At 36.5% G+C, this 144,179-nt stretch overlaps 5 protein-coding genes and 4 pseudogenes across 7 annotated transcripts; 3 read left to right on the top strand and 6 right to left on the bottom strand.

The window, feature by feature from the left end:
- Positions 1-8,483: 8,483 nt before the first annotated feature.
- Positions 8,484-13,395, top strand: LOC143582574 (uncharacterized). Its single transcript, XM_077065102.1, has 5 exons — positions 8,484-8,585; positions 11,251-11,562; positions 11,835-11,917; positions 12,053-12,134; positions 13,110-13,395. The coding sequence occupies exons 1-5, from the start codon at positions 8,544-8,546 to the stop codon at positions 13,161-13,163; spliced, it is 573 nt and encodes a 190-aa protein (XP_076921217.1). The 5' UTR covers positions 8,484-8,543; the 3' UTR covers positions 13,164-13,395.
- Positions 13,396-25,863: 12,468 nt separating this feature from the next.
- On the bottom strand, positions 25,864-32,861 carry LOC143582580 (early nodulin-like protein 15; annotated as a pseudogene).
- A 1,588-nt stretch (positions 32,862-34,449) lies between these two features.
- Positions 34,450-35,854, bottom strand: LOC143582578 (stellacyanin pseudogene; annotated as a pseudogene). The gene is made up of 2 exons (XR_013143994.1): positions 35,657-35,854; positions 34,450-34,856 (listed from the first exon to the last, which is right to left on the bottom strand). The product of XR_013143994.1 is annotated as a stellacyanin pseudogene (transcript).
- Positions 35,855-37,460: 1,606 nt separating this feature from the next.
- LOC143582577 (28 kDa ribonucleoprotein, chloroplastic-like) lies at positions 37,461-40,868 on the bottom strand. The gene is made up of 4 exons (XM_077065105.1): positions 40,470-40,868; positions 39,335-39,433; positions 38,721-39,008; positions 37,461-37,770 (listed from the first exon to the last, which is right to left on the bottom strand). The coding sequence occupies exons 1-4, from the start codon at positions 40,866-40,868 to the stop codon at positions 37,624-37,626; spliced, it is 933 nt and encodes a 310-aa protein (XP_076921220.1). The 3' UTR covers positions 37,461-37,623.
- A 2,325-nt stretch (positions 40,869-43,193) lies between these two features.
- Positions 43,194-58,496, bottom strand: LOC143582573 (uncharacterized). Its single transcript, XM_077065101.1, has 6 exons — positions 58,052-58,496; positions 44,536-44,808; positions 44,303-44,463; positions 44,123-44,228; positions 43,932-44,054; positions 43,194-43,347 (listed from the first exon to the last, which is right to left on the bottom strand). The coding sequence occupies exons 1-6, from the start codon at positions 58,241-58,243 to the stop codon at positions 43,210-43,212; spliced, it is 993 nt and encodes a 330-aa protein (XP_076921216.1). The 5' UTR covers positions 58,244-58,496; the 3' UTR covers positions 43,194-43,209.
- A 6,559-nt stretch (positions 58,497-65,055) lies between these two features.
- LOC143582572 (transcription factor bHLH94-like) lies at positions 65,056-67,999 on the bottom strand. Its single transcript, XM_077065100.1, has 3 exons — positions 67,552-67,999; positions 65,979-66,386; positions 65,056-65,168 (listed from the first exon to the last, which is right to left on the bottom strand). Exons 1-3 carry the CDS (start codon positions 67,912-67,914, stop codon positions 65,070-65,072), a joined length of 870 nt encoding a protein of 289 aa, XP_076921215.1. The 5' UTR covers positions 67,915-67,999; the 3' UTR covers positions 65,056-65,069.
- A 9,576-nt stretch (positions 68,000-77,575) lies between these two features.
- On the top strand, positions 77,576-78,909 carry LOC143582571 (putative clathrin assembly protein At4g40080; annotated as a pseudogene).
- Positions 78,910-79,301: 392 nt separating this feature from the next.
- On the bottom strand, positions 79,302-83,368 carry LOC143582570 (protein DETOXIFICATION 27-like; annotated as a pseudogene). The gene is made up of 8 exons (XR_013143993.1): positions 83,024-83,368; positions 81,820-82,356; positions 81,307-81,393; positions 80,983-81,039; positions 80,280-80,518; positions 80,077-80,196; positions 79,905-79,990; positions 79,302-79,585 (listed from the first exon to the last, which is right to left on the bottom strand). The product of XR_013143993.1 is annotated as a protein DETOXIFICATION 27-like (transcript).
- A 24,905-nt stretch (positions 83,369-108,273) lies between these two features.
- On the top strand, positions 108,274-109,180 carry LOC143582567 (uncharacterized). Its single transcript, XM_077065096.1, has 2 exons — positions 108,274-108,414; positions 108,454-109,180. The coding sequence occupies exons 1-2, from the start codon at positions 108,274-108,276 to the stop codon at positions 109,153-109,155; spliced, it is 843 nt and encodes a 280-aa protein (XP_076921211.1). The 3' UTR covers positions 109,156-109,180.
- The last annotated feature ends 34,999 nt before the right edge of the window (positions 109,181-144,179 follow it).

The raw sequence follows: 144,179 nt of genomic DNA, 5'->3' as shown, positions 1-144,179 counted from the left end.
CGAGTGTGATCTAACCAATACCCAACCTAAACTATATATAGATGTTTGTGGGGGTAAAATGGTAAAAAAAAAAAAAAAACGGTCCAAAAACAAAAAAAACGGGCATATAGCCGTTATACAACGTTCAAAAACCGGTTTTTAACCGGTTAACCGGTTATGGAGAAACCGGTTAACCGGTTTTTCCATAACCGGTTAATAAAAAAAACCGGTTTTTCCATTAACCGGTTCGTTAACCGGTTTTGGATCTAGAACTTGTAACCGAAAGACGAACCGGCGGTTTGTAAACCGGTCAAACCGGTTTTTAAAAAACCGGTTTTCGTAAAAACCGGTTTCCGGTTTAAACCGGTAAACCGGTTGGGGAACCGGTTTTTTTGGCCATCTCTAGATAGGAGGGACACCACATGGACAATGTAGACTTTTGGACACACCAACCTTGTTTTCCGAATGGAACAAATTTGTTGATGTATCACTGTTTTCATTATATGGGTAACTTGGTAACTTTATGTTGAGTTGTCATGTTACATAAAGGTAAGTAATTAATACGTAACTAGTTGCTTGTCTATGTGCTTTGTTACGGAAGACTTTTTTTATGTAGAGTAAAAAAATCTATGCGCATCAGTGATGATGTGGCGTCGCGGCAGGACATAGGCTGGTATGGCCTCAGTACTGTATTATAAATTTGGGTGATCATGATAGAAACTTGTTGGGTTGTTTACGTAACTTAATGGAACTTTAAATTTGCCATATTAGGAAATTGTGCGTTTGATTGTGTATTTGATGAAGCCAGTCTCTTAGGGTTACCATTTGAAAAATTTTGCAATTATTGAAAACTTTAGGGTTACAATTTGTAATTTGTTTAACACGATTTTCACCGCACTACTTGCAATATGTATTATAATTAGTATTAAGTAAAAAGATGTGAGAATTATATAATGTATTTTACGTAGTAGTGTTTAGTAAATATAATTGAAGTCTCAAAAAGAATGATTAGATAAGCGTCTTATATATTACAGTTATAGTATGACACAAAGATATTTTATGTGTTAAACGTCGTTTTCTATGTATATTAAATATGTTAACATGTTTGGATTGGTTGAATAGTGGTGATAAAGAATGATTATAATCTATAAAGTATAGAATATGAATTACTTGACTTTAAGTCCAACCAAAACACTTAACAGTTAACAACGATGATTAGCTCTAAAATATTATACTTTTATGATATAAAACATAAAATAGAATATATGTTCGGTTTAAAAATAGAAAAGAAACTTATTAACGGGAATTGGGTAAAAAATTTAATAAGGGACAAAAATGGGTCAAAAAAGGCAGTTAAAACTTAAAGTAGTATCTGAAAAGAAGCCAAATGAAGAGTCATGACTCATGATTTAGTTGCCTTTTAACTCCTCAGGAGTATAATATTTTTATTAATTTTTCTTTTTCATGTCTTTTGTTAATTCCCATAAATATTGTGTAAATACATAGACAATGAAAGAAAAATGTTATTCTAGTCATTCACAACTTATTAATTTAATACTTGAGAATCGTTGTGTATACATTTAAGGTTAATGCTATTTATAATAGAGGGGCTACCAAGTGTGACGATTTGTATCATGTGATGCTCAGTTAATAAATGATGGATTTAAAAAATACCAATCTCAACCATTAGATCATGGATTCAAAGGTTTAGATTTATTCTTACTACTTCTATGAAACTATTTTTTTTATTATAACCCACTTATATATATATATAACAAAATAAAATATAATAATATAATAAACGTTTGTAATCATTTTATTTTATATTATCTATGCTATATTCTAAAATATTTGACATTTAATTCAAAGTGCTTATAAATATATGAATTAAAGTGATTACTCCTACCGCCCTAATTACTATAAACAACCCCACAAAAAAGACATGCAAAGGAGAGAGAGAGTGTTGGGTTATGCGGTTTTTTCACTTTTTATGAGTGGATACTGACGGTGAGCGTTTAAGTTGTCGATGGTAGATCGGATGCTGATGTTGGGCAACAACCGACGATTACCCCTTTCGCCCTAATAACATAAACAACCCCACAAGATTCATTTACATAAATTGAAACTCTAGTTTTGAAACTCGTGCAAAGATATTTACATATTATACCCTTTAAGATTCATTTAGTTACACAATATGTATAAAAACTAATTTTTAAAATTGTAATTGTAGATATAGATATAAAAAATGATAAAACTAATCTCAAAGAACAATAACATACAATTTTTTTTTATAAAAAACGTTAGTTTTCAATGGTTCCGTCAAGTTCTTAAATAATTTTACAGTTCTGTAATGATACTCATCCTATATATATACATATATATGTATACCAAACACAACACAATATAATAATAATATTCTTCAAATGTTTGTCGGTGACAAAAAACAATCCCCCCTCCCCTCTTATCGCCTAGGGGCAGTGTTCCTTCACAAAATCGCCCTTCATCGCCTTGTTTAGTCGCCAATTATGCATAGTCGTGGTTTAAATGTTGTAGGTTAACAGAATTATGGATTGGTTGGAATTGGGATGATTTATTTCTCTTACCCTAAATCAACAATATTCATTCAAAGTATATATATCAAAATATAGAATGAGTTCTAGCAAATAAGTATAATCACATTACATAACACCATCACCAACCAATCTAGAAATTTAAAAAAAACAAACATTACATCGCTGAGAACAATTCCAAACATTACATAATTGATCTCTTTACTAACTTGGTTCTAGAACGATTTTGTTATTGAAAACTTTGTCTTTTCAGCGTTCGCCAGATATAATAACATGTAGTACGGAAAATAGCATGGATCCGTTTCTTTTAAGCATATTTCATGTTATAAGGTTATGATCTCCCGGCAATCTTGGACGAAAAAAAAATATATAGGATACACTTTTATGTAGTACGGAAAAATAGCATGGAGGTAACATGCACCCTTGTCTTATGATGTCCTAACCGAGTTTGCAAAACTACAAGATACTAACATATATCATGGTGTCTCTATGTATTCACCACATAACACAAAGTCTTGTCTGAATGTTTTTAGATATAGCGTCAAGTGTAGGTATACTCTTCATTTTCGCTTTCTAACTAAACATATTATCTTTCACATGTATACAAGTATTCAACTCTAAGAGAAATGATCGATCAAATCTTGTGCATTATTGATTTATAGTCATAAGTGTTAAACTTTGAGAAAGCGAATCGAGAACACGAACACGAGGATTTGATCAACACACGATCAACTCTTTTATTAAGAAAACGACACACGTGAAAAACTTAATTAATTTACTAACACAGAACCTATGTAATATATATACCCATGATTCCTAATCCTAACCTATTTCAAATACATACTTTGAAACCAAATACAGTTAGGATTAAAGATAACACTAACTTATCTAAATAATAAACTAATTATTATTATATCAAATATTCTCCAAGATTCTAGAAATCTTTAATCTGGTGTTGTACACGTTTAACAATAAGGATGCAATGTGAACATTCTTCTCTATCTTCTACCATCGCCAATTGTCCCGATTATTTGAAATTATCGTTTTGTTCAGGAGCCTCAAACAACTGTCATGTTCTCGTATTCTCTCATGTTCGTTTGGATCTTTTTTTTTTCATCTCCAATCTTACATGTTATTACTTCCATGTTTGTTGTAACATATCTCAATCACGCACAACTTTGTAGTTTCCAAATCAAATCAAAGTGGGAATCGGTCGCATAAATGTACTTTATGCACTCAACGATCTAGCCAAAACCTAATTTATTTACTGCAACCCACCACGACCAACTATTGTCTTCCCCAAATCTATGTTTGCAACTTTTAAGGCGCAATCAAATTTTGTTATGTTATTCCACGTGCTCGGTTAACTAACCTTTGAGGGAATTGAGTGCCACAATCTCGAGCTACGATGTAGAGCCCGAATGATTTTGATAGACGAGCTTTTAGTTTCCATCTTGATATGCCATTGTCACTTAGTAAGTAATCCGAGATTAGTTGCTTTTGATGATCCCACACCTAAACCACCCGAAGCTTTTGAGGCAACTACTTTATCCCAAGCGACCTAGTGTATATTGGTTTATAAGTATGTCCCCGTTATTAATTTATTTCATAACCCTTTTAATGCTTCGAGTAACTTATCAGGGACGTTGTACAAGGAAACACAATAACTAAACTACTCGCAACCGATTTAATCAATGTTATTCGGCCTCCAACGGATAATGATCTTGCTTTCCAAAGAGAGAGTTTGGATTCCAAATTTCACCATCTCCTATTCTTAATAAGTTTCATGTTTCTGTTAATGGTAATACAAGATAGTAAAAAAGAAAGTAGCCATTTTGGCAATGTTGTTTTTTTTCATACCAAGATATTTGTCTTTGCACACACCCGTATAATTTGCTTTTATCGTGATTTACCTTAAGCCCGAAACGCATGTAAAAGCATATCATAAGGCTATTTAATATGGAGGGGGCTTCAAAGCTCCTTCACATTGCCACATCGTTGTCACGTCATAGCCACGTAGTTTTATTGCACCTCTCCATAACGTCCCGCTGTGGTTTGTTGCACCTTTATTGCCGCATTATATATATATGTGTGTGTGTGAGAGAGAGAGAGAGAGAGAGAGAGAAGTTTGTTGACCCCACACCCCCCCCAAAGTCTCCCAGTCTTCACAACACCGGCTGTGTTCCCCCCTGCGCCGCCCTCCTATATAGCCCATAGCAAACAGTCTAATCCTAGCTAGCTTAAGAAAGTTTAACATAGTCCGTTCTTTCTTAAATATGATGTCATCTGCATAAAAATGTTAATAACTTGACCATTGTTAAAGAATGGATCAACCATGAAAAATGGCCAACGAGTTAGCCTAAATGATGACCGAGTTCATAGTTTCCATGGCAAGATATAGTCAGATCCCTTAAAATAATGCCAATTTTTTAATTTTTTTTTTCTAATTTAGTTATGCTGCTACAACTTTGACCACATGATTATATGTTGATAACCGATATTGTACAACCTTGATTACACAATATGAAGGCTATCTCGATGATTAATTTTGTTGCCTTTGATTCATTGTCTAGGAACACAATGTTTTAATTTTGAAAACATTTTATTATTTACATCATGACCACTATTTTAATCGTCCTAACAGCATTACGTTTAATGTAGTGATGGTCAGTGTCCTCATGTCTCGTGTTTAGTCAAAATGCATGAATTATCATGACCATAATAGTATCTTGATAGATACTAAGTACATAAAACAACCTAACTTGGTGGTACAACACGATTGTGTAATACATAAAATAGACTTGATTCAAACAAATACTTTATTGTGTATGCATGCCTATAAACGTGATTATTTTCTACGCTTTTTTTACCAAGATCATCATCTAATTATTTAAAAAAAACGTGGCATTTCATAAAATCAGACCTAACACCACCACGCATGTAGTTGAAGACATTACGAAGTAACACCGAGCAAAGATTGATGCTGTTATTAAAAATCCTTTGAAATTACTTGAAGTGATGATCATGTCTGATTATAGTGATCTTCCTACAACCCTACTAGACATCACCATTTTTTCACTCTTTATGGTTTTTTTGTGTAGCTATTTGAACGAGTCCAATGAACGGCATAGACTGGTGTCTTTGTATAGTAAATAAAGTTCTCATGATACGTAAGTTGTGTTCCATTATCACATAATTATGTATATTTATCGAAGAGTGAAATATTAGTTGGAATGTAAATTGTGATTGTGTATAATATATCACATGTATGTAAGTCATTGCTTGCAAGAAAGTGATGTAGTTGCTTGCAAGAAAGTCCAGCACACACATATACACTCAATAACATGCATATTATGGCTGCATTTTTTTTTTCTATAATAAATTTTTTTTTGAAACGACAACTTTCATTAGAAAGACAAACGTAGCAAGAAGTCAGAGCCAACAAAACATCAACAAGAGAAACTACATCAATCTTTTCAGTTTAATGCCTTAAACGAAGAATTATTTTTATCCAAAGAATTAATGCCCTTTATTGATCACCGTAGCATCCAAAATGGCCTTACCATCAACGTGAGCTTCATTGCATGCCTTCCTAACACGCCAACAAGCTGCTATAATATTCCCTCGCAAAACATTTTTTTAATTAAAAAGAGGGGCAATTGTGTGCAGGAAGAGTAAATCACGGACCAAGAAAACGAAAATCAAAGGCTTTTGCACCACGAACTAATGAAGTGTCATATCCGACTGGCAAATAACCATTGACGAACTAATAAGTGATTAATAACTACCTGCTAATTAGGTAAAAGGTTTCAGTAGGCAAGAACTTTTATTATTGAAGATTAAAAATATAAATTTAAGTACAATGTACTATATATATATCAAAATTAAAATAGAAGAATATTAGACGTTTACAACAAAATAACCATCTATCTCTTTGTATTTATTTAATGTTCATGATGGTGACTAGAGAGAGCAACTTACGGTGGATTTGAATGTACATTCTAAAACTTATGATTTGATTAGATATAATATTCTTATAATATCATTAGCTTTGAATGTTTAAATAAAATATATAATTATGTATGACTAATTGGTTTGATGCTTTGATAATATGGCTACAGGATAATGAGTATAAATATGTAAAAATGTAAAATTACGTATCTATCTTTTTTTTTAATCAAAATAATATCATAGAAACATCTAAACGATTTACAATGAAGTGGCAGGTAAGCGGACAACAAGCTGCGTCGCAATCCCCTTTTGGATAGCAAACCCAATCCTGTGAAAAACAAAGTTTCAATTCTTATGGAGTGATACGTTACTATGCATAACTTTCTGAACCCTATTCAAAAGGTCCATGATATCCGTATATATCTACTCTTACAAAACTTTTATTTTCATTTAGTAAAATACTTTTTTTCCCTTCAAGAATGTTTGTTTGTTTTTTTTTTTATCATTTATTTGTATCTGTTTGGTAGTAGTAACTATGATAGTGATCACTCTTGTAGTCTTGTAAATCAATTTAATATCACCAAAAATCAACACCCACAACTAACACAACCGTTTTAAAAAACATTAAATGGAAACTACTTATAAACCTTGAATTACTTTAGATTGTTGCTTACATCTAACAATTTATAGTTAATTCTGTATGGATATTCATTACAAACTACATATGCACTATTAAAGATGTGTAAAAAAAAAAAGCCTTATTGAGTACCAGATTCCGAATTGAAACCATTGTAACGAGAAGCGTTTAGGAACCTACCCAACCTACCAGACTTTGAATCCGGCAAATCCAAACCAAACCAAACCAAACCAAACCAAACCGATAATTCCCGTTTTAAAAACCAATTTCAGCAAACCCATTTTTGACCAAGTTTGACTTAGCTTGAAATTTGCTACAATCCAAAAAGGTTCATGAAAAATCCTAATTGTGTACCTCAATACCCTAATAACATTGATAGAGGATAGAGGTGCACAAGATTGGTTTGGGTTATAAACCAATCTAGGTTGACAAAAATATATATATATAAAAATGAGTTTGTAAAAAAACATATTTGGGTTATAAACCAATTCAAAATGAAAAAAATGTTCGATGAGATCAAATTGCTTAGGTGTCGGGTCCAAACCAATTTGGGACAAGAAAAAGTAGTTCCAGGTAACGAGACTACGAACTGATACAATAGCTTACAGGTTGGGTTGGTCCAAACATGTATTGCCCAAATCGTTGTTTTTTGTTGTTGAATTAAACTTGCTTATAAAATAGAGGTGAACCAATTTAGTTTTTTTTTTCAAAAAACAGGAACCAGATAGGAGTCACGTTTGGGTATGGTCGGGTTTTTGACCAGTTTAACCGATTTCGCCAGGTTATTATCGCGTTTTGCCAAGTTCTGGTCAAGTTTTTGACCGAGTATAGATGAAACAATACTAGCGGGTTCAGCTCCGTTCCGGGTTGGGTTCAGTACCTGATTTTATGTAGACATGCGCAAACCGGTTATCCGAAAACCCGTTAATTAATAACTAGTTATCAGCCAACAGTCAATTAACTAGTTAGATCATTAATCAGGTCGGTTAGTAGCTGGTAATTAGTCAGGAAAAAAACCGATGAAAAAAATAATTTAAAAGCCTAAAACCAGTTTTGTAACCAGTTTTAGGGCCAAAAAAAAAAAAACGGTTACTAACCAACCACCATTTTTTTCCGGGTAGAAACTGGTCAGAGAGGGATCGATTACTAACCGGTTACAAACCAGTTAATGACCGGTTAACCCGTTTGGATGTGTACATATGGACCACCCACCTCTATTATAAACCAGTTTCTTGGTACAACTCTTAACACTATCATCCAATATACAAAACTAGGCCCAAACATCCCAAAGCCCATGACCCAATACCAAAAATATATAAGAAAAAAAACAAAATAAAATTAATCTTCCTGTTTGTTTGCCGACTTTATCGATTTGTAGAAACCTAATTCCTCAAATCTCGTCTCCAATGGCGGAATCCGATAATAATAAGACCAACTCACTCTCTCAGGTACAATAATAATAATAATAATAATAGTACATATTCAATTTCTGCATGTTTGTAATTGAAGTCACAATACTGTTTAACTTGAATCGGATTCGGATCTGAGTTGATTTGTGCTTATTAGTTGAATTTGAGCTGATATGTTATGAGATTTGTAACGAATTTTATGTGTTAGGTTTTATACATGTAATTTGACTTTAGATATTAATTAATAATTTGTGAGGCATTTGTTATAACTTTAAATAAGTTTTGAAATTATGCATTTTCATTAGCTGATTGTTTGTTTTTTGAAATTATGCATTTTCATTAGCTGATTGTTTGTTTAAAATTTAACGAGCTTCCCGTACATAACTAAACGAGTTTTAGGGGGTGTTTGGCCTAGCTTTTATTATTTGGCTTATATTATTTGATAAGCTCTTTTTAAGTGTTTGGATTAGCTTATATTCTACAAGTTGATTATGCATTTTAATAAGTTGTTAAATCCATCATTCTTTAATTTGTTACAGTAATAATTTGCTTCAATAATTACTAATCCACCACTATTTGAGGGCAAATGAGTAACTTACACTCTTACACAACGAAACTTCTTCAAGTAAGCTAAAAAACCATTTTCAAATAAGCTTCTTCATGTTAGCTTATATAAGCTCATAAGCATGAGCTTGAAAAGCTAAACCAAACACCAAATTAAGCTTATTTTGTAAAAAAAAAAAAAACTAAAAAAGCTATAAGCTTTGTTAAAAATGCTAGGCCAAACACTCCCTTATTTGAGCTTTTTATCAATTCGAAGCTCGAGTAGCTTGGCTTGTATCAGCTATTGAGAATTTTGTTAACGTTTGACGAATTTTATGTGTTACGTTTTTAATTTAATTTGACTTTAGATAGTAACTTTTGAGAAATTTGTTAGCTTTAAATAAATTGTTTGGTTGTTTTGAAAGTATGCATTTTTGTCAGTTGATTGTTTTGTTAAAATTTAATGAGCTTCTCGTACGACGCTTGACCTCGGGCTCGATAACTAAACAAGCTTTATTTGAGGCTCGTAATTGGGTTGAGTTAGAAAAAGTTTGGGTTTTTTTTGAGCTTTTTATCGATCTAAGCTTGACTAGCTTGGTTTGTAATTTGTATGCACCTCTGGATTTAACTTTAGTTATCAAATTTTGAGAAATTTATTATGACTGTTTTGTTACTCTGTTTATTAATAATTGTGTTTTATATCTGAAAATTTTGTTGGGAAATGAGGATTTAATATGCTGTAAGAAATAAGATGATATTTATAATATCTAAGTTTACAAACTGTGGGGGTCTGAATTAGGGTCAACTGTCAGTGTTTGCTTCTTGTTGTCAGCTTTTAATAGTGAAACAACTAGATAGTTTGGTTTATTTATGAGGCAAGAATTAAGTTGATTGTAATCTTGAATTTGGTATAGATGTAGTTGTTTTTGTGTAACTGGCTTCAACATGGTAACTTTAAAGTTTAAGGGATTTGTTTTCGGGTATTGGTGAAGGTTTTGATCTTGATGTTAGGACGGTGTCTATTAGATGTTTAAAGCTAATTGTTTTAGGTTGTTATACATTTCATTTCTCAGTCACTTGTCGACTTTTATTAATCAAACAACTGCTTTATCAGTGACAGTCTTACTTCATGTTCTAGTTTTTTTATGGGGTGAAATAATGACTTTCAAAAGTGTCTTCTTAGCAAAAGAAAAATATCTTTAGCTTATCTGCATGTAGGCTACTAAGAAAGTCGAGTTTTTTAGAATTTTCTTCATTTCGTTGGGTTGCTTATGCATTAGTTCCTTAAGGGCACTAAGAGCGCTTGTGGGTACCCCCTCACGGGTACACCGCCACCACTTATGCGGGTACATGCTGAACGATGAAAATTTGGGCATTGCAACCCTAATCTGTGGAAAGAAGAAATTAGAGAGAGACGCGTGTGTGTGTGGAGAAGAGTGAGAGAGATGTGCATGTGCGAGGGTATTTGGGGGTAGAAGGCGCCGGTGTTTGTGGGTTTTGGCGGGTTTAAAGGGGGTGTGTGAGACGTCGACTGAAAATTGGGGTTTGGCCGGGTTTTTGAGGGGAACATCTTGTCCCTCTTAATTAGTTTATTTTGTTAAATTTGAATAACTAGACATACATAGTGTCTTTATCTTAGATTTTTTTACTCTGTATACTGGAATTGTGGCAACTCTCACAAGGGTTTTGATCTTTTAATATCATTTTCTCAGCTTTATGGCATTCAAAATTAAAAAAAAAATTTAGTTTTTTCGTGACTTCAGCTGGACTTGCTTCTGGTGATTTTAGTATGGTTCGACATTTTTGTATAATCTGTGTTTTAGGTGTCTTTGGATATTCATTTGTTATTTATTGTTTTTTTAATTCTAGAGACAAATTGTAAATACCTTGATTAGCATAACTTTTGAGTGGCTTAGTAGTAAATAGTAATACTTTTAGCTGTTGATTATAGTTTGGTAAATTTGGAGAGCAAGTGACATTTACTTGTTAAAGAGTCATAGTGCTAGAAGTTTATCAAGAGAATTCATGAACTTTATATAGTTTTTTATTTTATTATATTTTTTGTTTGAATCGAATTTAAGAATTTTCAAGATTAGAGTATTAGACTTCCGAATGACTCAACTCAAAGTCGTTGTTTAAACATACATATATTTTCATGTAGGATTATCTGCTTAAGGATGCAGAAGAGAAAGTGAATGTAAGTACAGAACCTGAAGTCAAGAGTGCTGACAAGGAAGCTGTTGAAGCCGCCCCAGCACCACCTGCTGCTACTGATGCAGTTGAGCCACCTGTCACCGCTGTAGTCAAAGAAAGTGACCCTGAACCTGCAGATGCTGCTGCTGAAGAAACCGTTGCAGCAACCGAGAAATCCGATAACGTTGCCACTGAGGCAGTGGACACGCCTGCTGCCTCCGAAGAAAGCAGTGAAAATGCTGAAGAAGAAAACACTGCTGATGAAAAACCTGAGATTAAGGTAAGTTTTATTGGACCAGTGTGTTACTCACTCTTAACTTTAATTTTGAAAATACGTTCTTTAAAATAGAATTTTGATAGCTATGCGATTTGTTTTTTCAAAATCAAAGTGACTGCAATTTTCCTATTATCTAGAAAACAGTTTTATTTTATTTTAATTTCCTTTTTAAGCATCAATTGAAGTAATATAAAGAATTTCTGTTGTTGCATTATCAACTTAATCTTATACATGAGATTTTAACCTTTTGCTAATTATGACGGTTTTTTTAACAGCTAGAGACTGCCCCTGGAGATTATCGATTTCCAACTACAAATCAGAGCCGACATTGCTTTACTAGATATGTTGAGTACCATAGGTGAGACTTTTAACTTTTTGTTTATATATTATGCGTGTGTATGATATTATGAAATTTAGAAGGATGTATATGAATTTGCCTCTTCAAAATTTCATATTTGCTTGTTTTTATTTATTTTTTGTTATGCTTTATCAGGTGTGTGGCTGCAAAGGGAGAAGATGCTTCTGAATGTGATAAATTTGCAAAATATTATCGCTCACTTTGCCCAGGCGAATGGGTATGTTCACTTTCTACCACTAAAATTATCATATCCATGAATCCATCTGTTTCATAGTAAATAAAACAAACTTACTTTCAACAACATGAGTAAACATATATTTACATAACTTTAAATGTATATGTTTATATGTATAACTGTAAAAGTTCTATCTCTAGTACTTGCATAACATTATTTAGGCGAAAAGTAGATACAAACTTGCAATTTATACTGATTTTAGCAACCAACTTTGTTTTAACTGATTCTTATGTTGATGTCACATGTTCCAAGTATGCTTTTCTGAAAAAAGAAGATAGATTTAGGGCATGCTTGGGATTCCTTATTTTCCTCTCCTTATAACTTATGAAGATGGATAAGTCCTTTTTCTCTATTTTAGTGTTTGGGAACTAATAAGTTCTTATAAGTTTCTCCTTATTGATAAGACTAAAAAATGAGTTTTGAATAAGTTGGGATATCATAACTTATCTCCTTATAGGTTTAAAATACCCTTTCCACCCTTTTTAAAAAATAACTTATTGACTTATGTTAATCAAAACACTTTTTTTAAAACTCCTTATCAAATAGTCACAAGACCTTTTCAACTTATAACAAAAAGTTCTTTTCACCTTAAATAAGGAATCCCAAACACACCCTTACATGTTTGAAAAATTATACTTTTATTAAAAGTTTCCATGTCTAAATAATAGTTATTAAATGTGTCACTCTGTGACACATCACATGTAACATATAAGATGTTACATGAACACATTCTTGTCACACAAAAAATGTCTATTATCAGTTGCTGCAACTTTGCTAAAATCAGTAATGTGCAAATTTTATTGTCTAATTTAAATTCTTTGTTAAAGTAAGGAAAAAGTTTAAGGATTGCTTTTATTTTCCGTGTATTTCGTCTTTTCAGTTATTACAGAATATTAGCTTTAGCCTTTAAGCATATGATAATTATCAAATTATAATTCATTTTTTGTGATGATGCAGATTGATAGATGGAACGAGCAAAGGGAGAACGGGACATTCCCAGGACCGCTTTAAGATCCCATATTGCGTGCAAATTTGTTACAATGAGAAATGGAACTCAAAACAACCAACTATTTAATAAAAACTATTGGTGTTCCGTAAGGCTAGAAACATGTCGGGTTGGCTTTCGTTGCCATAACTCCCATCTTTTTTTGTTGTGTGATATCCCAACTGTTTTTTGACATTCACAGGTTTTGTTAAGAAGATTAAACTGTCATGATTATGATGATAATAATGTTTCTAATCGTCGTTGTTTGGCCGAGTGTGTTACATGCTATCATACGATAGATTGCACTGATTGCTGATCAAGTCGAAACTTGTGTAGCGAACCAATACTAGCAAGAATCGCACAAACATTCGTATTAAACACTGGACTAAGAAATATGAAATGTATAAAAGAGAACCATGCCAAGACTCACTCAAGACACAAACACATGATCATACAATAGATTACACTGATTACCAATCAAGTTCAAACATGTGTAGCGAACCGATACTAGCATAAACTGCACAAACATTCGTGCCAAAAAGATTCCTACGTCCGCCACTAAGTCACTAACTGACGTAAACATTTACATTAGTGATCAATATCCCAATTCTACACAAACATTCGTGTCAAAAAGATTCCTAGGTCCGTCACTGTCACTACTGACTGACGTAAACATTAACATTAGTGATCTACATCCCAATTCTACACATGAAACCAAAAGATACCACTAATAACTTACCAAAAGACCTTAACAACTTAACATGATTCATTTGAACCCTTCTGCAGGCCACCATCTCGGCCGCGGAAATGTCATACCGCGCGCCATCGCAATCTCCAAAAAATCATCACCATCCCCACCACGCCCACGACCGCGTTTCACCTCACCCGCCATCCTCATCGCCCGACTCAACGCATCTTTAAATGTCATATCCTTAGAACAGTTACTTGTCTGCCCAGACTGCCCTTGTGTCTTAATCGAAACCGGCAACTTCCGCTTCTCAATGCTAACACCTTCTCGTTCTCTCTCAGGCATTTTATCAAACACTTGGTGTGCACTCACATTACCCGAGTCAATTTCCATCTGATCACCATCATTTCTGTCAGTTGTATTCGAATGGTCTTCTGGGGGTGTGCGGTACTCGTCGGAGCTGTCCGGCAGCGTGACGATTGGTACTCCGGTAACATTTTCCGGCTGAATGTCGTTCAAGAAGACTTTTAAACCGGTTGAGAAGCCGCAAGATTGTAACTTGACCTCATCGGAAGCGGTACGGAGGCAGTTGGGTATGATCAATGAACTGAATTTGTCGCCGGAATTCGCCATTGTTGATTATATGTGTTTTAGGGTTTGTTTTGTGTTCACCAAATTCGAACTACAATAATATAGGCTGATATAAATATAAGAAGTATCATTTTGTACGATTTATTATTTTTTTATACTATGTAATATACACAATGTTGTAAAAATTGATAGTCGTTAGTTGGACGATTAACTAGTGATTAATCAAAATTAACTAGGATTAATTGATAATTTGATTAATCTGCGTCTGCATGTGTAATTGATGAAGATATAGTATTTAACAAATAATTGAAATAGAATAAACAATAATCTTTATAATAGTATAATACATTATTAAGGGGTTGTTTGGGATTCCTTATTTTCATCAACTTATAATTTATAAACTTTTTGAAAAATTAATAAGGTGTATAAGGTGTTTGTCAAACCATAAGGCCTTATGAGTTTTAACTTATGGTGAAGACAAAATAAATGGGTTTTGAAAAGTTAGGAATATGTAACCTATTAACTTAATGAGTTTGATTTATCTATTACACCATTGTCACCCTTAAACGCCATTCTACTCCTTTTAAAAAAAAGGCCCCTTTTGGTCATTTTGGTTTTTTCCAACACATAAGCTAATCCAAACATATTTTTAAAAACTTCTTTTCAAAATTTCGTAAGTTTATAAGTCATTTTAATCAAAAATCCTTTTTCACTTAAATAAGCAATACCAAACACACCCTAATATGGCATAGAGTGAGAAGATGGTGCAACATAAAACCGTTTCATGCTAATGGGCTTAAAGACATTTTTGAGGCTGTAGAACAGATAACATAATTGGGGCATAAGAGAAAAATGTTGTCCTCTATTGTTATGGTAGCTATTTGGCATTTATGGAAAGTTAGAAACGAGTGCGTATTCGAAAACAAGTCAGTGAAGATTGATAAGTTGCTTGGAGATATTAAGGTGTTGAGTTTTTTATGGTTAATACAAATTGTTTAGATTTGGATTGGAACAAATGGAAATCATTGGTTGTGTAAGTTTTTGTGGTCTTGTTTGTTGTCGGCCATTGCTATATTCTCGGTAGGAAGGGTTTCGGCTTTGTTTTAATGAAATTTGTTGTTAAAAAAGATAAGAAACATTGATATTATTCAAAGTAGGATCGAAGAAGAACAGATTGAAGACGAAGCGGTGAGGATGTGAAATGTCAATGATTTTAGCAGTTGGAGAGGATGAATCGATGATTAGATAATGTGGATTGCCACAAAGAAAGTGGCTGAGTGGATGATTAGGGTTGGAAAAATGTAGATTGATATTGGTTTACAAATGAATTGTTTATGTTCAAATGTATAGGCGACCCACGGAAATGAAAAAAAGGGTTTGGTGAGACCTATGCCAGACTCGGATGGAATAGTAAATGGGTTAAATTTGTGAATGTCGTTGTGAAAACGACACACCAGCAAAAAGTTGTATTATATTAAGAGTAGAGATTGAGGCTGTTTTTTTTTTGTCAGGGCGTGTTAGGGAGCAACGATGCAGAGCTCATTTTTCCCCTTATTTTAAGCACAGAGCTACTAAAATGGCAATGGTAAATATGTGAAGGCTTTATCCATGTAATATATAGCCATACGTGCCACAAGTTTGAGACCTAGCAATAAGTTTCCCATTCTTTTGTTGGAATCGCTAATCTCCTGATCAAAGATTAAATCACACTTTGGAGCTGCTCAAGAAAAATGTCTACGTTTATTATGTTATTGGGTCAAAAATTACTATTTTAGTTTATGGGCTGAACTTATAAGGCCTTTGTTTATATTTGATGTGTAATGGGCCTGTAACCCGATCAGTAGTTATATTAGGTTTATGTTACGTATTGTTAAACGTTGTAAAACAGTTGAGAAGAATGGTTAGGGAAACAGTTAAATAAACCGTTCTTATCAACATGTATATATATGGGTCGATGTAAAGATTTGTAAAAACGTACTCTTTGATTAATAATATTGTCTTTCATCAGTTTGTTTCTCTTGTTCCATTCACTATTATTATTATTATTATTATTATTATTATTATTATTATTGCTGTAAACGATTCATACGAAGATCGTCATGAATCCCTCATCGAAGAAGCAACATACCAACAGTGGTATCAGAGCCAACGCGCTCGAATCAATCCGTACGAGTGGGAGTTTTGGCAACGGCAGGAAGACGTCACCGGTGAGACGTTTATCGACTGCGTTGTCGCGGTTATTGTTGCAGGCAGATTTGCCTAGGGTTTCGTCACAGAATCGTTTCAAACATCAGGCAGCGAATAGAATTATAAACCGGGCGAAATTCCACCGACATCGTCTTGCAAATGCACCCAGAAGAAGGAACGAAGGCCATGGTGCACGGATTTGCGGTAAAGACGATATGGAACCGAGTAGTCTGAAAAATCTCTCAGAAGTTCGTTGTTATCGTTGTCAGAATTTTGGTCACTATGCTTATGCATGTCCAAGTAAGTTATCCAAGTTTATTTTCCTTAGTGAACCCAAACCAGAAGATATGGATTATCTTGTTAAGGGGACAGATTATGGCAATTGGAATAACATTTGGTATGTAAACCCTAGTATAAAGAAACATCAAACAGGTAATCTGACTTTGTTTTGTGATTTTAAATTCACAAATAAAGTTGAAAAAGATCACCAAAATAAACCGATGTTTGTTTACGGGCTAGGGTTGACCGAAATTCTTGTGGATGATAAGATAGAAAGGATTCCTCATATTCAATATGTTCCCAAATCTACAAAAACTATTTTTAGTAAGGAACAATTGATATTGTAAGAATTTGATATAGTTTTTGATGGGCCTACATGTGTTGTTTAAAAGACTTTTAAAGAAATTTCAAATGTTGATAAAAGTGGGAATTCGGGGATTTTAGAGGCCGGAAAAGATAAAGAAATTGTAAAGGCTAGTTCCCTAAGTTTGTTAAAATTCCATCAACATGAGGCCGATATAATGTTTGATTATTTGGAAGAAGTAAAAGAGGGAAACAAGATTGGTGTAAATTGGGACATATGTATCATGTTTATGATTATGATACAAGTTCACAATATGTTCCTTAAGCATAGAAACTTTCTTAAAACGAATTCAAAGATCTTGGTAAATGGTTCATAGAAAACCTTCAAAATGAAAAGGGAAAAGAGTCCCCCTAAGTTAAAAGATGGTGTTATTGTCGATCTACTTGATTTGTATATGGAAGTTCATATGCTTGGAGGTTTTAGGAAGGTTACGCGGGGTCAAAAATGGACTGATTTGGCAGTCAAGTTGGGTTTTCGAATTGATCAAGGTAGCGATATTCAAATGGTCTACTACAAGTACTTAAACACACTCGAATGGTATTATCAAATAATCACCAAAAGAGGGTACTTTGAAGACGAAGATTTGAAAGAACTTGTTGATAACATAGGCGAAACAAGTAGCAATGAAGAGAAGATCAAGGCCCTGCCTATTAAGAAGAGGTGTACAGGTTACCAGCAACCGGGACCGTCAACCAGCCACTTTGCAACAAATATTGAAGACGAGGCTGTTGGGGATGCAACCGAGAAAGATTCAAATGAGTCCGACTCATTTGAAATCATTTGCTAATCATATCAATGGAAGAGAGCAGTGTTAGGAACAAAGCGGCGCGCGGAAGCGAAACAGCACACACATGCACAACGATAAACACGCATAAACGAAAATATAAACGACACAAGAATTTAACGTGGTTCGGTCCCCGCGAGGGGACCTACGTCCACGGGCTGCAACTAGGTTTTCTTATTAGCTCAGAACAAAGATTACAATTACATGATGGGATATATATAATAAACAGTATTAGGGTTAAACATAATTAGGAACCAAAACTGGGCCTCCTAATAAAACCGGCCCAAAGGCCTTCATAACCCAACAATCTCCCACTTGAAGGCCTTGCGATAAATTCCAGCCTGCCATCCAAGTAAATATAACAATCTCATTCATCCAGTAACTCTAGTAATCTTCAGTAATAGAAATCTACCAAGCCTCCAGTTCCAAGAACTAGCTAAAACTTCAACAAAAGAAGTTCTCCAAGCCTCCAGTTCTCTAGGAACAAACTAAGATTTCTACCAATCCACACCCTGGTTGCATCCCCCCTTCTCATCAGTTACCTGAAAGGCCTATTGAAGCTCCCGAGAACTCCAATCCGGTCATCCCAGACCCAGCCATGACAAAACTCGCCAATGACTCATCCTCAATCTTAACCGACCCTCACTTACTCACACAACCGGCTTCAAAGACTTCCAGAGGATAAACACTCTCCAAATCAGCAGACTATACCAGGAGAGATTTTCACATTCGGATTCCTGGTCCTCCGAACCCAACGTCCCTTTGGAAACGAACCTAGAACACACCGCGTGCTCCCACTGTTGCCAAAACCCCGAACATGTTCAGACCTCCGAATACGCTCAAGCTGACATCCTCGTGGCTCTAAGCTTCATGTCTGCAAACTGAAACCCCTTAGCTCTACCCGATTCAGCGAGCCAAGACCTTATAACTCGGAAGTTGGTTCACTTCTTCCGACGATACAAAAAAAACTCGTATCTTCCAAAAGTCTTTAATTAAAAGATTCAACAATGCTTCATTGAAGTGAGTAACAAATAAAGCATACCATAATCTTGAACCCAAGAGTCGTCACCGCCTTCACTGAGTCCCAATGCATCAACCCCAGATACATTCTCAAAAGCAGAATTCCAAACCTTTCGACATCGACCCTTAAAATGTCTCACCTCTACGCAACCTACCAAGTCGACTATGCCCAGCTCCCACTGTTTCTGTTATCCCAACCCATGCCACACCAACACTCCATGAGATGAACCCCACTCGTACTATCCCGGCAAATAACTTTACCCAACACGAGATTATGAACCTCTCAAATGGTGTACCACTGATCACCACCAAACAAGATATAACTTCACAATTCCAAACGAACAAGAAGTAATAATCACAGTTTCGAACCAGCTAACAGGCAAACAGCTATAACAACAGTAGAACTTTCATAAAATCAAGCGGTACCAAGGGTTCTATGACCGTACACACGATCAGTTAACTCAAACCCTAACCGAAAGATCATCCAAACGAGCAATAGTTTACATGACTTGCCACTAACCTCATTTTTTTTTTTCACTTATGCCGTCACCATCACACCCGCTGGTTCCATTTTCTCCAAGTTTATCCATCACCAGTACTATATCCAAGTTCACATGACAAACCAATCAACCAAAATCCATAACCGTCAACATTCCGATCATAACCACCTCGTCTTCAGTTATAACAATAACAAACGAGAACAAATCGAAAACAGTGAACAGACACAACAAGGGCACGGGCCTAAACTTGACGATTGTTCAACAGAACACTGCCAAATAAACCGATTTGCTCTTGCAATAACCGATAAATCAACTAACTGTAAATAAACTATATAAAGTTACCTCAGACTAATCTCTTGCAAACAAATCTGAACCCGAACCTAAATGGTCTTCACAAAACCCGGTTCCCTAATTTACGGTTGATAATAAATAGTCAAACCCTAACTCAGCCTGACAGCCACCAATCTTGACTGTCGATCACTGATGAACACGAACCAGAAATTAACCCTGTGATCTCCAAGAGTTATTCACGGTGACGGACCTACCCAACCCTAATCACCAAAAAACAGATTCGAACCAAAACCTTCTGCGAAATCGTTACCAGTGCAACGAACCGTGTGTCCAACAAACCTGGCTCTGATACCACTTGTTAGGAACAAAGCGGCGCGCGGAAGCGAAACAGCACACACATGCACAACGATAAACACGCATAAACGAAAATATAAACGACACAAGAATTTAACGTGGTTCGGTCCCCGCGAGGGGACCTACGTCCACGGGCTGCAACTAGGTTTTCTTATTAGCTCAGAACAAAGATTACAATTACATGATGGGATATATATAATAAACAGTATTAGGGTTAAACATAATTAGGAACCAAAACTGGGCCTCCTAATAAAACCGGCCCAAAGGCCTTCATAACCCAACAAGCAGCACATGATCAAGAGATTAAGGGGGAATGTTGGAATCGCTAATCTCCTGATCAAAGATTAAATCACACTTTGGAGCTGCTCAAGAAAAATGTCTACGTTTATTATGTTATTGGGTCAAAAATTACTATTTTAGTTTATGGGCTGAACTTATAAGGCCTTTGTTTATATTTGATGTGTAATGGGCCTGTAGCCCGATCAGTAGTTATATTAGGTTTATGTTACGTATTGTTAAACGTTGTAAAACAGTTGAGAAGAACGGTTAGGGAAACAATTAAATAAACCGTTCTTATCAACATGTATATATATGGGTCGATGTAAAGATTTGTAAAAACGTACTCTTTGATTAATAATATTGTCTTTCATAAGTTTGTTTCTCTTGTTCCATTCACTATATCATCTGTATTATTATTATTATTGCTGTAAACGATTCATACGAAGATCGTCATGAATCCCTCATCGAAGAAGCAACATACCAACATCTTTATCCCAAGTATATACTTGTCCACAAAACTAACATGCATCTTTGACAGCAAATATTGCATATAGAGACAAAACAAATAAAATGTAAAGTTTACAGACAAAATCTATAGTTTATTACAAACTACATTGATCATCCATGTAATTTCATAACTTGAACTTCACCATTTGAAAAGATAAAGTCTTATTCATCGTTGTCATGTTGTCACATTGAAAATAAATAACTTTTTATAATATACATGTGAAATAATTTGATAACTGATTTTTGCTGGAACGACAATTTGGAAAAAAAAAATTAGTTTGGTGGTTTATCTTAAAGAAAAGTAATATGACTATTTGGGTGATGTTTAATAGTTACGTAGTGCATTTAGATGTGTACTCTTTATAAAGGTGTTCAACAAAGGCTTGTTGTGGGAGAAGTACACAAATGATGAACAATATTACAACGTGCATTTGAACTTTCAATTTGGTTTTTCAAATTTTTTTCTTTTATAATATAAAGTCTCAAACTCATCATTAGGTTTCTTTAATTTAAAATAGATTAGTAAACACCAAATATATATAAAAAGTTCTAACAATTGCTATATAGTTTATTTAATATTAGAGTAATCCAGAAAATAATCCCACATACAAATCATATTCAAACATCAAAACCATCTCACAATAGTTGATATATACTTCATGCTTTGATATAGTAGTTTGACGACTTAGTCTAATCGTATTTAATCTCTTGAGGCCTTGTGGAGCGCCTTCCATTGTCCGAGAGTCAGTCAATCTGTTTCACTAATAATCAGGATTACTGGTTTCGTCCAACCATTGACTTATTACACAAGTGGCAATAACTCACGACCAATGATGTGTTTGATGTGCAAAGCACATCGAACTTGGCATGTTTATGTTTCTATCCTCGAAAGTCCTCCCCGATAAAGTCCGGACTAGCTAGTAAACCCACGCATTATCTTGTTTTATTAACCTTAAAGTTAACACCTCTTTATCTATGATTATTATTAATTGATCATAGCATGTAACGTACAAGAACGAGTAAAAGATTCGACAAATACCATGACTTTTACATTACATGTATACAAATACGTAAACTGAAATAATAGTTTTTAGTCATAACAGGTTATTAAATTATTAAATTGTTTAGTCAAACAAATTTACCCATTCTTAATACTAAATTTATTTATGTTATCTTTATTATACACCGTGTTTTATTATCAACCGATCATAATAATATTACATATTTATAAAATATTAAACTCACCATATAATTAACAAACTATGTTTCTAAGAATCAACACATTACACATATGTCAAGTACAATAATTAAATCTAGTAACATGGTGACCAAATTTTATAAATATATATACGTTAACTTTTTTTAGAACGGTGAATTTCTTGTGTTTTTAGGTCATCACACTTCTAAAATTGGAGAGCCCCGTTGTCCTATTCTGACCAAACTATGTTGTCTTAATCGAGTCCATGCTAGCTTCACATGAATCTGACGTTACAAAATGTTTTTTTTTCTTTTCTCCAAACAAAAGAATAAAATAAAAAATAAAAAAAGAGAAACTAGGTTTGAAAATAAAATTCAAGTCAAACCCTCTTGGTAAACATTTCTCTCATAGTTTTTGAATGCATCAACTTTGACCATAGTCCACCTTTCTTCCTTGACCTTCCTTCATCATCCATAATCCTTTCACCAAAGATACCTATGGATTTGCTCTTCTTTAGCTTGCTCCTCAAGAAACCATGCACGGGAGATGCCGTGTCCGACAAGGCACCCGATGAAGACGAAACCGAAGATATCGACGACAAAGAAGACGAAGAATTCGGCGAAGAAGAGGCGCAAGTAATAACCCGTGACGACGATCTTGATATCTTTAATAATCTTTCGCGTAAACACAACGAACAAACGCCCGTTGGTTGCTCGTGTTTCGGGTGCTTCTTGCATTTTCTTGAGGATGCTGATGTTGGTTTTCTTTTGTTGGTTAGTTGGTGTGTGTATGGTTTATTAGTGTTCATTTTTGGTTTGGTGGATTTGTGATGTTGTGTTGTATATAACTATTTATAGAGTTTTAGAGGACTAAGTTTCTATGAGGCTTCATGGGAGTTTCATAAGAGTTGCATTAAAATTTACTTTTTTGACCGTTTATTGCAAATTTTTGAAAAGTCTAGTTCAATCTAATGCACGCACGGCTCCAATGTGTTTTATACTTTGATATAAACCTATATTTTTTTAAGTATAAAACTTATTAACATATATCTTGCTAAAATAAACTATCAAAATAATTACTAATTATATGCTAACTTTAATTAATTCATAATTAAACAGTACTTAAACTATAAAACATAGTTTTGATGTTTTATACTTTTATCATTTTTAATCAAAAGTATTCTCAAAAGTATATATTATTATTATTATTATTATTATTATTATTTGAAAGAAGCATTACGTACGTTGGGAAGCATTCCCAAAGTATTTAATATTGTTAATAAGTATTCCCTAAACCCTAAAGGCAACCTCATTGTCATCAATATCTGTGGACCTGGTACTCATGAGGGAAAATTCGTAAGAATGGCTTAAATTATAGGGAGATTGACAAGTGTAATACTCTTATAATAATAATAATAATAATAATAATAAGACATGAAATATATACTTATTCACCAATGTAGTTTAATGATCATAAGACTATATCATAATGTGATGACTAATGAAAAATTCGTTAACAAATTAAAAAAAACCATCAATTTCAAAAACTTTTCCGTGAATAATTAAGTATATATGAGCTAATACTATTCATCACCTTGAAATTGTGTATTGTTATAACACTAGTGTTACACCATCTAACGGTATAAATAATTCATATGAAGATGCTCTAAATCATATGTTAGTTATATCAGTTTAGTAAACATAAATTATATTTCTATGTAACTTTTAATATGAATGATAAAAAGTAATAAATAGAAAATTTAACATAAAGTTTTCTTTTGGTAACATGCTTGTTTTTATAATATTAAAAGGCTGATAAACTGATAAATTTTTATTTAAAGTTGTGAGATATATTATAAATAAAAAATATGTAAACAAAAGAGTATATTATAAGAGTTGATTGACACCTTGTGTATTTTCTATGAAATTTATTTAAGAAGTAAATTTAAAAGCGAGTTTTCCGTAACAAGCGAAACTCAATTAACATTTCACTCAATTTGCAGATTTTATTTTGTTTGTCAAAAAGGAGTTCTCTTTACCACCGACTTAAAAGTCATTTTCTTGCTCATGTTTAGGTCAACGTTATGATTCATTAAATCTTTATTTTGTTTTATATAAATTTAAGTCTATGCATATTATTTCGTAGAAAGACCACTTTTGTTTTTTTAAGATTTAATTTCTTTTTACTTTCTTCAACTTATCAACTTATGATCTCTTTAGATGTTTAAAGACTTTGCCTCTTTCACTTCACACACTTAACCCTAGAACTTGTAGAAAGATATATTACTAATACAAAAGTATACATGAGATCAATACTTTTAACTAGGAAGTTAGTAGGTTACCATGACAATATTGGATAACATACAATTAAAAAAAACGATAAGGTAAACATACAACAATGTTATGTATCATATGTTATGTATCATTGGATGACAAGCATATAGTAAATAAATCAATGTTCAAAAACACTATCGTATCATTCTTGTTCGGGCCTCGCTGCTCTCACCGCTAAAAACGGGTCGTAAACCGTAAAAGCATCCCCTCCTCACATAATATTTTTTGGGATTTTTTCAGCCGCCTCTCCTCAAGTCCTCATTCTCTTTCATAGGTAAGCCTAAAAGTAAAAACTAAGAGTATAAGTGAGCCGAGCCTAAGTTTGACTAGGCTAGAGCTGGAGCTTGTTTTCTAAAATTTAAGCTCGGCCTTGAATCGTTCATTATTTTTTAAATAATTTATATAAAATTAATTGTTTTTATATATTTTTATTCATAATTTATATATATAACACAATTATAATACAATACATATTATTTACTTATTTTTCATTATAATTATATATGTAATAAATATTATTATAAAATAAGTTATTTGATATTATATAAATATTAGCATCGGCTAAGCTCTCCGGCTCAATAAGTAAAACTCAAGCTTGTTTATTAAGTACACTCATTGTATGGTTCGAGGCGCCGATATAGAGTCGCTCACGAACTGACTCGGCTTGTTTACACCGACCCGACATGAAAAAATAACAATAATAAATAAACGGGTGTGTGGGAACGCTCTAGTAAGCCGGTAAACGATTTGGAAGTCAAGTTTGAGTGTGGATCACGTCCAAAATTAAATTTTGGAAAGCGATAACTTGGTCACAAGTCGGCAGTCGGTTCTAATAGAAACAAAACTAATATATTTATTTACCAACTACAATATTTAATGGTTTTCATTCAATCAAGAGTATCAACTTAACCGACAAGGTTTATATGAAACTATAAAAACTATAACTAGTGTTGTAAATGTACCGAGTGTTCGGTGAACTGTATAACAGGAAGTTCGTTTATGTTCGTTCATTTAATAAATGAACGAACATGCATAAGAAAACACGAACAAAGATTGTGTCCGCTCAATTGTATTTGTAAACATTTGATAAAATGAATAGAGATTATTATCGATCAATACCAGTTAACAGGGATAACCTAATAATAGTAATAATAATAATATTTAACAATTGTGTTTAAAAATCTCTGCGGGAATATAAAGGAACACATCAGCTTCCTACCAACCAAATAACTAACAATAACGACCATGACACAACAAAGCCGTAACCGTCACAGAATCAACGCAACCGTATCCGCCGTCGTAACCGCCAAGCTCCGCCACCTCCACCACCGCCACCTCCTCCACCGCCACTTCAATAGTTCGACGCAAACTTTCTAACTGCACCACCACTTCCACCGCCACCACCACCACAAGCCAACTTCCTACCTCCGACACCACTTCCACTCGCTCCTTTAATTCGAGCCGTGGATTTGGATCGCAATCTCGACGTGTTAGGACTGCCACCGGCGGGCGGGATGATTGACATCGTGCTCAGGGGACTCTGAACATCTACGCCGGTCTGGACGAAGATCTACAAAATATCATCCATCAGGCGGCTTTGTGGCTGTTTCTTAATCCGGATGTCGAGTAAATAGAAGGTAACTTCCGTTAATTTAGGTTAATTAATCGGTTGTCGGTTCATTCGTTGGTAATAGTCGTCTTGTTATTATTGGAAGTTCGAACTTTTAATAACAGGTAGGTTTAATTTTTATCAATCAATCGATCGCCTAGCCTTGTCGGTCGCGACTAGTTCTTGTTCCATTGTCTCTTTTATTTTCCTTTTGTTTTTTTTATAAGACCCTCTAGACTTTTTAACCAGGTGTATCCACACTACAATGCCGTGTGGGTGTGCTTCTTGTCAGCTATGGACTTGTGAGGAAAAAATGTTGAAGTGGAGATGGAATGGGATGCATGAAGTGTTGGACTTTTAGGCTAATTCTCGAATAAGTTTGACTCGTTAGATCATTTTTTCTAGCCGATCAAAAGTAGCTCACGAGTGGCTCGACTCATTTGCAGCCATAAGAATTGCCATCTATTATCTCTTTCTTATGGCTACTACCAGTGTTTATTGAGTGATCCCAATATCTAAAGGTTGTTAACATGGCCCAACCAAATGGAAATATTAGAAAAGGGGGGGGGGGGGGGGGAGCCCCCCTTGGTTCGATAGAATGGGTTGCTTGAAGTGAAGAACAATGGTGTTATTTATAGGGAAAATTCTCAAAATGATTCAAAACAAGAGAGAGAAAAATAAAAAGAAAAGATCCTAATTATGTCAACATTTCCAAAACAACCCAATAAATATGTAATGAGGCGACGAGTTGAAAAAATAAACGACGAGATTTTTTTAACCAATCAAAAGGTGACATGTGTAAAAGTTCTGACACAACAGACGAGATTTTTAAAAATCTCGTCTGGTCCGACCATATTTTTAACTTAATTAACTTTTTAAAAAACCGTCTCTCCAGACGGTTTTTTTATGTTTCTCGTCTAGTCCGTTCATATTAATTTTTTCTTGAGATTTGAGCTTTTTTAATTTCGTCTTGGTAGACGCATTTTGATTGAATTTCGTCTTCCAAGTTCATATTCCAAATTTTCTTATCTGGTGGTTATAAAAGTTTAAATATCGTCTAGACCGATAGGATTTTTCGTATTCCGTATTGACCGACAATGTCTTTTATTATTCCTTCTAATCCGACGGTATTTTTAATTATGTTTTAGGTAGACCCCACTTTCCTAAATTAAACTATCAACTTCTTCAAGTATTGATTCATCTTCATCTTCATGTTCTTCCTTTTTATCTTCTAAGTTCTTCAAGTATTTATCTAGTTAGCTTTCAATTAGGTTTTATGGAATTTGATAATATTGTAGGGTACGGTATTGAACAATGTATTAATCTCCAAACGTTGAGATTATGTTACCTCCGTAGTACGATCCCAAAAACTCAGGACCCAAATCCGCAACCTCGACTCGATATCCTCTCTTATACTTCATTTCACTAAAGTGTAGTTATGAGATTGATGGATCGGAGTTATAGATATAAGAAGATATAGATAGGAGAATAAAAGAGGATTTGAACTTACAAAATAAGAAACTTTGGAATATGAACTTGGAAGACGAAATTCAATCAAAATGCGTCTACCAAGACGAAATTAAAAAAGCTCAAATTTCAAGAAAAAATTAATATGAACGGACCAGACGAGAAACATAAAAAAACCGTCTGGAGAGACGGTTTTTTAAAAAGTTTATTAAGTTAAAAATATGTTCGGACCAGACGAGATTTTTAAAAATCTCGTCTGTTGTGTCAGACTCTTTACACATGTCACCTTTAGATTGGTTAAAAAATCTCGTCGTTTATTTTCCCAACTCGTCGCCTCAGCACATATTTATTGAGTTGTTTTGAAAATGTTGACATAATTAAAATTTTTTTATTTTTCTTTCTCTTGTTTTGAATCATTTTGGAAATTTTCCCTTATTTATATGGGTTGATGATTTGTCTCCTAATAGCAAATCATCGATTGTATTTAATTCATTGATCCACTTAATATTATCTAGTTCAGTCCTAAGGGCTTTTAGCCTCGCTTCCTTTACCCGCTCGACAACCAAGTGACGGGTCTTAAGCACCACTCGGTTAGCCATATTCCCGACCTGTAAAACGTGATCTATAGTAATAGCTTAAAACAGCAAGGTCATAGCCAAGTTATTCTATCTTGCATCTTACGATGTTCAAACTTATGTTATTTAAAATGGCAAAATATTATATTATGCAAACAAGAAACTTTCAAGGCAAACAATTCAATAATGAATAATCCCAATGATAAAATACACTCCAAATACATATAAAACCCTTCTAACATAAAGAATGATAGGAGACCAACAATAGCACTGCCTCAATCCTGACTTTTAAACTTAACTAACAACCATCTCAACCTTTTATCTGCGCAGCTTGTTTCTCGTTTGCCTTATGTATCGATGTAAACAGTACTTTTTAATGAAATATATTAAACTCAAACATCATTGCAACCAGGCAGAAAACAAAAGCGGCAGGCGGTGAGATTGCTAATGATGAACTGTCCACCATCGGAGTTACTAGCTCCGCTTCCACTAACTGTGGGAGGAGGCAGGGTGGTTCCCAAAGGCGTGGTGGTGGGAGAATCAGCTTGTATGGATGATGGCATTGGAGCGGCGGAGGAGCTTCCGTCACTCGTAACATCAATTTTTAGCTTCAAGCCGGCCACCACCAAAATTGTACGGCGCGTATAGCGTGTTTGACTCACACAAAAGTGATTGGTGTGACAATAAACACCAATGACAAAATCATACGATCCGTATGATCATTTTTTATCCTAACTAACTGTATGATACGACAGTTGTCCTAATATATAGAAATGGAGGTGGTGTGTTGGTAGCAACACAATTTATTTATTTTTCCTTGAGTTACTTTTTTTAAAGCCAAATATATTAAAAATAAATAGTAACCACTTACATGAGACAAGTAGCTCGAAAAAAGGAAAGACTGTAAACTATACAAATTTTATAAAGGGAAATTGATGAAACTGGACCGACACCACTTCTCCAAAAGCATTTTGCTTCTTTGTTTGATGCATAGAAAACACGCGGATTTGATTTAAAACATCATCTTGGACATTGAGAAAAGGAAGTGTTATTATATCATTCCTTAAGTTAGTTAAAAGACACAACAAATGTCAATATCACATTTAATCCTAATATATAATATCAAAGCTAAAAAAACAAATTAGAAAGTTTTTACATAATTTTTATTATATGTTATGTATGTGAAAGTCACGAAAATATATACGTGGTCCATCAAAACTACCAAAATGAACATGCCATATTTATTTATTGTAACCAACCAAGTGTGACTAACCATAGTCGATCACAATTTCAACCAATTACACATGATACTTTTAGACATGATATTTTCGCCTTATCGCCTAAACTACCATATCACAAAAACGACTACTCATGGGGTGAAAATCATGCATGATGGTGGCTCATTAGTTAAAAGTTACGTCTGATGGTGACTCAACGGGTGAAATTAAACTATAGATCACCATCGGGTGTAATGGAAACGAAGATCGGACAATACAAGTTTATATCTTTTTGACAATGTACCATAAGTTAAAATTGAAAATATATAAATGCTTACCAAGACTATCTCCTACTTTAATTTGATTGGGTTGGATTCATTTACTATGCTTGTGTACGAATTCATATCTGATCTTTAATGGTTTGGGTGGTTAATAAGCTTTGATGTGTATTAAAAAACCATACAATTTAATTTGAAAGTTCAATAGTCTTTTTCTCAGCTATATAATTATGAATCTTAATAAAATAAATATATTTTTAATTTTTCTCGGGGCAAGCCTTACTCAAGATTCATACTAGTGCCAACCTTGGGTATTGGGAGAAAAAGGTGCTTCACGATATCATCTTTACGACGTGCTGGTGTATATTGAAGATGAAGAACGAAACTATCTATGATAACAAGTCGTCAAACCTAAATAAGACTTTGTAAGACATAAGGTTATTAGGAAATCTTTGGATTAAAAATCGATCTTCATTTAAAAGTTTGTCTTGGTTAGATTGGATCAAGTTTTCGTTGTAAGTTATTTCCATTGTTTTCTGTGTTATCTAGATTCTTAATTACAGGTGGTTTTTAATGAAATTTGTCGTTCCAAATCAGTAAGAGAAATAAGGAGACCGACACAAAAGTAGTTGATCCACAAACAAACCAATTAAATTAACGCATGTGTAAACGCCTGGAAATGATACGCACATGTTAATATATAGCCGATGTTTTACGTGTGCATTGTTCGATTGATTTTTTATAAGCTCGTTGTACTTTAATTTTAGTGTAGGCTGAAAACTAGTCTCGCCAGCTCATTTTGCTTATATTGATGTTTTGTGATTGGTTAGTTTTATATGTTTCTTATTTAAGTTGTTAAATGTCAGATGCATTATCTTGTCATAGAGTTATTTGCGAATCAAAAAAAAAGTAAGATAATATATCACGTAAGGGCATTCAGATTCCTTTCACTATTTTCTACCCTTCGTTGATCCTGGTGGATCAAACAATCAAACGAACACAGGATATTGAGGTGACAATTTTCATATAATCAAACGAATATACAAAGAAAAAGACTTCTTGACACACATAAAACAATAATCTGGGCCCCTATTTATAGATCTACTAAACTTGCTTTCTAAGACGAGCACTAAACTTTCTATTCAAGACAAAACATTTCGTAATTCAGTTAACTAAAATAAAGCATAATTAAATAAACTCTCAACTTTATTGATAATTCAATATTAATCATTCATTCACCCCATTAATCTTGAATTGTTCCTCTTTTTTACTTTTATTCCTTTTTTTCAACTGACCATAACATATTTGTTTCACTGATTCTTCAAACTTAGCATTTGTTCTTTCTGTACTTAACTTTGAAGTCACACTGCTATTTTCTTTCTCAACTCGATTATTCTCATAAATTCGTTCTTGACAAATACTTTCACGAACTCCAAACAAATCATTTGGGATCGTTCCAAACCGAATTTCCCTCACTTTCATAATTTGTTTCACATCATAACTTTCACTCTTTTCATCTTCAAAGTTGTTAGAATTACAACATACCTAAAGCTTGATGTTGTACATCCTATTCAGATTTCTCTGAACCTGCATCAACAATCTCTCTTTTTAATCATATAGCCTCAATATCTCATTAGCTATTTCAACCTTACATCCTTCTTTATCCAATTAACACAAGCTGAGAAGATTAGTCTTCAACTTAGGCATATAGAAAACATTACAAAACGTTTTCTTTTCACCAATCTTACTTGCCACAGTTACATTACTATTACCTTTGATTTCGATCTCTTATCCATCACTAAACTTCACTTGACCCGAAACTCGTTCATCCAAGCTAGTAAAAAACTCTTTCTTTCTTGACATATTATGACTTGCACCATTGTCTAAGTACCACATTCCTTTATTCTTTTCAACATTTTCAAACACACCATGGACAATCATTTCTTTATTCAAACTTACTTTCTTTATTGAACAAACTGTCATGTGTCAAATTCATTTCTTCTTTCCCTTTGATTGGCTCTTTACATTCGTTCGAGTAGTGCCCAATCTTATCACAATTGTAGCACTTCTCATGTTCACTATTCCATCTTGGATTCCCGCTTCCTCGTCCGTTGTATATCAAACTTTTCAAAATCATGTTTATTTTTATCTTACTTAAAAACGCTTATCTTATTACATCTCTTGTTTTTATGCACTCATAACAATTTGATGGATAATGAATAGTAGCTGTTGTAGCAACTTTTTATAATTTAGGTTAGAGAAGTGAAATGATGGAAATGATAGAGTATATGTGTTTTTAGAAAATTAGCAATCTTTTAACTATAAGAAAGAGCTTGATGGATGAGTTGTGAATGCTCTAAAATAAAATGACAAAATTAATACATGCCAAAGATGTAAGTATTTGAAAGGGAAAAATATCATGAAATTAATAAACTTTTGAGGCAAGCAATTCAATAGCCACAATGATAAAATACACACTCCAAATACATAAAAACACAACATTTTATTTTACATAAAAACATTGAGCAGTTGAGCACTGTCTTAATCAAGATTCAACACAATGCAACGAAAATAGAACACAGCAGCTGCAAACGAAGAGCTCGGTATATAATATGACCGATTGTCTACGAGCTTTCCAACAGAATATTACTAGTTCCAGCACCGACATATACTCCTAACTTCATGCCAGCATAACAATATTGTGTTACACCACATATAAAAAAATGATACCCGGTGGTGTTTAAAGTTATGATGGTAAAGCCGGAGTTATAAGATGCAAGGGGATTGTCCGCGGAACAAGCCTGGTAGTCGGCTGGGATAACTTGTTCCACATTTAAGCTCGTATCATAATTAAACACTGGCCAAAACACATAATGAAATTATTATCACCATATATTGACAACCATGCATATAATTTTACATTTTCAACTAACATTATAAATACACATTACATCTATGGGTCACGTTACAAGAGGTAATTAGTTAATTACATATAAGGGGTAATTAAATTAAATTAAAAAATATAAGCACATACCAAGACTATCTCCTACTTTGAAAGTTTTACCATCTGCCCATGAAGCGTAATCGACGCCTGGTGCCCAACCAGAGGAGTCTCCAACTGCGTACATTGTGGCCGAGCTGAACAATACAAGGCTCAATGTTACCATCAAGGCCATGATCACCACAACACAAGAAGATGCCATTTTTTGTGTGATTTATGAGAAACGGATTGAGAGGATTAATATAGGGATATGGATGGTTGGTAGGTAGGTATTGGCGTATTGCTACCTTTATTTGTTTATTTGATTACAATTTGTTTCTATATTATAATCTATCCATGGCTTTACGTTATAGCCACGTTATACACGTTATCTGAAAATACTTTGTTATACACGTTATAAAAACGGTTAGGTTATCTGAAATACTTTGTTATACACGTTATAAAAAAAATTGTATTTGAAGTGGAAGTTCTTAATATTATTAGTCTCTCTATCTAGGAGCTAGCATTAATCTCATGTCATTCTCTTTATACTAACAGCTAGAGTGCTTGACCTAGGTGAACTCACTCCCGTCCGCATGTCTTTGTTCTTGGTCGACTGCTTGATTAAGTATCCGCGGGGAATCATAGAAAATCTGCTCGTTAAAGTTAATAAATTTGTTTTCCCCTTAGATTTTGTAGGTGGGGCCACAACTTTGTTAACCACTAATTACATTCATTTATTCATATTTTAATTAAACAAAAGATTAAATAACTTGATTAAACCATTACAAATATTTTTATTGATTTTGACCGCATTTGTTTTATTACTGTCTTCAACAATACGGTTGACTATACCATTTGTTACTGTTATTATGATAACTTTATATAATGATTTCATTTGCTCATGGATTAATCTTCTGGCTTTTAAAATGGATCATGCTGTTTAATTTAATTTGCATAGAATCTCGATGAACATGTGCAAGTGTGCGTGGTTTATGGTTTGACTTAATAAACAAAAAGAATCTTATAACCTCTCATTTTATTTTTTAACATTGAAATTTGAAATACATATATCTTTAACTTAATAAACAAAGAAATGTAAAACCTAGCTATAGAGTACGTTACATAAATAAATACAAGTTTCTATTAAGTCTTTACCACTAAATCTATTTTGTGAACATATAAAAACAACTTCACTACATGTAACTAACTAGGCAATATGCTGTAACGGACTTATACGCTTCTTGTACATCATTAATCAGCTTAATAACGCTACCAAACATAGCTCCTGAGACCCCATGAGTGATCGTTGCCCCTTCTACGCACCGTGAAGCCCCCACGAGCTGTCACGTCACATCACCGTGAAGGGCATGCGCGTTGCCATCATTTTAGTCGATTGACTAACTAGCTAGAAACCAGAATTCAATATATATATATATATATATATATATATCTTATATCCTAATTGAAAGGATCAACACATCTAATTTCTTTTATTGACTAAAAAGTACTAGAAATCTGACACAAAACCAAATTATAACACGTTAAAAGTTCAAACTTACGTTATTTAAAATGACAAAATATTATATTATGCAAACAAGAAACTATCAAAATGAACAATTCAATAATGAATAATCCCAATGATAAATGACACTCCAAATACATATAAAACCCTTCTAATATAAAGAATGATAAGAGAACAATAGCACTGCCTCAATCCTGACTTGTAAACTCAACCAACAACCAACTCAACTTTTTATCTGCGCAACTTGTTGTTCGTTTGTCTTTTATATCGATGTAAACACCCCTTTTTAATGAAACTCAAACATCATTGCAACCAAGCAGAAAACAATGCCTACAAGTGGTGAGATCGCTAACGATGAACTATCCACCACCGGAATGTTGCTAGTTCCGCTTCCGCCAACTGTGGGAGGTGGCAGGGTGGTTCCCAAAGGCGTGGTGGTGGGAGAATCGGCTGGTATGGATGATGGCGTTGGAGCAACGGAAGGGCTTCCGTCGCTAGTGACATCAATCTTTAGCTTCATGCCACCACCACAATGTCCCATTATACCACATATGAAGTAATGAGACCCGGTGGTGTTTAGAGAGATGGTCGTGGGGCCGGAGTTATAGGACGAAATGGAGTTGCCGATGGTGCAAGTGGTGTAGTCGCTTTTGCTCACTAGATCCACCGTGTGGCTACTATCATAATTGAACACTAGCCCAAAAAAGAAAACATGAGACTGCAATATTAGTTTTATGCACATTGTATGATAAGAGAAAAATACTTATACGAGTCACATGACCAGTTATAGTGACATTATACGGATTGTAAATCATATTAGTCGTACTATAACATAATATTACATCATCATCATCGTACTCAGTATATCACACTAATAACAAAGCTATGACGATGAGGTTTGGGGAGGGTAAGATGTAGACAGTCTTACCTCTACCCATTAGGAATAGAGAGGCTGCTTCCGATGAGACCCCGGCTCGATAGTAGTTTTGCATCAAGCCTTGGACATAAGACATATAACACTCAACCATCAGGACACTGACCGATTGGTGTATGTACCCTTGTCTATCGGCTATCTACGCCACCACATGATGCCTGATTAACCTTCTGACATTTTTAACGTTATTTACACGAGATTAATAAAATAACGTCAAAATTAATACAATTTCGCTTTTGCCCACCCGATGGCCCACACATAACATAATATTACATCTAATAGAAAAAACTTAAAAACTTTGTAAATTATTTCATTTTTTTGTTATGTACTTGTGTACATGAAAGTCACCAAAATATACACATTGTCCATCAAAAACACTAACAAAGTTATTTATTAGGTAAAAGTCATGTCTAATATTGGTGACTCAACAGGTGAATAATATTAAACAATGTCTATAGATCACCATAGGATGTAATGGAAACAAAGACTAGACAACATGAGTTATATATCTTTTTAACAATGTACCTTACGGTAAAATCGAAAATAAATAAATGCTTACCAAGACTATCTCCTACTTTGAAAGTTTTATCACTAGCCCATGTATCGTAATCGACACTTAACGCCCAACCAGCCGAGCCTCCAACTTTGTGCACTTTGGCTGAGCCGTATGATACAAGGCACGATATTAACATCAAGCCAATCATAACACCATCATAAGTTGCCATTTTTGGTGATTTGTGTGTGATCAAGTGAGGGGATTTATGGGTTAATATAGGGGAGTTTGGTTTGATTTGATTTAATTGGGTTTGGTTTACTCACTAATCACTATGCTTGTGTTGGAATTCATACCTAACCTTTAATGGATTGAGTGGTTAGCTTTAATGTATATAAAAAAATCATGCAAATTTTACAATTTAATTAAGTCTTTTTCTAAGCTATATAACTATGAATCCTAAGAAATAAATAAAGTATTAATTTTACTTTCAATATTTTTTTGTTGTAAATTTTATAGAGTATCTTAGTTTTTCTGTTAGAACCAACCACATGTGATATGGGTCCATGTCCTTAGTTTGTTATGTACTTATGTTAAAATGTAACTAAAATACATTCTTTATTATATCAAAATGTTCTTTTTATAAGGTTTATTATATTATAATGTAACTACTTTGTGACATTGTTTATTACATGATTAAAGAGATTTCAAAATCTTTTATCATATCATCAAAACAACCAAGAAAAAGGTTTGATTAGTAGTAAATCTATTTTAACTTTTAAGTTTTATAAGAACCAACGATAAGAGGTTTTTGTAAGCGGAATTGATTTGGGCGCAGGGGAATGTTCGATGAAGCTTGCAGATACAAGTTGAAGGTTTAAAATACACGCATGATAACTATTAGAGTAATTACATAGACGATAGACGCTAGTAAGTCAAAATTTCATTTTAGATCCATTTTTTTTTTAAAAAGTATGTATATAGTCTCAACTGACTTTAGAAACACACACACACACATTTTACATTGTTTTTTTAAAATTAATCATCCAAATCGGAATCAAAACCGCCCAAACATTTTATTTATATGAATGTGCCTATTGAGGCATTAGTGTGTGACATTCCAATATCTTTTGCATGATAACTCCTATGACTTTTGCATGGTGCATGACAAGTAAGTTGGTTACTTAAGTTATAAGTTACAACAAAAGTTGTACTAGTAGGTATAATGAGTTATCACTTAAAGATATGAAAAGACAACACCATTATTATTTCAAGAATTGAATTTGTAACATGATACAATCCAACATATTAAGTTAACTGTTAAAAACTCACCATCAAATTAGGAGCTAAGTTTTGAAATTTCAACTTATATTCAAACTTAGAATAATAAGCAACCTTTGTTAGTTTCCTACTAAATAAGTTATAATTATGAAATCCCAACCAGATTGACCAAGAAAAACATTAAGGTTGTTCGTGTTACGGTTTTGACGAGTTTTAGGTTAAAACATGAGCTACATAAACTAAATAGTTCACAAATAGAAGTCAAACCAAACCAAACCGTACTACATACAATATTGTTTAGGCTTAATCGGCCTAAATCTTCTTTGACTAAATGTGACATATTAATCGACATGTATTGTTATTTACAGAAAAGATAACTCTTTTAAGTATATAGAAAGTTAAGATTGAAGAAAAATTAAACTATAGTATATATAGTATATATGCAACATTGTCACACTTCATAGGCTTTGCTATACTAGCAGGATTAAGGTTTCGGTTTGAGATTTGACGATTTTGGACTAACTTGTAAACCAATAATGGTCTAAGCACGAATTAAAACGATATCAAAATTTCTTTCTACTTTATACATTTACATGAAGTCAGTTAACGTTAAAACAAACGTACTATTGTCATCGTATCGTTACAACATCATGATTGTATAGACCCATGTTTAGATTCAAAACTTTTACACATTTAATAATTGAAACAAAAATAGAAAAATAAATCAAAAAAACTGGCTATGCTTCTAGTGATTAAGCTTCAACTTCGGTTGTTGTTGCTTGCTCTCCCGTGTCGGTTTCTGATTTGGTTGATTCATCTTTCGATTCGAGGACCTTTTTTGTAAATTGTCTAAGAAATCTTTTACTAGGAGACACACGAATCGCCCTCCCCATGAATACCTACAATACAATATAATCAACGAGTCACGTGTCAAAATGAGCTTATCTGACGGGTTGGGCTATTTAACAACAACTCTCAAAATGGGTCATACCAACCACACCTTTTGTTAGCCCATTTAATGGAAAATCGTTGCAATAAAATTCCAAATTTCGTAGTATATATGCTTTCAAACTGCTAAAAGTATTATATATAATCATTCCAAAGTAGTTAAAATAAATTCAGTTAGTTAATAACATTCTGTTCACTGAACAAGTTAAAAAACTAACAGCGAAGAACTTTATCAGTAAATCATATCAGCTCCGTAATGTTCTGAGTTCAAAGATGTTTAATTTCAGTCAAAGGGTGTTTAGGCAGGAATTGGGTTCCATTTTGCGGGTAACTAGGTTTGTATCAAGCACATGTGTATGTGTGTGAATACACATACATATATACATAGGGGGTGGATCTATGTAGAACGCTATATATTGCAAGAACACGCAGAGCATAATAAACATTCATTTTTCCAATCTTAATATTTTTAAAATAAAGGCAAACAAAAAATATGAACATATTTTGTTTATACATATAAAACCTATAGATATGTAGGAAACGGTTAAAAATTCTGAAAACATATGGACAAATTAACTTAATGGTTCTTTATGTATAAAGCATATGCAAAATTAAAAATATAATAAACCATTAAAAAGGAATGACAATTTAGGTTTGTTCTCGTAATAATTTAGTATTCTATAACGATCCTCACCCTATATATATAAAATTTTAGGACATATATGAAACTACCCTTAAAATAAACAAATCTATTAAGTAAGAAAATGAATTAGAAGGTCAGAAACATTTGAAGACAATCTATGTATCTGCTGATATTAATCAAATTGTCCCAAGAAATAATAAAAATCCAAATCAACCTATTTTAATGTAAACAAGTCAAGAACTTGAGTCTCGAGATTACCTTTCCTTGAAACGCAGAGAGAGCAGCCTCGGCCTCCTGTTTTGTATTAAACGAAACAAAACCATAACCAGCAGACCCTTGTGGATTTTGATTAAAAATAATCTCAGCAGAAACGGCATTGCCATTTTCAGCGTTAAAAAACTCCAAAAGGTCTTTTGATCTTGCTCTAAACGATAAATTTGCAACAAATAAATTGTGTACGGGAGTTGGTTTTAGCTGTGCAGGAGATGACGTCTTAATCTTCTTTGGCTTTGCCCAAGTTAGGTTTAGTGTTCGACCCATAAATTCCTATATCCCACAAGAAAATGAAAAGATTTAAACTTTACAATACTGAAATATTTAAGGTACAATCTATAAGACATTTTGACTTTCATAGTCAAATACTTCATCTTTATGACACAAGAAAGTTAAGCAGTTGACTTATGAAGTCAAATACTTCATCTCATGAAAAATGCAAAACTTTTGTCTTCATGGCAAAGGAATACGACTAATTTGAAATTTGCAGTCAAAGAACTCAAGAAAAGCATAAAGATTGCATCTCGAAAATTATATTATACTTCAAAAACAAAATCAAAAAGTTTATTAAATCTAGCAATGAAATGAAGCATACTCACATGTGATTGAAGATTTGTGAAAGCCGCCAATGCTTCCTCGTGCGAACCCATTGAAACAAACACTAAACCTCGGTTTCTGGTTTTGCTATACATCGAAATCTTCGTGAGAATTAAGAAAACAAATTAGTCAACAAAAGAGGACACTAAAAAGTAAATAGTCATTAGGCTGTCAATTAAAGAAAATACAATACAAACAACTTATTTGGATGGAAAATATTGTAAAATAACACAAGTCTAAATGTATTTTAATGCTAAACTTGCAAAGTCAATTTGGTTATGGAGGCTAAACCATAACCGAATGGTCAATTATCAGTTAACCATATGTCGGTTTTGGTTACTTTTCCAATTTTTGTTTCATTTGTTCCTGAAAATGGTTCGGGGTACGGTGTTCCAAAGTCAATCATGAAGTTTCCAAGCTGAATATATGACAGTTCCAAGTTTGGTTTGGTGTTCCAAGCTATGTTAAAAACAGTTACATTATAAATTTTAAATGTTAAAACTAAAAATGGAGAACATACAAGATTCAGTTCGGTTAACCAAGACACATCAACCATAACCGAATGGCCTGTTAATCAGATTCACTTAACCATAACCGCCGGTATTGGTCGGTTATGGTTAATTTGTATCATTTATAGGGGCGAGCGATAACCGAACCGAACAAAACCGAAAAGATAGTACTTTTTGTACCATCGGTTCACCAGAATTAATCAAACCGTACCATTTATATTTTCAATTATTTATAGCTTCTATATCTCCCTTTCATGTATTTATATTTTATACCACCATTTCATGTATTAATATCTCAATTTCATGTACTTATGCATCTATTATATGTATTTCTAAGTAAAAATTCTAGCCCAAATTTGATTTTGGAAATTAACTGAATCAAACCAAAAACCAAAAATTTAGCCGAATAAACCAAACCGATTAACCGAATCTAACTGGACGGTGCACACCCTGAACACATTTATTAGCTGAATTTAGCCAAACACCCAATATGAAATTATGCAAGAAAACTCAACATTTAGCTGCAATTAACTCACCAAACTGTATATTTTAACAAATTAAGTAAAACCCAGATGAGTATAACAATAACCAAGCAAAACCCATATACCAAATTATCAAAACAACGAACCTCAATATCCACAACAGTTCCGTACGTTTCAAACAAAGGACGAATATCATCAGCAGTACACGTCCACGGAACGTTCTGAGCCAGCAATCTGGTTCTAGAACCTTCATCTTCTTCTTCTAATTCATCTAATTCTTGTTGGTCTGATTGTTGTTGTGTTGGGTTGTTGTGAGTAGTAGTTTGAGTGGATTCAATGGCGGATGAGTGTGTTTGGAAGATGAGGAAATTGGGTTTATTATTATTATTATTATTATTATTATTATTATTATTATTATGGGGTTTGATTGAGAGAGAGAAATTAGATTGAAGGGGTAATGGATTAGGTTTTATTATTATGGGTTTATAGTGATTGGTAAAGATTGAAGATGAAGGAAGACATACGAAACGAAGTAATAACGCCATTGATGAGTTTGAGTGTGAGCTTCAAGAGGAAATGGATAAGGGGTTTCTTTGATATTTTGATATTTTCCGCCAAAACTTACGATAGTAGCGGGAAATTCAGACTTTGGTAATATCATTACAAGTTTATGTGTGTTCATTGTTTAGTTTGAAAGCATTCAAACCGATCATTGGTTTAATTTCACGGTTGATTTTTTTTTCTTTAACTTTTAGCCTACCGATTTCAAGTTTCAACGAGGTGGTTTCAGTTTTCGACGACAAAAAGGTTACTTACAGTTTGGATCACAGCTTAATTTAAAAACCATCAAAACCATATCGCAAACACCCATACGTAAAATGTTGTTTTTTTAACTGAAAAAAAACTATAATAATATGATAATCAAATTAAAGATAATAAAATTCTCGTTTTTATGGTGCAATGCTTTATAAAAAATATTAACGTATAAAAAAGTTATGACCGTTTAAATTCCGTGGGTGAAGTTGGGTTAAAAGTGAAAATTAAAAGAGTATATAACTAAAAGCTTAAGGATCATAGTTGTAATTATTGTTTAAATTTACCTTAGAAGATACTATTTTTAATGATTTGAATTTGCACGTGATTTATTTCTTAAAAGACTATATTATCCTTTTCAATATGCTTTGTTGAGTTGTAAGTTATGTACTGAATTTTGTATTTTACTTAAAAGCAAACGTCTTAATTTGCCCATCTTTCACTCATTATATATAGTATAGATATAAGTGTGTGTTTATTTATCCGGATAATTGACGGGTCACTAATCGTCTGATCATCTTTATGAATATTGAATTGTGAGATGTTAGGCGAGCACGTCTTCAAATGAAAGCTAGTACTCAATATTGACCCGAATATAAGTGTGTGTGTTTTCATCTGGATAACTTACGGGGCATTGATCACCCGATGATCTTCATGAATATGGAATTGTGAGATGTTAGTTGAGCACATCTTCGAGTGAATAAGCTCATACTCAATCCTGACCCAAAGACCACCAACGGAAGAAAACCAACAATTTGTGAGAAAGCCCAGTGACCAACCCAAAATCTCTCCCTTTTAAATGAAGTTTTTCGGTGCCCCGCTTCAACAACTTGGACCGAGATCATAAACAGTAAAATAAAGTGAAAACATGATATTTTTTTTATGTGTTTCTTGATTGTTACATAGGTAAAAGCTTATTTGAAATGAATAGCGACATAGGATTCCTATGTTAGTTTTCGACATGCCCTGAAATTCAACCCGAACATGATATGGATATAATCAAGTTTGAGTTGACATATCTTACTTGTATGGGTGTGGGTGGGTGGGTGGGTGGGGGTGGGGCGAAAAAAATATATGTTAGATTTGAGCTTTTGGAGTAAGAGAGATCCAACCATATACAACTGATATTATTCAAATCTAATGGGATAATACTACACGTCTAAGCAAAATAGGGGGATCAAGCCCCCTTCTCACCACCTTATAGAAGCTCTGCTCCTATGTATAAAAAAGGTTGTGTTCGGAATGACTTGTTTAACCAATTTAGTTAAGCCATCAACTTGATTAACATGTTTAGAACTTGGTTATCATCTGCCAACCCATTAGCATGATTAGATAAGTGGGTTGAACAGGTAGTAAATGACACATTTACTATGTATAGCAAAAAAGGAATTGGTTATTTTGTTGGGTCTTTTTGTATAATAGTTTTAAGAACTTTTCTAAACTAACATAAATCATTATATAGATAGTGTAAGCCATTTTGTCTTATAAATAAAACCAGTTTCATAAATATAACACTTCATGTTTCGTACCAACTAATATTGTTCACTTCGCTCAACAGAAACTAACGACTTGGTTTTTTGTTACATTATAAGAGACTTACAAAAAAACAAACACACTCAACTATGAAACTATCAGCTGATCCACATTCAACATCTTTACTATTCATTGGTGATATGTGATTTGGTTTAAGGTTTTATAGTAACTTCCAAAAACCATTTGTTTCTAATAACATACAATTTCTAGATAAGAACGTAAAAATGCAGGCTTTTCTGTTATGAAAATGCTCAGTTATACGGTGTATAAATGCCAAACACAACAAATCAAAAAAGTCTATAACATGTTAGAAAATGAAAATCTAGATACAAATCAACACATCCAATAGTTCATTTTCATTTGATAACACCACCAACACACGAAACAGCCAATGATAGTTTCCGAACAGAAACTATACTTAGAACTTAGGGCGGTTAGAAACCTTATTATTTCCAAACCATCCTAAAAGGTTACCACCACAATCAAATGCAGGTCACTTTTTGTGCAATCGATTAGTGAACTCAAGGAATCTTATACAAGTCACTTTTTGTGCAATCGCGATTCGGGTGTGTTGTGTCTCAAAGGAGACAATGCTTGCCTCGGCGAACCGGATTCAATGAAGTCGAGTTTGTTCTCAATTGGACTGCAATCTCTAGGACTAGACTTCCTTTTATTATTCTGCACAAAGATTCATATTATACCAGTTAAACAAAGGAGCATTTTCTTATATACAAACTAACTAAAGATATCATATATGGCCTTACAAAGTAGTAAATATATCGAATGTACTCTATTCATTAAAACAATTTAAAAAATGACTGCTTTCCCCTTACTTTTAGTAACTTTAAAATTTCATATGTGCCCATCTTTAACCTCAGATATTTTATAGTTACCCCTTTAGCTAAAATTATTTTTACCCATAAACAATAGCTTTCTCAAGATATCAGATTATCATTTGATTATACCTAGTTCAATTATGTGATTTGAACATACAAATTAGATTGCTCGATTACCGGTTCGCTTGCTTATCGGCCATGTTAATCTAAATCCAAATTAAAAATAGGGCTTAAACATATATAGTGGAAAAACGGTAGAGAATGGTCAGTAAGTAAAAAATTATTAAAAGTTGGGCATATATATGATATTTTTAGTTTTGATCAAGTATATATAGAAATTTTCAAGTTTTTAAGGGTATATATGAAACTAATACTTCCTTAAAAAGATGTTTCAGTTAAAAACACTATCTTGGTTAGATGACTCACCTTCAATGATGCACTATTATTCTTTCCTCCAGAATTGCTTAACTGTCTTTCGTTTCGGATTAACTTCATCAATCTCCTGTTCTCCTTATCCAATATGTTGTTCTCTTCAAACAAGACTTTGACCTAGTCAAACCCAGGTTTAGTTAGTCATAAGAACTCACAAACACACACACACACACACACACACAAACCTCTTCTTCAGCTGTGGTGAGATTACTCCTTATATGATCCTTTTCATTCTGCAGTATCTTCACTGTTGAAGCTAATGCTAAAACCTTTTGAGTTGATGGCTTTAAACTACAACAAAGTTAAAATTTTTATAAATTTGACAACTTTAATACTGAAGATTAAAGAAACTATTTAACACAAACCTTTCCCAGATTTCCAACATCTTTTGGCAAACTTCCACCCCTTTATTTGCTTCTAAGAAAGAGCGTGCGGTTGATGCCACGTCATCTTTGTTGACCAAAGTTGATAACAATGTATCAACAAGATAACTTTCAGTAGATACAGTTTTTGTAATCTCACCAACCTTAAATCAAGAAAAATGTTTCTTACTACTAATAAGAACTCAAAAAGGTAAAATTCAAATGAAGATAATTACCTGTTTGTCCTCAGAATGATCCTTATAGAACATCAGTTCTTTTGACAGTTTAGTTAACTCTTGTTCTAAATCATGAACACGTGTTTCTGCCTCCTTTGCTCGGTTATCAGCTTCATTTCCAAAGTCCATTAACGCTTCTCGATCATGATCGTATAATGAACACTCTTTCTCCCATTTATTGAATTGAGTTAACAAATTAGCACATTCTATTGCTAATTTCTGATTTTCTTCCACAAATTTCTTTACAGCTTGTGCATTAAGGGTTGATTCAGCCTGCATAAAATTCAATGTAAGAAAAATAAATTAAAAAACCTAAAAAATTATCGTAATTAGAAGACAGTAAGACACTGCTTCATCACAAAAAGAAAAACATTTAGGCTTTTGACGCCAAATTTAAAACTACTAACAAACTGAACAGCAACATGTTTAACTCAAGAATCAAGATTATTGTGGATGAGTGGTTCTACTTTGAAACTTTACACCTACAAGTCCTACTTTTACAATATGCTAAAAGTGTGAAAATTAGTATGCTAACCTCAAAGTAATGATCATAAAAGGTGAAATAAACGATTTTCTAAGGGGTGATCAGGTGTGTGTCTCTGCAGGTTCTAAGAGTGATATTTCGACTTCCATATTTTGATTATAGCTAGGTGAAGGGGTATGCACCCGCCTTAACATCGAGCGGGGCGGGTCAACCCACAAGATATAGACAAGAGGCTTGAAAACCTATGCGCAAGCGCATGGATGTCATGAAGACACAAAGCCAAAACCTATGCGCAAGCGCATGAAACATCTGCGCGTGGCGCATATCACATATGCACACAACACACACATTTAGTGTGAGAATAAAGAGAAGACCCTGCGCATCCCCGGGATAGGCGCATAAAGGCCGCGCGTAAGCGACACACAACAAATGAGACAATAGTCTAATCCAAATCAGGATAAGGACAACCATGATTGTACTCATCAGACAACCTTCCAGAAGGTATCTTTTAAGGAATAAAGAATGTGCTGATGTTGACAGCTGCCAATGAAGGGTGGACAACTCAGCAAAGCCCATGTGCCACCACGTGATGGCACATGGGTCAGGTGAAAGACCTTGGTCAGAGAATAATCAATGAAAAAGCACCAGGTGTCCTAAGTACACGTGGCGCGAAGCAACAGGAGGAGGCCAAAAAGGCCCCAATGGGGTCTGAGCCAAATCATTGGAAACCCTAATACTATAAATACCACACCACCTCCACAGTTGGAGGGGGGCAAGAAAATATACTCTAACTCCTTTACTCATTTTCACATCTTGATTATCCTCTCCTACAATATCTGATTCTCACACCGGAGGGTTACCCCAAAGAAGACCCCTCTGTCCCTTTCTGAGGGGTAAGCTCACGGTACTGTTCGTTTTGTAGGTGGAAGAACTCGTATCTAGGAAAACCATCGGTGATATAGCACACTCGTACCCGAGGAACGTTGATCGTATACAAGTAAGTCGATACACGCTTCTTCATTGGCCCCATCACCTGTTACAACGGCAACAAAACCACTATTTCATCAACTTTCTCTCTGAAAATCTTCACCATGGTTTCCGGTGTTCGAAACAACGATCAAGTTCTGGAGGATAATGAGCATGAGGATGTTAATGAGGGACATCAGGTTCTGAGGGCGCCGCGTGACACTGCGCGCACCACCAGTAACCATCCCTTCAACACAACACCTCATAATCAAACTGAAACTCCCCCAGATGATCTCACGTTCCAAAATCTGACTGGTACAAAACAAAAAGGACCAATGGGCCCAGAAGTTGAAACCAATGACCCTAAAGAATGGCTCATAAACGAACAACGGCGTTTAATGGACAAATACAATGAGTTGGTAAAACACAAAAAGTTAGGCGATTTAACACAAAGGCTCGCATTTGATAAACAAACCATTCAGGGAACAACAAAAAAGACGCGCGCGCTGGAAGACGGTCATTCTGTTCACACCGAACAAGCTGATATTAGTGATGAGGAAGAGGTGCACAGCATGAAGAAGACGCGAGATACTCATGCAGGAAGTTCACAGCTTCGCGCACACATGCACATAGCACCTGGAACCAAAGCTGATATGGATTTATACACACCATACAACCCACAAGTGAAAGGGCAAGTGGACGTAACCATACCATATAGGCCAGCCATCTTGGTAAAACATTCAAAATTCGCTGAGCGCATTGCGAAGGCTCCCATTCAACACAAAACCAAGATGCCAAGTGGTTTAGGCAAGTACGATGGTACAATAGATCCAGATGATTTCTTACAAGGTTTTTATAACACTGGAAACTTAGAAAGCTGGACGATGCCAACATGGTGTCACATGTTTGCTCGCTGCCTCACGGGTGCAGCGCGTGTCTGGTTCGAAAGCTTGCCGACAGGACAAATCGATGGGTTCGAAGAGCTATTGGAAAAGTTCCAGGCTCACTTTGTACAGCAGCTCAGACACACGTGCGACCCCGATGACATCATGCACTTCGTACGCAGGAATGATGAAACCATTGAAGACTACATAACTCGTTTCAATCAAGAATCTCTTGCAATTGGAGGCATCACTGAACAACTCTTGTGCGTGGCCTTTATACAAGGTGCGCGCAGTGATCAACTCCGCAGAGCTCTCGTGAGCAGAGAAGGCATGCCAACCACTTGGGCTAAGCTTATGGAAGCATCGCGAATCTTCGCGCGAAATGAAAAACAAATTGCCCAAGACAGAGCAAGAGATAAAGGGCATCAAACAGAAGCACCACGCAACAATGAAAGGAGGGGCAAACAAAACTCCATATGGTCCAGGTTGCAACAAACCAATTATTCTCCTGCAGAAAAGCAAGCGCAACAAAGTTCACCCCAACCCCAAAAAGACATTCTTAATCGCGGAGAAGGTGACAAGAAGGAAGGCGGCATAGAGCCTAACAGACCTCTACCAAGAATATGGACTCCCCTCACCAAAACGCCTTCGCAAGTGTTAAGCACAGAGAATGTCCATTTTAAAAACCCCAGGCCATTACTCCATAAGGGACCACCGAACAGTGGCAAATATTGTGAGTTTCATAAATCCACAGGGCACAACACCGATGCATGCCATCATTTGAAGGATGCGATCGAAAAAGATGTGAAATCAGGCAAGTTGGCTCACCTGGTAAAAAATCCAAGACCAGAGAACGAACAACCAGACGGAGCCTCAGCCAGTAAAAAATTCAAAAGAATCTGTGTAACTGAAGGAAGAAGGCAAGGGCAAGGATCGAGGAAGAGAAGCGCGCAAATCCAAGGGGATTGGCGCGAGCAACAAGTAATCTTTCCAAGAATCAGAGGATGCCCGTCTATCAGCAGTCCTCTAGTCATCACTGCACACATCGCTCATTATGAGGTGTCAAGAGTTCTGGTGGACACCGGTAGTAAGTAAGACATCATGTATGAGCAATGTTTCAGGAAGTTGGATCCAGCAGACCAAGCAAGGCTCGAAGTTGTGAGTGCACCAATCTCGGGTGTCTCAAACGAAATTATTCACCCCCTAGGTCAGATACAATTCGAACTAACTATGGGGGATGAGAAGCACAAGCGAGCTGAAATTGTCAACTTCCTGATCTTGCCCACCACTTCATGCCATAGTATGATCTTGGGTAGAGGAACGATTGCCCAATTCAACGCCATACCGTCACCAGCGCATGGCGCGTTGGGGTTCCCAACACCAACAGGAGTAACATTTGTGTACCGAGATCATTTATGCGCAGTAATAAGTATACCTCGAGAGGGGAGAATGAAGCTTCCAGTGGCAAACAACGCGCCAGAGGAATGGATTCTCAACCCAAAATTCCCAGAACAAACAATCACAATCGGAGCTACGATATCAGATGACACAAGAGTGAGAATGAAAAGATTGCTCACAACGTATATGTCAGTCTTCGCGTGGCAACATTCTGATATGACTGGGGTTCCGCGAGACCTGGCGCAGCACTCTCTCAACACATTCAAGTCCGTGGAGCCAATTTCTCAAAAGAAAAGAGTCATGGGAGACGAGAAGACAAAGGCCATGAATGAGCAAGTAGAAGATCTAGTGCGCGCGAATATCATTCGCCCAATACGATATCAAACATGGGTAGCCAATCCTGTGATGGTAAAGAAGAGCAATGGATCATGGAGAATGTGCATTGATTTCAAGGACCTCAACAAGGCGTGTCCAAAAGATTGTTACCCCCTCCCAAACATTGACATGAAGGTGGACTCTGTGGTGCCGTTTAAGCTCAAATGTTTCCTGGAAGCCTATAAGGGCTATCACCAAATTCAAATGGCACCACAGGATGAAGACAAGACTGCTTTCAGAACTGACAAGGATGTTTTCTGTTACACAAAAATTCCATTTGGTTTGAAGAATGCAGGAGCCACTTACCAAAGACTCATGGGTGCAATTTTCAACGAGCAGATTGGAAAAAACTTAGAAGTCTACGTGGATGATTTGGTGATTAAAAGCAGGGAGGAAAAACAAATGCTCAAAGACATCGAAGAAACCCTTTGGCACCTAAAGGAAGTAAACATGAAGCTCAACCCGAGCAAATGCACATTCGGCGTGGAAGAAGGGAAATTTCTCGGCGTAATGGTCACCAAGGATGGTTTCAAGGTGAACCCAGAGAAGGTGGAGGCTATCCTCGGCATGCCCTCACCATCCACCATGAAGGAAGTTCAAAAGTTGAATGGTAGATTGGTATCAATTAACAGGTTCCTAGCAAACCATGCAAGCAAATCTACCCCATTCATTAACACATTGAGAAATTGCTTAAAGAAAAGCTAATTCAAGTGGACGCCTGAGGCCGAGCAAGCTTTCAGTGAGATAAAAGAATGTCTGATAAATCTGCCTGCGCTCACAGCTCCACTACCTGGTGAAACTTTAACGTTGTACCTGTCAGCAGGAGAGCGCGCCATTGGCGCATTATTATTGGTGGATCGCAAGGGAATCCAAACACCAATTTATTATGTAAGTCGGGTGCTGACAGATCCTGAGACGCGCTACACCATCATAGAAAAGTTAGTTTTATCACTAACGCATGCGTCGCGCAAGATTCACAGATATTTCAATGGTCATTCTATTGAAGTCCTGACTGATTACAACATCCAGCAAGTCTTGCGACATCCCGCGCTCTCAGGAAGGCTGACAAAATGGGCGCTGGAATTAGGGGAGCACACGATCACCTATAAGCCTCGTCCAGCAATCAAGGGACAAGTCTTAGCTGATTTCATCGCAGAAATCCCTGAAGGAAAAGTCGAAGAGGCTCAGCGCGAAGTAGACCCTCCGCAAGCCAATAATGAAGAAAACGTTTGGAGATTATTCACTGATGGAGCTTCAAACAACGAAGGGTCCGGCGCAGGCCTCAAACTGGTGGATCCAGAAAATCATGAGTATACTTACGCAATCAGGTTGGATTTCAAGAGCACTAACAATGAAGCTGAGTATGAAGCCCTGCTGGCTGGTTTGCGCATCGCGCACAAGTTCGGAGTTAAAAAGCTAGAGGCTCATGTAGATTCATACCTGGTAGCAGCACAAGTCAATGGCCTTTATGATGCCAAAGAGAACACCATGCCTCTGTATCTAGAGCAGGCGAAGAAACTCACCGAACAATTTGACTTTTTCATAATCATACACATTCCGCGCAGTGAAAATAAGTCTGCCGACGCGCTAAGCAAGATGGCATCAACCAGCTTCGATCATTTTGGCAAAGATGTCAGGGTGGAAGTAATGAGCAACCCGTCAGTGGGAGCGAAATCTGTTCTTGTAATTCATACAACACCTTCATCATGGATAACTCCAATAATGGAATTCTTGAAGGAGGGAAAGGTACCAGACGATCGCGCACAGGCGAGGAAGATAAGACACAAGTCGCAGAACTACGAAATGCTCGATGGTACGTTATATCGACGCTCTTATCTTGGACCACTCATGAAATGCCTAGACGCTGAGGAAGCAAGCTATGTGATCAGAGAGATACACGAAGGAATCTGTGGAATACATGCTGGCCCACGCATGGTGGTCGCCAAGGCAATGAACGCAGGTTACTATTGGCCAGGTATGTACTTGGACGCGTTAAAAGAGATCCAAAAATGCAAAGCGTGTCAGAGCTATGCGCCAAATACCATGCGGCCAAAGAACAACTTGATCCCGGTGACCTCCGCATGGCCTTTCCACAAGTGGGCAATCGATATTGTGGGTCCCTTACCACAAGCGCCAGGGCGAGTAAAGTTTTTGGTAGTGGCAGTAGACTATTTCACAAAATGGGTTGAAGCCAAGCCACTGGAAAAAATCACAGCCGAGGCAATGAAGCAATTTATTTGGAGCCACATCGTATGCCGTTTTGGCCTGCCCATGGAAATCGTGAGCGACAATGGCAAACAATTCACTGACAGGAAGATATCCAGTTGGTTCAAGGAATTGCACATCAATCAAGTCTTCACTTCAGTATACCACCCTCAAGGGAATGGCCAAGTGGAACGCGCGAACCAAAGCTTGCTGAATGGGCTGAAGAAAAGGTTGGAGGGAGAGTCCCATGCATGGTTCGAGGAGTTACCTAATGTCCTGTGGGCGCACAGGACATTAAGCAAAACCAGCAATGGCGAGTCCCCGTTCAGCCTAACCTATGGAACAGAAGCTATGATTCCAGCAGAGATTGGATGCCCATCCTATAGAATGCTCATGATGAGTAAGACGGATAACGAGCAAGAAAGGAGGTTGGATCTCAATTTACTTGAGGGACGCAGAGAGGCGGCTATCATCAGTGAAGCCAAATACAAGAAAAAGCTAGAAAAATACTACAATCAGCGAGTGAAAGAATGCCACTTCAAGAAGAATGATTTTGTCCTTCGGAACAATGAAGCTAGTCGCGCAATACCCCCGGGAAAGATGTCTCCCAACTGGGAGGTACCTTATCAAGTCTCGGAAGAATTGGGAAAAGGCGCATACGCTTTAAAAGATTTAAATGGAAAGAAGATCCCGCGCACATAGAACGCAGCACAACTTAGAAAATGTTTCATGTAAAAGTTATCAAGTTTGTAATCAAGGCTTTTTAAGCCATTACGAATAATGATACGCTCTACTTTTTCTTAATATGCGTTCTATTACCTTTTGCATACATGTTTCACACTTCCCTTTATTAATTTTGAGCAATATGACAACATTGTATTGACATCAAACTAAAAATAAAACGAAGTAAAGCATACATGCGCGAGCTTCAAGCTCAGACGCGTTAACGAGTTTTAACTCTAAAACGTCAGGGCCTTAGCCCAATAATATGAGCCTTAGCTCAAATTACTCATAGCATCCATCCTACGTATTGCGCAGCTGGACCATAAAAAGACCTAAGCACAACTAAGACAAAGCACATGCCAAAACATACTTGTTAAGGTCTCAGGTCGGGGCCGCGCATGGGATTATAATGGATATAGGCAGAGTAACACATACTGACACGTAAAGGCTAAAAAACTCATTCATAATTCCCTATAATAAATGCACGATAACGTCGCGCAAAAGAGGAATAATGAAATGCCAAGGCACGTGTCAGCATATTCAGAATATCGCAAAATAACTTGAAATATGACAACTGTTAAGGATTAAGTAAAAATAATTTCCTTACAACCTTGTTCAAGTTTCAATGTGTAAGCATACCTTATATTCAACAAGCACACACATGCAATATAAAGAGATGAATTGGGAATGCGCAAGATGCGAATAAGGGAAAAACAAAATTTCATTTCGAAACATAGAAGTTTACAAATTTACAAATGATGAGGTAGAAACTACAAACACACAAAAAAAAAACAAAAAAAAAAAACAAGAAGGGCTTTTCAAGTCTCTATGTTAATATCAGCCTCTTCATCCTCCTCATCATTATTTCCTCCCTCAGCATCTGGCGCAACCCGCTCCTCGTCATCCCCAAACTTACCATAATCAAGCTGTTCGTCTTGAAAATAGTCGTCTTCTGTCATGATAGCGTCAGGAGTAGGTCCTTTGGCCACGCCAGAGCCGCTGGCAGAGGTAGCGTTGCCCGCGCCATCATCATTGCCACCAGTCCCTTCACATTCATCAAGTAATTTCTTTAAAGCGCCAAGATCGGGCTGGTTAGCAAGCGCGGCTATCTGCAAGTCACAAGGAACAGTATAAGTACCAAAGATTATGAAAATAAGTCAAGTAAACTCATTAAGGTTAAAATACCTGCTCAAGGATGGGAATTGGAGTATTCAAGTACTTCTCCCCCACCCCAGCCATGTCAGCGCAGACAGCGTCGAGCTGATAAGGGTAGTCGGATGGATTCTTCTTTAGCATGCCATATTCATAACCATCCTTAAACCTCTCAGCCCGACCCACCAAGCGCGACGCCGCATTACAGTCCATCACAAGGGTCTGAAACTCGTCTGAGTATTTCATGGCATAAGCGCAACGAGTCACACCCTGTGAAATCAGCCATTGACGGTCCTGCGCGAGGGAAGAAACAGACGTCTCAAGAGCAGGGATTTGAGAGTTTAATAACTTAACAGTTTCCTTGACTTGTTCTAGCTCTTCTTTGTCAGACGCTGCTGCCGCCAAGGCTTCATTCTTTTCCGCTCGCGCAGCATCGAGCTCTTTCTTCAGGCGTGCAACCTCAGTCTCCAATAAAGATTTTTCAGTATTAACCTGCGCAATAGTTTGGTCACGCGCCTCCACTGCCAACTCCCGGTCATGCGCTTGACGCGCGTACTTGGCCGCATCTGCCTCTGCCACTTGCAGTTTTTCCCGCGCAGCTTGCAGCTCAAGCCCGCGCTTCACAAAAGCAACGTTGGAACTTGCCCGGTTCTCGCTAAGTTCTGCTTGGAGTTTCTCAGCTTTCTCTCGGGCATCAGAAAGATTCTAAGCAGAAATCTTAGCCTCTTGCTTGGCCTCCGCAAGGGCATCACGTACCTTTATATAATCATTGCGAAGCTCTTGGGAGGCAGCAAAAAACGCAGACCCAGCAAAAAGGTGGTCATTAAGCAAATCCACGCGAGCGCGGTCCTCTTGAAACCTCCTTTCAGCTGGAGGAACAGAGTGAGCCCAAAAGTCTTCACATACTTCCAAGGATTGGAATGAGCTCTCTTCAGTGATACTCCAGCTCGAGCGGTATATGTGATCGGCTCCCTACAAACACAAAGCAACGCAAAGAAACGTTTTAGTTATCTAAACACTAACTTGGAAGTCTGCACAGCGGAGCAAAATAAACTTATACCTGAGGAGAACCGGCAGAAAGATTAGCGCCAGCTGATGAGCTCCTGCCTGCCCATGAGAAAAAGGCTGCGCCACGAAATCTCATGGCGCTATAGGGCTTACGCGGCCACCATCAGAACTTTCAAAATTAACCTCCTCATCATCCTCTATAACAGGTCTTTTCTCATGCGACTTGGAAGAATAAAAAATAGTCTCACGAGGAAGGGAGGTCTTGACGCTGTTAGAGCAGCGCGAAAAATAGTCTCCTGCTCCTTAGTGATCCCAATGAGGGGAGATTCAGTACTTGTTGGAGCAGGAGCAGAACTAACGGCGCCAGCGCTAGCAGTGCCACCAGCAGCTTGTGTGCCAGCTATAATTCCTATGAAAAAACCAACAAGGAGAAATGATTCATGACTTGAACTAAAGGAAAAAATCAGACAATCAAAGCGCAATAAATACCTTGGCGCACCGCAGTCCGCGAATTAAGCATCGCCATGAAGTCCATTTTCCCCCTTTTTGAGGGCAAAACAGAGGACTTCAAAACAACCTTCGGCATAGCCTTGGCCTTGGCACCTTGCTGCGCCTGAGGTTGAGCCACCAACGTTGCCGGCTCTACAAACATTTGAGTGAACAAAGCTTCATTAATAACTCTATCGGAATCACGCTCATAAAACCACAAAATATAAACAAAGTATACCTGTTGGAGAAGACGAAACAGCAGGCGCAGCACCGCTTCCCTTGTCTGCCGCGCGCAGAGATGAGGTGGCAGCACCATACCTCGTGTGGACTGGAGGACTGCCCACACCTTGAGGCAAAGAAGACGAGGAAAACTTGGAAGTAAAACCCTTGGTTTTCTCAAGTCCCTTCACTTGAGTAGGAGGAAGATTCTGGGCAACAGAGGCATCATCTTTTTTCTGTTTTTTACTGGCCCCTGCGCCAGTCTTGCCTTTAGCCTTGCGCTTGAGTTTTCGCGCTTCAGCTTCTTCCTCCTCCCTTTCCTCTTCCACATGCTCCAACTCATAATTAGCGAGCGCATCTACAATACGCGCAACAGAAATGTTAAAACCAAATTTGGTATTCTAAGGGCCTAAACACAAATACAAGGGCTTACCAGGCGCATCGCTGTCAAAGCAAAATTCTAAGTCGACAGGGATGAACATATCATCGAAGCGATCAGGGAAAGCAACTTCCCCAACGTTCATGGCGACAGAGCCACCTTCTGTATGCTCGTCATAGGCGGCGTGGATGTATTCCTTGCTTTCTGCATAAAACAAGACAAGTGATATCAGCAAAACGAATTATACTCGCGCAAAATTAATGCAATGAACAAACAACCCACCTGAGCCATCAACATGGATGACAGGCTCAGTCTCACTGTCAGTCCACCTCTTGCTCATACCAACCCCCACCAACGCTTCCTCGCAAATATTCTTGGCGGGGGATGGTTCAGCAGTTAATTTTTTAACCCACTCGCCAGATGGATTCTTAAGAACGTCATCATCCGCGGGCGCGGAAGTAATCGCGCGCACGGTCATACGAATGGGAATAACACCAGCCTTGATATAAAAGAATTTTTCAGCCCAGTCATGAAGGCTTTTGAAGGCAACAGTGCAGCACTTAACCTTCTGACTGCGCGGTGTGAATGAGAACCAAGAATCTTGGATTTTCGGCTTATAAAAATATTAAAAGCGCCGAGGGGTGGGCTCCTCGCGCTGAGCTTTGCACATGAACTCAAAATGATTCATGCGCACTAATCCACAGGGATGGACTTGAGATATATGAATCCCGTAAAATTGGAGGAGCGCACCTATAAACCTCGTCATCAGAAGACGAAGATTACAGTGGGTGAAAAAGTGAGAATATAAAGAGATATAGCCGGCGGGAGGATCCGCCGCCGTTTGCCCGGTCGCCGGGAGCAGACAACATACTCAGGGAGAAAACCCTGAGAAGCGACGAGATTATCAAAATTAGGTTGTTTCAACTTGCAGGGAATCTCATCCCATCTCTTCACTGCCTTGTTCTTCCCTCCCTCCTCCGACGAGGCCTCGGCAACCCGAGTACCCTTGCCGGTTTTCTTCAAAGTAGACATAACCACTGATTTTACACGGCCTTTACTAGGGGAAATTGTGGTGTCTGGGTTATCAGGCATACAATTGCGAATCGAACAATATGGTTACTTTAAGCACGGAATTCAGGGACAAAGACGAAAGCTCTTAATCGGAATATAAATGATAGGCAAAAGCTCTGAAAATGACAATGGAGATGAAGAAAAAACTGTTCAAAAGGTTTGGTTTTATAGGCCCAGGAGAGAGAGAGAGAAACAAGTAATAATCAGATCTACGCTCACGTGCCCCCACTCGCAGGCGTAGGTCAACATAAGCGCGATACGTGTTCCTGACACTGTATGAGGAGACGTGAAAAGCCACTGTAGCACCTCGAGCACACGAAAGGTCTGACACATAACATCTCCATCTCTGATGCATGTCAACACCAACCAACCACGTGCATTGACGATTCGTTTTAACCAAAGGGATGGAATTTCGCGCAACGCGCGTACAAGAAAAGAAAAAGAAAAAACAAGCCCTATTGAAAAAGCAAACTATTAAGTCTAATATCTATCTTACCTCGCTCGCGCGAGACAAGACACACATTAGACTGGGGGGGCTTGAAGGGGTATGCACCCGCCTTAACATCGAGCGGGGCGGGTCAACCCACAAGATATAGACAAGAGGCTTGAAAACCTATGCGCAAGCGCATGGATGTCATGAAGACACAAAGCCAAAACCTATGCGCAAGCGCATGAAACATCTGCGCGTGGCGCATATCACATATGCACACAACACACACATTTAGTGTGAGAATAAAGAGAAGACCCTGCGCATCCCCGGGATAGGCGCATAAAGGCCGCGCGTAAGCGACACACAACAAATGAGACAATAGTCTAATCCAAATCAGGATAAGGACAACCATGATTGTACTCATCAGACAACCTTCCAGAAGGTATCTTTTAAGGAATAAAGAATGTGCTGATGTTGACAGCTGCCAATAAAGGATGGACAACTCAGCAAAGCCCATGTGCCACCACGTGATGGCACATGGGTCAGGTGAAAGACCTTGGTCAGAGAATAATCAATGAAAAATCACCAGGTGTCCTAAGTACACGTGGCGCGAAGCAACAGGAGGAGGCCAAAAAGGCCCCAATGGGGTCTGAGCCAAATCATTGGAAACCCTAATACTATAAATACCACACCACCTCCACAGTTGGAGGGGGGCAAGAAAATATACTCTAAGTCCATTACTCATTTTCACATCTTGATTATCCTCTCCTACAATATCTGATTCTCACACCGGAGGGTTACCCCAAAGAGGACCCCTCTGTCCCTTTCTGAGGGGTAAGCTCACGGTACTGTTCGTTTTGTAGGTGGAAGAACTCGTATCTCGGAAAACCATCGGTGATATAGCACACTCGTACCCGAGGAATGTTGATCGTATACAAGTAAGTCGATACACGCTTCTTCACTAGGGATACGTAAGTGACTATACATACTCAATAATCAATCCACTATTCAAATTCTCCTTATTTGTACCCAAAATAGTAATAATCACTTTCAGCTAGGGGTGAGCAATAACCAAACCTAAAACAGATGTAATGAACCCAAGTTAACAGAATTAACCAAAAAACGGTAATCGTTTATTTACCCTCGATTAACCAGCAAACTAACCGAATAAACCGAACCGACTAACCAAAAACCGATTGCTTAATAAAACAGATCAACCGATGACTTCAGTTTTGGTTTAGGCTAATAACTGAACCAAACCGTGCACACCCCTACTTTCAACCACAAGATAAACAGTAAAAATGAAATTCAAAACAAACCCTAAATACCTAGAACAATAACTGAGTATAGTCAAAGCAAGGTAAATTGCAATTATCAAACCCTAACCTATCAACTAATAACAAGCAAGTGAATTTAAAAGAAACATTTACCAAACCATTTAATAAATACAACCCTATACACAAATTCAATGTAACAAGAATATCAATCTACCTAAAACATTTCGGTCAAAATTGGTCAAATTTCGGTCAAAATCGGTCATATTTCAGTCAAAATCGGTCAACATTGGTCAAAATCAACACAACCCATAATCATCATAATCACTTTTAATCACACCAATAAACAGTTAAAATCCAATTCAATTCAAACCCTAATCAACCAACTCATAACAAACAACTGAAATTAAAATAATAATAATAATAATAATAATAATAATAATAATAATAAATACAAACCCTAACACGTTCAATGAGTTCATCTTTCTCATTCAATTTGGCCTTCAAATACCAATACTGCTCCCGTAGCTCCCGCTCCGTGTCCTCGGAAGCTCGAAGCTTTAACTCGAGCGTCCGTTTCGATACCGGAAGCCCGAGCGAGTGATCGATGGATTCTCGGATGAATTCATCGGTTTGTTGTGGAAGATCCATGTGTTGTTGATGAAATTGGAACCCTAGATCGGTTAATTGTGGAGTTAATTGGTACAAATAAGACAGAGATTAGGTGAAGATTGAGAGGATTGGGTATGAAATTGGGATATTATTATTATTATTATGGATTATGGATTAGGGTTTTGTTTGAATTTGGGGAGAGCCGTTAGAAAAAGTGGTGGGCGCTTTTTAACATTTTCAAAATGTTTGGGAGTTTGCGATGGCCGGACTCGTATAGACAGGATAATTATTTGGGTCGTACCAAAATTCTCATAAGTTCGTGTGACGGGTATTATTCGACATGATACAGTACACGGACATAATATTCTAACAAAACAGATATATAAAGGACTTTATGTTTATTTATCTCGTATAGGCTCATGCTATTAGTATGACTTAATCTGGTAAATTAAAATTAATGGATTTTGTTAGGCGATACTATTCATACTGGTACTACTGGTTTGGACCCGACTTGTATAATTAAATGGATCTGGTTTGGGGAGATATTATTCATATTGGGTCGAGTGGTATGGCGAATGTTGTATAAACTGGTCAACGGGTGTCAAACACAAAGCTGACAAAAGTTGACACTTATGTAGTATGATTAGGGATTTATTTGAAACTGAGGGAGAGCCGTTAGAAAGGGGGGGGGGTTGAGCGTATTATGGCATTTTTAAATATCGTGAATTTGCATTGATCGGACTCATATAGATAGGGTAAGTATTTGGGTCGTACTGAGATTCTCACATATTCGTAATTATTTGACATGAATATAATTTTCTAATGAAACGAATATATAAAGGATTATATGTTTGCTCATATTGTATGGGCTCTTGCTACTATTATGACATAATCTCGTAAAAAAATCAAATGGATTTCGTTTGGTCTAACACTACTAGTTTGGACTCTGCTCGTAAATTTAAATGAATTCGGAATGGGGCGATACGACTCATATTGGGTCGAATACTCGAATCGTATAGCAAACGCATATAAACCGGTCAATGATTGTCTTACACAAAAGTTGACAAAAGCTAATGCATGTACGACTCGTGTAGGCGAAGTTGGGGGTAGGAAACATGAAATAACAAGGTGGGTGGGTGAATAGCTAAAGCTTTGCAAATTTAGCCCCTATCTACGTAAATGTGTTTGGCTTACTTATAAAGCTATTCAACTTTGAATTGAAGAACTTAAGCTTTATGAGTTATGACACTCAAGTTAATAATAATAATAATAATCCTTGACAAATGGGCCAAGTCCAGGCCCAACTATTTGGGTGGCGGCAGCAGCCGGTAATTAAGGTTCCGGCCCTTGGGTTTTGGCCTTTTGGGTGTTAAGATTTGCATGGGATGATGGTACGTGCATGGGAAGCTCAAGTTGGGTCGAGTGGTTCACGATAACGACGTAGGATGAGGTGTTAATTTGAGTTTGGCGACGATTGGAGGACTGTGGGCGCATTCTTGTGTCGTTAGTCGTTACTACCTGGATTTATTTTATCCATTCATGTCGCGGGTTCGAACCACTGGTTTGCTATCAGCCTATAATGCAACTTTGTTATATCTCCACCAAAAATTTATATATTGTTTCCTAAGTTCCTTTATTTTGTTGTTTAATTGGTTGAAGGGTCTAGCTTGTTGGGCCTTATGCTAGTTTTTTGTTTGAAATAGAAGATGTTCACAAAACCAGTAGTGGAGTGGCTTGCTATTTTCAAAAAAGTTATTTGTTGGGCATAAGTTTAGGGTGTGCTTGTGTTTGCAGGTTAGGACGATGTTTGTCACACCTGGTCTTAAGGGTCTATGTGTGTGACCATAGTTTGTACAGTTTTGTAAGTACATCAGAGTTCATTTTATTGCAGAAAAATTTGTTTGAATAGAATGTCACTTTATACAAAAGTATTCTCTTAATTCCTACCTACGCATTAACCCCCTCGTAACTTAAACTCCCCAATTTTAGTTCATACTTCCGTTACTTTAAAGTCATTGTTATTCTAAATAATAAGGATTAACTTATACGTATCAAAATTAACCAACGTCAGGCTTCCATAAAAAAACTAATTTAGAAGGGTCTTCTTCCAACTAATAAAGATTTGTTTGCAATTGACATATGAAATTGAGCAAAATTTTGCAATACATACACACATATGTATATGAAATGTATTCTTTTGTGTTTGTGTGAAAATTAAGTTATTTATAAACAATTATAACGGATGAAAAGCAAATGACAGTGACAACCTTAATTAGCAACCATCCTAATCAATTAACATTTGAAATTAAGATTTAGATTTGTACCATGAGAATCGAACAATGTATGTAATCATAAAAGGACATTTTCATGCATGTTTTTATTTTTATTTTAATTGATTTGTAACATGAAGCTAAATTATCTCATTTCATTTCATGGAAAGGACCATCAAAATATATCCTTGTGAATTTATGTCGTCCAAGGCGATCTTATAATAGTAAAAAGAGAATCCTTTGATTTCGTGCAACATTTAGTTTTATTAAGAAAACATATAGCAAACAAATTAAAATATTAAATTTGTATCAATACATATTCATTTTTTTTTTTTGAAAAGCAATACATATTCATTTGATATGAAACCAAATATCCACACTTTTAACAAAAGAAAATAATATGTTTTTTTAAAACGCAAAAAAAAATATTATAGTGGGCCATAATTAAAGAAAATTAAAATATATAGTTTGTATAAATACATCCCCATTTGCAATAATGTTTATTTAGTTTTCTTAATCTATAAATTTGTTTATCTTGATATTATTAATGTAATAATGAATATTTTAATTTTGTAAATAATAGTGGGTCATAATTATAAAATAAATGTTACTAACAATGCTGTTAATTTCTCTCTTCTTTCACAACACTAATTATATTATTGTTTTAAATTAGTGATATTTGTATGTAAAAATCTTAATTGTCTCTTAAAAATTAGTGTTAAATCACTTTCGTTTCATAATAATTCTGGAACCGTCACTGTTTGTCACAATATTATAGATAATAGAACAATATGTTGCCTTATTCAACAAATAGTATGGTTGCATGCATTCGTGTGAAAATAAACAATACCCAATTAGGGGTGTAACATTATTTGATTGACATACGATGTTACGTACAATATAAAGTAATTAATTTGCTTTTAACAAATAATATATGTGGGACCTTATGTTTTTACAAGATTAAGAAAGAATATTACAAGCATAAAAGAAAACATATTACAACCTTGATATTAAGATATAGTTTAAAATAATTGAGTAGAACAACATTATAGAACATGGATTCATTATTGATGTTAAAAGGAGTGTTAATTTCACTATGGATTTAGCTTTTTCAGAATTTTAACCCAATGTGTACGGACATAAAGTGTTTCAAAAGTTCAATTATTACACTTTTTTGAGTTTAATTCTAAATACTTCATCTATTTATTAATACAGACTAAATTAATTACGTGTATCGTAACATAGTTTTATAAACTTCCATCTCTTCTTACAACTAAATGGGTAATAGACTCTAAGTCAGTAAGTACTGAATTTATTACGGTTTATTCGAGACAACCGTCAATCTCCCAAGAACATAAAAGAAGAAGAGAAAAGAGACCAAAAATAATAATTCTTTCTTATTTTTTTTTTCTTAAACTGGATTACAATATATATAGGAAAATAAAGACATAAAAATAGAAAAAGATAAACAAAGGAAACATAATTTGACTACAATGGAAACTAAATAAAAGATAAACTTTAATAATAATAATAATAATAATAATAATAATATTTTTGTAGGAGCGTATCAATTCCCGACCCCTTGAAAACGTCCTTGTCCTCAAGGACGGAATGTCGTTGCCATGGTGGTCGCCACTCGAGTCGTACAAAGGAAACATAATTTGACTACAATGGAAACTAAATAAAAGATAATAATAATAATAATAATAATAATAATAATAATATTTTTGTAGGATCGTATCAATTCCCGACCCCTTGAAAACGTCTTTGTCCTCAAGGACGGAATGTCGTTGCCATGGTGGTCGCCACTCGAGTCGTACAACGACAAGTGGGGCGGTCTCAACGTAGCACCACAGTGGCTGCCATTCGAGTCTTCTGGTGTTATTCGGGCCAATGTCAACGGACCACCACAAGGGGTGCAACACGGGTCGTCTTGTTGTACCTTTTAACGGTGTTGGCGCCAACGAACTAATTGTATTGTTGTAAATTTGATTGACATCTTTAGTAACCATCAACTTACAATTTTGTTGCTTATATTTACCAATTACATGCCCACCTAAGGTCATATCCTCCAATCCTTGAGTAACTTCCTCCTTAATAATGGTTTCATGATCAGACGTGGCAATTGCATTGACGGAACTAGAGTGAAATTGAGTAAGCATTGTTGTAGTAAAATCATCCCATGTGAGGAAGTCTGAACTCCGAAGCCAACCATTGAACCACTAGAATGGTTCATCATCAAAGGATTCAATGACATAGGGAAACCGCTCGTCGTCATAGATCGCGTAAAAAAGAAAATATCGTTCTGCTTGAGAGATCCATAGGGTGAGATTAGATCCGGTAAAACGAGGTAGTTGTGGATGCTCCCATAAGAGTTCTTCCAAAGTCATCTAGGCTAAGGCTCAATGAAAGCACCAATTGTTACGGTTTATTCGAGACAACCGTCAATCTCCCAAGAACATAAAAGAAGAAGAGAAAAAAGACCCAAAATAATAATTCTTTCTTATTCTTTTTTTCTTAAACAGGATTACAATATATATAGGAAAACAAGGACATAAAAATAGAAAAAGATAAACAAAGGAAACATAATTTGACTACAATGGAAACTAAATAAAAGATAAACTTTAATAATAATAATAATATTTTTGTAGGATCGTATCAGAATTAGTGCTGAATACGCGCATATGATGTTGATTGGTGGTGGAGGAGGTGGTGTGTGAGTGGCAGATTGACGATTATGGAAACGTGTGAAAGAGAGGGCAAAAGAGTAAAATTTTATTCAATATTATTTTGAAGCTTTGTGGGTAAGATTAAGATGTTTGTTGACTGATTCAAAGATGTCATTCTGGTAAACCAAAAGCATTTAATACTGATTGATTCAGAGATGATCTCTTAATAAAATCATTAAAAGACTACAAAACCGCCACTTATACTTTATCATCCAACTTAAATAATCAAACTATACTTAAATTGATACACACAGTAAGCCATCATAAAGTTGCAATTTATATACACATATAAAATTTCACGGTTTTTTTAACGACAATATAATCTACTCATAATAATTCTACACCAATGTCTACCACGAGACTTGAATACTCGATCTTTAAAGGAGTAAGCACCTTGTTGTTGGAAATCAGACCCAAGAACCCGAACACATAATTTGATCTCAACAAAAAACGATTCTATTCGTTTATAATATTTCATGACACCCTAAGTAGATGCCCTAACCATCTGTTTATACTAATTAACTTCATAAACATACTATATATAACTCAAACTTAAGATAAGCATGCAAATAAACAAACTAATTACCAATTGATAACTCTAAACATTCAAACTATTAATTACATATTAGCTAATTAAACTCTTTTGCTTAACACATTCAACTTTCTCTCTTATAACTATTGAAAGTGCTTTGAATTTGAAAGAGTAAATTTATTACGGTTAACACTAATAAAAAAAAGTTATTAGCATTATAAAAAACAAACTAAAAAAAAACAGCCTGCAAATATTGTCATCTAATGCACGAACTAATGTGCAGACAATGTTATTCACACTGTTTCATGTGTCAACAGCTGTGAAAAGGGTTATAGTGACAAAGAATTGATAAAATTTATATATTAATAAATTAATTAAATATACTGGTCAAACATATATAGACCGAAAATATAATATACTTTGATAAAATGATTTTCTTACGGGCATGCGATTTCTCCTGCGTTTACAGTATTTACTATTTAGTAAACTAGCAATTACGTTGTTGCAAATTATTTTATACATGCTTAATATTAACTATATATACTTGGCGACATGGTGCGGTTGTAATTTAACAGGGAAGACTAGCTTCGATCATTTATACCAAATATTGGTTCTTAAGAAAAGTGAGGAATGATTTGGTGTTCAAATGTTTAAAGATCACACGGTTGATAAGATTATTGATAGGGAGATGTGATGTGAGTGTAAGAAGAGATTTATTACAGTTGACTAAATTATTTACTAGAACAAAAATAACAAACATAAATCATCCAACTTTTCTGATAGTAGTTCATATTTTTTTTTAAACTCTACTTATGTAAATATGTCTATGGCTCTATGCTATTGCTATGTGTATTCAAAAACCTTTAAACTAGTTTATTCATTTGTTTTGTTTTTTTTTAATACTACACGCGTGTAGTAAGTATATATACCTACAAATGATTTACGCTTCTACATATAATTTATACATGTGTAGATTCTATAAACAAATGATGTACCCATATATTATTTTTTAAAAAAATTAAAAGTTGAATGTTTTTTGTTCGAAAGAAAATTCTTGTACATTGACAACGCCCTCTCCACCCACTCACCCACACAAACACGCGTGTGTGTTCATTATAAGCAATTTAAAATTTTAAACGAATTCCATAAGTTTTATTTGTCAAAAGGGTCTACAAGTCGAATTCAACTAGCTGGCACTACCTCTCTCTACACCAGAACTAAAACAAAAACAAAAACAGATGGAAATTATGCTTTACCAAGTATTGTAATAAACTAGAGAGATTGCAGATTTGCAGTTGGTCAAAATGATATAATAGTATTAAAAAAAATAAATATTAATTAGCACAAAGGGTGTCTTCTTCAATTTTGCATAATAAGCAGTTTATAGCATCTGCAATGTCATCTACTGTATTCATTTGGCATCCATCCTCAAGCTGTCAACACAATAACAACAAATTACAGTAAATTAACCAAGAAATATATATAGATCATCTATAGACTATAATTTTTAATTAGTTATATATACAAAAAACCTATTTCCTGTTTATTTTATTTAATTTTTTGATGAGAATAAGTCTGTGAATCTTGATATATTTCCTGTGAAGCTACAAACAGAAATCTATACATCCTAATTAATTTAAAAATAAAATTTGCTTTGTTTATAATTATCTCAACATCATTGTATTCTTTTTCGAACGATAATTATCTCAACATCATTGTATTTTATAAGGCACTGACCCTTTGTTGTCATAAGATAAATTGAATTTTAAATAATTTTATTGTTAATCACTAGCAAAATTATAGATGTTAATCTTGAAACATTTATATATTATGTCTGAACGGCTTAATTTTATTGAGTAAAGCATGACACTAAATTACAAACGAAAAACTATTACTTTGAAATAGAATTGAAAACGATAAAGTGAAAATCCAAAACATGTTTTGTCCCTTATTCTCTTTTCACTATACAAAACCAGTTTGAGAAATTAATTATGGTTATGGGAATCTTGATGTATTCCGGTAAAATAAATAATTATCTAAATGATTTCATCATTTTCTCGATAATTATGAGAACCTGTTATCAGAAACCCTAAGAAATCTCGCAAATACTTTGCTAACCAATGAAGTTAGATGAATCTAAATTTTAAATTTGTGTGGGAATATTAATATTGTCACCATTTACTATATATCCATATATTTGTTCTAATGTTGAAAAAGTAAATAATAAGGATATAAACACTAACCTTGACACTAATAGTATAGAGAACCATTTCCTCAAGTGTTGTGACATTAAGATGAAGAATAGTGAGCCAACAACACTTTAGACCAGCCACAAGTTTCAACAGCTGCCAATGCCGTTTCTTTGATAGTATCTTAAGGTTTGCTTGGCTCTCCACCAATGTCACTTCGATCTCAGCCATAGCCGGTGCCCGATTCTTGGTTGTGGTGGCTGGATCACCACCGGCACCGCCTCTAGCACCATGGAATATTGAGTATTGTGGGAATGTAAAGAAATCACTAAAGGGATGTGGTGGTAGAGGACTATGCCTAATTTTGATGTTGTCTCTTTTTTGTGCCTCTAGGGTTTGTAGTTGTTGCTCCAATTCTTTAACAAAATTTATGGCTCCTCCAACTATTGATGCTTGATCACCCTAAAAAGATAATAAGGCCATGTTTGCGATTCCTTATTTACACATCCTTTTGACTAAAGTAAGGAGTTTTTGATAAGTTACACATTTCTAACTTATCAAAACTTATTTTTTCTTCTTTAAAAACTTAAAAAAGTCACATTACCCAAACACCTTTTTAACTTACAAAAGTTGATAAGTTATAAGGAGGTAAATATAAGGAATCCCAAACTCCCCCTAAGTTAATAAATCTACTTTTTTTTAAAACAAAGCAAGTCTCTTTTTGGACATATAACCTTTTATAATTTTTACTACAAAAAAATTGACCTAAGGCAACCTTTATATCACAAAAAAAACTGCATTAGATGAAGTTGTATTAGATCTAGTGCAACATTTTTCTTAGATAACGCAATTGTTTTCTTCAAATGCAACACTTTTAAAGGATTGCATTTGAAAGAAACAGTTGCATTATCTAACAAAAAGGTTGTACTAGGTCTAATGCAACTTCATCTAATGTAACTTTTTTTGTGATATAAAGGTTTCCATAAACTAATTTTTTTGTATTGTTTATATGTATACATATAACTATTTTTGCATCTTTTTTTAATTTATGTCACTTTCTGATTTATGATGATTAATTTCAAAAGTTCATTTGATTGTACACCTAGCTAGTATCTTTCCGTACATATAAAAGAACTACGAGCTAGTGTAAAAGAAAATCTACTATTATGATAAATAACCAGGAAAAATATCAAAATGTAAATTTAACCGGTCATTGTTGACAAAATACCCATTTAACTAATCAATTTCTATAATGTTCATTCTAAAACGTGTCGATCCGATCACTTTTAATCATACTTAGAGAGTTTTTACTAACCCACATCGGAAGCCAAAAATATCTCGTCAGACTTCAAAATATATATCTAGTACGACGACTAAATAATCCCATAAGCTCCAACGATACTTAAAATAAAAGAGCGATCTAATGATTTTGTGACACGAGACAGATCTTGTTTGCTGAAAATCTCGTCGACTATGATTAATTAAAAAGTGTGTTGGTCGACGAGATTGAGATGAGCATTTCGACAAAAGACTAATCAAATAGACATTTTGTATACTCTGACTGACCGGTCAACGAACATTTTGGTCATCAACCCTAAATAATATTATTAAACAATGTAACTCTTACCCTTTGAACATAAGAAGATGGCATGAGTGATCTGATAACACCAAGGTATTCATTCATCTGTTTCCTGCGGTTTCTTTCCACCTTAATATGAGTCATCCTTTGATTCTCCAACTCCTCTTTGTTCTTCCCATTCTTTGTCCGCCTCCGCTTTCTTCGACCAACCGCCGCAACAGGTGATGATTCAATCTTAATGTCACAACTTGCATGGGCATCTCCTGATTCTTGATGATGATTATTAATATTATTGGAAGCCTCCAAAAGACCATTAAAAATATAATCATCATCTTCTTGCAACAAATGGTGATAATTATATCCAAAGTTAGCAATTTGGTTTTGTGGATATATTATTGTCTCTAATGCCATTTTTTTGTGAACTACTAAAGTGTCATATAAGAAGAAGAAGAAGAGTATAGTGATGGGAAGATCAAAACAAATAAGGCTTTTTGATGTTTGTATAATATATATATATATATATATATATATATATATATATATATATATCTATATATTGATGGTAGAGAACAAGTTTTTGAGAGTGTATATGTTAACCTATTCTTTGTTCTTATAAAGATGAACCCTAATTGAAACAAAAGAATCTACAGTACAAATACACGTGACATTGTAAGGAGCTAGCTAGACACGAAATAGAGAAAACTAGAAAACATAGTTAATTATTATTAATTTATTAATTAATATATATAGAGAATGAAAAGTTGGAAACCAACTTGATCAGATATATGAGAAATTTCAATTACTATGTGAAAACCCAAAAGAATAATCAGTTTTGTTTTTTTTTCTAATATTTAAAGTGTAATTAATCTTTACAGAAGTTTTTTTTTAAGAAATTATGTATGAAAAAATCACACATGTGATATTATATATGCTACATATAAATAACTTTCTTTTACATAAAACTTTATATATTTTTTTCTATAAAGATTTATATATATATATATATATATATATATATATATACAGGTATTGGATCATTTCAGAAGTTTTTTTACAGCGAGAAGTGCGAGAAGTGAATGTGTAACTCTATTAATCCCTAATTTCACTCCCTTTCTTATGTGTAGGTGCATATGTATGTGTGTAGGTATGTATGTTTGTATATGTGTACGTATGTTTGTATATGTGTATGTATGTTTGTATGTGTGTAGGTACATATGTTTGAATGTGGTTCAGTACATTTATATGTTTGTAGGTAGGTTTGAATGTGTAATTAAGACATAAATACAACCAACCTACATATATGTATGTAACATCATATAAAAGAGAGTGAAATTAGGGATTAATGGAGTTATACCTTCATTTCTCGCACTTCTCGCTGTAATATCACTTCTCGCAAGATCCATCCCCTATACATACAAATACAAATAATTATATATATACATATACAAATGAAATTAACGTGCTAAACGTGAGAATTAAGTAGAGTAATTATATATACAAGTAGAGTAATTATGTAATTACTCTATGATAATTACTTCATGATGTAATTAAATAATTACTCTACTTGATTCTCACGTTTAGCAAGTTAATTTCATTTGTACGTTAACCTTTCTATATATATATATAAAAGAAAATAAAAGAATTTGAATTGTTTTATTGGAGTTTCACATAGTTTTATTAACTTAAATAAGTTTTCATTATATATATACATACACCCCACATACGAGCGAGTGTGCGTATGACAGATCAAATATACATGAATAAAAATAAAGATGATGTGTAGTAAAAAATTGTGGGCATTGGAAATCACGTCCTCACCAAATGGAGATCAGTGTAAAAGAATGTAACACTAAAGTAACTATGAAACGTCAATGAACAAACGAAACATCGCCTCATCATCTTAAATTTTATGTAAAGGATCGATCTAGTAGGGTGGGAAACTATAAAACCTGATGGTATTTTAAAGTACGTAACAAGAATGCGAAACACCACATCAAGAATAGAATCTAAATGTCACAACAATGAAACTCTTGAAGATCAAACGGCATTCGTAACGAGACAAACAATATACCATATGAATTTAGTTTTAAGTTCGAATTAATTAAAACACAAGTTAAACTGATCGTAATGTGTAATCCATCAAGAAAAATGTACATTTCAATTCCTTAATTCTAGGCTTGTCTGTTTTGTTACTAATTTGTGATTAATTTAACAATAGGGTCTTTGGTCAGGAATTTGTTCTCTCTAAAATTGTATATGAATAACTTATCACAAATGATCGGATCTAACCTATTTTTGCTTGGATTTATTTAATCACATCAATAATTGACAATTATTAATTTAAATTCAATCAGAGGAATTTCAACATAAATAACATATAAATCTAATCCAACTAGAACATACTTCTGTAAAAAATAACAAGAAATAGGGGATTATTTATCAGTCATATTTTGTAAGTACTCATATATGTCACAATCTTGAGAGATTCATGGCAATCAATATTTACAATTCTTTAACATCCCAATCCCAATCAATTCAAACCCTAAACCTACTAGACAAGTAGGCACGGTCCGTATATTATGGATATTAACATGTCTTTGTACATCTAATTAGTAAAAAACGTTATGTATATAATATTAAATACAAAATTATAAAATGCATTAAATCACTATGAACATACTTAAAACACCAAGATAAACAGTAGATCAATGATCAACCAAAAATTCAAAATGGGTGGCTACTAATTTATTAAAAATTTGCAGTAAGATAAAAGGTTAAAACTTGGAAAATTGTAAAAAAAGAAAAGAAAAGAAGAATATACAAGAAAGAAAGATGAGCGGCTATTTTCATTTAGATACAAGCACATGTAACAAAATTGAAATATTTTCCACATCAAAACTAATCTAATCGTGAACTTAAACTTGGTATAATCATTATTGTTTGAGAACCAAATTATTTGCAATTTTTTCACTATAGCATGTTAGTGATTAATAAAATAAAGAATATTATTTTCTATGTAGCAATGACATATTATTGTAAAAAATTTCCAGCTGACGGCCACTAATTATGTTTGTTTTCTACATGACGCCTAATATTTTGCCTCTCTTGCCTAACCTATTGCAACAACACGTCGTCTGAATATGTAGCACCCTATTGTAACGACATGTCATCGTTGTAGGGGTTTTATGCCGATGACAACTTTTAATTGTAATACTCATATAAATGCATAAATATTGATAGCTAATATAGAAATCGAAAAGAAGAAACAAAGAGAAATCATCAAACTCTAATTAGCTTCTCATATTGAATTCGTTATTATACAACTGTTAACGACTAATTAATCAACTAACTTCTTAATTTGACACAACCAGTCCTTTCAATTTCATATATTACAAAACGTAACCAAACTATAGAATCAGCACTAGTCACTTTAGGTCCATGTAGTTTAACATGTTAAACTGAAGACATGGTGTATCTCACTTTCTTTACTAGCTAGCTCATAAATTTTGCTCAGTTAACCCGAGTGTTTAACCAGATGTTTTCATTATTTTCTATTTTGATTTTATACTTTAAAGTTTAAAACAAAGGTATTATAGAAATCATAACTTTAGATGAAGTTCCAGCTCTACTAGTTATAAGGTAACAAAGCATGGTAAAATTTACACTTGAAAATACTTGCTGCAAATTAAATTATAAGTCCATTATATTCTGTTAATTATTGCATCATATATTTTTCTATATTTATAATAACATTAAAAAAAAGTACATAATTATTCTTCAAAACAGGGTTGAATGGGTCCTAAATTTAGACAATAATACAACACCAACATGCTTTTATAATTCGATAGATTTGACAACAAATGTCTGCTCAAAAACTTTATCAATGATATTGATAGCATGCATAAATGTAAAATTCAAATTCATATTTGTAAACTTTTAAATCAATACTAATTAAAATATATGTGTGATTTTATAATTGTACTAAAAATGCATTATCTTAGTATGGTTTAATATCAATATTCTTTAAAAAGTTATTACAATTTTCTGATTTTGGTGATTTGCAGTTATTAATTTTATTTTCTGCAAACAACGGCTGCCGAAGAAACCGCCCGACAATTTGCGGCGGCTATTTTGGTTTCTTAATTTTCAATAATAATAATAATAATAATAATAATAATAATAATAAACATCTTATATAATATATGAAAACAAAAACTTCTAACTATTTTTTTTAAAATGCTAGTTTTATCATAAACACCAGAATTATAATCCTTCACGGTGTTAAATGGTATTTTCTAATATGAGCAAATAAACGTTACATTTTTCAGAACGACTTGCTCTTAATCATATCTACCTCTATTAACTATTTTTATGTAAACCTCGTTGGCTTATGTTAAACATAACATTTTTATTTATTGCAGAGACGAAAATTACGTAAATTCTTTACAAGTAAAACTTTAAAACTCGCATACACATTCACCAAGTAAATCAAAGTTTAAATCAATATCAAGCGTGTGAAGGGATCGAATACGAGGTGTTTAATGCAGCAGCAAAACTTACTTTGGCCTTGGTGTCTTTTATCGTAACTTGAAAGTTTCACTACTTAATAGAAGCGTGTATATATAAATATATAATAGAAGTCTATTCCATATCTTCTTAATACTTTGATTGATTCAATAATCAATAAAAAAAATTATATAATAATTATAGTTCCGTTTATTATTTATCACTGATAAGGAAAGTGTCCAAAATCATATCTATTACGACTTAATATACTATTTCTAACTTTTATATGAAAAATTACAATACATATTGGAGAAAACAAAATTCAACAAAACAATTATTAACTATATTATTTTTAGAGGTATGCTCTTGTCAAGGATAAAAATGTATTATCAACAACCGTACAAAAATTTCTCAGACTTATGTAGCAAAAGTCTGCAAAACCATTATATAGACAACATAGGTCCAATATTATTATAACCAGTTGCCTCTCCTATGCCTATTGCGGCGAGGACTTGTATATATTTTTCTTTAGTTTAAAATCTTTATATCTTTCATTATACTCAAAATGATTACAATAAAATTGCAGGCAAAAAGGGCAACAAGTTACGTCGCAACCATCTTTTGAATAGCAAAGTCAATCCTACTGTTTGCTGTGACCACCGATTCCCCACCCCAGCGTCCTAACCATTTGTGCCACGTGATAACTAAACGATTAAAAAACATGTATATGTAAAGTGAAAGAAAACCGGCTCGTAGTAGCGGTGACGTGGCGAGACTTCGATTTGTATGGCTTCCGAGCCATATGAAAAACTTGTGGGGTTGTTTATATAACTTAATGAACTTAAGGGTTACTATATTAAAAACTCATGGGGTTAATAATTACTAAAACTTGATAGTTACCATATTAAATTGTAATGAGGTTAATTGAGTAACTAAATCAAATATAATTTCTCAAACTTATGAAGCAAAACCATAATATAAAGAACATAGGTCTAATGTTTTTATAACTAGACCGATCATCGAACCGCCGCCTTACATGCCACTAACCAGATCGACCGGTCTCATAAACCAGATATCATCATAACGAATTTAAATTCTTTAAAAACTTAGAAAATTTTTATGATGTAACATAATCTAACTTCATTATATATATTATCGAAAACTTTAACACACCAACTTCATAATAAAATATAGTCTATATAGTTCACTAGATTAACAAGTATCCCAAGCATTATATAATCACAAAATGTAATACCAACTTTAATTAGTTTAGTTGACAAACCACTGATCCATCTATACTTCTTTGCAAGATCACTGGTTTTAAACTTTCTAATGGTCCCTCACTTTATTATAAAAGAAATCGGCTCGTCTCACCGGCTGACTAACCATATCCGGCATGATTGTAGACCGGTGCACTTATTGGTCTTTGGTTCAACCAACCGGTCCGGTTCAGTTTTTAAAACATTGATAAACTATCCTGTTGTTAATTCTTATAAAACATGTTGTAGGCTATTAAACACTGTGTGATTATAGAGTTATCACTATTCACTTAAGAAGTGTGGTCATGTTGGTAAGTTGGTTTCTGACTAAGTTAAAACTGTTTATATTGGGCCATCAGGCCCACAAACAAGGTGGTAAAGGCCTAAAGGGCAATGATAGTTTGTAGGCCCAGCCCATGAAAGTTTTGAAAGTGTCATTTTGATATTAAGTATTTCTAATAGACTATTATGAGCCTTCAAATCTGAACAATTATAAATCATAAGTTCAGATTTGAAGGCATGTAATTAGGTGTGTAAACGAGCTGTATAAAACCCGAGCCTGATTATACTCAAGTTTGGCTCGTTTTAACTTACGAATGCTCGAGTTTTGCTCGTTTCTAGCTCTTTTTTTAAAGCCCGAGCTCATCACCTTTTGAGCTTTTTTTTTCTAAAGCTTGAGCATAGCTAATGAGTTGTTTTTTCAAGCTTAGGCTCGGCTGATTTATTATTTATTAATTAATTTATATATGTTTATGAATATTTTTATATTATTTTGAGAAAATCCTTAAACGAGCCTAAGCTCAGCCAGAGCTCGTCCTAGTACCTTAAACGAGCCAAAAATCGCCTCGAGTTCGACTATGCAGTATAAAATCAATACACGTAGTTAAAAAAAGTAAAACTTCAAAATACACAACACTTGAGATAGCTCAATAACTAAACGAGCTTTCATTTGAGACGGAAAAAAGCGCGATTTGTTTCGAGCTTTTTATCAGAAATAACTTAAATAACTCGTGAGTGGCTCGACTCATTCACACCACTACTTGTGAAATATATACATCAAACAAGAGAATCACTTATTCACTTATAAATTACCAATGGGTTAGGCTAAATGTACCCCATCTCTTGCTAACCATACACCCCCCCTGAACTTTTATTTTCCCTTAACATTTGTAATTGACATTATAGTCCCTCTTATTTTATTTTATAATTCTTTTAAAATATCAAATAAAAAGCTATTAAGTTTTAATTTTTGTTTTATAATTTTTTTATATATTTTTATTATTGATTTTTATTATTTTATATTCATTAAGATCTTATTAAAAGTTTGTTTGTTTTTTACATGTATTAAAAAGTTTTGTATCTTTTCTCTAGCTAGTTTTTTTATTATTTTTTTTATAAAATGTATTCAAAACAATTTGATTTTTTTTTGTTAGGTTTAGATACATGAGTTAATATTACTTGAGAAAAGAGCCAAATTTGTTTATCAAGTTGTATGTTATTTAACCTTTTATTTATAAAAACTAATATTTTTTATAAAAGAATGTACACTCTCTTAATTTAAAAAGAACGCTCTTCAAAAAGATTAAAACAAGTATAGAAAAAACATTGTTTTAAAACAAGAAAAACAATGTTTGTTAGATAAGAAAAAAAAACGTTTTTCTAAGTAAGAAAAATATGTTTTTTTATTAAAGGACTTTAAATATACATAAAAAGATAAATAGTAAAAAAAGTTGTTAAATAAAAATAGAATAAAAATGCGTTAATAAAAATAATAATGATAATAAAAGATAACAAAATGACAAAAAACAACAAAAATGTCTAAATCGTATTAATGTAAAACCTAAAGGAGGGGGTATGTTTAGTAAAAATGGATGAGGGTGTGGTACGTTTAGCATCACCCATTACCAATTTGGGTTTTATTTAAAACAAAAACCCATAGAATCCACTCTTAAGATATTGTGCTTAGTTGTATTTTTACCTTTTTAGTCATTTGCCTAACTAAATAATGTTATTTCATAAGTAAAGCAGTTGACTTTGACCATGTCAGCATCCAAGTTTAAGACGAATAAAAGATGCATTGCATTTCTTTTTTTAAATCCAACTTTAAAATAAATTCCCGGAAATACCCAAGTATGTATACAAGGGTCCCAAAATACATCAAAGAAAAATAACTACAACGATAATCAGGGCTTTAAACAATTTCCCCAACTTATTACGATAACGCTTTCTCAATATTAAAACCCCGACAACTCTCCCGATCAATCATCAAACATTTATCCATGCGAGTAATCAATAATCCATGAGAATGAAGTTGCTTTTTATTCTCATACCAATATGCTATTTAAAAGAGGTTTTTTTTTTAAAAAAAGTTTCTTGCCTTCTATATTATCCATAAAGTTACCGATAAAACCGCTTGGATCAACTCCCTCTTTCTTTTATGCTACACCATGGCTTAAATCAGTTTTACCTCTTCACACAACAAAACACAATATGAGTTGTCATCATGCATTACACCAAATATGATAAAAATATAATGTCATTTTCTTTATTCTTTTTCAAGAAAATAAAACATAATAAAATGTAAATGTATTTTTTCCCTATTTGCACATTAAACATTAGTAACTAAAATAGTTACAATCTAACTTATTAGATTGTTCTTTAGGGTGGAGCTAGTCATTCCTCTCATCTTCATGACTCCATCTCGTAGCACGACTCTTACTACTTTATAGCAACTTTAACTTGGGATACATATCCCGCTTCAATAGTTTTTTTTGCACCTAGAGGTGGGGCGATGTTCCCATCAGTATGACAGTATTCTCCCGAGTTCGTCTCACTTCCAGTTGTCCGACGTTGTAAAATAACTACAAACCCAATTTGGTAAATTTATTTTTAAAACTATAAAGCAATATTTTCATTTATTTCATTCATTAATTATACCACTTGTATGTTTTGATTTAATGTACACAAATCAGAATAGTATATATTCAAAGTTATATATAAAAGTTATACTGAATTAATTGTTTTGTAAGAATAATTGTGTCATTAAAAAGATTTATGCAACTAGTTCAAAATCAACCTAAACTGGAATTTGTTTTACATATAAGTATGATTAAATATTTCAATGATAAAAAGTATGTATTATTCAAAAAATTTATAAATTAGAACTATACATAAATTCAAGTATAAGCAAGATACTTGATAAGTAATTAAGTATAAAAATATTGGATTAAAGATATGTCTAATAGCAATATTAAAACGTATAGTAATTTAATTCTCTAAATAAACATTTTGGATGATCATCACGGTACAAAAAATAAAACATATTTCAACCGTCATACGTTCATATACAAACATAGTTTATACGACATTTTACTGTCACATATCAATGAATCAGATAACTGAAGTTGATAGTCTAAAGTTAAGTTTAAACACTTTAGTGAAGCTAAAGGTCTTGGGAGTTGACATTTTATTAAACTTTATTAAAATAGAAAAAATAAATATTAAAATGTCATAACTTGTTTAAAAAAACATGGACACAAAAGTCGTAGGTTGACTCGAATAAACGAAATTCATTTAGAGTATCATGAAGAAAGAAATTGGAGGGGTTGGTGACACATTAACCCTACAACTCACAAGAGTTTTTATTATTAGAGTCGTGTGTTAAAATGTCTAATAGTTAAATTATCAAAGATACAAAAATAGTTAAGGAGATACAACTAAAATTGTTTTGTTTATCACGATACATATATTGTTTATAAGTTAATAGTTCTAATTATAACACTTAATCCACCCAAACACAATGCAAAAATTCTAACTCATGTAGAGATGTACCCACATAGAAAAATAGTGCTATTTTTATTCGAAAATCCCGTTAGCTCACAATAAAAATTTGGGTTAGCCCCAAATTGGGGCACATGCTACAAACCCAGATTGGGTACCCATTGCCATCGGCTACACCGGTGCCAGTTTTTCAGGTATGATAGTCGACAATGTGGCTTGGCTACTTTCTTGTTGGAGAGAGAGAAAGAGAGAGATGAGTTGTCTGATAACACAACGGGTAATATCGTTGTATACTATTGGAAAAAAATATCGACATGTTTCTTTAGATATCCTTTGATTGGATCTCTTGCCGGATTTGGCAATCAAAAGAAACTAGGGGCCATTTTTGAAACTCCGGACCACCTTACAATATTAAAAGTCAAAAGACTAGATCAATTCTTTAACTTAATTTTAGTCTACGGGCCAATTTTGTAACTCCCACAACATTTTGATATTTTCTATCTAAACTTTTGTCTTTTTCTATTCTTAATTCTCCGTGTAATTGCAGTGTCACACATTAATCGCATCTGGACAAATCATAACACCTTCATCTTTAGAATCTTCAATTCATTCACATTATTCACAAATATTATTATTACAATTAATTAATTTCTATACGTGTTGAATATATCAAAGTTGTCACCACTATATAACCAAACACATCTAGTTGTGTACATCCACAAACCATCATATTCAATGGGCAAATCAAAAAAACTCAAAAACCTCCATTCAGTTTTCAAAGACAAAGCCAAAATCATCAAAGCAAGACTCTCAATCACCAACCACACAACCTCCTCCATCCAAATAGCCGTCCTCCGCGCCACCACCCGCTCGGCCCGATCCCCACCACCCCCCCACCTCATATCCGCCCTAGTGGCTTTCAGTCATACAACGCGTCACGCTGCTTTAGCATGTGTATCCATAATTATCCATCGTCTACACCATCACCACCAACCAGACGTGTATGTAACACTTAAGTCTCTTATAACACTACACCACATGGTCATTGACGGTTCTTTTGTGATTAATGAGCAAGTCATGTCAATGTCAACCACGAGCTTTGGTTTTTTGAACCTCTCGAGATTCATGGATGACACTGACATGCAGACAGACAAGTTTTCTTTGTGGGCCCAGTGGTATGCACATTTTTTGGAAAATAATTTGTCAACGTCTGTGATCCTAGGTTGTAACGTATCGTTATCGAAATCCGAAATCGATAAAAAGAAAGAAAAATTAAAATTCTCTTTATATAGTGATTTATTTAAAGAAATTGAAGCACTTGTGTCAATGGTTGAAGAGATATGTAAAGTACCAAAAACGTTACATTGTCAAAAAAATGATATTATTTATGAGGTAACAAGACTAGTTAGTGGGAGAAGACTACCGTATGATACAATATCATACAATGAGTCGACTCACCGAGTTGAGCGATAGGATTAACAAGTTTAGCACAAACGAGTTGAACTTGTTGACTCGGTGTTTGGAACGATTGGAGGGGTGTAAGGAGAGATTGACCGAGTTGTTTTTGAATAGGCGACGAAACGAGTTGTTTTGGGAGTTGGAGGCCGAGTTAATGGCTAAACTAGTGAACTCGGTGAGTTGGAAGATGATCGAGTACGAACCCGAGTCAACTCAGTTGAGAAAACAACTCGTGGTGTGGTAAGTCGACCGTTGTGAATAATTGCACTTTTGGGAGAGCCATGATTATTCAAAAGTTGATAGGGCCAATCTAATTATTTTTTTGTGACCGTTGTGACTAATTGAAATTGGAAAAAAAAACAACTTTTGGTAGCAAGTTTCTTTCATTTAAATTTTGTCGTGAGCTTTTTTTATTTTTATTTTTATTTTATAAAAACACTAACTTCTAGTTATTGTTACAAAATTTATTAGAATTAACCGTAAATACATATTAAATACTAGCTGGTATCACGAGTTTAATTCTAACTAATTGATTATATCTAATACACTTCACAGTTGGAGTAAAAAGAAATCGAACACTCAAACTGGAGTGAAAAAAAACAACGATGACGTTGGTATTATAAGAACATACAATATCGAAAAAAATTGTTATGACCTATCACATCATCATGCTAACACCGTAATATGATAATTACACAACAGTATAACACTATATCAAACTTAATGACTTCAAAGGAAAAAAGATAATAAAAGAAAGCTTGGTGTTTATGAAATCTATACAACACGTCTATTAATATCATTTTAATTGTCGGATAACATATATGATAATCAAATACAGGATTTTTAATGGATAGTATTTAAAGTATTAACAACTATAGTTACATGACATCTTTTTCAATTAACATTTATGGTATTAATCAGACAAATATAAAAAATCCACGCCCCATGAGCTAAATGAAATCAGACTTGATCTTGCTTGCTTTGTATCATGGTGACAAGAATACTCTCTTTGTCGATAACGAACACAAACTCTAACTTGATATTGCTTGATTTACAACTCGGGAGTACGCTTCTTTTGCCTACGAACAAGTTTCATGAGTTCATAGACAACAAGAGTTTATGTTAACATACCATAACACATATTATTCCATGACAAATACCAAAAATAAGCTAAATGTGATGATGATTATGAAATAGTGCGATTTAAGTTAAAAATATAGTTTAAATAACAAATAATGCAAAAACGATAAGTGTGTCTAATTTTTTTCCCTCTAAAAAAATTATCAAAGTATGCAAGCTCCACATTTATACAACATAATATAATATAAAATAAATAGATCTACTTTACTAAATTATTTCAAAATGATTCATCATTATAATTTTAATATACTATGTTACCTGTTTATTCCAGTCACATCTGATAGTTATAATGGCTAGTATTAACGTTTGGACGACCGCCCAGCCAACATTCCGGCCCAAAGACCCTAATTAAATTACCAACAAACGAGTTAGAGTTAAACCTTACTCCGTTAAACATAAGTAAAAAACAAAGATCTTAATGATGTCGAACCTTAATGCCAAAACCAAAAAACCTTTCTAGTACAACACCAAGAGGAAGCCCAACAACATAGTAGCTTCCAAGATTGTTAAATGGCAACATGGGATTGCCAACCACACCCAAGTGCAACTCCTACAAAAATAAAAAATAAATAAATAAATAAAACACATTAAGTAAGTTTGTCAAATAGGACACTAAATGAATGCCTTCCTCACCTGTAAAAACCCGTTGAATACAACTAAAAAGAACGGTGAGCGATGATAACACCGAAAGATCGTCAACCATGCTAATCACAATGTTGTTTGATGTAAAGATCATTGCTAGTTTATGGGGAAATGCAAGGATTAGTGCACAAAACAACATACCGATAAGGATAGACGTTAGCGACGATATCTTGGTGGCAAATATTGCTCCTTTCGAATTGCCTGCTCCAAGCTCGTTTGCAACACGAACACTGTTCTCATAAAACAGTTAAAATTACGTTACAAAACTTCATTTATTTGTGATTAGCAAAATGCAAATAGTTAAATGAAAAATGTAAACTATAGTATAAAATCATGTTGATAAACACTAAAAATAATCTTCCCAAATAGAAATGATAAAATTTCATGATTGCTACTCAAAACATGAGATAAATATAATCAGGCTTTGAGTTGTCATATGTAATTCGTTTAATATGCAGGTCGTGTTTAGTTTAACTTGCTTAACTCACTTAACAAAACCGGTCAAGTTCACGGCTCGTTTAAATAAGGTTTTACTTTTAGGTGTCCAACTAATTAACAACCGAGTCAGGTTCAAAATTCAAATGTTCAATGACTGGACCCGTAAATTCATCAAAAATACGATTGAGACGTCTACGTTTTTCTTTCTCATCGATGTAACAATTATGAAAAAAGTAGTTTGGGACCACAAACGCACCCAGTCGCAGCCAAAAATCCGTATGGAATCATGATCTCCCAACCATAAGAAGTAATGCTGTAGATAAGATAAACAAGTTCATCGAAAAAAAAAGTCGGTGAAACTTGAGACGATTGGAACAAGTAATATCATAATTATCAGATGCAGTATCATATATGAGAATGGTCATAAACAAGTTCATCGAAAAAAAAAAATAAATAAAATAAGATAACAAAACATTGAAATGACAATCATTAGATCACAGAATGTACAACAAAACATGTTCCCAAACATAAGATTCTATCAACTGAACAAAAAAGAAAAACAACAAAAACAAAAGCAAACCATATCGAAAGCGCATCAATATCGATCTCATTGTTCCCCAAGCTTCCAGCTACGATCACCAACACTCTATAGTAAAAGCTCTCCAACCTAAAATATCATATATTGTACATTAGATTTAAGCCCATTAAAGTTTATAAAATTAAAGTGGCCAGCTATACACACACCGTGTGACAACTAAATATCTAATCCCACATTATTTAAAAAGGCCATCCGGATAGAGATTTAACAGTTGTTTTGATCAAAAAATTTTAAAAGTTTGACCATCTATGGTAAGTACAACCATCTAGACATGGGTCAAATGACCATTCTAACCATTTTTAAGTTTGACCCAAAGGGTTAGAACATGTGTCCAAATTTTGTTCAAACGACCGTTCTGACCAATAATTTTCAAAGTTTGACCTTTTTTTGTTTTTGTCTAAACAACCGTTTGATGGTGTGAAGTTTAATAGGGTGGCGTAGCTATAGCATGACCCAAAAATAAAATACCGTACAATTTTTATGTACATGACTTACGCGAGCATAACACTAGAAACCGCCGATAATTTAAAAAACTCCCATAACCCCGAAAACGCTTGCATAGACAAACCATTCAAGATTCGCGACACCCACCAAACACCGCATACACGAAAAGCCCCAAAACCGACACCCACCACGACACATCAAGCACAATGGCAGCCCCAACAACACCAATCTCGTACTTGTACACGAAAAACCAATTAACAAAAGAAACACGAGAGCTAAACCGGACACCCAACCAATCACCGCTGTCTTTAGCTGACACTGCAAGAATCTCACCAAAGAAAACTGAAAAACAAAGCTCATATGCATAGGAATCAACCACATTGCCACGGTTCCTGCCAACTCGGCGACCGCCTCTGGTTGTCCGGTTAGTTTAAGTATCGGTGTTGCGAATATGAATAGTGGTAGCAATAAAACTGAACCTATTAGTAAGACAACCCAAGATCGTTGCAAGTATATTCCTAGCATATGAAATTGTTTTGCACCGTAAGCTTGGCCGCAAAGAGTTTCTAGCGCGCTTGCCATTCCTAGCTACATACAAAAAACGTAACCAGTAAAACCTCATTCATAACAAGGTTTATGAGCGTATGTATGATAAGGACAAATTTTCCTCTAGCTAGGTATGTGCAGGAAACTAAAATAACCGATCCCAATAAAAACCCGAAGGTTTGGTTTTTATGTTCTTAAGGAAACTAGTTTTTCAGTTCGATTCCGGTTTGAATCAACCAATTTTCTTTTGTGGGGTGGGGTGGGGTTGGGGTTGGGGGGGGGGGGGCGATTTAACCGAAAATGATTTTAAGTAGTCTATAAGAAATATATAAATGGTGTAACCCAAAAAAAGTTACTTTGGATTCAAATGTGTAATAATTGATTGATCACTAATTAAAAAAATAAAAAGAGGCCTTAATTTATATTCAAGCCTAAATTCATTATTTTGGACCATTTTGGGCTCAATATATTCAAGCTTAAATAATAAAACCACGAAGCCAAAACTTAACGAAACCCATTATGAAAACTGAAAACAAAAACCGAATTTCATTATTAGTTCGATATGAGCCCACACTAACCAATGCAATCTTTCTATCTTCTACTTTTCTCAAAAGATAAAATGACTGCAACGGAAGCAAAGCTAAATAAAGATATTCATTTGTTTGTATAAAAAAATATTATTTTGACAAAGTAAATTTATTTGAATTACCAAGAAGCCAAAGGTGATGGAGGTGATGACGGTGGTGGCGATGGAGATGGCAGCGAGGTCAGTGTCACTAAGGTGCCCCGCGAACGATTGTGTAATGACAGCAAGGGAGTATAAAGAAAGGCGAGAGAAGCTTGACGGACCCGCGATTTTCCAAATCTTTTTCGATTCTACCCATGTTCATTTAATTAGTGAATCTTCAAGGCCCGAATAATATTGTCGTTCGTCGTTGTGGTCGGAGATTGGTGCTAAGAGAGGCTGCTGGTGGTTATGTTCTTCCATTTCAGTTGTCAACGACATGAGTTTGAGGATGTCATGTTTTTATAATCTATGGCTAAGTGAGAATCACATGGTGGTTGATCATTTGAATAGTATGACCACTAATGAAACGATCCCCACATGTTGGATTAAAAATCTATGTCATGTCTTTTTCGATATGCATCATTTATGTGCTTGAAGAAACACTAAGTGACCCCGGCAGATTACGGATAATCTTAGGGTCAAGTAGATGTTTCCCACGAGGGTTAGGTCCGGCAAAGATGGTTATTCTTCTGATGACCTGCAAAACAGACACCGTGAGCTCGTCACTGAGAAGGGGGGGGGGGTACCTCCTTGTGACCACCCTCCGGCGTGAGAATCAGACTAGATTGCTCTGAATATAAGTGTATATTAAGAGAAATAGCTAGAGCAGATAAGATATGTGATGGTATAAGATAAGATAAGATGATACCGTTCCAAGGTGTTGGAGTATTTATAGCCGAAGGTAGGTTTCCAAGCAGGTACAGCCAGCTGTATAATATTCCTTTTCTACCAACTGTGGGCTACGCACGTGCCATGCTGGTGGTTGGTGGGTAGGCAGCGGCTGATAGTGACATGGCCGGCTGTGTACTATTCCTTTTCCACCAACTGCAGGCTATGTACGTGCCACGATGAGGGTTGGTGAGTAGGCAGCGGCTGATAGTGACATTTTGTACTAGAGCGTGCTCTTCGTCGTACTGTTGTCAGTAAGCTGTCACCCTGTGATGGGCTGCTTTGGTCAGATCTTGTCTATTTTGTCCATACCTTGGCAGGTATAGTACAAAAGATCCTCCAGAAGCGTACGGACTGGCTCATTTGGGCGGGAGTATTCCCGCCTTGCTCATTCCTTCTTCAGGTGACATTACTGAATTATTGAGAGTTAGTGCCTTGTGCGTGTAGCCTTACTATTAGTGCGGGTAGCCTTCCCTGATGGCTTGTATCCGCAACTGCGGGAACAGGCGGGGTACTTCACCATTGGGAGGTTTTTCCTGCGGGAACAGCTGGCGTACTGCGCGTAAGGTCTTCATCTCTCTGAGCATGGTGGGTCCTGCGGAACCAGTTGGTCTTTGTGCAGACGTCCCTCTTCAAGGTGAGTCTTGCGGGTCCAACTGGGCTCTGCTGGGACCTACCTCTTCAAGTCCCCCAGTCCAATGTTCTTCTCATGAATTGTTAATAAGTGAGGTGAACTTTTGGACTTAAGCAAGGGGTTTTGAAAAGGGTTTTTAGTTTTAAGGTTTTCCATGGGGATTCTTCCCGCGGTTTCCCTAATGTCACGTGCAGAAATTCCCGACTTTTCTGCTTGATCTTTGGGTATGATGCGGGTAGGTGTGTAACTTCCTCGCAAGTCAGGAGCGTTGAGTTTCACTTGTGTAGATTCTCCACGAGGTTTTGGTAGTTTTAGACATAGTGATCAATTATGTTAAACAACCAATTCCATCTTGGAGCTTCAAACAATCTAGTTCTCAACGTTCCCGCTATGCGGGGATGTTATTTCCCTTTCCACAAGCATGGCCCTGAAGATCCTTCTTGGTTTTAATTCCCTGCAAGTGCTAAGTATGTGAAGGGTTTCGCCTTGACACTGTACCCGCACTCGTCTTATAGTTACTTGACTTCCAAGGTATTCTTGGCTTCAATCCCTGCAGGTGCTAAGTATGTGTAGGGTTTCGTCTTGACACTGTACCCGCACTTGTCTTACGGTTTCTTGGTTACCAAGGTATTCTTGGCTTCAATTCCCTGCAGGTGCTAAGTATGTGAAGGGTTTCGCCTTGACACTGTACCCGCACTTGTCTTACGGTTTCTTGGTTACCAAGGTAAGGGGGTATATTCCCTCTTATTTTTGAATCTTTGAATCTTTTTGAATCTTTTTGAAATTCGAAGAGTTGGTGAAAGGATAAGAACAGTCCAAACTGTTGAAGGGACGTTAGCGTCGTCCGACGGTTTCTTCTGACAGTTTCAGGACGTGCAGGAAGTTATGGCGACGTGACAGTATATGGTCATTCCAGACGCTTTTTCAGGCGCGTGGGCGCGAGTTTTTGGGCGCGTGGCGCGAATTTTACGGCACGCGTCCTGTCGACAGCTGTTTCCAGCTTGCTTTCCACGTGTCGTTGTCTCATTGTGTCTGCGCTTTTCCCTCTCCCCCCCGCATTAAATTCATCGCATTCATTGCGATGGGTATATAAAGGGGGATGAGGATGCATCTCAACTCACACTTTCACTTCTTCTTCTAAGCGATTTCCGGCGAATACTCTAACTTTTGTCGAGCATTCTCCTGAAATCGTTCTTCTTTCCAACCTCAACATGTCTTCTACTCATGATCCTGAGGTTACTGCCGAAGAGTCCAACGTATACCCTGAGAACCCGATGTCCGCGTCTGACAAGGACGATAAGAGTACTGCTGGCGAGTGCGAGTGTGCTCTTTCCGTCGACCTTTATCAGTACATCGTCAAGAAGTTCATGCTCGAGCCTTTCGAGCCTGAGTTTCCTGAGCCTCACCAGACGGTGTACGATGCCCCCAAGGGCAAGATAGGGGTGTATGCTGCATTCTTCATCTATGGGAATCTCAGGTTCCCATTGACGAAGTTTGTGTACCGTGTTTTGGAGAAACACGGTGTACACTTAACGGAGGTGCACCCGATGGCGATCGCAAAGGTTCGCCACTTTGAATGGGTGTGCCACATTCTGGGCGTTGAGCCCCGCGTCGACCGCCTGATGACCTTCTATTCCTGGAGGTGCATCCAGGGCTGGTACACCTTGATCACTCGGATCAAGGGTTTGAAGATCTGTGCTACCGAGCGCAGTCTTCGGTCTTGGAAGCTGGAGTTCTTCTATATCTCTGCCCGCGTCGTCCTCGTAGCGATGACGTTCAAGAACGGGAGAGCACTCCCCAACCTTCACGCCTCCAACTACCAGGAAACTGAATGGTTTACCAAGATCTCCCGGATCCAGACTCCGGTTTACCGCTTTGCGGAGTCTGGGATGGTGATGCTCGGGATGAGCCGAGTATGGAAGGATGCCGGTTCTGGGACGCCGCAAGTACCTATCATCCTTGAATATGGTTCGAATTCTATTCCCTACGGTATGCTCCATCTCTTTTTGCTGATTTAGGGTTTTTCTTCTAACTGTTTTTCTGTTTATTTTCAGAGGGAAACAACTTGCAATCTCTTCTGCAACCGCGTGAGAGCGGTGGTCCCGCTCGGCTAGGTACTCGTGCTCTTGATGAGAACGAGTTGCCCATCCTGGAGCAAACGGCGGATAGGTTCGTGGAGGTCTACCCGCCGGGCCACGAGATTTTGAGCGCCACGCGGCCAGGTAAGGGATTCTTTAACCCTCGCCCTCTCCATGCTCAAACCTCTGCTGGAGTTTCCCTAATTTTATCATCTTCTGATGAGAGATCCGCAGATGGGCCTTTCTTCGTGAGGAAGAAGAAAGCTGCCGGCGTGAAGGGCAAGGCGAAGGTCGCCTCCACCGCCGATCAGGGAAATCGGTCCGACTCGGAGACCGAAAGCGAGGAGGTGGTGAGGAACCCTGGTGATGGTGAGACCACTGTTCCGGAGGTTGAGACAGCTGTCACCTCCGGGCAGCCCAGTACGACGACGGTGACCGGCGTGAAGAGGCCGGCTCCATCGGGTTCGTCCCCGCCTGTCAGAACCTTCAAGCTCAAGAAAACTCATAAGTATAAATTTATCTTACCCGCAATTCTTTCCGCCATTGTTTTTAATATTTTGTCTTCATGCAGGCGTGGATGCAACCGTATTCCAGAGTGGAGCGGGAAGGAGCATCTCTGGACCCATGACGGTAGGTTTGGTCAATCTACCCGAGGCGATGACCCAGGCGGCTGCGCCTGTTTGCAGTGTTGGTTCAGTTGCTCATCCCGTTGAGGCAACTGTTCCAATTGTGACGTCATCTCCGCCGGCTGTCAGTGCCATCTTTACTGCATCCTTCACTGATCCGGCGGTGATTTTTTCTGCGGGCTCCTCCGCAGCGGCGGCCACGGTTGTGAGTTCACCTCCAGTGAGTTCACCTCCGATGGTCTCTACCGCGGCGGCTTCAACCGTGCCTCCGGCACCGGCGACTACCTCGTCCCCGGCCGGTTCATCAGGTATGTTCAGGGTTGGGGCTTTTAGCCAATCTCTGCCTCCTTCCCATCTGCCTGACCTCTTGGATGGATATCCCTTAGGTTCGGGTGATGGGTTTGGCGGCTACCGGCCTGTTGTCGACCCTACAGGTGCGTAGGGTTATTTTGGCCTATTATCTTTTTTTTTTCTTTTTTTTTTTATCATTTTTTCCTAACCGCTTTTTGTTTTGCAGTTTCGGATTCCAACGAGGTGTATGTTCCACGGTGGAACATCCGCCGGGGAACAACCCTTCGAACAGCTGTGGACTGCGTCGAGTGGGCGCGTCACGCAGCCCCAAGTGGTGCGTTGGGGGAAGCCATGTCTAGCTACCAGGAGGGTAGGCTGACGAATGAGCTTCGGATTCTCCTTGCCCGGATGCAGCCGCGCGTCGAGTTGCTTTGTCGTGAAAACGACAAGTTAAAGGCGGCGCATAGCCAGGAAGTGGCTCAGGCGCGGGTTAACCGGGAGGAGAACAGGAGACTTGCCGCCATTGCTGCGGAGAAGGAAAAGACCTTCAAGGCCCTCGAGGTTGAAGTTCAGGCCCGGCTCGAGGCCCGTTCCAAGGCTACCCAAGCTGTTAACGAACAGCTTAGGTTGGCTAAGGAAACTGCGCGGAACGCGACCGAGAGGGCCACCAGAGCTGAAGCCATTGCTGAGCCTTTGCGCGCTGAGAATGAGGAGCTTAAAGCCAAATTAGAGAGGCTTCAGCAGGCTCATGATGCTTTGGCTTTAGAAGATGCCAAAAAGCTCCAAGAGATCTTGGACCAGAGGGGTATGCTTGAGCACACTGAGCGTAAGCTGAAGGGCGTTGAAGAGGCTGCTGCTAAGGAAGTGTTGCTTGCCAACCTTAACAAAAATGAAGCCGAGAGCGCCCGTGACCAAGCTCAAGCTGCCCTCCAGGAAGCTCTGATCACCAAGGAATGGCTTCTACGAGAAGCGTTGTCGCAGGTATGCGTAGCTTCATAATATCTTTACGCTTTTCTTTATACTTAGAAAAGTTTTTGATACATATATTTTTTTTTGTAGGTTGTGCATCGGATCTTCACGAACACATCTTATGACGATGCCATGAGCGCAGCCCTCAACGCTTCCCATGAGGATGGGGAAAAGGCTGGTTTCTTGCTTGGTCTGGGGTTTGTTGAGAAGGGCATCCCGCCTTCCAACTTCCCTCTTTATGATGTGGACACTGAAGCTACTTACGACCAAGCAGTGAACCAGTATGCTGCCTTCCCGCATCCGGTGGTGGAGAAGGTGAACGAAATTGCTGCTGCTGATGATGGGCTAACTATTCTCAAGGCTTTCCTTGAACCGCCACAGCCAACTGATGGTGCGGGTTCGAGTGGGTTTGGAGGGAGTGGTCCTGAAGTTTGAACCTTGAGATCCCTTCCCACCGTTAGGATAGATTTACATTACTGTAGGCGGGTAGATACCTGGCCATTCTTGTAATGTTTGAATTTTTTATGAAATATAAATGTTTGTGCGGGTAGGACCGTCACTTTCACTTAATGACTTGCTTTATAAACGTTATATGACTTGCTCATGCATATTATAGTTTAATTTGGCACTTGTTTTGCCTCATAAACAATATATGATTCGCTCGTGCATACTTTAGTTTAACTTAGCAATTTTCCAAGTGTTTTGGATAAGTTAACCTTTCGACGCGTGGTTGTCAATAGGTTAGTGTTCAATTTCCTCTATCATGATTGTGCGGGTAGGACCGTCACTTTCATTTAGTGGGATGACCAATCTTCACCTATAACTGACCTGCGTGAAGGTTTTCCTCATCTTTTCCTTAGAAATTTTTGCCGTTTTGTGTTTATGCAGGTTTTGCCGCCTTCCACACGCAACGACTTACTTCCCCACTTATTTATGCGGTGAATACCGGCATATCAGTGTTTTGAATAAGTTAACCTTTCGACGCGCGGTTGTCAATAGGTTAATGTTCAGTTTCCTCTATCATGGTTGTGCGGGTAGGACCGTCACTTTCATTTAGTGGGATGACCAAACTTCACCTATAACTGACCTGCGTGAAGGTTTTCCTCATCTTTTCCTTAGAAATTTTTGCCGTTTTTTGTGTTTATGCGGGTTTTGCCGCCTTCCACACGCAACGACTTACTTCTTTCCATATTTATGCGGTGAATACCGGCATATCAGTCTGGAAAGTTCATAAGTATAAATGTAAGACCATCAGCGTCAATGTGATTTGGAGAATCATTTCCATTAGAGGTGGCTCTAGGCCTTTTCTTTACAAGTTTGGAATTGATCTACATGCAGCCTGTGTAATTGAGCTCCCTTCTATGTTCTTGGGATGGGGGTGTCATCGAGCCTTTCGAGCCGATATGCACCTGGTTCGGAATCTCGTTGTTTACGCAGTATGTAGTCTCCAACATTGAAGCTGCAGTTTCATCCGTGTTTTCCCCAACTGGGGTTCTACACGCATTAGCCTGCTTAGCGTCCATTACGCCACGAGGTGAGTTTCCCATTTCTGACGAATGCTTCGACGACGTCCTTCAAGGCTACGCATTCCTCCGTGGTGTGGCCTTTTGTCCCGTGGAAGTCACAGGATTTGCTTTGATCAGCGTTTGGACGCTGTCGGATTATTGGAGCCTCTGGCCATGGGAGCCTCTCGGTGGCAAATATCTCGGTGACGCTTTTGGTGAGTGGCGTCCATCTGGAGTTCCGGTTCGACGACTGCATATTATCCTTTCCGCCTAACCGAGGGTGCGAGCCGGATGAGGTGCCAAAGTTTACCCTTGACTGCCAAATACCAAGCTTCCTCTTTTTGTTTTGTCGGGCGGTAAGGACGTTGTTTTCTCTTGTTTTTTGAGTGTAGAGGTTTGTACTCTGGGGAAGATCTCTACCCAGTTGTTTTTCCGTTTCCGCGAAGCGTTTAGCTGCTGTCATGATGGCATCCCACGTGGATGGCATGCCATCTTTACCCGTTAAGGTGCGGATGAGCTCTGGGTCTTCCGCGCACTGGATGAAAGCAGCGCGGACAAGATCTTCGCTAATAGTGCCCAGACTTAGCTTCTTTGAATTGAAGCGCGTGATGAAGTCTAGTAAAGACTCATCTTCCTCTCGGATGCAGTTGAGGATCGTCCATTGCTCTTCTGTATACTTTGTTTGTTGACTGAAGTGTTGGCTGAACTTCCGCTGGAAGTCTGCCCAATCGTAGATGTGATGGACCGGTAGACGGTCGAACCACGCTCTGGCTGCCCCAACAAGCGTCATTTGGAACATGTAACACCACGTGGGTTCCGTCCAATTGCTGACGGTTGCCCCTGCTATGAATCTGTTCAAATGATCGTCTGGGTCAGATATACCATCATATGTGCCTATGTTGGACATTTGTTTGGCACTTTTCGGGGCAATTGCTTCCGCAATGTCCCTTGCAAATTTGGACGTTCCCGCATTTGCAACAGTTGGTCTGAAGGTTTTAGAGAAGTCACGTGGGTTTCCACCCGCGTTTTTTGGTTTAAAGGTTTCTCCAAAATTTCTTCTGTGGAAATCTGCTTGTTTACGCTTCCCTTTCGCCCTATGGCGCGGGTTTGCGTCACTGTCAGATTCTTCCCAATCTTTATCATACTCGCACTCATTACTCATGTTGAGCTGTTGTCGAGTGCTTCCGATTTCGTCAGCCTGTTGGAGTGAACGTAAGCGTTCATCCAACTCAGCTTGGAATTCCTTCTGACGTGCTTCCGCCCACGCTTTAACTTGATCAAGTGTTTGGAGGGGGAGCCTCGTCTGTTGTCTCCAACTGGGTATCGGTGAATCCCAGGGGAAGATTATTTACTGCACTTTCCCCGGCTTAGGTAACCGGGGTAGTGTTCGTAAATATTGTGTACTCGCCGGTGTTCCCCCCAGTAGCTGGGGTTGTGGTTACCGGAGTTTCTTGGCCACTCGTTGGCCTTGGCACCGGAGTAACCTTAACCATCTTTCCAGAGGTTTTGAAAAAACTGAAAATTAGTTCTCGCTTTTATGCACGGATGGCGCCAATGAAGAAACACTAAGTGACCTCGGCAGATTACGGATAATCTTAGGGTCAAGTAGATGTTTCCCACGAGGGTTAGGTCCGGCAAAGATGGTTATTCTTCTGATGACCTGCAAAACAGACACCGTGAGCTCGTCACTGAGAAGGGGGGGGGGTACCTCCTTGTGACCACCCTCCGGCGTGAGAATCAGACTAGATTGCTCTGAATATAAGTGTATATTAAGTGAAATAGCTAGAGCAAATAAGATATGTGATGGTATAAGATAAGATAAGATGATACCGTTCCAAGGTGTTGGAGTATTTATAGCCGAAGGTAGGTTTCCAAGCAGGTACAGCCAGCTGTATAATTTTCCTTTTCTACCAACTGTGGGCTACGCACGTGCCATGCTGGTGGTTGGTGGGTAGGCAGCGGCTGATAGTGACATGGCCGGCTGTGTACTATTCCTTTTCCACCAACTGCAGCCTATGTACATGCCACGATGAGGGTTGGTGAGTAGGCAGCGGCTGATAGTGACATTTTGTACTAGAGCGTGCTCCTCGTCGTACTGTTGTCAGTGAGCTGTCACCCTGTGATGGGCTGCTTTGGTCAGATCTTGTCTATTTTGTCCATACCTTGGCAGGTATAGTACAAAAGATCCTCCAGAAGCGTACGGACTGGCTCATTTGGGCGGGAGTATTCCCGCCTTGCTCATTCCTTCTTCATGTGACATTACTGAATTATTGAGGGTTAGTGCCTTGTGCGTGTAGCCTTACTATTAGTGCGGGTAGCCTTCCCTGATGGCTTGTATCCGCAGCTGCGGGAACAGGCGGGGTACTTCACCATTGGGAGGCTTTTTCTGCGGGAACAGCTGGCGTACTGCGCGTAAGGTCTTCATCTCTCTGAGCATGGTGGGTCCTGCGGAACCAGTTGGTCTTTGCGCAGACGTCCCTCTTCAAGGTGAGTCTTGCGGGTCCAACTGGGCTCTGCTGGGACCTACCTCTTCAGTGCTTTAAAGCTTTAAATGGTTATTGTAATTCTTTAAATGGTTACCAAAAACGACCTCAAAAGACCTTTCGTTAAAAGTTTAAAACCTATGAAAAATGAATCGCAGCATCATAATATGACATGTGTCGTGATCAGACTAAGAAGGTTGTCGTCTACAGAATATAGGGCTCTTTCATATATTTCCTAGACGCTAGAAGATAGGCTCCTTTGGAGCCAACCCAATTAGTCACCATATTTGCCAACACGCTGAGACCCAAGCAATTATCTCCTAGCCTAATAAGACACCGTTTGAGCCTTACCTTCTGTAGACGGCATATTCTTAGTCTCATTGTTCTCTTTAGGCTCCTTTGTAGCCCATGTCCGGAACATTTCAAATTGTGATCCTGTCATATTTTTTTCACGATTTCAACGCTAGGCTAAAGTATAGCCTAATGGTGTTTAACGAGATTACGCGTCTTCCTTTTTTCACTGGCTTGTCTATTTTCTCTTTCCTATTTTTATAAATAGTCTACTTGCCTATTTTAAAATTTAGGGTTTGATTTTCAACCATATCTTATAAATAATAACTACTTAAAGAATCAAATATTACGTTCACATTCTCTTTATTATTCAACGTGTTAAAACATGCCTAGTGTTGTGAAACCACCAACGATTTTACAAGTTGTATAACACCTTTTCACATTTGTCAAAAGTCTTGGCCACATGAACACTCCACATAAGTATTATGAAAGTGTCGGTAAGACACATCCATGTGATGGATGCCAAATTTTCAATCCCAACTAATGAACATGTCCCCTAAATAGTATTACCTTTTTGTATATATATCTACCTTTGTAATCTAAGAAGACACCATCAAAAAGTTACTGAATCATATATTTTCTTATTCTCTTGTTTTGTTATCTTCAAGTTCTCATATTACATTAATAATATTGTTATAGTTAGAGCTAATATTATAACACGTTATCAGCACGAGCCGCTTATATCCTAACCAATAAAGGTAATAGACACAAAGGTATCTACATAAGCATCATAAACACTTCTTTAATTATGTACATTAGATATATATCTATGCATATACATATACTAACTAATATACTGAGTAATAGCAATAATGTGTATAAACATTGTTATTAAAATTTGATAACTATTCTAACTTTTATTTATATATGCACACTAATATCTCATTTAGAAGTTAGATTTATTTACACTAATAATTCTATTCTTATTATTGTGCATACTAATTATATATTTTATAAAATAAACTGTATTTAATATCTTATTTATTATCTTACTTTAAAATAATTAATATTATATATTATATATATACACACACACATACAAACGGTAATGTTACCGTTATAAACGGTAATGTAACCGTTGTAAAAAGGTTATAAATTTTCACTATAAATAACCAATCATTAACCACATTTCATTTACAACAAACATTCTTCTTATTAAATTTATCCAAGATAAAGTTCTCAAAATGATTCACCCGGTTTTGCTGTTAGTCACTATAATGCTTATACTACTTCTCATTCTAATTTTTAATCTCCCATCTGAAGATTTCGGCATTTTCTTTTTCTTTTATATGTTTATAGCTCTACCAATGTATTGTATCTCATTGTTGATTGATATATATGGATTCTAATATTTATCTTATTATTTGCTCTATTATGTTTAGCAACAAAATGTCAAATATAGCAAAACTCGAATTCCCTGCACTCAACATTTCTGGAGAAAATTATATGTCTTGGACAGCAAATGTCAAAAGACATTTAAAATCTATGGATGTGTTAGAAACAATCCAAGAATACAATGATTGCTCTGACCAGGATAAAGCAAGAGCTGATGTTTTCATCTATAAACATATTGATGAATTACTACAGCATGAGTATTTTAATTATGATAACCCATATATGATATGGGAAGATTTGAAAAGCAGATTCGGTCATCTAAGGGAAGTTTTACTTCCTATTTCTAGAGATGAATGGATTAGTCTTAGGTTCCAAGATTTTAAGAGGGTAAATGATTACACCTCTGCTTTATACCGAATTTGCTCAAAGCTAGAATTTTGTGGGTATCCCATAACAGAGGAAGAAAAGTTAGAGAAAACTTTCTTCACGTTTCATGCATCAAACATAAACTTGCAAACACATTATCGTTTGCAGAATTTTAGGAGATACTCTGATCTAAATGCATTGCTCCTTGTAGCAGAGAAAAATAATGAATTATTGATGAAAAATCATCAATCTCGTCCCACGGGTTCATTAGCAATACCAGATGCACATGTTGCTCACAAAAGTTCTCATAAAAATTCTGGTCATAAATGGGAAGAAAGTCGAGGACGAGGCCGTGGACGTGGCCGTGGTCATTTTGACAAAAGACATTTTAATGATCGTAAGCTTTCATTCAAATGGAACAATAATTCTTACGGTCGTGGTCGTGGCCGTGGTCGTGGTCGTAACCAGAGAGCCAATAATTATCATGTCCCACACAATACCAATTCCAACCACCAAAATAAATGGAATGAAGCTGGTAGGTCCGAAAACAATGGCACTTCATGTTTTAGATGTGGAAGTACAAACCACTGGGCAAAGGCTTGTCGCACAGCTCCACATTTGTGTGAACTGTACCAAGCCTCTCTAAAAGGAAAAGAGAAAGAAGTGAACCATGTTGATAACTTTAATAATATCAATGCTGAGCTGAGCGTTGAAGACTTTGGGGTAGAACTTTGAAACAAAGTTGCTTGACTACTATAATTAGATGCAGTTATTAAAGTGTTCTCATTATCTTTAATTATGTAGTTCCTCTTTCATGTACTACTTGTGTTTCAATTAAATAAAGTTCTTATTAAAATATCATATGTCTTCGTTATACACTTATTTTTTTTTCTTAATATTTTTCAAGATTTAAAATGAAAATCACCGGAGCACAAGATCAAACAAATGAAGAAGATATATGCATAGCGGATAGTGGAGCCACGCATACTATACTTAGATCTAAAAAAATATTTTTATAAACTGAAACCAACAAAAGGGATCATCAATACAATATCAGGTCCTACAAACTTGATAGAAGGAGTGGGAAAAGCTAATTTAGCATTACCAAATGGTACAAAGCTCAAAATAGAAAATGCTTTATTTTCCCCAAAATCAACAAGAAATTTGTTGAGTTTCAGAAACATATATCATAATGGATATGATACTCAGTCAAGGACTGTTAGTAATGAAAAATATTTGCATATCATAAGCAAAGATCAAATATTGAAAAAATTGCCAATGCTCCATTCTGGTTTGCATTATACATATATAAATGTGCCTCAAGCACATATGGCAGTCAAAGAAAATTGTTGCGATTCTGGTATCATAAACTTATGGCATGACAGATTAGGCCATCCAGGATCCACAATGATGAAAAGAATCATTGAAAATACACATGGGCATCCACTGAAAGGTCAAAAGATCCACAATATAGATAAAATGCCTCAATGTACATCTTGTTCTCTTGGAAAATTAATTACAAGGCCTTCGCCATTAAAAGTCGATAAAGAAACACCAATGTTTCTTGAAAGAATTCAAGGTGACATATGTGGACCAATTCATCCACCATGTGGACCATTTAGATACTTCATGGTCTTAATAGACGCATCCAGCAGATGGTCTAATATCTCTTTATTATCAACTCGTAATGTTGCTTTTGCAAAATTTCTTGCTCAAATTATCAAATTACGTGCACATTTTCCGGATTATACCATTAAAAGAGTAAGGCTTGATAATGCGGGAGAATTTACATCACATGCTTTTGATGATTATTGCATGTCTGTGGGGATTATTGTAGAACACCCTGTTGCTCATGTACACACACAAAATGGCTTAGCCAAGTCGTTGATCAAACGCCTACAGCTAATAGCTAGACCATTAATAATGAGGACAAAACTCCCTGTTTCTATTTGGGGTCATGCAATTATGCATGCTGGATCATTAATCCGCGTGAGACCAAGTGCAAATCATAAATACTCTCCCACACAACTTGTTTCTGGAAATGAGCCAAATATCTCTCATCTTAGAATTTTTGGTTGTGCTGTGTATGTTCCTATTGCACCACCACAACGCACAAAAATGGGTCCCCAAAGAAGGTTGGGAATATATGTTGGATATGAAACATCTTCCATCATAAGATACCTTGAACCTTTAACAGGTGATGTATTTACAGCACGTTTTGCTGATTGTCATTTTAACGAGACAATGTTCCCGACATTAGGGGGAGAAATGAAAAGGCAAGAAAGAGATATATCATGGTGTGTGCCATCATTGTTACACCTAGAACCAAGATAAAAAAAAAGTGAGACAGAGGTTCAAAAAATAATACATCTACAAGAAATTGCAAATCAGTTACCTGATGCATTTACTGATATAAACAGGGTCACTAAATCTCATATACCAGCTGCTAATGCTCCAGCTCGAGTTGAGATTCCAAGCAAGCAAAACCATAATAATGCAACTCATGAATCTCAAAAACGTTTAAAACGTGGAAGGCCAATCGGTTCAAAGGATAAAAATCCTCGAAAAAGAAGGGGTTTTGAAAAGGATACTAACCCTAAGGAAGGAATGATTGACAAAACCTTCCCTCAGGAAAGAATAAATGATATAACATTTCCTCAGGAAGGAATAAATGATTCCAATAAAGAATTGTCAATCAACTATGGTCAATCACATATAATGTGGGATCGAGATGAAATGGAAAATATTGATGATATATTTTCTTATTCTGTGGCAAGCGATATCATGGAAGAAAATGATGACCCTGAACCAAAATCTATAGATGATTGTAAAAATCGACAAGATTGGAACAAATGGAAAGATGCTATGCAAGCTGAATTAAACTCACTAAACAATCGAAAGGTTTTTGGACCTATTGTCATTACACCAAAGCCAATGAAACCTGTAGGATATAAATGGGTTTTTGTGAGAAAACGAAATGAGAAAAATGAAGTTACAAGATATAAAGCAAGACTTGTAGCTCAAGGTTTTTCTCAGATGCCAGGAATTGACTATGAAGAAACGTATTCTCCTGTTATGGATGCTATTACGTTTAGATATTTAATCAGCTTAGCAGTCTCTAAAAAGTTAGAGATGCGTCTTATGGATGTTGTCACAGCTTATTTGTATGGATCACTAGATAGTGACATCTATATGAAAATTCCCGAAGGATTTAAACTCCCCGAAGCAATAAGCTCAAAACCTAAGGAAATGTATTCCATCAAATTACAAAGTTCCTTGTATGGACTGAAACAATCTGGAAGGATGTGGTACAATCGTTTGAGTGATTATTTGATAAACAAACGATACACAAATAATCTTATTTGTCCATGTGTCTTCATCAAGAAGACAACATCAGGATATGTGATCATAGCTGTGTATGTTGATGATCTAAATTTAATTGGGACACAAAAAGAAATTAATGAAGCAATTGCTCTTTTAAAGAAAGAATTCGAAATGAAAGATCTTGGAAAAACCAAATATTGTCTTGGTTTACAAATTGAGTATATGCATAATGGGATACTTGTGCATCAGTCAAATTATACTGAGAAACTCTTAAAACGTTTCAATATGGACAAAGCAAATCCTTTAAGCACACCGATGGTTGTTAGATCACTCAATGTTGACAATGATCCATTTCGTCCTTGCGAAGAGAATGAAGAGATTATTGGTCCCGAAGTACCATACCTCAGTGCAATTGGAGCACTTATGTATCTTACTAACTGTACAAGACCTGACATTTCTTTTGCAGTTAATTTATTGGCAAGATTCAGTTCATCCCCTACTAAAAGACATTAGAATGACATTAAACATATTTTTCGGTATTTAAAATGAACTGTTGATTTAGGTTTATTTTATTCTAACGATTCAAAAGAAGGGTTAGTTGGTTATGCAGATGCAGGTTATTTATCTGATCCCCATAAAGCAAAATCTCAAACTGGATACGTATTTAAGAATGGAGGAACTGTGATTTCATGGCGTTCTCAGAAACAAACACTAATTGCAACATCTTCAAATCATGCTGAAGTCATTGCATTGCATGAAGCTTCAAGAGAATGTGTATGGTTAAGATCTATGTCACGACACATATTGATTTCTTGTGGTCTAGAGAAAGATCGAATCCCAACTCCTATCTATGAAGATAATGCAGATTGTGTCTCGCAAATGAAGGAAGGGTATATCAAAAGTGACAGAACAAAGCATATACCACCAAGATACTTTGAGTATACTCGGGACCTTATTAAAGAAAATCAGGTTGAGATGAGATATGTCAAATCCAGCAACAACTCAGCTGATCTTTTCACAAAAGCACTTCCCACAGCAACATTCAGAAAACATGTCCATGATATTGGCATGCGCCATGTACGAACAATGTAACGACCTGCAACTTGAGGGGGAGCTATCTACTGCACTCTTTTTCCCTTAGCTAAAGCTTTTTCCCATTGGGTTTTTCTTTAGCAAGGTTTTTAATGAGGCAGTACTTCAAGACCCCGAAGTTTTGAAAAGGTGTCATCCAAGGGGGAGTGTTGTGAAACCACCTACGATTTTACAAGTTGTATAACACCTTTTCACATTTGTCAAAAGTCTTGGCCACATGAACACTCCACATAAGTATTATGAAAGTGTCGGTAAGACATATCCATGTGATGGATGCCAAATTTTCAATCCCAACTAATGAACATGTCCCCTAAATAGTATTACCTTTTTGTATATATATCTACCTTTGTAATCTAAGAAGACACCATCAAAAAGTTACCGAATCATACATTTTCTTATTCTCTTGTTTTGTTATCTTCAAGTTCTCATATTACACTAATAATATTGTTATAGTTAGAGCTAATATTATAACACCTAGAATGTATTTATTTAGAAGTAACGTGTTTGCACAAAATAATAAAATATATCCAAACCAAAAAAATATATACAATATAATGATTTAAGAATAACATATTATTGTCTTACACTTCCTTAACCAACTGAGCTACACAACGGGGACTAAGAATAACATATATGCTCTAGTGATCAGGTCAGACATGTTGCATGCGCCGAAGAACAACTCCATTTCCCCAAAAACAATAAGTCGTCTTCGAAAATCATTAAAAGCTTTTGGGCCGAAGACGAAAAGAATTTTGGGCTTTAAATGAGTTGAGTAATTGCGCTTAAATATCAAGAATACATAACTTTTTACAAAGAGTATATATATATATATAGGGGAGGGTTATCCTAAAAATAAGTTGTCTCTTAAGAAGACTAGGAATAAATCATAGCCATTGGATCATGTTAATCAATGGTTGAGATTTAAAATTACCAATAACCGACATAGTTTCCTAGAAATGTTCTTTCACCATAATTTGTAATAACAAATGTAAATAATTTGTTGGTTCTTACCATTCCTAGTAAACTTCTTATTCTTATTTGAACCCTTATATATATATATATATATATATATATATATATATATATATATATAAAATCTTTTAAAAAAATCGGACCGATCAGGGTGTCGGGCTGGGGTCGTCGACCACCCAGCCCTACCTCATAGCCAGCCCTAAGCCAAAGTCGGCGTCAATTTACTCTACAATTTCGATGTCCTGGAAAGTTCGAAACTCAGACCTTCTTAGGAGAGATATTTGTCGCCTTTTAAAAACGGCACGCACAATCACACATGGCATTTTGCTTTCGTGTCGAATTAGATAGAGCATGCTAATCGAAGTATTGTAGCTTGTCGTGTTCGAATAGTGTTCTCACCAACTTGTTTATGTAACTTTTAATTGTTCTCTTGTTAGCTCCTTACTATTTACTTTTATTAAAAACAATAAGAGTTGCTCCATCGGGTAGGAACTGGAACCGGTTCCAGGCCGGTTCCACCGGTTCGGTTCCGGAACCGGTTTTTTTTTGCACGTCTAGTTTGAAATACGTTGAATCCTGTTTAGAACTGGGCCTAATCCGGTTTTGACTTTCTTTAACCCAATCCAAACCGGTTTTAGAACAGATCTGTCCGGCCCAAAACTTGGTTTATGCAACTCTCTATACAAGGCTATCAGAAGCCCAAATATATGTTTGATTGAGCCCATTATATTATGGAGGTAGAAACAGGTTTATTGAAGATATATTTGAGTTGTAACTTGTAACTCTTAATTCTCGTTTTTATATGACTCCTGCTGAATCTTTGCAGAAAAATTACTTTTAACCTAAAGTATGATTTCTGACAATTTTTTAATGCAAAATGTAGGAGAAAGTTAATGTATAAATGAAGTTAGCGTGCTAATTGTGATAATCGAATAGAGTAATTATATATACAAGTGGAATAATTATGTAATTACATCATAGGATAATTATATACAATTATTATGTTAATTTCATTTGTATTTGATTAAAACTCGTAAAATGTAAAAGACAACCACTAAAGATGGCACAAACGCAAAGGATGGAAAATGTAATTTACTCTAGTTTTTATTTTAGTGTTTTAAAATATTATATATATATTAAAAGAGAACTCTTTAGAACTCTTTAGGCATTGTCTACTAGCATGAATTGTTGTACATCTTTCTTAACCTTTATCTATATTGTACCATGTGCATATTTGTTTGTTCATATTTTTAACTGGACCACAATATCTCTCTCTTCGTCTTTTGTGTCCACGTTTGTTTCTTAAAATCATCATACCACCATCTCACATTCTCACCACCGCCACCGTTTGCTCCATCGTCTCCTCATCGGCATCGCATCTCCGGTCGTAATCCGCTAAAAGTTCTCCCGCCGAGTTCGATTTCCGGACTCTTGGTAGGTTCATGCTCTATGATTCATCTTGGTCTCATCGCTTACTGTTGTCAGACTCATGGGTTTCTTTTACTTTTCTGGGTTCAACTACTTATCCTGTAGATGAAGTTGTTTATAAAGATGCTTAACTTAATTTTACACTATTATTTGCTTATCATAATAAGCTGGTGGAAGTTGTAATTGAGCTTTTAGTGTTACATTCCAATCTGCATACAAGGTATTCGATGTGACATGCTATCATTATTGCTACATGTTTGGCCTGCATATATACATACACCTTTTAAACTTTTTGTGTTTTTGGGTAGAATTTCGGTTGCTTTACTTATTAAATCTAGGAATGAAAGATAACTTGGGCTTTGTTCATCATTGCCTGTCATATGAAGAAAGTGTGGATATTCTAATCGTTAGGCCGTGACTTTTGGTCATGGGGTCTGTGGTGGCTATCGAACGGCGATGTTTGTTGATTAACTTCTTATTCTCTATGGTTTATCGCTGTGATGATGCTGTGGATTCTCATTTTCTTGAATTTATGAGTTGCAAGTATGGATGGTGGTGGACTGTTGGGGGGGTTGTCTTTGCTGTTGTACGGATCTTGAATTTCATTGTTGCCGAGTTCCTACCCTAGGTGACGGGATTGTGGGCCTCTAACTGTATACTTTTGATTTTACTAATATTATTTAAAGCCATGATGGTTTCCTGAGTATATGAGATGTTGTCAGAGGCTCTGAGCATGTCAGGTTCTATTACCTAAATGCGGTTTAAAGGCGGATGTTGTTGTTTGAGCCTCTTTTTGGGGTAAGGGCCGTAAAACCTGTCGGGTTCAGTCAAAGTAAACCCCTTTAGCGATGATGTTGTTTGAGCCTCTTTTTTGTTATTTGTTATGGCTTGCGCAGGTTACATATTGCAATTAAGTTAAATCTCCGGTTCAACCGAACACCGCATTATTATGTTTTCTAGCAACTTTTGATTCAAGCATGAACGGAGAAGATGTGTTTGGGGTGGTGAGTGGGTTAGTGGTTTTGATTTGCCTCTTTCTCCTTTGAAGTTATGAAGGTTAGTTTCATATTTTTTTTTTCAAAGTCTTAATTTTATTATTTTGGTGCAGTTATAGAGAATGCAATTATTTATGGATGTTTATTAGTGGTGATGGCCCTTATATATGTAATTAAACTGTATGCTAATTAGTTTTTTGGAGATAGATCATTCAGTTTTAAGAGTAACATTGTAGTTTTTGAAGCTAAAATGCTTCTAGATATGTTGATAATTGTTAACTTTAGCTAAGAGATTTTATTGCTTAAAGAGCGTAAGGACTAACTGTAAAAACCACGCAGATTAGACAATAGACTATTTATACCCTGTGAGTTTGAGACTTATTAAAAATAGTCTAAGATCTGTATAATAAGGTGTGAAAAAAACTTTGGAAGAAGCGTTTGGACAAGCTTATTATATTATAATTGTAAAATTTAAACTAATAGGCCCCTTTAAGTAGCTAACTCAAGCACCCCTAAAACAACTTATTGGACATATCTATTTAATTTCTTAATGTTGTTAATAAGAAACAATTAGCTGTTAATACAAAGCAATCCCAAACACCCCCCTATTTATATATGTAAATCGGGTAATGAGATTCCTATGATCTCACTTACCGTGTTGGGAGCTAGGACATCTGCAGAGCAGGTGAGTGATATTTAACCAAATTATTAACTCAAACTTAGCATAAATTTCAAATATAATCAGTCATATTATGTCATTCTTATTATTTTAGTTGACGTTCATCTTATTGATGTGAAACTTTGTACTTGAGTAGACGTCTAGCGAAGGTGAACGATACTTAGAGTCGGAGGTCCTTGAAACAAAAAAATAAAACCCTTCAACGACATGACCGATTGAAGTTAGCCAACATAAAGATTTAGGGTGTGGGGATTATGTTGAATGTATTTGATTGTTCATTTGCTCTTTATTTGTTTATTAGTTTCCAGATTTATCTATTAGCTTATATATTATTCATTCATTTGTTTATGTATCTGTATGTACACCGTGGATGTAGAGGCGGTTAGATGCATGGTACATCTTTATGATTAATCTGTCTACTTATCGATCATGCTCCTTTTTAATGGATTTGTTGCTACCCCCACAACGTGAGGGGTCTACCTACTAGTTTTACTTATTTTTCACCTTCAGTAGTCGTTTAATTAATTATAGACCTAAAATACAAAGCAGAAACTAAAATACATTTAAGTGGATAAATAATAAAGGAAGCATCTCTCCACTCATGTGTTGCAATTATGTACTTCCACAACTATCCAATTAAATAAAACAAGTTAGCTTATATAGTCTTTTTTTATATTCTTTTACAAAGATTAAGTTATATAAAGTAAACAAATAGCCGCCGGGTAAGCTTCATTTTGTATATTTTATAATGTACAAGTTGAATATCCATGATATCACACACATTTTTAATAAATAATCGCATATGTCATTATGTAATAATACTATTTTTTTAATTCTTGCACATGAGTATGTTTGGTAGAAAGAAGAAAACAACAAAACTGAAATTTAAACTTTGAAAAATAAACTTAACACCCGGTACCATATATGGGTTAAAAAGTTCAAAATTAAATCTAAAGTTGACAATGGGTATGTTTGGCAAAACTAGCTGGTAGCTGTAGCCGGAAGCTGTTGGCTGGTAGCTGGAAGCTGGTGGCTGTAGCTGGTAGTGTTAGCTGTAGCTCTTTAGATATATTTAGATGTTTGGCAGAGTAGCTGGAGCTTTTAATAAAACGTATAAAATTACTAAAATGGGCATAACTAAAATCAATAATAGTAACTGTATTTATTTTGGAAGGTTATTTAAGTAAATTATCATACTAAAAGCTTGTAGCTCTTTCTAAACGCTACTAGTGGAAGCTTTAAGCTTTAAGCTTTTTCTCCTGACCTAAAAGCTTCAAGCTCCTTGAACCAAACAGAGCTTTTAATTGAGTTTGAGCTTTTTCTTAAAAGCTTGAAGCTTGTAGCTCCTGAAAGCTTCATGCCAAACATACCCAATATGTATTTGAACGCCGGTACAAAATAAACTTTAAATAGGGTACTATTAAATAGGATACTATAAATTAACGATATAAACACTAGACTTGTTAGGACTCACATAATCAAAGAGCAAGAAATAAACGAACACGACACACAATGATTTACGTGGTTTAGTCTAAGCGAGCCAAATGCCACATGCTACAACCATGACTTTAATATTTTCTCTTAACACACTTGATAAAGAATTACAGGTACTGCATATAAATATACACACATAGAATTTATAGGTTAGAAAACAATATAAATAAACAATCTCAAATAAAAAATAGAGTAACAATCGGCGCATAAGCTTCCCTTTTCTACGATCTTCATTAAGTTCAATAATTATCTTCTTGTCTTCATTTAAACCAGACCAAAATTAAGAAAGTGAAGAGGTAGGTCCCAGCAGAGCCCAGTTGGTCCCGCAAGACTCACCTTGAACAGGGACGTCTGCGCAAAGGCCATCTGCTCCCGCAGGACCCATCATGCTCAGAGAACCTTACGCGCAGTATGCAAGCTGTACACGCAGGGAAAGCCTCCCAATGGTGAAGTACCCCGCCTGTTCCCGCAGTTGCGGATACAAGCCATCAGGGAAGGCTACCCGCAGACAGCAGGGCTACACGCACAAGACAATAGACACTTCAGTAGTCACATGAAGGAATGAGCAAGGCGGGAACAATCCCGCCAAAATGAGCCAGTCCGTATGATTCTGAAAGATCTGTACTATACCTACCAAGGTATGGATAGGACAGACAATCTGACCAGAACAGCCCATGAGCCAATCACAGGGTGACAGCTCACCGACAACAGTACGAGGAGGAGCACCCTCTAGTACTGTTTCACTATTAGCCGCTGCCTACTCACCAACCCTTACTGCGGGGCGTGCGCAGCCTACAGTTGGTGGAATAGTGTTACTGTTGGCCGTAACCTATTCACCAACCAGCATGGCCGGCGTATAATCCACAGTAGGTGGGACGTGCATAATCTACAGTTGGTGGAATAGTGCAGCCGACTTTGTTACTGTTGGCCGTAACCTATCCACCAACCAGTATGGCCTGTGCACAGTCCACTGTTGGTAGAACAGGAATACTATTCAGCCGGCTGTACCTTCTAGGAAACCTACCTTCGGCTATAAATACTCCAACATCTTGGAATGGTAAGATCATCTGCTATCCAGTTATCTAGCAATCTCTTAATATACACTTATATTCAGAGCAATCTAGTCTGATTCTCACGCCGGAGGGTGGTCACAAGGAGGAACCCCCCCCTTCTCAGTGACGAGCTTACGGTGTTTGTTTTGCAGGTCTCCTGAAGAACAGCCTTCTCAGCTAGATCTCATCCGTGGGAAACATTACTTAACCCCCAGATTATCTATAATCTGTCCAGGGTTCACTTAGTGTTTCTTCAGAAAGGTATCCACAAATCCAACAACTAGTAATCTAGTACAAATGTTTATGCGTTTTATTTAATTGTGTAATTCAAAATAGTTTTGAACCATAAAAATCACATAAATGGTTGTAAATATATAAATCATATAGAAAACACTGAGCATTCTCATCTTTTTTCCCTATCTTCATCTCTATAATTACACTAAAAAACACTATATTTCTCTTTTCCGTTCAATTAAATAATATTTTTTATATCTTTATCATTACAGTTTTCTCTCTCCTCTACTCACAACCAATCCAATAAATATTAAAAAATAAATAGGGGCAAACAATATTCCCCAAATGTTTTCCCAAATTTACCAAAAATCATTACATTTCTCTCTTCACTCTATAATTTACACTCACAATCACACCCCATAATTTACAAACTCCCCACACATGATTATAGGGAATGAGATGTGAATGCTCTAATACACAAACTTTTTATTTTTCTAGAAAAAAAGCATATAATATGAAAGATAAAGATAGTGAAAGGATCTTTCAGATAGATGTGTTGTATGTATAACACTTTTGAATATAACAAAATCAAATATAGATGTGTTGTATGTATATATATACTAAAATATAAGTAAACTTTTTCTTAAATAATGCAACGTAAAGAAGCTAACTAACACATAACAACCTAACCATTTTTTTCAATGTGGTGTAGACGTGTAGTGGTAGGGAGTTTGGGTTTTTCAATAAAGACTCAAATTCAATTTCTACTTACAACACTTTGGGAGTTAATGAGTTATGAGTGACTCAATGATGAAAAACTAGGATCTTTGTGATATCCAGTTTGATCATGAGGGCATCCGGGTTTTACCACTAGTGGACCTTCAGGCGGGTGGGTTTTTCTCGAAACAGGAGATAATTTGGAGGCACTTAAGGACTCCGTACGGCTGGACTAGGCCAGCTGACGGTCACATTTAACTATTAAATCATCCTATACGGAGTACCTAGACATTCTATTCTTATCCGTCGTTCAAAATAAAAAATAAAAAATAACAACCTAACCCTAGGGCCCTATTCCTATCCAAAACAAAAAGTATATGCCAAACCCGCTTTATTTTGCACATGGAGTGACCGGATAGTAATCAACGAAATTATCAATTTAGTTATTTTTTACCACCTTAACTTTCATCCATTTTATCATGTGAGAATCATATAAATACATATACATTTTACTAGCTTGATACTCGTATATTATACTGAAATTTTATTGTTTTTAAAGATAATTTATATTTTAAAACCAATTGGTTGTAATTTATATTTTTAACACATGTACCGATAAGATTATATCTAAGGACTACATTTATAAGATTATATATAGTTACAAAACTGATACACACACTTGTATACGTGTGAATTTTTAATGGAAAGAAGTATTTGCATCTATTTATGTATGCAAGATTATCACACACGTAATTAATATCATTGTATAAAATGCTACAATTACACTTTTTAATGCATCGCCAAAACCATTTATATATAAAGACTCATTATTTAGACATTTTATAAGATTAAATCTAGAAATTTTTTACGTTGTTATTAAAGGAGTATTAACTTTCTACTAGTGGCACAAGGTGCAATGTACAATAACGAAAATTTGACCAATAATTTGTCCATGTGATAACAAAGTTTTTTTAAACATTTTTTACACTAATAACACGTTGTAATATAAGTGTAGGTCTAAGATTCTTTAGAGCTTGTTCAATGCATCCGGATTTACTTAATTAATAACATGTGTTATCATCCTTTAGACAATTGTAAGTTATACATTTTAATCATATATTTGTGTTATCATCATCAGTATTTACTTAATAATGCACTTGCTAATCATACTTCTAAATTTGTATATATATGTCTACCGACTTCAGTATAACTATATCATAGTAATACCGAAGATGGACAAATATATCAAATACAGAAAAGGAACCAATTATACTCGTTACGATATCATTTTCATTGTCATCCCTATAAATCTCATCCATAACTCTAAAACAATAAGGATCCAAAATTTGAAACACAACACAAAATAAAATCAAACATGTTTCTTTTTCTTGTTTGTAAATTACATGTCTCCTCCACCTACTCCTCAATCTACTAACAAAAGAAAATAAACATATTAAATGTGACTGCTGTCAAGCATGTTGTTAGTACTTAATATTGTCTTTACAATATTATAATTCGGGTCGGGTCGGGTCACATCTCTGGATTCAACCAAACTCCTTTTTTATGGAAGAAGTGCATGCATGCATTCAATTATTATTAAGTTGTATTTCGTTGATCATGACAGGGTAGTAGTTAGCTAAAGTAATCTTCCATTTATATGATATAACAGCTAATTGCACATTAAATTTTGATATAATATATACAAGTGTCTGCTTTAATCATTATTATATATATTTATGTGTGTGTTTATATAATATGCATGTCTTGAACATAATGCATAACACAAAAATAATCTTGAAACCATATATATAAGTTGTTTCATCCTCATATTGTATCACCAACACATTTTTGAGCATGGTGAGTTCAAGGAAATTGACCATGGCTTATCCTTACCATTCTCCTCCACCGCCTCCAACCCCTGCATGTCCACCACCACCACCTCCTCCACCGCCTCCACCACCACCACCTGTGTGTCCTCCACCACCACCAGTTCCATGCCCTCCACCTCCACCACCGCCAGTTGCATGTCCTCCTCCACCGAAACCAGGACACGGGAAGACACCACCAACTTACCCTTCTAAAGCTTCTCCACCAAAACCATCATATCCACCACACGGTCCAGCTCACCCATCTAAGGGCCCAAAGCCACCGACTCCAGGTGGACCAGCTAGTCCACCTAAAGAAGCAAAACCACCAACCCCAGGTGGACATGCTTATCCACCCAAGCGATCTAAGCCACCAACCCCTGGTGGACCTGCTTATCCACCTAAGGGACCCAAGCCTCCAACACCAAGTGGGCCAGCTAGCCCACCTGGTAAATCTAAGCCTCCAACACCAGGTGGACCAGCTAGTCCACCTAAAGGATCAAAACCACCAACTCCAAGCGGGCCAGCTTATCCACCAAACAGATCAAAACCGCCTAAGCCTAGTACTCCAGGCGGTTGGCCTCCTAAAGCACAACCTCCTCTACCATATGGACCCACCGTCCCACCTCCACAACCATACAATGCTGTCCCACCATCCGGTAACATCCTAACACCACCGACACCACCAGGTGGCGGTGGTGGCAAAGACCACACCGTCGTCATTGCAGTGTGTGCATCATTAGGTGGTGTATTTTTCTTAGCATTCTTAGCTGCGGGACTCTTTTGCTTGGCTAAGAGGAAGAAGAAGCCAATATTAGTTCCGGCAGCAGCTCCATACGGTCATGGAAGCGGAGGACATGGAGGTGGTGGTGCTGCTGGTGGCGAACCATGTTAATCCTTTTCAAAATAATAATATTGAGCTTGTTTTATAAATCATTTATGATTGCTTTGTGGGATTCAAACACTTTGATGTTTTGGCAACTAGTAATATTCTATGTATTGAGTGTTGTAAGTTACATGCGAAAAGGGTTTGATTTTTTAGGCAGGGTTCATGAAATTCAAGATTTGTACTTATTTTAATCAATAAAAGTTGTAAAATGTCTACTTTAATTATTTGTTTAATTGCATGTATGATCTTTTTAAAGATATTACATTGACATTGTAAGTGATTAAATGTCATAAACAGATCATATGATGAGTAAGTCACAGCGTTAGTGTATAAAATCTCAAATGTATTTTTCTTATCAGAAAATATTCACACCTATGACAATACGTCATATCCAAAAAAATATATTGTAAAATATGAAGTTCATAAGTTCATTTAGATTTTGTAACGAGTTCTGTAATTATTAAAATATGGATTAAATTGAGTCAGGTTTTCATTTATATATAAATGTGATCTACAACCATGCTTTATTTTGATAATATATGAAATTAATGAATAACCCTTCTAATTCCACCATAAAAGTATTTACCGACACAAAATTCTATCAAAACAACCCAAATTATCAAATAATCACAATGCAAAAAAAATATCAATCTTATAAATAGAGTGCAATAATCTATACTTACTATTTAATAAATAAAACTTTTCATCGCCACATGTCACCTTACTAGCACATCTACACTATTAAAATCCCGCCTAAACCTATACCCTATCATACACGCCTACACCAATGAGTTTCAAATCATAGAATAGCTTATGAATAACAATCACTTTTCCCAGGAATCATCTGATTAATTCTGCAATCCAGGGTTTCACAAAACTCTCTAATCATCTGCGAGTCATAGGTTCCGTCGACCTTGAATCTTATGAAGGTAATCGATAGTCATGCTTCTCAAAATGTTTTATTCATGTGATATCCATTCCTCTTTTTGATTCAGAATATTATGTGTATATAATAGATCGTGTATAGACATATTGATTTCATTAGCTTGAACTAATATTGAAGCGCAATCTTATTTCTTTGATTTGTAGATTTAGGGTTTCACCAATCTTTCTAATAATCTATCGGAGAACGTTTTCGTCACAAATAATTTTACTTAAGTGATTTTCAAATTCAATAATTTAACTCGAATATGGAGTACATATATTTCCTTTACTGAACTCGAGTCATATATTATTTGTATATATATGCGTGCGTATACATTCATATCTAGATATTTTTTTAAACTCAGTTTTTTGAAGTAATGTTCAATGGTTAATGATTCCTTATTTCTTTAATTTCATCAATCTTATAAATCCTAAATAATTCTGAATCGCCCATTGCGTCATCTATAAATTGCTTATATCTGAGTAATACTGAAGAAACACTAAGTGACCCCGGCAGATTACGGATAATCTTAGGGTTAAGTAGATGTTTCCCACGAGCGTGAGGTCCGGCAAAGATGGTTATTCTTCTGATGACCTGCAAAACAGACACCGTGAGCTCGTCACTGAGAAAGGGGGGTACCTCCTTGTGACCACCCTCCAGCGTGAGAATCAGACTAAATTGCTCTGAATATAAGTGTATATTAAGAGAAATAGCTAGATAAGATAATATCAGATGATATGTGATAAGATGTGATACCGTTCCAAGGTGTTGGAGTATTTATAGCCGAAGGTAGGTTTCCAAGCAGGTACAGCCAGCTGTATAATATTCCTTTTCCACCAACTGTGGGCTACGTACGTGCCATGCTGGTGGTTGGTGGGTAGGCAGCGGCTGATAGTGACATGGCCGGCTGTATAATATTCCTTTTCCACCAACTCAGGCTATGTACGTGCCACGATGAGGGTTGGTGGGTAGGCAGCGGCTGATAGTGACATTTTGTACTAGAGCGTGCTCCTCCTCGTACTGTTGTCGGTGAGCTGTCACCCTGTGATTGGTTCATGGGCTGCTTTGGTCAGATCTTGTCTATTTTGTCCATACATTGGCAGGTATAGTACAAAAGATCTTCCAGAAGCGTACGGACTGGCTCATTTGGGCGGGAGTATTCCCGCCTTGCTCATTTCTTCTTCAGGTGACATTACTGAATTATTGAGAGTTAGTGCCTTGTGCGTGTAGCCTTACTATTAGTGCGGGTATCCTTCCCTGATGGCTTGTATCCGCAGCTGCGGGAACAGGCGGGGTACTTTACCATTGGGAGGCTTTTCCTGCGGGAACAGCTGGCGTACTGCGCGTAAGGTCTTCATCTCTCTGAGCATGGTGGGTCCTGCGGATCCAGTTGGTCTTTGCGCAGGCGTCCCTCTTCAAGGTGAGTCTTGCGGGCCCAACTGAGCTCTGCTGGGACCTACCTCTTCAAATACTTATCTCTATGATTTTATAATATTGTTCGATTTTGATCATGTTGGTAAAACTGACTGTTGTTTTCCTAAAATTTCATATGAAATCATCTATCATATAAACCTTAAACAATTCAGAATCGCTTATCTTGATTTGTTTGATTACATCAGTTATAAATTGGTTTTATACGAGTAATACTTATCTGTTTGTTTTCATAATATTGTTCGATTTAGATCATCTAGGCAACATATGTTGTTATTTCACTAAAAATCACTATCACATCACCAACTATTTGTATTGTGTTTTATTTGATTCATGATGATTGTTGCTTAATTCTTCTTTGCATTTTTAATTTCATAAAACAAATCAGTTGTTAATACTTACCACTTGATGATGATCTTACTTTTACTAAATTTTCACCTTGCAAAATGTTTTCACCAATTTTGTTATGTTTTGTAGCCTTTACCGACTGTAAAACACTTATGAGAGGCTTCTGTTAGTGGATGGCCCAGCTTCATGAAAGATAATAAATTGTCAAACGGTGGTTCCTGTAACTATATGTTTATCAACGATGAAGGTAAGTTAATTCTTTTGCAGTTAACTAAAAAACTTTGAATTTCATTCCTCGGTTTCTCCGGAATATTTTTTTTAACTTCAGTTAAATCAATATGGGTTTCTGTTTTTGTAGCTAAATTCTGTGCTGATATTATATTCGTATTAACAATCTGACTATGCTTTGTTACAAACTTACAATGCTATGTAAGAATGGTTTTTGGTACAAGTTAGACCAGTAATTACTTGTGCTAATGAACTATTATGTTATTTACCTATAATAAATTTAAAAGCTTGAAGTAAATTGTATGTATGTTCTTCGCTTCGGTTTTGCAAAGTTTTATTGCTTATGTTAGCAGCCCTTAACCCTTAAGGTAAAGAAAACAACTATAGATTATCTTATTTTTGTGTTGAGTTTGATATATCTTTTTTTTTCTTTCGTTTTAGTGATTATTTTTAACGAATACAATAGGTCAAAGATTTAAAAAGAAATTCTTATTGGTTGATTTTTATTTTAAAAATTTGTGGTCAATTTGTAGATTAAATGGATGAGAAAACTCAAGGTCAGAAGCAGAAAGAGAAGTATACCATTTCTTGGTCTCAAGAGCTACCTTTAATTAGTTCATTGAGTCTTTATTTATGTTTTGCAATCTGTATTATTAGAATGTTGGTTATGATCACTTTTTTATGGGTTCTTTGTTTTTTAGGAAAATGATATTTTAACAATCAATTTCTTGGTCTCAAGAAGGTATGACATGTCAAAATTAATGATTTGGCAGTATTTTTTATATCATGTTTACTTCTTTTTATACAATTACATTTGATGGCTTAGCAATTTGGGGCACTCAACTTATGTTGACTATGGGATTAGTTGACAGAGGTCCCCTAGATATGACCATCGTGTTTGTCGTGTGTATGTGGATGTATAGTTAGAAACATATATTTCTCATTACCCTAGGGCTTAGGGTGTATAACGTGCATGGTGGTTCTCTGGTATCTATTTGTTTTTATAACATTTGAAGTGTAATGCTGAAACTGAATGGTACAGCTTGACTTTTGTAAGGTCAAACTTCTCAATTCCCAACTTTGAAACTGTTGATATAGTTTTATGTATTTTATACAAAGTTGGTTACGAAGCTGAACAATTTGAAGTATTTTACAATTAAAATTACGACATTGTTGGATTAGTAACAAACTAAGCATCAACGTTTTCATTTAGAACTCAAGGTTTGGACCTCAAAAGTCAACGCTTTGTTTATCTAAAAAAATAAATCTAGGAAGAGCTAATATATGAGATGGGCCGTTTTGTAGTTATCTTTTGAATTCAGGATGTTATTATGTCTAAACTCGATTACCTTTTCATTTTCAGTTTGACTTTGAGGTCAAAAGGATTTTTTTTTTCAACTTTAAAACCGGATATAAATCGTCATGTTATTTGAGAATATCCTTAACAAAGTTGAAACCATTGGCATGTGAGGTGTATTAAAAACAGGTACCGAAAATTTAGTAGTAGTATTTTGAACAACAGATCAATTTAATTGTTGTTTTTCAGATTTATGAAATTTAAATTATTCAACCTGTGTAGTACACGGGCACCTAACCTAGTATCAAATAGAAACAGATTTAAATCGAGCTTACAAGTAGAAACATTTATAATTCTTGAACTTACTATAAAATAAAACAAAACACCTACTCCAGTGAGTCCAGCCCACAACCCTCTAGGCCTTTAACAACCCACATTAAAAAGAGTTACATTTTTATTAAGGCCCATTTGTCTATGTGAGCCTGTGAGGCTCTTTTTTTTAAATCTTTTATAAGACTAACATAAGGGCTTTTTCCAAGGCCCGTATATGGTATGTAACAAACATATTATCATTTTTTTAACAACTTTTGTAAACGCTTATTGATTTAGTATAATAACTTAATGTTTATAGTTAATTAAGGGACAAAAATGTTATTTTTGTTGTTGTGAAAGTTCTATGTAATGATATTTTTTTAATCAAGTGACTTAAATAGGAAATATATGAAATTCTACCTTAACTAAATTTAGGATTGCAAAACTTCATTCTTATTGAATAACTTTATTCTTCATAACTACTTCCTATTTTCAGCCAATGTAGTTTTTAAAAGATTGAATTTTGAAATTTAAAAAATGGTAGCGGTGCAGCTTGTTGGTCGCTTGCTGTTTCTATGTAATCAATATTTTTCAGTTTAAAAATTAATAAAGGGTGTTAACATAGGAAGTTAAATTAAAAGACAATGTTAAATATTAACCAAGTTTCACACATATTTCATTTACTATTTTACATCACAGAAATTAAAAAAACTTCTCTTTAACATGAAAGAATCACGCTATCACCAACATAGTAAACCATAAACACATACTTTATCTTAAAAAACATCTTGTTTTGTACCTAAGTCAGGCTGTAAATCAACATTGGGCCAGACTCTAAACTCATGGTTTCACGCAGACTTACCGATCTGATTTTACAACTACTTATAACTAGTTACATGCTCGGACTCAACCTATACAAGACCGCGTCTTAGAGTGAGTTTGGATTGGATAAAACTAACACATTACAACATCCTCAAATCTTTAAGTCATATAATTCCATCCTTTTTCTGTTTGTGCAGATTGACAACCTTGAAAATAGAAGGCTGGTTCTCACTGAATTGGGGCCCACCAATGAGGAAAGCAGCCTGTAAATTTCCTTTCAGAAACTTCTTTTGACCACTGAAATTGACCGCCTCTTTCTTGTTCGAAAGGCCAAGTCTAGGTAGATTGTCACACCACCACTTTCATTCATATCCAAATATATTTTAAAAATTTATGTTATGTTAAAACTAGTTTACAAAACTTGCGTGTTACGGTGGAGACAGTGGAGTAGCAATGCGAATTTAATCGGTACCAATTCATTTTGTTATGATACCGGTAGCGGACCCTAAAAATAAATTAGTAAGCATGCAATAAATAACAAAAAACAAAGTCGAAACAAACCATAAATAAATGCAAACACTCATGTATGTGATACAAGAAACAAAACGGAAAAACGCCCAACACTCACCTAAGTTATGATAGAAAAAAATAACATATTAAAAAAAATGTTGACATGCCACAACCTAAGGTTGCCATGTGGAAAACTAATAAGAAGTTACATGTTTTTATTTTAAGGGGAGGCAAATGCACCATGCGAGTATTGCATCTTTCTATGGTACGCTGTCGCCACCCTCTAGGTCTCTATGATAGTGTTTGAAATACGTTGAATAAAGTAAGAGAGAGAGAGAGAGAGAGAGAGAGAGAGAGAGTATTAAAATGGTTTCGGGGGTTTAAAAGAAGTAGCGTCAGCTAGGGTAGTTCAGACTTCAGAGTCAAAATGAAGTGACGGTGCAGGATTAGCAGAGTCGTAAGGTACTTCTGATAGTTGAAATGAGTACCCCTTCCCCCTAACTCGAACCATTTTGAGTATTTGACCGACCGAAAGGTTAGGGTTGACAAAGTTGAAATAGTGCAAAGACAAAAGCATAATACACAGTAAATAGCATAATTTGTTCACCATCCTCCATTCATCTCTTATCCTTTACTGTTTGTTGGTTCATTTGCAAAAGATATGGTTCATGGATGGTTTAGGGTATTTTGTTTTGGCCAAGTTTTCTAACATTTTAATCTTATACAACATAAACACATATATATTAATATATTATACAATCTCACTAATATCGATAATCCCTTAGCTTAAGCGCATGAACATGTTTCATCATCAATGGTCTTGTAGAAACCTTTAGGTTTTTGTGGGCAATACTTTGTTGATCATACGAGAATAAATATTTTTATAAACCCGTTTGATTGTTTGTTAGTACTTTTACTAGTACATCAACAGTAGTAACGAATCCAGTAGTTTTTCGAGGGAGTAACTTTTTTTTGAACTGCAAATTTCCATTAAAATAGGCCAAAACCCTATCGAGTAGCTAGCAAGGGATGACCGAAAAACAACAAACATTTACACCGCCCATAGTTTCCAATTAGGCCAATCTACATTCAAATTTCTAGCCCTATTTTTAATCCACAAAAAACTTAACGTTTTGATGTCTCCAAAAATGTTCTCAACCTTGATTGGTTTATTATCGAATATAAAATTGTTCCGAGCCCTCCAAATACACCAACAAGCCACCATAACTTAGAATAAACCAACTTCCTTTTCTGATCAATATCCTGATGTAACATCCTAAAATATTCTAATATTAAATAAAAAGAGTTGCGTTAAATTATCGTGTGTTAAATAATTAATTAGTATTAACAAAGAAAAGATCATGGACTTGGATTAATTATGGTGGATTAAAGGGTAATGGGCCTTAGGCCTATGGACTTTAAGGGATATAAATACCCCCTTAAACCATTCTAAAAACCTAATCCTCATTCCATCTTTCCATATTTGCCTACACACTCAAAAACACACACACCACCACACATATACGGCCGAGAGAGAAAGGGTGAGATCCGAGGCCAAACGAACGCTAGTTGGTGATTAGATCGTTATTATACGAGTTATATACAAGATTTAGAGTTCATAAACAAGCAAACCAAGACCAAACGAACATGTAAAGGTATTTCTTTTACCTTAAAGTTTACGTTTTTATAAACGTTTAGTCTTGAAACTTAGAACGAGAATAAATCAGGTATATATGAAACGTAAAGTTGCGAACTTGATGCTAAAACAAACTTAATGGACCTGCAAACAGGTACGGCTCGTTTAGAATGAACCCTAGATCTAGTTTTGAACGTTTAAGGTTAAAGGTCCAAACTTTATAAACTTCCGGGTCGTGTTTTATCCAAAAATGGCCACAGAAACGTTTACGGGAGTTATTAACATCGTATCAAAGGATTTCACGTTAAAACTGAGATGCTTATGGGGTTAAAACCAAACCCGAAACTGCTACTGTACAACTTCACCTGCAAGCAAGTTCCCTTGCAAGCAAGTTCGCCTACTGATCAACTTCGCTGCTGATCAAGTTCGTTGCTGGTTAAGTTCGTTTACCGACATGTTCGCCTCGTACAAGTTCGTTTAATGCTAAGTTTGCTGAATGTTAAGTTCGCTGAATGTTAAGTTCGCCGAATGTTAAGTTCGTCGAACGTTAAGTTCGTTGAATGTTAAGTTCGCTTAAGTCAAGTTCGCTTACACGTATGTTCGCTTACATTTATGACCGCTTGCGAAAACAGGAGAGTTAAAATAATAATTTAAAATCCTAATGGAAAATACATTAAGACAGTTAACGAAAATAAAATTTTTCCAAGCTGACCTGGCAGCTTAACCCCAGCCAGGGGCTCTGCCCCTTGGACCCCACTAGGGGCTGCCGCCCCTAGAACCCCGCTGCCAGGGGCGCTGCCCCCGGACCCTCGTCCGTTGAGGGTTATAATTGAACTAGAAAGACGATATGGGTAGTGATAGTTAATTGATACGTGTAACTGTTATACAGTTAGCCATGCTCAATTAAATAAGGGAATTACGATAAACGGAGAAAGAAACAAGATCCAGGTGAGTTTCTAGCCCCACTTCCTTGTTATGTTTTCGGGGCTGTGTGCATACTTGATGTGTTTGTTAATACGTTTATCCTAAGTGTTAAATGTATGCCATACGTGAATATGTGAAAAGTATGAATGATTGCTTGTCAGTAAGTGAACGATCTTCGGATATTGCACGTTTTGTCAAGTTGTAATGTTATGTTAAATGATAATACGATATGTACGATATATGAATGAATGTAAATGAGGTATGGTTGTATGGTAACAAAGAGGGACCGGACCCTAATAATACTCGAGGAAGGAGGACCGAGCCCTAATAATACTCGAGAAAGGAGGGACCGAGCCCTAATAATACTCGAGGAAGGAGGGACTGAGCCCTAATAATACTCGAGGAAAGTAGGGCGTAATGCTCTTTATAATGTAAGAAATGAAAGTAAGTAAGAATGAAATAAAGATATGAAAGTATGAATGAAAGTATGTAAGTATATATGTATTGCATGTTGTATGATTAACTAGAACTCACTCAGCGTAGCTGACTTTTAGTATGCACGTAGGTGAGTAGGATGAGACAGCTGGCTTGAAGGGGGATACATGGCAGATGAATAAAGAAGCTGGCATATGAAGATTTAATTGTTAATGTTTGAACCAAAAGATATGTTTTAAGCTATGTTTAAAGACAAGTTATGAATGTTTGTAATGACTGTTGATGTTTTATGTTATTCCGCGAAAGTTTTAACTAACTCTGATATTTAGAACTGCGTTTATGAGTAAATCCAACGTCCAAATGTGAGGCACCGGTAACGGGGCCTTACAAGTTGGTATCAGAGCAAAGCTCGAGAGATTTAAGCATCCTACATGCTTAGACTCGAACAGAGAATGGGATTTAAGTAAGAAAAGAAAGAAGATGCCAGTTCAAGAATGCCATGTGTCACTCAAGCAAGCTCAGTAAAGGTAAAGTGTATGGATAGATAATAAATGTTAATGTTATCTTGATTGATATGGATAGGATTTCTTGATTGTTTGATTGATTAATTGTTTAAGATTAGAATCAGCACAAATAGGCTCATAAGGGGAAGTGTATAGGACACGGAAAGTAACATGATCAGCTAATCACAGCTGGCCACTGTTATTACCTGTTAGCCTTACTATCCTTGTACTAAATTGTTCCTTGAGTGATGACGTTTGTGTTTTCCTTTTAGAATACGATGGCTGGAACAGGAGGAAATGTAGGAGCTGGAGGAATTGTGAGAACTGAAGGTCGCACTGGACGACGTGACAGGCCTCGTCGTGCCCAACAACCATCGGTTGAGACAACTTCCAACACTGGAGATGAAAGAAGCGCAGCTGGAAGAGACCCGAACAACAACGAAGGGGTTCAAGTGGATCCCGCAATTCAAGCAGCTATTGTCCAAGCTGTAGCCACTGCTGTGAAGAATATTACTCCTGGAGGGTCTGCTGGAAGCCGTGAAAGAACTGCTGGAGGAGCGGGTGGTGATGGTAGGAGAGATGAGGAAGAAGAGAGGGAGGCCTCGAGTGGAGTTAGGTCGGTGAAAGACGGTGACAGGAGAAGAGGCCGAGTTGGGTGCAACTATAAGTCCTTCAAAGGATGTGACCCACCGAAGCTGTCTGGGTTGGGTGAAGCAATCACTACTCTTCAATGGATAACCACTATGGACAAGGTTATCCGCATTAGCGAGTGTCGTCCCGATCAAGCTGTCGGTTATGCCACCCAATCATTTGAAGATGAGGCGATGTATTGGTGGGAATCGATTGAGCAGAGAAGGAGTCGAGAGGAAATCAAGGCTATGAGGTGGGATGATATGAAAGAATTGGTTATGAAGAAATTATGTGCTGACGCCGAGGTTGAGAGGGCGGAGATGAAGTTCCTAAACTTGAAAGCTGGGACGATGACACATCGTGAGTACACCACCGAGTTCAACCGAATGCCTACGTTGGTGGTCGATATGGTCAACACTGAGGCGAAGAGAATCAAGTGCTACGTGAGGGGATTGCCACAGAAAGTTCGCATGCTGGTCAGGGCGAATAAACCTGCTACTTTTGACTCTGCTGTCGAACTCGCATAGATGGTTTATGAGGATCTGGCTGCGGACGATGTTGTGGTAGGGGAAGAAAAGAAAGACAAGAAGTGGTTCGCTCCTGTTAAACGACCCGGTACTCAGTTGTGGAACTCAAAGATCAGAAACCGAAGGTGTGGGAGAAAGGGTCGTGTAAAACTTGTGGCAAGGCACACGAGGGTGAATGCCAAATGGGGTAAAGGTTCTGACACTTGTTATAAATGTGGAAAGATGAATGCTGGGGAATGTAGAGTTGGGACGAATACCTGCTATAAGTGTGGAAAGGCAGGTCATTATGCTCATGAGTGCAGTGCTAAGCCCGCACGCTACAAGTGCTGTAAGACAGGTCACTTTGCTAGGGAATGCACTGAGGGCGAAGCTGGAGGGAGTGGAAGGAAGGATGCTGAACCAACTAGGCCAAAGACCAGAGCCTACATGCTGACTCAAGAACAAGCCAAGCAGATTCCCGATGTCGTCACAGGTACGTTTCTAGTAAACGGTGTTTTCGCTTCTGTGTTATTTGATTCTGGTGCGAACAAAAGCTTCGTAGCCACGCCATTTAGTAAATTAGCTAAAATGTAATGTTTTCGAGTGTCTGAAACTTTTATAGTAGAAACCGCTAGTGACACTTCGGTTAAAATAATGAAAATGGTTAGGGACTGTAAGATAGAGTTAGAGGGACATGAGTTTCCTGTTACCTTGTACTTCATGACCTTAGGAGGGTTTGATGTGGTTTTGGGAATGGATTGGTTGTTTGAGTATGAGGCTCAGATAGTGTGTAAGAGTAGAGTGATAAGGTTAAAGTCCTTGGATGGAAGTGCGGTGACGGTTTATGGTGATAAGGAAAGTTCTGGGCTTAATGTCATTTCGATGATAAAAGCTGAGGGTTTGTTAAGGCGAGGGTGCGGTGCCTACCTGGCATACGTTGTCAACGCTACGGCCGAGATGAATGAAATGAAAGATGTTCCTATCGTGCGTGACTACCCAGAAGTATTTCCTGAGGATCTTCCGGGGTTGCCACCGGAGCGAGAGATAGAATTCCAGATAGATTTAGTACCAGGAGCCCAGCCCGTCGCGAAAGCGTCTTACCGTCTAGCACCGACCGAGATGAAAGAACTAATGTCCCAACTGCAAGAACTCCTCGACAAAGGTTTCATATGGCCAAGTGTTTCCTCGTGGGGCGCACCGGTGTTGTTCGTGAAGAAGAATGATGGAAGTATGAGAATGTGCATAAACTATCGCGAGTTGAACAATTTTACGGTAAAGAATAGATATCCCTTGCCAAGGATTGATGATCTGTTTGATCAACTGCAAGGTTCAAGTTGGTTCTCACGGATAGATCTCAGATCAGCTTATCATCAGTTGAAGGTGAAAGAGACAGACATCCCTAAGACAGCCTTTCGGACGCGGTATTGACATTACGAGTTCCTCGTAATCTCATTCGGTCTAACGAATGCTCCCGCGGCATTTATGGACATGATGAATATGGTGTGTCGGCCAATATTGGATAAGTCAGTTATCGTCTTCATCGATGATATATTGATTTATTCCAGAAGCGAGTCTGATCAGGTTGAGCATCTGAGAGAGGTATTGGAGACCTTAAAGAAAGAGAAGTTGTACGCTAAGTTTTCAAAATGTGCGTTTTGGTTGCGAGAAGTGAAATTCCTAGGTCACGTGATCAATACTGAAGGAATTACCGTGGACCCAACTGTAGGTTCCCAGCCGGATCTACACAGGAATATCTCGTAACACGAAGGTGCGGAATCCCCACGTATACGATACGAGTGTCGAGACGATTAATACGTTGAATATAAGCAAACACACAAGAAAAAAAGATAATACTTGATATATTGCTAACACGTGATTAAGAGAATCACCCAAAAAACCAATCGTTCAAAAAACATAGCCAACTCAGCCGAAGTTATGAGTTTATAATACTAGACAACTTCGCCTAACACACTAGGCGAAGTTGTCATAACTTCGTTGTCCTTCAAGTTCGCCCAACACATGGCGAACATATAACAAACAATATCCAACACAAAACAAATAATTTAAACGATTATAGACACACATAAACACGAGATACTGAACTACTGACATCATGTACCAACAGACTCCCCCTTGGCAGTAGCTTCATATCTCTATCTTCTTTCTCGTGTCATGTAATCCAAAAATCTCGTACCCACCGTCTTCAAGCATGTATGCCCTGTCTCACACAGACAGAGACCACCTTCTCGATCCTTCCACGCAAAAATATAGAAAATTTTCTTATCATTAAGTACCTGCAAATCAGCTTGAGACAAATTTACCAAGTGCATGGGATCATACACTCTCAGGATCTCCTGTACATCCTCATCTTCCATAACAGCGTCAGCAGTCTGGCAGTCAACATACCACCACTTGAGATCCTTCAACACATCCTTGAGGCACTATCATCCAGACTCTCAACTTCCTCTAAGCCACTGTTAATCTCAATTTGTTCGCCAATCTTTTTAATCTCACTGAAATATAACGCATCTTCAACCAAGTCGTCTTCATCATCCACAACAATTATCTCACCATCTGCACTGCCAGACCGGAACAGAAGACTCCCCCTGAGATGTGGAAGCCCCAAGAGACTGTGAAGTTCTTGGCAGCTCATCACCTGCACCTTCCAATGCATTGGGATCATTGTCTATGTCCTCCCTTCTTTTTTATCTCAGCTCATCTCTCCCTTAGATGCCAAGTACTTCTTTAAAGTATCAAAAAATTTTCCGTGTTCCCTTGATTGCTCGGCAACAACACGTTCCAGAACCACAATCCACTCGAAATCCATCAGAGAAGTAACAAACTCAAACGACATATGAGAAATATCCTTAATAAGTGAACAAAACCATATTTGATCAAGGTTGATTCCGAGATTAAATTCGCCGAGGGTTTTTACGAGTAAAGTTTGACCTATTTTGACCAATAACTTGTTTATAAACCCTTTGGAAAACCCAAGAAGATAAATCAACTTTGTTGGTTTAGAAAACTTCGCCATAGCGAAGTTAATTTTAGAATCATTTTGAAAAAGATCAAAAACGAGTGACCAAGAATTTAAAGAGGAAAAACCATAAGACAAACCACATAATAACAGGACGGGATCAAATTTCAGTCTTGACGAGAACCTGCATGTTATAGAAAAGATCCGAACATGAATCATACTGATTAAGTCGCTGTCACTCAGATCCATGTTCAGCGGTATTATGACATAAAGAAGCTGGTTGTAGGCAGGTATAAGACTTAGTATGGTTTTTCATCACTTCTGTGATACGGATTAGGTTCAATTAAGCTCAAAATTTAGATGGACATCACATGAGAGATTGTGATGCCTCCTATCTATTCTCAAAGCGTATTTGGCTTTCCCCAAGTCACCCCGAGTTGACTTCGACCCGTAGTGTCTGATTAATCAATGAGCACACGTCGAACTTCAGAGTCGTTTTCCCGATCTTTCTTATACTTAGAAAATATTTTTTCTTGCCTCTTTCTTGATATTTGTAACGAGACTAGCTTCAAAGGCTCAAACAATAATAACTATAGATATATATAAAATGTTTTTTTTATTTATTTTTTTTAGTTAAAGACAATAATACGACTGCAAGTCTAATATAACTGCAAGTCTAATATAACTGCAAGTCCCGAATCTGGATCACTGCAGATTACATAACACTATCTTCGCGGGAATCAGAACACTCACGGGCTCGTGTATGACTGGGTAATCATTTTTCTGCCTATCATTCGGAAAGATGTATATGAAGACATGCACAACTCAGAATGATTCTCCACATTAATCGAGAAGATTTAGTTTGTATCACTTCTACTTTTACGTACCATAGAAAGCTACCATAACATACAATGACTGTTCTAGAGTCTTTTAGGCCTAATAACTTCACCAGTTAAGCACACAAAATCAGTTTATCTATCACTTTCCAAGGTTGGATCAATTTTCATTTTAACACCGTATTGAAACTTCTTACGAAGTTATAGACTGAAAAATTATATCATCTCCCCAAAAAAAATTTTACATTCTAGCGCCCCGATCAAGTCAAAGTCTTTAGGTAAACGGCTATCCTGAAGATCCAAAGGATCAGCCGGACCGACCACATACGAGTATGTGTCCCTCTGACTAAGTATGAACGACTAATTTTAAGCAAAAGAATAAAACCCATCATAAACCGCCCCGGTCACTTTCAGTCATCTGGTTAATGGCTATCCTTATAATCTACACGTAGAAGTAAGGACCAAACATATCCTTGGATATGTCCTTCAAACTTGAGCAACCGACATAAATTTAAGCGATGGTGATGTTTTTTTTAAGATAAAATAATAGAGAAAACACGGTTACTCGGGATTGGTCATCCCATTAAGCTCAACAAGATTTTGAAAACGGGATCGGTCAAACGCTTTAGAAAAAAGATCGGCAAAAATATTCATAGAATCAACCTTTTCGCACGATTAACTTCTTCTCAGCATAATCCACGGTTTGTCTTTTATCTTCAACCTTTAAGTTATGCGTGAAGCTCTCTTCTTCGACAGTTAACATCTGAGTGTCCATCCTTTCTCCCATATCAATGCCTGAAATACTCTTTTCACTTTCACCTGCAACACTCACTCTTCCTCCTTGTACGACTTTCCAATCACGTAAAAATTTCTTGTTACCCGTCATGTGCTGGGAACAGCCACTATCAACAACCCACATATTGTTTACAGCCCTGTTTGACTGTTCCTGCACAATTAAAGAAATAGATTAAAATCTGGGGACCCAAGACCATCTGGTCTTGGGTTGATTAAACCTGTTATCCGGCATCAAGTACCTTGGTTGCCCAAAGTCAGTTTGAGGAGAGTTTCTATAAGTTCTGAAAGGAAAATTTCTAGATGACTGGCTATGAGGCCATCCAAACCTTCGTGAATTAACTGAATTATAATTGTTGGTTTGGTAATTTACCGGAAAAAAACGAGACTGATTTCTTTGAAATCTTGGATTAGTCTAATTATTGAAATTTGGTGTGTTCACTTTCTTACCAGCATCATAATTTGTATTCGTTTTATTCTCAGTTTTAGTAGGCCTCATATTTCTAGATTTACTCTGTTTCAGAGGACAGTCTGCGACAAGGTGTCCTATCCTGTTGCATCTAAAACAACTTCTGTTCGGACTATTTTGGTTGTTTTGAACTTTCGTCTCAAAAGTTGTTGTAGATGTCGAGGTTGCGTTACTATCCATTTGTCTCGCATATGGTGGGACGAACGGATTTAGGGAAGATTTCTTCTCATCAAACTTATAGTCCTCCCCTCGTTTTAGTAACACAACTTCCTCTTTTATCTCACCCGATTCGGACGACTTGTCCGAATCTGACGAGACAGAACTAGATACAGAACTTGTGACATTAGAACTTGTCTTATTTGTTTCATTCTCATTAACGTCAGTTTCTTTAGCAGAAACCTTTATTGGAACTGTCTGACTAATGTCAACATTTGCAGATTGCTGATTACTAGGATCATAAGTATAGTTATTATTGTATGGTGGTGGGACTTCTGAGAATCCAATTCCTCCTTTGTTAACCAGGGAATGTTGAACACTTATAAAGTGATATAACATAGCAGAAGAATTTCTAAATTGTTCAATTTTTCTGTTCAGTTCCACCACTTTTACCTGGTAATCAGCTATCTGTTTATCTTTTTCAGCAATTAGTTTGGTCTTTTCTTCTAACACTTCATAACTAAGATCAATCACTTGTATTTTTTCAGCTAGGGTTGCTTTAAGACTTCTGATATCCTTTTCACTAGCTTTTGTTTTTAACGAATAACTGTTTTCTTTAGTTTTAGAATAGTGATGTTCTTCTTTTAAGTTTTTAAATTGAGTGTCCAAACTAACAAACTGATCAGTTAATGCTTTCAATTGATCAGACAGGTTTTCACATTTCTCACAATGAAGTTCAGAACTTACCTCTGAGAGTTGATTGTTCACTTCTGCCATGTATGCTTGATCTTCTCCCATTTGTTTGTCACTTCCTCCAGTTTTGATGTTTACCAGATTTGCATGTTCGAACACCTCCTCAACTTGTATTTCGAGTTGTATCCACCGTTCTGTTGAGATACCATTGCCTTATTTTCGCTTCCACTCCCATTCTGTTGAGCAGGCCTGTTTTGGCTTCGTTCGACCCTCTCATTTGTACACTCTTTAGCAAAGTGACCATTTTGCTACAGTTATAGCAACGAACTTTTGACTTATCAAACCCCGGTCTTTCGCCAACGAACTTTCTACTAGTTTTCTTCATAAATCTCTTTAACCTTCTTACTATCATAGCCATCTGCCACTGCAGGATCCATTTCTTCCAGATCATCAACATCGATCTGATCATAGTTTTCATCCAAAGTTGCAGGGTCGACTATTTTTCCTTTTATGTAATTCTCATATGATGCAATGAAGGAGGCATAAAGAGCAAACTGTTGTTCAGCTGATTTCACACTCATAGGCATCTGTGAGTAGTTCTTGCTAGAAGCATTGGTTAAGAAATTACTAGTTGTGGTTTGAGGTTTTGAAGAACTACTTCCTCCAGCTACAAAACATACATCACCATCCATATTGAGAATAACATGACCATCTGAAGTGGAGTTTGGTTCCCCCTTTGAGTAGTAGGCAGTGGATTTTGTTTTTGAACTTGAGTTTTGAGTGACTTTAGCACCATACATTCCCGGATCCTGAACCTGATCAGTAGGTGTCTCCTTTCGAGTCATGTTAAGTTCAAAACTCCGTAACTTATTTACCACCGTCTCCAAATCAATCTTCTCAAAGTCCTTATCTTCTCTCATCAGAACAGTGTACATCTCCCATTTTGGTGGGAGAGCATCGAGAAGCTTTTCTGCTATCTCTTCTTCCTTGTATTCAATGGAGTAGTTATTTAGCTCGGTCATCAGATGATAATATCGTGTGATGATGTCATCAAGTGATTCGTTTTTCAGATATTTGAATACGGAGAATTGAGTTTTTAGCAGCTTTGTCTTGGAGGTACGTATCCCCACATTTCCTTCGTATCGATTCTCTAGTGCTTCCCATAATTCTCTAGCAGTTTTGTATTTCTTAAATGTGTGGAGAATTTCTTGTGGAAGAGCCATAGTTATGGCTGCATGTGCTTTACATTCTGCCTCATACATTTTCTTTCCATCATCCTCCATCTTACTGTACTTCTTAATCTGTTCACGGCCTTCAAACATAGCTGTTGGTGGGATGTACCCATCTTGAATGCAGACCCACATCTTTGCGTATTGATACTTCACATATTGTTCAAATCTATCTTTCCATGCAACGAAATCAGTACCTTTCATTAGTTTTGGAGATTTAGTTGTAGAACCAGCCTCAACCTCCATCTTTACCAGTTCTATGATGTTTATCGAGGTCATGGTTTAAAGATTGTGATTCAAAAGGCAAAAACAAGATTCTGTGAAACAGCAAATAGCGAAGATAATACAACTTCGCTAGTTTGTAACTTTGCTGGTACTTAACTTCGCAGAACTAACTTCGCAGAATACCTATATGTTCGCCGAAAACCCTAGTATGGGTGACGACAACTTCGCCAAAGGAACACAGTGGTTTTGAAGGTAATGTTGGTCGATTTCTAGGGACGCGAGGATGATTTGAAGGTGTATTTGATGAATGATGAGGGGCAATTGACAAAAATGAGGTTTTTCAACGTAAACTCGTTCCGCGAATGGTCTAACGGAACGATCTTAATACTCGTGTGATAATCCCGAACCACACAATCACGAGCAAAATGCTTTGATACCAATTGTAGGTTCCCAGCCGGATCTACACAGAAATATCTCGTAACACGAAGGTGCGGAATCCCCACGTATACGATACGAGTGTCGAGACGATTAATACGTTGAATATAAGCAAACACACAAGAACAAAAGATAATACTTGATATATTGCTAACACATGATTCAGAGAATCACCCAAAAAACCAATCGTTCAAAAAACATAACCAACTCAGCCGAAGTTATGAGTTTATAATACTAGACAACTTCGCATAACACACTAGGCGAAGTTGTCATAACTTCGCTGTCCTTCAAGTTCGCCCAACACATGGCGAACATATAACAAACAATATTCAACACAAAAAAAATAATTTAAAAGATTACAGACACACATAAACACGAGATACTGAACTACTGACATCATGTACCAACACTAGCTAAGATTGAGGCAATAAAAAAATGGAAGACTCTGCAGAATCCGACTGAAATACGAAGCTTCCTAGGGTTAGCTGGCTACTACATGAGATTCATCGAAGGTTTCTCCAAGATAGCCGCACCGTTGATCGGTATGACCCGAAAGTCGATAGTATTCAGTTGGGGTAAGTTTCAAGAAGAGGCTTTTCAGGAGTTAAATAAGAGACTTACACAAGCTCCAATCCTTGCTTTACCCGATGGTGACGAGGATTTGGTTGTTTGTACTGATGCTTCACATCATGGGTTAGGTTGTGTGTTGATGCAACGAGGAAAGGTGATAGCTTACGCGTCTAGACAATTGAAAGTCCATGAGAGTACTTATCCGACGCGTGATTTAGAGATAGCAGCAGTAGTGCATGCTCTCAAGATATGGAGACATTATCTGTATGGTACTAGGTGTCATACAGAATTTGTCTTTTCCATTTCAATTTAAAGTAATCTCCACATCTCGGTCTTTACAACATGGCATAATTATTGATTCAATTCTTTCGTAGGGTTATAAGATATTGTATGGTAGTCCAAGACCGAATTTATGATCCGATTCAGTGGTTCGATCCATACTCAGTTTTGTCTCCGGCTCGTATACATACCCCTTTGGCAATTGTGGCAAAATTTCAAACGGGTCGCGCCGTAGCGTTTGGGCATATTTATTGATCTGATTTTTCGTAGGGTCATAAGATATTGGATTTAGTCTACAATACCGAATTTATGATCAGAATCAGTGGTTCGACCCATACTCAGTTTTTTCACCGGCTCTTGTAAATACCCCTTTGGAAATACTGGAAAAATTTCGAATGGGCCTCGGAGTAGCGTCAGGGCATAATCATTGATCCGATTATTTCGTAGGGGCATAAAATATTGTATGGAAGTCTCCAAGACTGAAATTATGATCTGATTCAGTGGTTCGACGCATACTCATTTTTTCTCCGGCTCGTGTACATACCTTTTCGGCAACAGTGGCAAAATTTCGAACGGGCCCTGGGTTAGCGTCAGGGCATAAATATTGATCCGATTTTTTCGTAGGGTCATAAAATATTGTATGGAAGTCTCCAAGACCGAATTTGTGATCCGTTTCAGTGGTTCGACCCATACTCAGATTTTTCTCAGGCTCGTGTACATACCCCTTTGGCAATAGTGGCAAAATTTCGAACGAGCCCCAGGTTAGCGCCAGGGCATAATTATTGATCCGATTATTTCGTATGTTTATAAAATATTGTATGGAAGTCTCCAAGACCTAATTTATGATCTGATTATGTGGTTCGATCCATACCCCTTGGCAACATGGCAAAATTTCGAACGGGCCCCGGGGTAGCATCATGGTATAATTATTGATACAATTATTTCGTAGGGTCATAAGATATCGTATGGTAGTCCCCAAGACCGAATTTATGATCCGATTCAGTGGTTCGACCCATACTTGATTTTGTCTCCGGCTCGTGTACATGCCCATTTGGCAATTGTGGCAAAATTCCGAACGAGCCGCGGGATAGCGTTAGGGCATATTTACTGATCCGATATTTTCGTAGGGTCATAAGATATTGTATGGTAGTATACAAGACTGAATTTATGATCTGATTCAGTGGTTCGACCCATACTCATTTTTTCTCCGGCTCGTGTACAAACCCCTTTGGCAATATTGGCAAAATTTTGAACGGGCCTCGGGGTAGCGTCAGGGCATAATCATTTATCTGATTCTTTCGTAGGGGCATAAAATAATGTATGGAAGTCTCTAAGACAGAATTTATGATCCGATTCAGTGGTTCGACCCATACTCAGTTTTTTCTCCGACTCGTGTACAAACCCTTTTGGCAATAGTGGCATAATTTCGAACGGACCCTGGGGTAGCGACAGGGCATAGTTATTGATTCGATTTTTTCGTAGGGTCATAAATTATTGTATGGAAGTTTCCAAGACCGAATGTATGATCCGATTCAGTGGTTCGACCCATACTCAGTTTTTTCTCCAGCTCGTGTACATACCCCTTTGGTAGTTGTGGTAAAATTTCGAACAGGCCACGGGGTAGAGTTAGGGCATATTTATTGATCCGATTCTTTCGTAGGGTCTCCAGGACAGAAAATATGGTCAGATTCGGTGAATAGCACCATCATCAGTTTTTTCGGGCTGACGATGAACCTACCCCTTTGGCCGTAGTAACAAAATTTCGAACGGGCCACGGGAAAGCTTTAGGGATATCAAATTGACCCGATTCTTTCGTAGGATTATAAAATATTCAACAGAAGTCTCTAGAACCAAAAATATGGTCAGATTCCGTGAATAACACCATACTCACTTTTTTCGAGCTGACGGTGAACATACCCCTTTGGCCGTAGTAGCAAAATTTCGAACGGGCCACGGGAAATCTTTAGGGACATCAAATTGATCTGATTCTTTCGTAGGGTCATAAAATATTCGACGGAAGTCTCCAGGACCGAAAAAGGTTAGATTTGGTGAATAGCCCCATACTCAGTTTTTTCGGGCTGACGGTGAACCTAGCTATTTGATCGTAGTAGCAAAATTTCGAACGGGCCACGTGAAAACTCTAGGGTCATCAAATTGATCCGATTCTTTCTTATGGTCATAAAATATTCGATGAAAGTCTCCAGGACCGAAAAAAGATCAGATTTGGTGAATAGCCCCATACTCAGTTTTTTCGGGCTGACGGTGAACCTACCCCTTTGGTCGTAGTTGCAAAATTTCGAACGAGCCACGGGAAAGCTCTAGGTACATCAAATTGATCCGATTCTTTCCTAGGGTCGTAGAATATTCGATGGAAGTCTCCAGGACCGAAAATATGGTCAGATTTGGTGAATAGCCCCATACTCAGTTGTTTCGAGCCACATGCCCCTTTGACCATAGTAGCAAAATTTCGAACGGGCCACAGGAAAGCTTTAGGGACATCAAATTGATCCGATTCTTTCGTAGGACCATAAAATATTCGATGTAAGTCTCTAGGACCGAAAAAAGGTCAGATTTGGTGAATAGCCCCATACTCAGTTTTTTCGAGCTGACGATGAACATACCCCTTTGGCCGTAGTAGCAAAATTTCGAACGGGCCACGGGAAATCTTTAGGGACATCAAATTGATCTGATTATTTCGTAGGGTCATAAAATATTCGACGGAAGTCTCCAGGACCGAAAAAAGGTTAGATTTGGTGAATAGCCCCATACTCAGTTTTTTCGGGCTGACGGTGAACCTAGCCCTTTGGTCGTAGTAGCAAAATTTCGAACGGGCCACGGGAAAACTCTAGGGTCATCAAATTGATCCGATTCTTTCTTATGGTCATAAAATATTCGATGGAAGTCTCCATGACCGAAAAATGATCAGATTTGGTGAATAGCCCTATACTCAGTTTTTTCGGGCTAACGGTGAACCTACCCATTTGGTCGTAGTTGCAAAATTTCGAACGAGCCACGGGAAAGCTCTAGGGACATCAAATTGATCCGATTCTTTCCTAGGGTCGTAGAATATTCTATGGAAGTCTCCAGGACCGAAAATATGGTCAGATTTGGTGAATAGCCCCATACTCAGTTTTTTCGAGCCACATACCCCTTTGACCATAGTAGCAAAATTTCGAATGGGTCACAGGAAAGCTTTAGGGACATCAAATTGATCCGATTCTTTCGTAGGGCCATAAAATATTCGATGTAAGTCTCTAGGACCGAAAAAAGGTCAGATTTGGTGAATAGCCCCATACTCAGTTTTTTTGAGCTGATGGTGAACATACACCTTTGGCCGTAGTAGCAAAACTTCAAACGGGCCACGGGAAAGCTCTAGGGACATCAAATTGATCCGATTCTTTCGTAGGGTCATAGAATATTCGATGGAAGACTCCAGGACCGAAAATATGGTCAGATTCTATGAATAGCCCCATACTCACTTTTTTCGGGCTGACGATGAACATACCCCTTTGGCCGTAATAGCAAAATTTCGAACGGGCCACGAGAAATCTCTACGGTCATCAAATTAATCCGATTCTTTCGTAGGGCCATAAAATATTCGATGGAAGTCTCTAGCACCGAAAAAAGGTCAAATTCGGTTAATAGCCCCATACTCAGTTTTTTCGAGCTGACGGTGAACATGCCCCTTTGACCGTAGTAGCAAAATTTCGAACGGGCCACGGGAAAGCTTTACGGACATCAAATTGATCTGATTCTTTCGTAGGGCAATAAAATATTCGATGTAAGTCTCTAGGAACGAAAAAAGGTCAGATTTGGTTAATAGCCCCATACTCAGTTTTTTTCGAGCTGATGGTGAAAATACTCCTTTGGTCGTAGTAGCAAAATTTCGAACGGGCCACGGGAAAGCTCTAGGGACATTAAATTGATCCGATTCTTTTGTAGGGTCATAAAATATTCGATGGAGGTCTTCAGGACCCAAAATATGGCCAGAATCGGTGAATAGCCCCATACTCGGTTTTTCGGGCTGACGGTGAGCGTGCCCCTTTGGCCGTAGTAGCAAAATTTCGAACGGGCCACGAAAAAGCTCTATGGATATAAAATTGAACCGATTCTTTCGTAGGGACGTAAAATATTCTATGGAAGTCTTCAGGACCGAAGATATGGTCAGATTCAATGAATAGCCCCATACTCAGTTTTTTCGAGCTGACTGTGAACATACCCCTTTGGCTGTAGTAGCAAAATTTCGAACGGGTCACGGGAAAGCTCTAGAGACATCAAATTGATCCGATTCTTTCGTAGGGCCATAAAATATTCGAAGGAAGTCTCTAGGACCGATAAAAAGTCAGATTTGGTGAATAGCCCCATACTCATTTTTTTAGAGATGAAGGTGAACATACCCTTTTGGCCGTAGTAGTAAAACTTCGAACGGGCCACGGGAAAGCTCTAGGGACATCACATTGATCCGATTCTTTCGTAGGGTCGTAGAATATTCGATGGAAGTCTCCAGGACCGAAAATATGGTCAGATTCGATGAATAGCCCCATATTCAGTTTTTTCGGGCTGATGGTCAACATACCCCTTTGGCCGTAGTAGCAAAATTTCGAACGGGCCACGGGAATGCTCTAGGGTCATCAAATTGATCTGATTCTTTCGTAGGGCCATAAAATATTCGACGGAAGTCTCAAGGACCGAAAAAGGTCAGATTTGGTGAATAGCCCAATACTCAGTTTTTTCGAGCTGATGGTGAAGATACCCCTTTGGCCGTAGTAGCAAAACTTCGAACGGGCCACGGGAAAGCCCTAGGGACATCAAATTGATCCGATTCTTTCGTAGGGCCATAAAATATTCGATGTAAGTCTCTAGAACCGAAAAAAGGTCAGATTTGGTGAATAGCCCCATACTCAGTTTTTTCGGGCTGACGATGAACATTCTCATTTGGCCGTAGTAGCAAAATTTCGAACGTGCCACGGCAAAGCTCTAGGGACATCAAATTGATTCGATTATTTCGCAGGGCCATAAAATATTCGATGGAAGTCTCTAGGGCCGAAAATATGGTCAGGTTTGGTGAATAGCCCCATACTCAGATTTTTTCGAGCTAATGGTGAACATACCCCTTTGGCCGTAGTAGCAAAACTTCGAACGGGCCACGGGAAAGCCCTAGGGACATCAAATTGATCTGATTCTTTCGTAGGGTTGTATAATATTCGATGAAAGTCTCCAGGACCGAAAATATGGTCAGATTCGACGAATAGCCCCATACTCAGTTTTTTCGGGCTGACGGTCAACATACCCCTTTGGCCGTAATAGCAAAATTTCTAACGGGCCACGGGAAAGCTCTAGGGTCATCAAATTGATCCGATTCTTTCGTAGGGTCGTAGAATATTCGATGGAAGTATCCAGGACCGAAAATAATGTCAGATTCGATTAATAGCCCCATATTCAGTTTTTTTGGGCTAACGGTGAACATACCCCTTTGGTCGTAGTAGCAAAATTTCGAACGGGCCATGGGAAAGCTCCAGGGTCATCAAATTGATCCGATTTTTTCGTAGGGTCATAAAATATTCGAAGGAAGTCTCCAGTTCCGAAAATATGGTCAGATTCAGTGAATAGCCCCATACTCAATTTTTTCGGGCTGACGACGAACATACCTCTTTGGCCGTAATAGTAAAATTTCGAACGGGCCACGGGAAAGCTCTAGGGTCATAAAATTGATCCGATCCTTTCATAGGGCCATAAAATATTCGATGGAAGTCTCCAGAACCGAAAATATGGTCAGATTCGGTGAATAGCCCCATACTCAGTTTTTTCGGGCTGAAGGTGAACATACCCCTTTGGCCGTAGTAGCAAAACTTCGAACGAGCCACGGGAAATCTCTAGGGAGATCAATTGATTCGATTCTTCCGTAGGGTCATAAAATATTCGATGGAAGTCTCCAGGACCGAAAATATGGTCAGATTCAGTAAATAGCCCCATACTCAGTTTTTCAAGCTGACGATGAACATACCCCTTTGGCCGTAATAGCAAAATTTCGAACGGGCCACAGGAAAGCTCTAGGGTTATCAAATTCATCTGATTCTTTCGTAGGGCCATAAAATATTCGATGGAAGTCTCTAGGACAGAAAATATGGTCAGATACGGTGAATAGCCCCATACTCAGTTTTTTCGAGCTAACGGTGAACATACCCCTTTGGCCGTAGTAGCAAAATTTCGAACGAGCCACGGGAAAGCTATAGGGTCATCAAATTGATCAGATTCTTCTGTAGGGTTATAAAATATTCGATGGAAGTCTCCAGGACTAAAAATATGTTCAGATTCCTTAAATACCCCCATACTCAGTTTTTCAAGCTGACGATGAACATACCCCTTTGGCCGTAATAGCAAAATTTCGAACGGGCCACAGGAAAGCTCTAGGGTTATCAAATTCATCCGATTCTTTCATAGGGCCATAAAATATTCGATGGAAGTCTCTAGGACCGAAGATATGGTCAGATACGGTGAATAGCCCATACTCAGTTTTTTCAAGCTGGCGACGAACATACCTCTTTGACCGTAATAGCAAAATTTCGAACGGGCCACGGTAAAGCTCTTGGGTCATCAAATTGATCTGATTCTTTCGTAGGGTCATAAAATATTCGATGGAAGTCTCCAGGACCGAAAATATTGTCAGATTCAATGAATAGCCCTATACTCAATTTTTCGAGCTGACGGTGAACATACCCCTTTGGCCGTAGTATTAAAATTTCGAACGGGCCACGGGAAAGCTCTAGGGTCATCAAATTGATCCGATTCTTACGTAGGGTCATATATCATTAACGTTGAAAAACCGTTTGGTTACTCTGTCTGGGCTCACTGAGTAACAGTTGGATATGATGAGGCGTGATCTGGTGTAGGCTTCTGCTTGGTTCCATGACTTGCAGACGAGTGTGATTTTGTTACGGCCGTGTGTGAAGGTGATGATATTAATATGTTTTCGAATACGTTTGAGAGGACTTGATCTGGGGTTTGACTGAAATAGGTGTAGTCTCCGATGGAGATGACGTCGGACATGTTTGGTTTTGAGGTATGGTAATAATAATATTGTATTACAAACATGAGAGATTATATGTAGAGTAGGAAAACTTAGGGAGAAAGATAATCTATATTTGGTATTGATAACCATAATATTATATATTTATAACATAATAATTATAATGGAAAATATCTGGTTTCGGAAATGACCTGGAATCGTTTATGACGGTGCTAGACACGAGAGTACGACCTGGTACTGGAACGGGTTTCACATTTACCAAGGTTAAAACACGACCCGACCCTACTTGAAAAAGAACTTGTCAAATACTCGACTATACCTATAACAGGTTCTTACCTTACTGGATTCAGAACTGGTTCCTACCCGTATTTGATCCGGGGGTACGACTTGGTATTGGGTTTCATCTGAACATGTACATGGAACGGGGTTCATATTTACACGGACAAAACCCGAACTGGCCTGACTCTACTCGAAAAAGACCTGGTCAAATACTCGACTGTACCTGGAACTGGTATCTACCTTACCTTATTCAGAACTGGTTACTATCCGTATTTGATACGGGGGTATGACATGGTATTGGGTTTCTATCTAGACATGTACCCGGAACAGGTTTCACATTTACACGGTCAAAACCCAACCCGACATGGCCTTACTTGAAAAAGACCTGGTCAAATACTCGACTATACTTGGAACCGGTTTCTACCTGACCTGGTTTTGAGTTTTGTTGACCGTACCTACTCAGTTCCGGTTTTTAAACTTATCTTGCTTGTGTACCTCTAGGTTTAAATATGTGTGTGAGATGAAGATGAAAGTATTGGGATGGTTTATATCATATGCAAAGTTTAATCAAGATTCAACAACAAAACATAGAGTGTGACTTGACTCTATTGTTGGGTTTGGTTTTTTTATGCAAAGGTTTTTGTCTTTTATTTTCTTATCTTCTTTAGTGTTTTCTCTTTCCATCTAGATCTTTGTTTCTCTCTCATCTTTGTGTTATTATTTAACTTTCTTTTTCTATAATGGTTCAAAGAGTGTACACAAATAACAATTGTAGGAACATCTTTAATTAAATCATACACGTTTAGTTATTACGTCATCTATCACATAATATTCTTATAAATTCTTAAAAGTTTCAATTTCATCTTCAACGCTACAAATATTTTTTCTTTAATTTCCACCTCATCATCAACCCGTTACACATAATATTTAAATAAAACCTTTTTTTTTTACTTTGAGTCCACATTTTTACGTAAGGGCTTCTATGAAAAGATACTCTTCAATGCTAAGAGCATCCAAGGACCTTCACGGATTGATCTCCTTGGAGTTAGGACCCATTGGAGATGGTTTTAAACAAACATGAAATTAGCAAGTATTATAAATGATCTTCACTTGAATGTTTTTCCTCTACCATTAAAAATCATAAACAAAACAAATATATAAAAGAACCCATTGAAGTAGTATGAATTGAACGAACCATATATTTGCATAATACATCTTTCCAAATAATAATATTAAGGCTATCTATGGTGGAGGCTTCACATTTCACGGCCAGGAGATGTACTATGAAGGGTAGAAATGTGGTTGCGTGTGCGGTGGCTATAAATGACTTGTTATACTATTGATTAATAATTAAAAGCCCATTCTATTGTTGTGTCCGCGCTTTTCGCACACTCTCGTAGAAGCCATAATGCATGGCCTAAGATGTAGTATCAATTTCACATTTGAAGTTTGATAACTTTGTATAAAGCTTACAGAGTTCATTATTCTCCCATACAAGAACTTTAACAAGGTTTTCAGTTTTAATAATTTATATAGGTAAACAAAGATGAAAACTTGTAAGAAAAGTTTTGTTCCAATCAGGTCACTAAAGTTTTAATAACCCATATTATATATACTACCGGGTTCCGACCATTCTGGCACAAAAGGCCAAATATTTTGCTTAGGGCTCAGTATTAGATCAGACTAGGCTACTATAGACCGTTCACAACTGGACTTTTAGTCATGGGCTAAAGCTAATTTGACTCAAACTTCATAGTCTATAAACAGGTACCTTATTTGGGCCTAGGCTAATGACAAACAAAGAGCCCAAAAATATTTGGTTCATAGTTGTGAGCTCAACTCCCATGTTTACAAGACTTCTTTACTTCTTTAGTTTCATAATAATTTTCTTAATATTGAGCTCAACTCCCATGTTAGTTTGTTTTGAGTACTTTAGTGAATAAGAGGTGAAACAGTAAAATATCCATAGATACATTTTTTTTCTTGGTTATTAAGTACAAAATAACGCACACACTGTTATAAAACATGTAAAAACAAGAGACATCAATCTGATTGTTCACTTATCACAACAATTATCACTCTTAGGGGGTGTTTGGTACAGAGAATGGAAAAGGAGAGAAAATAGAAATGGAAATGGAATTGTAGAGAAAGAGAATTGGTATGGAGAATGAGAATCATTTCTCTTGTTTGGTACACGAGAAAATAAACAAAGAACTCTACCATACCCAACCCCACCTCCACCCAACCTGACACCACTCACCACCGCAGCCCCACCACCACAGCCCCACCACCACCACCAGCCCCACCACCACAGCCCCACACCACCAGCACCACCACCACAGCCCTTTCTTCAACCACAGCCCACCACCACCGGCTGCCGCCACCAAATCCCCTTCTTCAACCACAGTACACAAGAAATTAAAAAGATTCAAATTTTTGGAACATAAGATATAGAAAAAGGAGGCTCAGATCTGTCATCACTGCCTCTTTGGAGATTTTGTGGTGGTGGTTGTGGTGGCGATGATGATGATGATAATCAGAAGCCACCTGCGACCACCGCCGATTTCCACCACCACTGTCACCCACCTGCGACCACAATCACCCGACCATCTGAAAACCCTAACCTACCACGAACCACCACTTGAAACCCTAATCTCCGTTCACCCGTACCACCTGCAACCTACAACCGGTTACCATCTCTGTGTTCACCACTGCGAACGGCGGAGACGGGGTGGTGGTTGCAGACTTGGAGACGAGGTGGCAGTTGCAGACTTGGAGACGGGGTGGTGGCCGGAGACGGGGTGGTGGCCGGAGACGAGGTGGTGACATGCTATGAGGAGACTGCTGAGAAATGGATTTCTCTTTGTTTTAAAGAGAAATGGAATTCTCCAGTTTTAGAGAAATAGAAATGAAAAGTGGAAAACAAACAAAAGAAATAATTCTAATTCCATTTCTCCCCAATCAAATCCCTCTACCAAACACCCCCTTAATTCGTAAGTGAGTAAAAGTATTTTACATTGATAGATTCTTCTGCATGGTCGAAAAAGAAAAGAAGACATGGTTGAGGCAATCATATTTACCATTTGGTGGATCACTTGGAGAGCTCAGACAAGTCTATTTTGGGTTCGCAGTTTAAGATTAATGACACTATTTTTATTCGATTGTGTTGATTTCTTTTTTTGGTTTTCCTCTCGTTATTGTAATTTTAAGTTAAGTTGGGAAACGTGGCTTAGATACTCGTTACTTAGTATGTAACCGTTTTTTATATCTTCCGGTTAAGAATTTTTAAAAGGAGAGAGTTGTGGTTTTATTAAAGTTGGACTTTCAAATAAATAAATAAATAAATAAATATATATATATATATATATATATATATATTCTTTTTATTCACGAAGTGACAAATTTGTATCTTGAATCTTTCTCAAATTGCCCCAACCTTATGGTGACTAAACCTAACCAAACGTGACAAATATATTTTGACATACAAGTTGGTATAATTCCTCAAATATCACATGAATAATAAATAAAAATATGTTTTTCTTATATATTTATATTTAATTAGTGTACATCAAATATAAAATTTTGCCTTTGTAGTCATAAAAATAACTCACATATCCACTTTTTATTATGTTATATTTTATTAAAATTTAGATTCCTTGAAAATTTTCCTCATACTCGAAAGAAAGTTTTAAAATAAACACACAACATAAACCATATATCGCACCGACGAATGAAAATCTAATACATGATATCGGTCCAACGTTGACAACCTTTTGCAAACTATGACAGAATGGCCATGATAATTTTGATCCTATGTCATGTAAATGAAAATAACATGTTTTGTTTGGAGGGATAGGTATGTTGGTAAGTTAAGACACTAAAGATCAATTTGAGGATTTTTTTTTCAATGGATGATTGTAAAGGCCAAAGGTTGGTATGATCACCAATTTAAGTTAGTGGTATTTAGTTGGCAATAGGCCCTATATTTTGTTGTAAGCTTGTAAATGTGGTACAAATTTGGTTGAACACTTCATCCACTTAACATTATTACAATATCTTCTTTATAAAATATGTTTTCATGATATTTTGTTTGTATCATAAACTTTTTTAATAAATTTAGATATTTAAATAATACTTCCTCCCTCCTTTTATTGACTTTAATTAGTATATATATAAATTAATTAAATAGAACACACACAAATTTGAGTTAAACTTCTATCATAAATAGAAGGCAAGAGAGTGTATAACAACACATCAAAAGATCAACGTTACATGAAAGCACTCATTTCCATTAAGTTGATTAATAAGAAAAAAAATCTCCATTTGAAATCTTCCAACTTTTTTGCACCATATATGAAACTCCATTAAAATCTCCATAAAATGTACCCATAGAAAAGGCCCGAGTCTAGAGAGGAACAATATTAAAGATAGGTTCTGATCAATGGCGCAAAATCACATCCCGCTTATTTGGACAAGGGCTGTCATAAATAAGCGCCCACCACCAAAACTAGAGATGGACTACTGAAGCCAAAGGAATGATCGGACAAACATTCGTTACAAAAAGGGGATGGACTTTGTCTCGTCAATGCACGTGAACTTAACTTTGTTACGCTTACATTCAGCATAGTTACAATCCTTCTGAGTTCTTACTCTCATTCAAAGGTAAATCTTACTCTATATAAATTGTATAAATACACTTTATCCTACAATAGATATATTTGACACGTATATAGCCTCTATATGTCTAATAGGTGTCGGAGGTGTAGTTTGATTAGGTTGGTGCTGCAACCAAGTAAATATATATTGACCAAACCCTGGCCTTCACCCACAACAGTTGTTGCTCACAATAGTTGTTGTTGTAAATATAACCACCACGACGTAATGAATCTCACCATACAAGTACCACCATAAAATATGTGTTAATAAGCAAACCTACGACTAGAATAATACCATCATAGACTTCACACTCAACCGGCCAATATACACTCAAAATATTGCCACGACACCACCACCTACTTGCCATCACACGCCATTGACAAATCTTTCCAAGTCATTGTTTTCGGCCATATTTCTTTTTTTACATAGTGTTTTCCTGTCTGAATGAACACGACACCGACTTCTAGTTGAAAACTTCAACAAAAGGACAAATAATCCTTATTTTTTTAGCAATAACCTATTTAGAGCCGAATTTATCTAAAAAACAGAACATTTATTGAGGTTTTCATGTCGCAACCGACACAATTAAAGAAAAGACAAAAAACTCATGAAAACGTAGATACACTTATCTCTTATTCCAAAGGATCTAGAATTAGACTCATTCACATTAGTCTGGATAGAAGGAGTCCACATATACATTTACTTTTGACTTCGCCTTACTCCCCTCAAGTAATGAAGTCAAGTATGATGATTTGCTTGTTCGGCTATGCAGATATCACTACAAATGAAAGTAGCACGAATGTATGTTAAGTTAAACGTAACTTTGTAGCATGCACATTTGGTTTTCTAGTATGGATTTTTCGATATTGTTATAAGTGGTTGAAACTTGAAAGTATGAAGTTTGTTTTTTTCTATATAACTATGAGTGTGAAGCTTATATCACAAGAATTCTATGTACTTATATACATATCCTTTAAAAGAAGCATCAAACTATACTTCATAAGGTAAAATTGAACACACCTAAATGGTGTTCCCAATATTCCAACACATGACAAAGAGAATAAGAATGAGAATTGAATTATTTAGATGGGAAAAATAACTATTGGCAAACTTAAATCGTTTTAATCAATTATTATTATTATTGGATTAAAATGTTCTTTGTACATTAAACTTTTTATTATTATTAGAAATAATTAAATTAAAATGTCAAATATAATTGGGAGGAAAAAGTGGAGGTCTTTAAGGAGAAAGGCTGCAAAAGGAAAAAGAAATAAGCAGAGATTTGAAAAAATCCAAAAGGGCCCCTCTAACTTTCATCTTCTTGTCACCGTCTGTCCCTCTCTCTCTCACACACAAAGGTACAATCACACACACACACTATTAGTCACAAAAACTTATGAAGGAAGTATACATTCTAAACAACTTGTATTAAATGGTCCAAGTAAAAAAATAAAAAATAAAAAGGTATCAGAGTTTTATATAATTATTTCTTTTACTTAGTAGAATTTTTAACCTACTTAATTAAACAATTTACCCATTTCTCAATTTCTGTTAACATTTAATGTTACCGTCATTATTTTTTATTTGAGGTATATTTTTAGTTTCTTGAACTAAGTTGATAGTTAAGTTTTTGAACAGTTTTGAGTAATTCATATAGATGATAATAATCCCGAAGACATGCACCCGGTCAAAATCATATTCCGAATAAAATGCAAATCAATCTCAATATGTTTTATACAATAATGGAACACAAAACTAACAAGATACATAAGATCAATTATGTAACATAAAAAAATTGGGCCGAAGAGGTAGTGCTAGGTTTTTTACCCACAACCTACCCGCACAAGCCCAAGACCTGTACACATTGAACCCGAAACACCTAACCCGAAAGAAAATGAAACTTGTACCCGAGTGCAACTTAGCAATTCAGTTAATGAGTCGATTTTGCCAAATTCAATCGTATTGGTATAAAACCAACTTCAACATGATTAGTCAAATTGTTCAATAGCACACGAATTAAGTAACTTTACATTAAAAGTATAATTAGTTACAATATGAAATATTATCACGCAATTAATCATATTTTAGAATTATAAACGTACATTCATCACGACTAATCATATTTTAGAATTATAAACATACATTAATCACATGATGTGTTACTATCTATATTTTAATTTTTTTATCTAATGGATAATCAATTAAAAGGTAAAACAATCATTAAACTTTACTTACCACGTAATCAACTGGTGTAACTTACTCATATTAATAAGCAATCCAATTAGTTGTGAATCATGAGATAATTGTCAGTAACTTTTAATTTGGTAACTTGAAGAAGCAAGTGTTGACAATGACGTCATTGCAACAGTAATTGAGTTTGACAAGTCACCTCAAAATTCCATTCTAATTGATAACTGAAAAGTAGTTTCAGACTCTGCTTTTACCTTTTTTAAAGCATATTTTAATACAACAGTTTTGTAAGAATTACTTGTTAAAAATGTACATTAGATAAAACAATGTAGTAATGGACAATAAACCCTTGAAGATAGTCTCATACATATGGTAACTTGTGTATGTAACTTGACAAGTTATAGTTATTTAAATATATAAAACTGTATCGTATACATGTTTATATAAAGACTAAATTAAAGACATTGTGTTATATATTGTTAAAAACATGTGAAGAAACACTAATTGACCCCGGGCAGATTACGGATAATCTGGGGGTTAAATAGATGTTTCCCACGAGGGTTGTGTCCGGCAAGATGGTTATTCTTCCGATGACCTGCAAAACAGACACCGTGAGCTCGTCACTGAGAAGGGGGGGTACCTCCTTGTGACCACCCTCCGGCGTGAGAATCAGACTAGATTGCTCTTGAATATAAGTGTATATTAAGAGAAATGACTAGAGCAGATATCAGATAATATATAGAGATATAAGATGATGATACTGTTCCAAGGTGTTGGAGTATTTATAGCCGAAGGTAGGTTTCCAAGCAGGTACAGCCGGCTGAATAGTATTCCTATTCTACCAACTGTGGGCTACGCACGTGCCATGCTGATGGTTGGTGGGTAAGCAGCGGCTGATAGTGACCAGGCCGGCTGTGTACTATTCCTTTTCCACCAACTGCAGGCTATGGACGTGCCCCGACAGGGGTTGGTGAGTAGGCAGCGGCTGATAGTGACTTTAAGCACTAGAGCGTGCTGCCCGTCGTACTGTTGTCAGTGAGCTGTTGCAGCTTTGGTCAGATCTTTTGTCCATACCTTGGTAGGTACAGTACAAAAGATCCTCCAGTATCGTACGGACTGGCTCATTTGGGCGGGAGTATTCCCGGCTTTGGGCGGGAGTGTTCCCGGCTTGCTCATTCCTTCTTCAGGTTACATTACTGAATTATTTTGAGAGTTAGTGCCTTGTGCGTGTAGCCTTGCTGTGCGGGTAGCCTTCCCTGATGGCTAGTATCCGTAGCTGCGGGAACAGGCGGAGTACGTCGACCATTGGGAGGCGTTTCCTGCGGGAGCAGCTTGCGTACTGCGCGTAAGGACGTCGCGTCTCTGAGCATGGTGGGTCCTGCGGATCCAGTTGGTCTTTGCGCAGACGTCCCTCTAAGGTGAGTCTTGCGGGTCCAACCGCGCAGACGTCCCTCTTTGAGGTGAGTCTTGCGGGTCCGACTGCGCAGACGTCTCTGAGGTGAGTCTTGCGGGTCCAACTGGGCTCTGCTGGGACCTACCTCTTCAACATGCATGAAAATGAAATCTATCTTTAAATGTATACTTTTTAAAAATAACTTTAACATAAATAATAATAATAATAATAATAATAATAACATGCGACACAAGTGGGAATTATAAGATCAATTCAACAAAAGACTAGGATACAATCATCAAACATCAAACCAATTG

The sequence above is a fragment of the Bidens hawaiensis genome, unplaced genomic scaffold (genome assembly GCF_021521415.1).
Source record: "Bidens hawaiensis isolate Kalapana, Puna unplaced genomic scaffold, B.hawaiensis_p1.1 tig00031792_1, whole genome shotgun sequence".
NCBI classification, from domain to species: domain Eukaryota; kingdom Viridiplantae; phylum Streptophyta; class Magnoliopsida; order Asterales; family Asteraceae; genus Bidens; species Bidens hawaiensis.
The sequence above is the reverse complement of the archived record's forward strand: the minus strand, read 5'-3'. Positions and strand labels throughout refer to the sequence as shown.

What these genes read in the sequence shown, in the direction of transcription:
- LOC143582574 (XM_077065102.1), top strand. Translation starts at nt 8,544, where the DNA reads ATGGCGGAATCCGATAATAATAAGACCAACTCACTCTCTCAG. An exon ending in AGACCAACTCACTCTCTCAG is followed by an intron (nt 8,586 to 11,250) that starts GTACAATAATAA and finishes ATTTTCATGTAG; the next exon opens with GATTATCTGCTTAAGGATGC. An exon ending in AGATATGTTGAGTACCATAG is followed by an intron (nt 11,918 to 12,052) that starts GTGAGACTTTTA and finishes ATGCTTTATCAG; the next exon opens with GTGTGTGGCTGCAAAGGGAG.
- LOC143582577 (XM_077065105.1), bottom strand. Translation starts at nt 40,868, where the DNA reads ATGGCGTTATTACTTCGTTTCGTATGTCTTCCTTCATCTTCAATCTTT. An exon ending in GAACTGTTGTGGATATTGAG is followed by an intron (nt 39,434 to 40,469) that starts GTTCGTTGTTTT and finishes ATTCTCACGAAG; the next exon opens with ATTTCGATGTATAGCAAAAC. An exon ending in TCTCTGCGTTTCAAGGAAAG is followed by an intron (nt 37,771 to 38,720) that starts GTAATCTCGAGA and finishes ATTGTATTGTAG; the next exon opens with GTATTCATGGGGAGGGCGAT.
- LOC143582573 (XM_077065101.1), bottom strand. Translation starts at nt 58,243, where the DNA reads ATGGATCTTCCACAACAAACCGATGAATTCATCCGAGAATCCATCGAT. An exon ending in AACTCATTGAACGTGTTAGG is followed by an intron (nt 44,809 to 58,051) that starts GTTTGTATTTAT and finishes AATTTTATGCAG; the next exon opens with GCTGAATCAACCCTTAATGC. An exon ending in ATAATAGTGCATCATTGAAG is followed by an intron (nt 43,348 to 43,931) that starts GTGAGTCATCTA and finishes ATCTTTGTGCAG; the next exon opens with AATAATAAAAGGAAGTCTAG.
- LOC143582572 (XM_077065100.1), bottom strand. Translation starts at nt 67,914, where the DNA reads ATGGCATTAGAGACAATAATATATCCACAAAACCAAATTGCTAACTTT. An exon ending in CATCTTCTTATGTTCAAAGG is followed by an intron (nt 66,387 to 67,551) that starts GTAAGAGTTACA and finishes TTATCTTTTTAG; the next exon opens with GGTGATCAAGCATCAATAGT. An exon ending in TCTATACTATTAGTGTCAAG is followed by an intron (nt 65,169 to 65,978) that starts GTTAGTGTTTAT and finishes TTGTGTTGACAG; the next exon opens with CTTGAGGATGGATGCCAAAT.
- LOC143582567 (XM_077065096.1), top strand. Translation starts at nt 108,274, where the DNA reads ATGGCTTATCCTTACCATTCTCCTCCACCGCCTCCAACCCCTGCATGT. An exon ending in CTCCACCTCCACCACCGCCA is followed by an intron (nt 108,415 to 108,453) that starts GTTGCATGTCCT and finishes GGACACGGGAAG; the next exon opens with ACACCACCAACTTACCCTTC.